Consider the following 144,179-nt stretch of genomic DNA (forward strand, 5'->3'; position numbering starts at 1 on the left):
ACTCTGATCTGTGGGAAAATATCTAGAGTGTAAAAGAATGCTGGGGAATTACCAACTATGTGGCACGGTAGCATAGTGATTGGCATAATGCACTCGCTGAAAGATTGGGGGTTTGAATCCCACCACTGTCTGTAAGGAGTTTCTATATTAACTCTTCTCAGGCTTTCAGCTGGATACAGGTATTAATTTTAACCTACATTTTAATGACAATTCCTGCCATCTTCATTAAGGATGATGCCTGGGCATGTCGAGTCCGATGGTATATATACTCCCGTCATCCGTCCCTCCTGATTAGTTAGTCCTCATCCAATCAACTTTCTACTGTCTCACCTTGTTTACAATTGAGTTTCAGTTCTTACTTACAGTGAGACCTTCATCTTTGTTAAAATCCTTTTCCTCTAGTTTTATTTCAATACCTTCGAAGTGGCACCTATTGGAAACCTATTTACACGGACTTACACTTCAACAATAACAGCCACTATCATGCCTCCCAATGTAAAGTGGTTCTTTCTATTGTGTTTAACTGTGTGAAAACTATTTCAGACCTGAAGGGTCTCCACAGGAATTAAGACGATTATGCGCAGCGTTCCTACAAAATGACTACAAAATGAAAGAAATCAATTGGGCCCTTAAAAGGGTCAACAGATAAATCAGGAAACCTAACAACAAGGAGGAGCCTGATGCTACTGCCTGCCTTCTCTATATTTCCATGGTTTCTGGAAGGATCATCAGGATCCTGAAGAAATACCAAATGTATACATAGAATCATAGGATAGTACAGTATAGTACAGGCCCTTCGGCCCACAATGTTGTGCCGACCTTAAACCCTGCCTCCCATATAACCCCCCACCTTAAATTCCTCCATATACCTGTCTAGTAGTCTCTTAAATTTCATTAGTGTATCTGCCTCCACCACTGACTCAGGCAATGCATTCCACGCACCAACCACTCTCTGAGTGAAAAACCTTCCTCTAATATCCCCCTTGAACTTCCCGCCCCTTACCTTAAAGCCATGTCCTCTTCTACTGAGCAGTGGTGCCCTGGGGAAGAGGCGCTGGCTATCCACTCTATCTATTCCTCTTAGTATCTTGTACACCTCTATCATGTCTCCTCTCATCCTTCTTCTCTCCAAAGAGTAAATCCCTAGCTCCCTTAATCTCTGATCATAATGCATACTCTCTAAACCAGGCAACATGCTGGTAAATCTCCTCTGTACCCTTTCCAATGCTTCTATCTCCTTCCTATACTGAGGCAACCAGAGCTGGACACAGTACTCCAAGTGTGGCCTAACCAGAGTTTTATAGAGCTGCATCATTACCTCACGACTCTTAAACTCCATCCCTCGACTTATGAAAGCTAACAGCCCATAACCTTTCTTAACTACCCTATCTACCTGTGAGGCAAACATACCATCCACAAACCCGTAAGGAAGCTCAAATCACAGCTTATGCGGGTCAGAGATGACTGGGACTCAAGACAGCTGGCGTTTACAGGATTCCCTACAAACGTGGAGCAGTGTAGATCAGCCAGATGGGACACACTTTGGAAACCCACATCAAGGAGCACAGGAGGTGTAGCCAGTTGGTTTACCCAGAACAATCGATGGTAGCAGGACATTACATTTGCAATTGCCATTATATTGACTTCGACAGCACAAAACTCCTGTACCACGCTAATGGCTTTTGGGACCGCCTGGTGAAGGAAGCCATTGGAATAAAACTAGAGGAAAAGAATTTTAACAAAGACAAACGCCTTGCTCTAAGTAAGAACTCAACCTCAATTGTAAACAATGTGGAGGACCGGAAACCTGATTGGATGAGGACTAACCAATCAGGAGGGATAGACTATGGGGGGGGGGGGGGGGGGTGCAGGTGTATAAATACCACCAGATTAGCCATGTCTTAGGTGTCATCCCTCATGAAGGTGGTGGAGATTGTCATTGAAATGTCAGTAAAAATCAAAACCCGTACCTGCTGGAAACCCATGGAGAGTTTATTCGTTATATATTCTGTGAAAGCATTAGGTTTAAGTTTGTACATTTTTCCTGTGACGACATGGGTTTCCTCTGAGTCCCATGGTTTCTTCCCACATTCCAAAGATGTACGGCTAAGGTTAGTGTTAAGTGGGCATGCTATGTCACACCAGAGGGATGGCGATACTTGTTAGCAACCCAGTACAATCCTCACTGATCTGATTTGATGCAAATGATGCATTTCACTGTATGCCCAGATGTACCTGTGACAAATAAAACTAATCTTTATCTTTATGCAACTATGCATCTACTGTTTCTGGGGCCCCTTCCTAGAGACCTCAGGGATACAGACTTCCCTGTCTGTAATGCAGTAGGTTCTGTGTTCAAGCTCCACTGTATTCTGGAGAAAATGACCTCCACTGATGGAGTGTTTTTCCTATCAGAGGTGCTTCATCGTGGCTGAGGTACAGAATCATGGCCTACAACTGCCATCTCAGCTAATCATATTTGGAAAAGATTAGACAAATACTTTGTCCTGGTGTACACCTAACCTTTATTTGTATTAGTACACAAATATTTATAGAATTTAACATGATGTTTCTGCAAGCTAATTGATCCTGTTTCTAAGAAAAGTTACGGAATTTATTGCACTGTTTGCAAAAATCTGCTATTTTCATTCCTGGTTTCAACTGTGAGTACACTCTAAGTCACCGGAAAGGCACTGAAGCTGGTGATGGGAATCTTTGTTCATCGAAATAAACGGGCATTCTTCTGGAGGCTCTCTAGGTACAGTCTCAATGACATTGTTTACTTCAATAACTTGGGTTGACAAATGATTTCTTTGATGCACATATTTACGGTGAAAGCATGCTGTAATTGATAAGACACCTCTGAAAGTTCAAACACCTTTGTTGGGAGAAACTAATCAACACAGATATTCTAAAAACTTCTGAGGACAGAGGCCCTGATAGATAGATCAGCTATTTGATGTACTAAGTGATAGTGTGGATCTGGTCTGCAAATTACTTAAGCCCAAAGTTACCTGGATTGATGCAAGGCAATTAATATCACCCTGGTGTCTACATTTGGCCGACATATATGCAAAAGTCTCCTGGTTACCGTTTTGCAAAAAATATCTCTTTGTCTGTGGGCATACCTGTGCCCCACAGACAGTAATACTTATTTGCAAATGTAAACTTTTAACTTCATTTTACTGCTTGCAATTTACAGTCCACTTTAGGAACTGAAGACTTGAATTAATATCTGCTATTTCACATAATTTTAGAATATTCGCTAACATATCCCCTCTTGGTCCATGGACAAAAATCTGTTCCAGAAAGGCCAAACTTTAAGGAAGATCTAATTAAGTAAGGCAGCAAAAATGCTGTTCACATTTTGGATTATTTCCCAATTTAATAACCTATCATGACCCTAAGTATATACGTCTATATTATCTATCATCCCTAATTGGCTGTCTACAAGACTAAGCAAAGACAACAATAAAACATTCCAGAAATTTGACCGTATCCGCTTCTTGGACATATTTGTCTTATCGATCTTTAAAATTAAGTTTTGTCATCTGTGTGCTTGTTGCCTCCTTCCCTGTTGACCCATTGCACTTTAATCACATCCTTGTCTTCTCCCCTTCAATCACTGATCACTGAAAATATCAGCAGTAGCTATCTGTAGTTACTCTATGGGCAGGGTTCATCAACAATGTGACCTTGTTTCAAGCTCACAGGCAAAAATTCACATCCCACGCCTTGACAGAAGATTAATCAGAATACTCTGACAACCAATCTCTCTGCCCCTTTGATTGATCTAAAGGAGGGTTTCAGGTGGTCTCTATTTGAATAGCTACAGGGCTTCACCCTGGTGGCACCCTCTCCTGCACTGTCCTTCAGATCACTGGCTCAGCCACTGAAAGAGCCCAGTTTGTGTTCGTTCTTCTTCCGGCTGGGGCAGCTGTGTTCAGGCACTGTGTATCATGTCTTCTCTCTTTCTCAGTCTGCCTTGCCATCAAGGTTGTGGAACTTGACATATCTGCCATAACTTCAATCCTTTCCCATCTATTTCCCCAATATATTTCCATTCCGATCTCTATAACTGATCATCTACCTCCCAGAACCAGCCTTTATTACCAAATATCAATACCATTATTCTTTAACACTATATTCGCAGCTTGCTAACACACTCTCTCTGTGCCTTCTGTGTTCACATTCCAGCTCCTTTTCATCTACAGGTCTACTTCCATTAGGAGCATCTACATCGGAAGCAACAGGCTGGTGTTTCTCACTTAGATTCTCTATAAGGACATGTTACTGGGTGGACTTGATCCCTTGTTCTGCTGGAGGGAGTGACAAGAAGGTGAGTCATACCTTTCAATCGGAGTCCAGTGTGTCTACTCGCTGTGCAGACATAGGTATCATTTGTCCAGAACACCACCAATGGACCTCCCACCTGGGAGCAAACCCTGCTTTATTAGGCAGCTCTCTTACCATAACTTGGTAACAAGGTTGTGGGAGAACTATCCTCTCTCTCTATTGTTCTCTCGAATCAGCAACATGCTGCTGCTGCTTTGCTTGGTCCTTCCACACTTTAAGCTGGTTGCAGAGGTCCTTTACATACTGGGTCATTTTGTCCTTATAAGCTCCAGGTTCACCAAACCCATTGCTTGCCCTGTCAGTAATCTGTAGGGGCTAAGACCCAGTATGTGGTTTGGGGTTGCTCGCAATCTCATCAGGGTCCCTGGTAATACAGCGACCCATGTCTTTCCTGTCTCTATTACAGCTTTAGCTAAGGCAGTTTTGATTGATCAGTTCATCCTCTCTACCACCCCTGAACTCTGAGAATGGTAGAGTACATGATAGTCAAAGTTTCAAAGTAGAATGCATTTATTATCGAAGTATGTATGCAGTACGCAACCCTTTGATTTGTCCTCCCGCAGGCAGCCACAAAAGAAAGAAACACCATGGAACTTGTTCAAAGAAAACATCAAACCCCCAATGCACAAAAGAAAACAAATTGTGCAAAAAAACAAAAAAATGAGCAAATAACACACAAAATATTAAACATCAGACTGCAGAGTCTTTGAAAGGGTCTAGGAGTGTTTACCACTGTGTTGTCCATTGACCGCAGTCCACAGAGCCAGTCCACACCAAAGCACCCCGATCAAATCAGGCAAAAATGGTAAAAATGTATAACCAGAAACACTTGTAACATGAACTGCAAAATCCTCCAAAACAAGTCCACAGCCACGAACAGCACCAATCAAACCTTGCAGCGTGAGGAATACTGGTTCAGCAATGAGCGAGAGGGAGGGGGAGGCTGGTCATAGGCAGGCAGGTAACATTGAACATGCGCTCACCTTCCACTCTCATCCTCGTCAATTTTCATCGCACTTAACAGTTTAATATAGGTTATCCCACCATTACTGCAGCTTACAAACCGGCACAGTCCAGTACTCTCCCACATTGCTACAGTAAAGGCGAAAAAGCCAAGTTATATTTGGTAATCCAGACACTAGGGCTTTCTTAATATCTGGGAAGGCCTTGTCTTCTACTAACCTCCATTTATCTTCCTCCAGACGGGGCTTACCTCCTTTCATAAAGCCTATGTTGTTGCCACCAATGCTGCAAATCTGTATGAAGTTCATCACTCTCCACACATTGACTGGACAAGGCATGGAACTGATTGCTTTCCTTTTATCTTCTGCCATGTCCTTTCTACCCTGTGAGGGAACATGTCTCAGGCACTTGGGCCTTGATCTTAAACCCCTGGTGCTGTAATATTTCAAAAACACTCAGTATTGCTCTACAGTTCCCTACTTCATCCTATGAGGTAATTAACAAACCATCCACGTATTGTAGAATTGTACTACAGCATGGCATCAAGTCAAGCTTGCCCAAGGTCTGTCCCATGACTTCATGGAAGATGACAGGCTATTGGGGAAACCCTAAGGTTGTCTAGTCTATGTATACTGTTTTCCCTGTAAGGTGAGGGCAAAATGGTCTAGAGCTATGAATATTCTATGTGCTGGGGAGAGGCCATTAAGGCTGGGCTAGCCATTATGGGATGCCATTGTGGTGTAGTCCTATTGAGTCTACTGTCTATAATCTATTGTGAACCAATATCATTCACCCAGCTTCGTTACCGGCCACGTGGGTGAGCTGGTGATCGAAGAAGTCTTCCTCAGTTATACCCTGTTGTTTCAATACCTTTACTATACTTTGAACAGGTAGCAGTCTGCCAGCCTTAATGGAGTATTGTTTGTGGGGTTTGCGCAGTTCCCCTTCTAATTTAATTAGATCTAAGCTAACTTGCCTACAGTCTTGTTTATGTTTGGTCCATACCCCTGGGAACTGCTGACAGAGGAGTCCATACATTTCTTCCTTGCTCCAATCCTTGTTTATCTGTACTGTTGCAGCTATATGGGCCACTTTGTGAGCCCTAGACATTGTGCGTGTTTGCTTACCCTGATGTCCGTATAATTTCTCCCTTTCCTGAAGACACCTGTCTCCACTTACGTCTATTCCCAGGATACTTCCCTCATTATTTAGACAGACCCAGAAATAAACTGGGATACGCATTCCCCCAATGTCAAGCATCTGAGGCTCACTCTTTTCTGCTATAATTGTCCACACACACACACACACACACACACACACACACACACACACACACACACACACACACACACACACACACACACACACACACACACACACACACACACACACACACACACACACACACACACACACACCCCTGTAATATAAATAGCCTTTCGGGTTGTTGATAAGGGTAGGTCAGTTACAGGTACTGATGCCCCTGTGTCCATTAACATAACACATTGCCAGCTCCCTAGCAATCCTGTTGTGTAGATCCATGGCTCACCATTGTTGAAAATGGAGGCTACTGCCAGCTACTTGTCTGACCTCGGTGCTGTCTATACTCGTCTATAACCTGGTCAGCAGTCAGACTGGACTCAAGGTTGTGGACTTTGGTTCTTTTGTGGTCTCCACCTGCCTTGTTAGGTGACTTTCATGCACCCTTCTCCTGTGTGGACGCTATCTCCAAGCATGGCCTGGGAGACCGCAGCTGTCACGTATTATCTCCTCTGCCCTTCTCTGTCTAGTGTGGCAGTCCTTTGCTAAGTGCCCGGCCCAGTTACAATCAAAGCAAAATTCAAGCATCTTCACTGCAGCTATGTCTGCTCCAGCTACCTTACAACCCCTTTTCCCTCCCTTTCAATCTATTTCCTCAGCCCATGAAACTTGTGTGGAGTTGGTGGATCCCACCGTCATCCCCAAGTCTAAAATCTCCTGGCTTACTGAGCTCAGCCCTTCCTTGAACATTTTCAAGAAGACTAGATCATCCCTCCCTGGATTGTCCTGCCCTCAGAGACATAGTGTTTTTGCTCTGCATAGTCCAAGGAAGGTTCATCAGCCTTCTGAATGACTGGCATGACCATTTCCCAGTTACTCTCTCCTCCAAGTCGCTGCCTCTCTCCATCCTTAAAATTCCAATATCCTTCTTCATTGGCGGCATCCCCACTAGTTGCCCAATTTCCATCCTGCATCCCTTGTGTCATATTGTCCCACATATTTCTCCGGCTTGTGTATGTCTTTGGGATGCATCTAGTGGAATTTGATCATTTCTTCTAAGTTAAGCCAAAATTCATCAACTCTAAGTGAGGCCAGTTCGGATAGAATGGTCTCCTTTTCCAGGGGACAAGGGGCTTGTGGATGGTAGTGATGAGTGTGAGTGGCTGACTGGTATCATCAGGATTCTGAGCCTGCCATTGCTTGGTCTCTATAGGTACCATCCCAACAGGCAGTATGGGCCATAATCTCTCCTGTTTGTGGACACTTCCTGGTCTAACACTTCCTATTTACCTCTCTGCCCAGATTCCTGACTAATTCTTTTGTGTATTGTTCTCATTGTTCTACCTGTTCTCCACCCATCTTTCTCTCTGTAAATATTCCTTCAATGTCCAGCTCTGTTTGTACACTGTCTCATTGTTTTCTGTATTCATCCTTTTCCTCGGTAGCTCTGCTATTTGTACACTGTGTAATTCCTGACACATTGTTCCCTCTTACAAATACACATGACAGAATGACTACAGCTTTGTCTCTTCTCTTCTTTGAATGGTGTTGCACCACTGCCAAAGTTCCTCTGGGCTTCAGGTGTTAACCCAGCCAGCTTTGTCCATTCCCTGTTCCACCTTCTCAAGTGTATGGAGCATATACTCGTGGAGTTCTCCCCTCATCATATTTGAGTCTATGATGTTGCTGAATCTCTTTTATGTTGAAAATGAAGTATTTCTGCCCTATGACCCCCTCCCCGAGCTTTGATTCTAACAAACATACAGTCAATCACACACACAAACAATGCACTGCTATATGGCTTCTGGAATGAGTACACATACACACTTTTATATCTACCGATTCAGCTCTCCGTCATGCTCTTTAATACTTCGTGGTTATTGACCCAAGCAGATCTAAACATGGGTGCTACTCTTAAAAAAAAATATTCACCAAATTAGACTGCTGAAGTCACTGACCGCACAGTGGGTCTGGATGAGCCCCCAAAGATGTTTACTATGATCTAAGTCACCAGAGAGGCACTGAAGCTGAGGATATAGAAGTCTTTATTCATTGAAACAAGCAGGCATTCTTCTGGAAACCCTTTAGGTAGAGTCTCATAAACTCTGAAGTGCACAATATTTTTATACCTTTAAGATCAAAGGTATCAGTTGGTGATTCAATACAATTTCAATAGTTACAATGACATTGTTTACTTTAATACTTTGGATGACAAATGGTCCCTTTGATGTACATATTTCCAGTGAAAGTACATTGTGATTGATAAGACACCTCTGAGGGTTCAAGCACCTTTGCTGGGAGTAAAACGTATATTCTAAAAGTTTCTGCGGAAAGAGAGCCAAATGCCCAGCTAATGATAGATCAGCTATTTGATGTGCTAATTGATAGTATGAGTCTGGTCTGCAAGTTTCCTTGAACTTGTTTACAATAGTGCAATTAACTTAAACCCATAGTTTCCTGGATTAGCTCCGGCCAATTAGCACAACCCATTGTTTTAGCATTTGGCTGATGCACATGCGAAAATCTCATGATCACCATTTTGCAAACCATATCTATTAATCTGTGGGAAAGCCTGTGTTCAACAGACAGCAAGGTTTATTTGAAAGAAAAATGTGCTTTTAAGTCTAATTTGCTACTTCTAATTTAGAATTTATATTAAGAACTGAAGTCTGGCTCTTGCTTGAATCAATATTTTCTAAATTCACATAACTCCAGAATACTCTCTAACAGTTCCTTTATATTCCTGCCTTGAAAGATAAAAAGGAGCTCAGACATGCATGATAATAACCAATGCATGTCTGAATACTACATCCAGGGATTTTAGACATGTAAAAGGGACCCATGTCATTCCCAGTTTGGGACACTGCCAGCCTCTGCAGGTACCCAGTTATTTTTGAGCAACAATCCACAAGGTTGAGTGTAGGAGTTTAATATGTGCAATTTAAAATTTCCCTATATTACAAATGTGTTTCTACATTTCAAAGAGAACAACATAAGTTTGTAATTAATAAGTCCAGTCATTTCTTTCTGAATGAACTGACCACATTGGAAGTTAAATATTAGCAAATCTGTGTATTTCCCATTGATTTGGAGAGATGACATTCTACTACAGACCTACCTTAAAGTCTGTGTGCCAACTGGTTTCCGTTCAGTCTCCACAACTTTAAATATTTTCACTGCCTTACAAAATTGTGGTGAACATTTATTTTTGGATTCCATCTCTGATCTGTAAATATAATTCTCTGTACAAATATGTCAAATGGCACTGGACAAGGTGTATTCTGTGGGAAATTTGAACTAATTAATGGATATGACCTACGGGTGATTTAGAATCCTGAATCATACAAAAATACAGAAAATAAATGGTGCCAATTAATATTGTTTTTCAAAAGATGAATGCAACTAATTGCTTTGCTGAATAATTTTAACCACAACATTTATAAATAAGCTACTTTATTTGCAGTTATCCTTTATGAGCATTTAAGAAATAAGAAAAGAATCTGCAGCTTCCAAATGATCATTTTTAAAACAAATGCCAATTACATCAAAAGTATATTTCTTGGTTAAATTAAAGAATATATTTAATTAAAGTACTTTAATTAATATAAACAAAGAGCAATTAGTCTGAAGTGTAATTAAAAACTGAAATTAAAAGTTTAATTTCAAATTCATCCTCGTCACCAAATCATTGCTAAATTAGATAAAAACACTGATAAACTAGTCATCTAAATCCATAGGGAATGAAACAATATGGTTCCGCATCTGTAGAATAATATTATTCCACATACACTGGACCACAAATTTAATTGGCTGTTATCACCAGCTCTGAACAAGACAGCTTATCAATAATTTGCAAGTGCGATCCACACTGCAAAGCATTCTGCAGATTTTGTTTTGTTAATTGATGTGTTTCCTTATTGTGTAACTCTGTTACATCTGCACAATTCCTGCATTTTTCACAGGAAATAAGAAACATCAAAGGTGAGAAAAATAATTCAATTTATTTAGTTTTCATTTCCTTCTACTGTATCTAATCCCACTAATTCTAAATTGGCTGGAACCTCTTAACAGACTGTGGTCTGGAAATTGAATCATGCTGAGAAAAACGTCAATTGCTGATACTTATGTTGCTATATTTTTATGTCAAAATTTCCTTCTATTTTTCTTGTCCGTTCATTTAATTTTATTTTTCTATTCTTGAAGCAGTGGTTTCAGGTTGTTCTTTTGTTCCAGTATTATTTTGCTCGCTGTGGATGCAAGAATTGAAAAGAAGTGGTACTACTGAGAACAATAAAACCATATTTGAAATGGAAATTATTGTAAACCATTCTTGCTGCCAGACATAAATTGTAATTTTCATCAGACTTTATTGAACTGCATGCAAATCCATCAATCTCGGTAACAATCAACAACAGACAATTTTATGGTAACTTTAGCTGTGCTGGATGTAGAAGGTGATTAACATTAAATGCAAATCATATTAACTTAGTTACACCAACCTTAGAATATATTCCTAAAAGGATATAAAAGCACTGAGGAAAATGCAAGCAAGATTTATGAGAGTGATTGTTGAGATTCTAAGATATTGCGCTGATCTGGAAAGACAGATAATGATGGGGAATTTTTACGCTAAAAATAAAAATCCCTGCGAACATGAAAGAACTTCAGGATGATGCATCCACTTGTGGAGAGATGTTTGACGCTGGGAAATATAAATATAAGGTAACCACCTGTGGTGAACTACATATACCTGTCTGGACACCCCCCCCCCCCCCGCTGACTGTTCCTGTGGCTCCTTCCACAGACCCCGGTATAAAGGCGATTGGGGCCTGAGCCCAGCCTCTCAGTCTCAAGGATGTAGCATCGTGGTCAATTGCTGCTTGTTCTTTCTTCCAGTCAATAAAAGCCGATATCTTGCCTCACGTCTCAGAGAGTTATTGATGGTGCATCACCACCAATGTTTTCAGGAAGGAATTGAAAAGAAAAATTCTTTACCTTGAGCAAAATTAGAAGACGGAACTTTGTGCCATTTGGTGTATTTAGGCAACTATTACAGAAATTTAGGGAATTAGAACAGGGAAAAGAGAAAAGCAGAAGGATATATCTTCAAAATTACAGAACCATTAACAGGGAAAAACCAGTCGACACCTGTAACATCAAATAGTTGCTTCTGTGCTGCAGCAGAATATCTATCGTAAATGAAAATCTTTGTGGATATCATAGATGAGAGCTTTAGTGAGGGTGTCACACCTCAGGTGCAGGCTCCAGATGGATAGGTGATCTCCAGAAATAAGAGAAGCAAGAAGATAGTGCAGTATTCCCCTGTGGTTATTCCACTGAGTAATAAATATACCCTTTTGGAATCTGTTGGGGTTGTTTTTCAAGACACTTCAGAGGCCAGTAGCTGTAACTGGGTTAATGAGGAAAAGCAAGGAGGGACGAAGTCTGCCAGAGTGATAGTGATAGGGACTCAATAGGAAGGGATGCAGACAGGTATTTCTGTGGCTGCAGTCAAGACTCCAGGGTCAAACATGTCTCACAGTGGGTACAGGACAGTATGGGAGGGGTGGGTGAGCAGCCAGACATTGTGATCCATACAGCTGCCATTGACATAAACAGGAGCGGGAATGAGCTCCTGCAAAGGGCTTTTTGGAGGCTAGGTAGAAAGTTAAAACGCAGGATTTCCTTGGTTGTAATCTTAAGAATACCACCCGTGCCGCGTGCTAGTGACTTGAGGAATAAATACGTACTTTGTTCAATCTGTGGCTAAGGAGCTGGCGCATGAAGGAAGGCTTCAGATTTACAGGTGTTAGATTCCCTTCCAAAGAGGTGGAACAGCTCCACAAGACATTTTGCATCTGAATTGTTGGGGTCCAGTATCCTCACTGGGACGATCAATATGGTAGGACTGATGGGCTGGAATGTATTCTTTTTAATCCTAGGAGTATAATGGGTAAGTGGAATGGAATTAGATCCTGCTTTAGTTCTTGGAATTATGATGCTGTTGACATTACGGAGGCTTGGCTGCACAAGGGACCAGGACTGGCAGTTCAACACTCCTGGGTTTCATTGTTTTAGATGTGATAGAGAGTGGGGTAAAAGAGGTAGAGAGATTGCACTATTGTTGAGAATAATGTCACAGAAGTACTCCGAGATGGCTCCACTGAGTCGATCAATTGAGACAAATTGGATGGAGCTCCAAAACAAGAAATCTGCAACTGTTCTGAGGGGATTACACAATAAGCCCCCTAACAGCCACCAAAGGTAGATGAACAGGTATGTAAACAGATCATAGAAAGGTGTAGAAATTTCAGGACTGTCATAGTGGGTCTTTACCTTCTGCAGTGTTGATATGAGCTTACTTAATACAAGAGGTTTAGATAGGGCAGAATCCCGTTCACTACATCCAAGAGGGGGTCTAGAATGTGTATGTGGGGATTCCAACTAGTAGAAGGAACAAACTAGACCTGATTCTGAGAAATGAATCACAACTTGTTAATGGATGACCATTTTGGGAATAGTGACCACACTCATTGTGTTTTAAGGTGAGCATGAATAAAGACAAAGTTGGATCATATGGGAGGTACTAAATTGGTAGAAGGAGGTAAGGGCTGTTGACTGGGAGCAGCTGTTGTCAGACAAGCCCATGTCTGGCATGTGGGATTTGTTTAAAGACCAGCTGAGCAGAGTATGGGATTGGCATTTTCCAGTAACGAGTAAGGACAGGGAAAGCCAATGAAGGGTATATTGGGTGACCCAAAAGAAGAGAAGAGTAAAGAAGGAGAAGTGGAGAGTAGCAAATGTCAAGAAGAGAAAGGAAACATACGTAAGGTTTAGGATGCAAAATCAGGCTGGGTCCATTCAGAATATTAAAACAGAAGGGAAGTGCTCAAGCAGGTGAATAGGAAGGCCATGAAAGGGCATGAAATGTCCTTGGTGAGCAGGGTCAAAAATGTTGTTAATACTGTACGTTAAGAAAAAGAAGATAGCAAAGGAGAGGATAGGTTCACTCAAGGATTAAAGGGTAATTTGTTCTTGGAGTCAGAGCAATTGGCTGAGTTGCTAAATGAATACTTTGTGTTGGTATTTTCTGAGGAGAAGGATTTGGAGGATAGTGAAAGCACAGCCGGACATCCTAATGTGCTGGAATACTTTGAGATTAAGGAAGAGGTTGTGCTGGATCTTCTGAAAAGTAATAAAGAGGGTAAATCCCAAGGCCTAATGGCATATAAAGAAGCAAGCGAGGAGACTGCCGAGGCTTTGACAATAATCTTTGTGTCCTCACTAGCAACAGATGAGATCCCAGAGGACTAGAGTGTAGCAAATATTGTGCTTTTGTTCAAGGAAGGAAATAAAGATAATCCAAGTAATTATAGGCTGGTAAACATCACATCAATGGTAGGGAAACTATTGGAGAGGATATTGAGACATAGAATTTATACATATTTGAAAAGGCATGGTCTGCTTAGGGTCAATCAGCATAGCTTTGCATGGAGCAAGTCACACTTTAAAAACTTGATCAAGTTTTTTTGAGGCAGCGATCAGGGTAAGGCTGTGAACATTGTTTATATGGGCTTTAATAAAGGATTTGATGAGGCCACTCGTGGTAGATAGATTCAGAAGATAAAGATGTATGACATCTGAGGTGAATTGCACGTTTTGATTCAGAACTGTCTTGCAAACAGAAGACAGAGAGTAGGGGTGGACAGCTGTTGCTATGGTTAGAGGCCTGTGGCTGGTGGTGTTCCACAAGGATCAATGCTGGATCCTTTGTTATTTGTGTTATACATCAATAATTGAATGAAGATTGGCAGGCTTGTGAATCACAACAAAACTGATGGAAATGTGGACAGTGTAAAGGACTGTCAAAGATATATATCAACTACAGCAATGGGAAGAGAAGTGGCGGAAGGAGTTTAAACTGGCCATGTGTGAGGTAATGAATTTTACAAAGTCAAATGAAAGGAGAATGTGCACAGTGTCCTGTACAGCCCTTCATAGATCCGAAGTACAGAGAGATCATGGAGTGCAAGTCCATAGTTCACTAGAAGTGGCTACATGTGGATGTGGTAAATAAATCATATGTCACACTTGCTTTTATTGGTAGGGGTGCTGAGTATAAGAGGAAGGAAGTCATGCTGCTGCTTTATAAAATTTTAGCCAGATTTGGAGTATTGTGTGTTGTTCTTGTCACCACATTACAGGAAGGATATCCAGACTGTGAAGTGTGTGCAGAAGATGTTTACCAGGATACTGCCTGAATTAGAGGGTATGAGCTATAAGAAAAGGTTGGACAAACTTGTGTTATTCTTCCTAGAACTTTGCAGGCTGACAGGATACCTGAAATAAGTTTTTTTTTCATTATATAGGCTAGGTAGTCAGAATCTTTTCCCCAGTGTGAAATTCCTAACGTCAGAGTACATGCTTTTAAGAACAGATGGGAGAATTTTAAAGACAATGTGAGGGACAAGATTTTAACACAAAGAGAGTTAAGTACCTGGAACGTGTTACGAGGGGCACAAGTGGAAGTCGACAGTTTGGTAATGATAACAGGTTTTTAGATTGGCATGTGAATATGAGGAACAGAGGGATGTGAATGATACTCGGGGAAGGACATTTAGTATAAGTTAACATCAAAATTGGCACAACATAAATCGGAGACGTAACGTAAATATGTTTACTCCTCATGGATGTAAGAAATAAAGTCAATTCAACTTCATGGGCCAAATGGCTGCCTAGTGCTGTGCCTCTCTATATTTTATGGAATTTTTAAATCGAAATACTGTATAGGAAAAGCCATCCAATGACTCAATAAGAAATTTGGGTCATCTCACTGAAACATTATTCTTATATTTATGTTACAGCTCATTTTTCACCTAATTCAGTCTCCAGTTTTCAATCTGCATCATGTCCCAAAATAAGCTGTGGTAGAAATGCAAAAACTGTCAGCGATTTTCTTCATTTCTCTCTGAAATTCACTGTTGCTCAAATGCAGGTCAACACAGAAATTCAGAAGCTGGAGTCAAAGATCCCCTGCTCCTTGATAAGCAGCACCATAGCAGGCTTTTCAAAAGCAAGGAGTTACCTTACATTTTTAATATACAGTTCCTACTATAACACCATTATGTCTTTTTGGATAGGGGCAATATTATATAGGCAGATATACTCTCTCCTAGTCTGAAAAAAGTCATACTAAATACAACTAACAAACAAGGAAGGTCTGAACCTAAAAAAAGACTATTATTTGTGTCACTCGTGTTATTTAGGACTCTGCAAGAAATTTACTGATGTCTTTTATCTTCCGAAAGCTTAAACAATTTTGAACTATTCCTGTATTTTTTATTTCAACCAGTCTATTTTTAGTCCACTTTAAATATGAACAAGTGTGAAAACTGTATTTCTCTATGTAAAATGATGCAGTTAATGCTCGTGACAAATCATGGAAGAACAAGAGATGTAAATGTTGTTACAATGTTGTAAATGACAGGGAAATGTCATCATTAAAATCAATCAATCAACGGAATAAATCAGATTCTCTTGGGATGTATCTTCATCCTCCCTTTTTAATGTGCCTGTAACAAAGTTGCAAAACATGATTATTATTTAATAAGTAGTTTTCAAATATTTTCTAAAAAGTTGCACTGTCAATTAAAAAATATCTGTGTCTCAGCAGCACCAAGGCACCTCTAGCGCACAGCAGGGATGCTCTACCAAATCACAAGCTGTTTCCTTGCAGTAAACTGATGTAGTCTAATGATATTTTTGTGTGTTTCAAACTGGCAAAACCCAATGGGGTGCTAGTAAACACCCCTTTGATGTTCAATGTTTTAGGAACAGCGTCTTCCTCTCTGCCTTCTGAATGGACAGTGAACACTACCTTACTATGTTTTTGCTTTCTTTTCAAATGGTTCCATTTATTATCAGAGAATGTATACAGTATACAACCTGAAATACTTATTTTCGTAGATGTCCATGACAAACAGAACTCCAAAAGAATGAACGACAGAAAAATGTCAGAACCCCAAAGCCCCCTTCCCCTCTCCCTTGTGCAGGCAGCAGCAAACAACAATGCATCAAACTTTCCCCTTCCCCTCCCACCCGTTTCAGCAAAAACATCAGCGCCCACCACCCACCAAGCAACAGCAGAGCACCCAAAGAGAGGCCATGATCTGCCGTCAACAAAAACTTCTGTTTACCCGGCAGTTCGACATGCCGCAAGCTCTCTCTCACATGAACAAGGGGCAGAGAGTTATCACCCATTTCACAACAGAAGTGGAGACTGACAGTCGCTGTTTCGGTGCTACATTCTACTGTGCTGCTTTTTCATTCCGAGATTCCTGACTCCAGAATCGGCAGCACACTCTCCCCTCCATCAAGAGAAGGAGAGAGAGAATATGACTGCTCACCTACAGATACCTCTATCCATACAGCCGCCACAGTGAAATCATGATGTTCCTTCCCCTGCGACGCCTCACTCAGCAACACTGGCCTGGAATCATGCGTCCACAGGCCCATGCAGGCCGCATCCCAGAGGCGCCATCTTCCAAGCCATGCCTGGAAATGTTGGAATATGGTCGGCCAATGAGCTTCAGGAACGGGAACTCATCTGAGACAAGAAAACTGCAGTTTGAGTGCCACTTGCAGATCAGGACCTCGATAAACCCTAATCACCTTTAAAAGGAAAATAATGAAACATTGAAGAGAGGAATTTAAGCTGTTTCTGCAGATGAGTTTGAAGAGACAGCAACTTGGTGCCAGTCTACTGAATATTCTTTTTATATTGTATATAGCTTCTTGCACTACTTATTTAAATTAATTCCTATACTGTATATATTTCTTATTGTACTTCATCGTATTTTGTTAGTGTAGCTGTTAAAAGCAGCTTCCATTCCTTTGCTGGTTTATGAAAGTAGACCTATTGGGTGGTAACTGGCTGAAACACAACTGCCCTGCTTTTTGTGTTCAGGACATGCCAGGGCAGTTTACCAGTTTACCATAGGTACTAATGTTCCAATGTGATTGTAATTCCCTGGATCGTAGGTCTCCAGTACTACGGCTGGGATGTGTCCAGTCCCACCACCTTGGCTGCATTCAGCACACGGCTGGTTTTTGATATCGTGTGGAAGAAATCAACTTGTTGAAGACGGGTGTCTGTGATGGTGGGATTCTCAGGAGGAAATCGAGACAGATGAGCATGGCCATCCATTCTACACCACTGACTCAACAAGGTTGCCATTGCTTCGTGTTTCCGGTGCTCATGTACCAGGTCACGTCATTAGGTAAGGATGGCTATGTACAGAACTTAGTACCTCCTCCACCTCCCAATATGTACTTACTTTTCATCGCTATTTGTGAATTGATATGACAATATTATAATGCTATAATCTGATCATTTGTGTGAGAGTGCTTGTTGTTTCTAATGAAAACTGTTTTTGCTGTTTAGTATTGCTGATTGGTCAAGCTGGAATCTCATTTCTAAGGCTGTTTTTGAACATGAACAACCATTGCTGAATTATGTAGTTCTCTCATCTATGGATTAGAGATTTTGGGTAACTTCGAGGGGCATGAACAGAAAAAAAACAATGTTTGTGTTGAAATCCAATTTTGAGGGAATGGGCTATAGCAGGGGCTCCCAACCTGGGGTCCAATAACCCCTTGCTTAATGGTATTGGTCCATGGCATGACAAGGTTGGGAGGAGAGAGCGACTTCATGATAAAGCAATAAACAAAGCAGAGGTCTACTTCCTCAGATGTAAAATATCACCTCGTATTCTATGCATGGTTTGAGAGGGAAAATAAAACTGCACCTGTGCGAATCCCTTCAGCTTCCCGTGATCCTGTGATCTCTGTCTCAGAGGGCAACGACAGAACATCTTTCAAGGCAACAGACTTTGATAGTGTATCTGGAGGGGCTTTGAAAAACTGTGCCAACCAACAGGCGAGAGTGTTCAAGGACATTTTAAATCTCTCACTGCTGCAGGCAGAGATTCCCACCTGCTTCAAAAGGGTGACAATCATACCAATGCCCAAGAGCAAGGTGAGCAACTTCAACAACTATTGCCCACTGGCACTCACATCTGATGTGATGTAGTGCTTTGAGAGGTTGATCATGGCTAGAATCTGCAAGGACCTGGACCCACTGCAGTTTGCCTATCACTACAATAGGTCCTCAGCAGATGTAATCTCTCTGGCCCTCCACTTGGCCTTGGATCACCTGGACAATAGCAATACTTATGCCAAGCTGTTGCTTATTGAGTGTAGCGCAGCATACGACAGAATCATACCTTCAGTTCTGATCAACCAGCTCCAAAACCTGGGCCTCTGCAACTGGATCCTTGACTTCCTCACTGAGAGATCATAGTCTGAGTAGATAAAGAAAACATCTCCTCTTCGCTGACAATCAACACTGGCATACCTCAACAATGTGTGCTTAGCCCATTGCTCTACCTCTCTACACCCACAATTGTGCTGCTAGTTACAACTCAAATGCCAATGACAGAACTCTAGTTGGCATAATTTCAAAAAGTGATGAGAAGGAGTACAGGAGCGAGCCGGATCAGCTGGTTGAATGGTGTCACAGCAGCAACGTTGCTCTCGTCATCAATAAGACCAAGGCATTGATTCAGGAAGGGAAGGGAACTTCTCAAACTCACTGAAGCTTTGTCTCTGTCAGTTGGGAGTCACTGAGGAACATCCTCCTCATGGAAATATATCGCCATTTTGCTTCCTGACGGCACATATCAACACAACAGCACCAATCTTGGTGGAGACTGGGATCAAACAAGTCTGCATTATTACCCTGGCACTTTTCTTAATGTTTCCCACTGCAATATTGGTCCTTTCCTCTGGCAAATATCTTGCAGAAGTGAAGCCAATCTTGAAAACGAGTGGAAAATTGCTTAACATGCAGTGACGGCATTCCAGAGCCAAGATCACTCAAATCTCAGCAGAGGAGTTGCAGTTTGCAGACAGCCTTGGATTGCGTGTGCTTGGAGGGTGAACTCCAAATTGTCACTGACTCATCCATTGACGGACACCAAAGTATGAGGCAACATCCACAAATGAAAGTTACTGTCCTAATCTGTCTCCGAAGTTCTCGACTGCTCTCGGGCATTAAAAGGTTCATAGCAACACAGACCACATTCTATTTCTCCAAAACCACCTCCCTAAGAAGGCAAGACATGGAATTCTACATTACTTTCAATGCACCAGAGCAGCTTTTAGTCAATTGAGGAAAAAGACTTCTGAAGATCAACATCCAGGACATTGAAATGCTGGTTACACTCAGTTGGCAGCTTTGAGAAGGCTACGTTATTCATATGTCTGATACCGGACTTCAGAAGTAAATACTTTAATCTGAGCACTGTTATGGGAAGACGTTACCAAGCAAGGAGTAGAAAAGATTCAAGGATGTGTTTAAAGCCACTTTTATAAAGACCCAGCATCCCCAGTGACTTCTGGGAATCCCTGGCCATGCAGCTTAAACTGTGTAAGCAGCTTTCAGGATGGCGTTAAAGGCCTCACATCTGTGACTTGGAAGGGAAAAGGTGCACAATACCTCAGAAACTGTCCACCCACCCAGCCACTCAGGGATCTGTTAACCCTTCTGCCTATCGATGGAAGAGTCTGCATTTTCAAGGCTGAGCTCATCAGCAGCGTCAGAAACCTCACAAGAGGTGTAAAAGCAAGTTATCCTCGAGCACCAGGAGGGGGAGGAGAAGGAAAAGAAGAATTAGAAGATGAAGAATAGGAAAGAAGACTGGGGATAAGAGAAGAAATATGTATAGATAAGCAAAGCCTTTCATCTCCTTCACAAGAAATCACAAAACATTTCATGGTAATTAAGTACTTCTGAGATACATTTGTAGTACAGTAAGCCCAGCATCAATCCGGGCCACAGCATCAACCTTCAAGCAGTGATCTGATCATGTACTAATAACCTGCTTTAGTTAACATCTGAGTAAAAATATGCGTGTTTTCTGCTGTTTATCCTTTAATTCTAGAACAATTACTTTTCACATAAACTTAATTTCTTTTATCAGTGGAGAAGGTCAGAGAGCTAGGAATCTCTTGCTGAGCGTTCTTTGTAAATTAGTTTAAGTTGAGAGGGAATATTGTTGTATTAATGGTGTAGTGTTCTCGTGCAGGGTGTAGAAACTCTGAACTAACACCAAGTTAAACTGAAGTCAATGAGGACAGGATCGCAGTAAGATTAACCATTTACTGTTCACTCTTCCACATTAATGTATAGTGAAACGTCATCAACAACTTTAAATACACTTCAACACAGACTTTCCAGCAACGCATTCAATAACACAAGAAAATAAACTTTATCAACCGTCATTTCTTTTAACAGAATCAGCATTAACATTTTTACTTCAACATATCGACTGTCATATGAACTTACGGCATTGCTTCTATGATGTTTCTTAGTGCGTAGAAATGGAACTTTTCTCACGTTGATTCTACACACACAAGCCCTCGCCTTTCCGTTTCTCCAAACCGGTATTTACCCACAAGACGCGGCGAAACCCGGTGTGACATCATCACATGCCGCGATACATCACAGACAATGAATTTACCTTCAACAACTGCAACATAGTAATCAACCTTAACTTTAACTAGAAAATAGTTACAAACGAATTACTAAAGCAAAAATGTAATAAAGTTAAATAAATGCCTTAAGGGCAACACGTTCCCCGCCTGACCTTTGTAAGGTCAATATTAACATGATACAGAACTTTAGTCTCTAGATCAGTCTTTAGGTAGAAGTAGAATGACTTCTGCAATTGGTCTTTGGTAAGTTTTCACATCACCTTGGTCAGAAATTTTCAACCCAACCTTCCTGACATGTCCATCCCTACCAGGGAATGTGGCAGTGATTCTGGCCATTGGCCAGCAGTTGCGGGCGATCTGCTTGTCCCTGAGCAGGACTAGATCTCCAACTTGAAGGTTCCTGCGAGGTTCTGTCCACTTTTGTCTGTGTTGCAACAAAGGTAGATATTCATGTCTCCAACGAGACCAGAACTGATTTGCGAGAGCCTGAACCTGTCTCCATTGCTTTGTGTACAAGTCCTTATCAGAGAAGTCCCCGGGTGGAGGGGGAGCTCCTGCCTTCTGCGTAAGGAGCATTGATGGCGAGAGTATGAAGGGGCTTTCCGGGTCGGAAGACACAGGTAGGAGTGGTTGCGCATTTATAATGGCTGCAACCTCTGCCATCAGTGTGCACAGTACCTTGTGGGTCAGTCGGGTGCATTGCTGCAGAAACATTGAATCAAGGATCCTTCTGGCGATGCCAATCATCCGCTGCCATGAGCCTCCCGTGTGAGAGGCGTGTGGTGTGTTGAATTCCCAGTTGCATCCCTGCTGACTGAGGTACCTTTGCACCATTTTCTCCACCCCAAGCTCCTTGGATGCTCCAACAAAGTTTGTGCCGCAATCAGATCTTAACTGTTTTGCAGGGCCTCTTAGTGCAAAGAAGCGCCTGAGAGCGGTAATGCAGCTGGAGGTATCTAAAGATTCGATGACCTCAATGTGCACCGCTCTCGAACTCATGCAGCTGAACATGATAGCCCACCGTTTGCTCTCTACTTGTCCTCCTCTGGTGTGTCTAGTGGTGATAGTCCAGTGACCAAAAACATCGAGCCCCAGATACGTAAAAGGAGGGCAGGCTTTGAGACGTTCTGGTAGGAGGTCTGCCATATGTTGAACTTCCAGCTTCCCTCGCAATTTCCAGCGGGTTACACATCTGTGGAGTACTGAATTGATCAGTGTTTTGCCTCCCAAGATCCACAGTCCCGCTGCCCTGACTGCTCCCTCTGTCAGGTGACGGCCCTGATGCCTTACCTGTTCATGGTGATGGCGCATAAGCTGTACGGACATGTGGCTGTCTTTGGGCAGGATTACTGGGCTGTTTTCTGAAGCTGAAAGGTGAGCGTGTATTAATCAGCCTCCAATGCAAATGAGATCGTTCTTCAGGATCGGGCTGAGTTTCCTCAAAGGGCTGTCCTTTGGTATTGGTTTATTAGCTTGGAGGGCCGAAAACTCCTCTACAAAAGCTGCTCTTTGAGTTGCTTGAAGTCCTTTGCCTGGGCCAATTTGTCCACATTTGTGCCATCCCTTGCATTCACTATTTTGGGATGAGCGTTTGTGGGATCTGGCCATGTGGATGAGGAACGCAAGTCCTCTCACTAAGGAATTCAAGGTGGAGAACCGCTGGAAGTGTTCAGTGGTACGTATTGATTCTTCTGGGTAGGTGACACCGGTTTGTATTTGCAGCCGAATTTCCGAGTCTCTTTAGGGTTCGATCAGCTCAAGTGTCTCACTTGTTTGAGTTTTTGCTGCTGATGGAGCAAGTTTATTATCGTGCTCAGTTTGAGCGACGACTGACTGTCCCAGTGTCTTCTCGGTTACTTTACTACGCTTGTTAAAGCTTTGATGTGCTTCCTTAATACACATAAAGGTTGTGCAGGTTTGAAAAGTTGAATGGCAGCCACTCTCTAGCACATTGGTCTTGAGCGTGTTAACTGTCGGTTTGTGTACATTGCCAAGGAACACCTCTCCTATCACCACCTAGCCCAGATCCAGGCGTTGGGCAAAGGGGGCGTCGTGTGGTCCATTGACCTGTTGCCTGACCTTGGGCACCCTGAGAACATCTCTTCCGAGTAGCAGGAGTATTTCTGCTTTTGGATCCAGTTCTTGGCAATGTGGTAGAGATTTTCAAGATTTCATTGCACTCCAGGAGTGGACGGAAACAGATCATAACTTTACCATCCAGCAACTCGAGCTGGAAGCCTTCTGCCTTCCTGCCATATGTTTCTACGCTGCCTGAGCAAGTTCTAAGGTAGTATGGGAACTGATTACTCTCTATGCTGAACAAGTCGAAGAACTCTGGTCTGACTAGTGAGCGATTGCTCTGGTCATCCAGAATCACATAGGCTTTGATGGCCTTGTCTTTGGCTCCCTTAGGGTACACCTTAGTGAGGCAGATCTTTGAACAAGAACGGCTTGACTGAGCTTGACCGCAAACTTCTGTGCAGCTCGAGCTGACAACAGTTGTCTTGGAGTGATCCTCTCCCTCCCCGCCGTCCTCTTGTGAGGGTGAAGGAGCTTTGTCAGTTTGCGGTGACGGGCTGGGATGCATGGCCCCATCGTGATTAGTGCTGTTGCATTCGGAGCACTTTACAGGGAAGGTACACTCTCTAGTGAGGTGGGAAGTAGAGGAACAGCATTTAATATATTTTTTTCTCCTTGAGAAGGGCCTTTCTCTCAACAAAGGATTTTTTTCTAAACGTTCTGCATTTTTGAGGGGGTGGGGTTTGTTGAGCAATGGACAATTCTTGCTAGGGTTAGTTGTGGAAACTTCAGTTTTACGCACTGAGACAGGTTTATTGATGCTAAAATTGTTCAAAGTGGATTTAACTGGCTTGGTGTGAATTGTACTTGACTCATGAAGCTAGGGTCATTTTGCTTCTTCGTCTCCTTGCACAGAAACCTAGTGAAATATTTAAAGGGAGGGAATCGACCACCATTCTCTTCCTTGTACTCTGAGACAACAGACATCCACCTTTCCTGCAGCCCAAATGGAAGTTTATCCACGATTGGTCCAATTCCGTATGAAGTAACTAGATATGATAGGCTAGTTAAATAACCGTCTTCTTTAGCGCCTTCAATCTCCATGAGTAAATCTCTGAGTTCTTTTAGTTTAGTGTGGTCCTTGGCTGACACCCTAGGAAAATTTTCCTGCTGTTGAAATAGTGCCGTTTCAATAATTTCAGGGGCCACATAGCACTCCCGAAGTCTCTCCCATGCTTTGCGTAAGCTATCTTGGGGTTGTTGACGTACACTGAGCGTATGCATTTCACCTGTTCATATGATTCCTTTCTCAGCCATTGTGTCATAAGATCCAACTCTTGGATTGCTGTGAGCTGGACTCCACCGGTTGCATTGGTGAATGAGGAGTACCATGCACGGTAATTTTCAGGCTTACCGTCAAACTGGTATAGTCCTGAAGTGACGAGATCTCGTCGTGCTAAATACTGTGCCAAGGGTTCTACTGCCAGTAGCATGCTGGCTGGGGGAATATGTTGGCGGGCATATGACTGGGCGTGTACATTTGTGATGGGATTTGCTGTTCTGACTTCAGCCTTTGCCTCTTCTCTCGCCAAATCTGGTAAGTTTGGTGTCAAGAAGTATTTATCGTCAGCCCTTTCATTCTTGAGTTCGTCGCAAGGTTGCAAGTGTAAATTGTCTTCCTCAGATGAATGCGATGCAATTGGGCTTCCCTGTGACTCCTCATGGAAAGGGATATCAGCAGGTAAGTATGGAGAGGAAGAACAAATCTTCAGGTCCATTTGAGATTGGAGATATTCGCTGGTACGTTCCATTCTGGTCCTTTCTGAAGTAGATTTTACTTCATCTAGAATGTGCATTTCTTCAGCGCTTTCTAATATTTCTGCTTCCACTCTGGCAACATCGGCTTCTCGGTGGAGCGCCAGCTCTTCTAACTCTGCTTCTATCCTTATCTTTTCCGATTGGTTTTCAGCTTCTCTGGCAGCCTTTTCCGTTTTCAGTTTTGCTTCTTGTTCAGTGTATGCCGCTCGCACCTTGGCAGCTTCTGCTTTAGCTCTTGCGAGGGCAGCCCTACTTGCTGATGACCTACTGCTCTTGGCACAGGATGGCATCGACTTGATGCTAGATTGCGTGACCATCGTACCACTTGTTGAATCACCTGGTAATGGTGCCTTTTCACTGTAGTGTTCTCGTGTAGGGTGTAGAAACTCTGAACTAACACCAAATTAAACCGAAGTCAATGAGGACAGGATCGCAGTAAGATTAACCGTTTACTGTTCACTCTTCCACATTAACGTATGGTGAAAAGCCATCAACAACTTTAAATACACTTCAACACAGACTTTCCAGCAATGCTTTCAATAGCACAAGAAAATAAACTTTATCAATCGTCATTTCTTTTAACAGAATCAGCATTAACATTTTTACTTCAATATATTGACTGTCATATGAACTTACGGCATTGCTTCTATGATGTTTCTTAGTGCGTAGAAATGGAATTTTTCTCACGTTGATCCTACACACACAAGCCCCCGCCTTTCCGTTTCTCCAAACTGGAATTTACCCACAAGACACGGCGAAACCCGGTGTGATGTCATCACATGCCGCGATACATCACAGACAATGAATTTACCTTCAACAACTGCAACGTAGTTATCAACCTTAACTTTAACTAGAAAGTAGTTACAAACGAATTACTAAAGCAAAAATGTAATAAAGTTAAATAAATGCCTTAAGGGCAACACAAATGGGTTTGGCTTTGATGTCGTGCCAAAACGTTCTCACCTGTGGATATCACTTGCAACAAATTCCACCCAAGCTCCTCGAAAGGATTTATTTAAAGCGGTACGATATATTTGTATGGAGATACTAATGTGGAGGAAAAATGATCCTCAGCAGAGTAGTGGAGCAGATGGTTTTGCTTCCCCTAACTCCAGTAAGCCAATTGGGGGTTCTTTGTCTGGAGTTTGCAAGTTGTCCCTGTAAATGTTTTTCACATCACAAAGAATTACTGGTAGATTAAGTGACTGCTGTTAATTACCCCTTATGCAGTTAAAAGGCAGAACAAAATAAAAGGCTTGTTAGGGATTGTCAGGCATGCAAACATCCTTCAAGAATTATGGAGATAGAGCAGCCAGTTAATACAAATGACTACCTATCTTTATTCCAGGACAATGATAACTTCTAGAATAAACACCATTGTCTGCTGAGTGAACCATTTCTCAATGGAGTGGTAAAAGAAAGCTGTTTTGAATATCTGGGTTCCCAACAATGATGTTTTAAATTGCAGATATTCTTTGGCAACTGAAATGTGTTCCCACTGTAAGCATGCAATTCTATAGTACCAGTTGCCTAACTCTGAATATTGAAGTGAACTGCAAAATTGTAACTTCTGAAACTCAATGTAATCAGCTGGAGTTATCTTTGTACTTGAAGAATATTTAACTTTGATCTACTTTGAGATTGCTCAGATAGAAGCTCTAGAACAACTTTTGCTGTGCTGAATAAAAAACTTTTACAGCTATAGCTCTGATCTCCTTAGGTTCATCCATTGGCATGTGGGTGAGAACACATAGCAGGGACGCAAAGGGGGTAATAACACTGATGGATTAACGCTGCTGGGAACTATCATGCACCTGATGGGCAGATTAGCCTCCTTTATGCTTAAAATAAAAAGTGGAAGGTGGAAAGACAAGAAAATCTGAGAAGGGAAATCCAAAGCATAAAATTCAGGCACAGAAGATAGAATGAAAGGACTGGAGATCTATAAGACTTTTATCCCTAGAAATGCATCTCTGGTTACTGCTCGACACATTATGTATTCGCATCAATGCTTTGTATTCTGAGGTAGAGTGGTTATATTAGTATCTCAGCAGTTTAGCTAAATTGATTATTTGCAAACTTTACTCCCTTGTGATCAAATATAAAGACAAATTAGTATGTGGGAAATTTGTTAATGTTCCAACCTATAACTAAATAACCTGCGAGCCATTTACCTAAGATAATTACATTCTTCGGGAAATTTTAGGATGTTCTTAGCATCAGAATGAAGTTTTGCAGCCAAGATTACAAAAGAGCAAGTCGTGCAAAACCTAACTTTGCAACTATAATCATCTTGCATTCAAAAAAAATAATCATCAATATGAATTTAGGAAGTGAATATATAAGAGATGAACATTGAGAAATTTTCTGACATATGTTAATTGATATGGCATTGCACATATTAACTGAAATAGGATCAGATTTCTTCATGGTTCTAGAACTTAATGAGAAAAAGTAGAACAATGGAAAATAAATTGTCATTGCATGCAAGATTCTCTCTGCTTTTGATAAGCTACATTATTCTTGCTGGATATTTTTGCATGTGATTGGCAAGTCAAATTTGAAATTACTTCCTGGAACCACTCAAACTGGTTGACAAGCACAAAATCTGCCCTACTTTCAGCATTCACTTCACAAAATCCCATTCACATTTAAACCAACACAGTTGACAAAGAATGGCAATTTCTAAACATCTAACCAAATTATGTATTTAACCCAATTCATGGATGAATTCTGACAAATATTTTATTTATTTAGTGGAGGTTTCAGGGTTGTTAGAAGGGATGGGAACAGAAGACTGCGATCACCATGGCTAGGGAGAAGGAACTAGGGGAGCTAATAGGATGAAAGCTTGGCTCTGATTATTTGTGTGTTTTAGTCTTGAAAGGATTGTTCCTCCTTCTCTCCATTTCCATTCTGATTCTGGCTCCATTCTTACTCTTTCTTTTCTCCTCTGCTACCTGTCACCCCAAACTGGTGCCACTCCTCCTACCCATTCTCCCATGGTTCACTCTGCTCTCCCATCATCCCACCTCTTTTTTCCACACTGACTTCCATGCTTCTTGCTTCATCCTCCCTCTCCCATCCACGCACCTGCCCCTTCACCTGTCTTCACCTATCACTTTCCATTTTATACTCCTTTCACTAATTCACCTTTTTATTCTGACTTTTCCCTTACTGTACATTCCCAAACCAAAAGCCGTGGATGAACTAGGAGGTACATCATCTGCTGAAGGCTAGATCTGTGGCATTTAAGTCTGACGACCCAGGTCTGTACAAGAAAACCAGGTATGGTTTGCAGAGGGCTAGTTCAAGGATGAAGAGACAATTTTGAACGAGGTTGAAAGCGACATTGGATGTACAACAACTCTGGCAGAGTTTGCAAGACATTACTTTCTACAAAGTGGAACCCAATAGCATGAATGGCAATGATGCTTCACTACCAGATGAACTCAATGTCTTCTATGCCTGCATTGAAAGGGAGAATATAACTACAGCTGTGAAGATCCCTGCTGCGCCTGATGACCCTGTGATCTCCATCTCAGAGGCCGAAGTCTTTAATGAGAGTGAACCCTCATGAGGCCCAAGATCCCGATAGAGTACAGTACCTGGTAAGGATCTGAAAACCTGTGCCAACCAACTAGCAGGAGTATTCAAGGACATTTTCAAACTCTCACTGCTATGGGTGGAAGTTCCCACTTGCTTCAAAAAGGCAGCAATTATACCAGTGCCTAAGAATAATAATGTGAGCTGAGCTTAATAACTATTGCCCAGTAGCACTCAGATCAACAGTTATGAAATGAGAGGTTGGTCAAGACTGGACTGAACTCCTGCCTCAGCAAGGACCTGGATCCATTGCAATTTACCTATTGCCACAATGGGTCAACAGTAGATGCAATCTCATTGGCTTGTTATGAACCCCGTAACTGGGTCACTTACCAGCAAAGATAGAGAGGTCCGTTGAAGTCTGATGATACTATTTTTAACAGTATTTATTAGTAAAAATACACAAAAATAATATCAATGCAAATATACAGGTAATATATGTCATCAATACTAAATCTAAAAGTGCGGGTATAATAATAATCAGTAAGAAATAAGCTCTTTCATTGTCTAGGGGATAATGTATTGTCCGATGGAAATATAAAGTTCACTCAGGTCATGCAGGCTGCAGCCTTTGGGGACCGCTGGGTTTGCAATGGTTGGAGAGAGAGAGAGAGTTTTGGGAGAAAAACTTGCCGGCTTTCCTTTTATGATTTCGATCCGTCGGAGTCTCGTTGGTGTGGCCGTTCACTTGTGGCCTCTTCTTTAGCTAAAGCCGTTCTTCCGTGGTGAGCCCGCCAATCCCAGGCAAGGGAAGGACGCACATGAGCCCCCACCGGCTGTCGCTATTAAACATTGTCACGGGATTTCTAGCGTTTCTCCTGGTGCGTCTAAAGGGGTTGTTCCCCAGACCCTCTTTTATCCTTACTCACGGGGTCTCAGATGTCAGTCAGGTTGGGATGATGCAATCCCTCAACCAGCCCACTCTGGTCGTCCCCTGAGGGGCTTCAATGAATAGTACAGTACTCAATACACAATTCCGTCTCCAAGAGACAATAGCCGTTATCAGTGGCTTTGTTTCGCTGAGGCCAGGACACATTCCAAACCTTGTGGATTCTCTCTCATTTCCTGGGTCCCAGACCTGAATTAATAGCGATCTTGCGATTCTCAAAAAGGAGGGGGTGACTTTGTACCCTTCGGCCCCTCAGAGTTGCAGCACATTCGTAACAGGCTCTTCACACGGCTTTAGACCACCTGGACAACACAAATGCCTACGTCAGGATGCTGTTCATCGACTACAGCTCAGCATTAACACCATCATTCCTACAATCCTAATTGAGAAGTTACAGAACCTGGGCCTCTGTACCTCCTCCTGCAATTGGATCCTTGACTTCCTAACCAGAAGACTATAATCTGTGCAGATTGGTGATAGTATCTCCTCCTCACTGATGATCAACACTGGTGCACCTCGGGGATGTGTGCTTAGTCCACTGCTCTACCCTTTCTCTACCCAGGGCATGCCCTGTTCTCACTGTTACCATCAGGTAGGACTTACAGAAGCCTGAAGGCACACACTCAGCGATTCAGGAACAGCTTCTTCCCCTCTGCCATCCGATTCCTAAATGAACATAGAACACTTGGACACTACCTCACTTTTTAATATATATTATTTCTGTTTTTTGCCCAATTTTTAATATATTTGATATAACTATACTGTAATTGATTTACATATTTATTATTATTATTTATGTTTTCTTCTTCTACATTACGTATTGCATCACTGTGAAGTTAACAAATTTCACGATACATGCCAGTGATAATAAATCTGATTCTGATTCTGATTCTAATTCTTACTTCCCAATCCTGACAAAGGGTCTTGGCCTGAAACATTTACCCTTTATTCCCCTCCATAGATGATGCATCAATAGCCAACTCTAGCATTTTGTGTGTACGTTACTTTGGATTTCCAGAATCTGCAGAATTTCTTGTGTTTAAGAGATTGTGCTTGTGATCAAAAGTCAAAGTTCAAAGTAAATTCATTGTCAAAGTATATATACTATGCTGAGATTCATTTTCTTGTATCCATTCACAGTGAATACGAAGAAACACAATGGGGTCATTGAATCTGCACATAAAAAAGACAGACAAATGATCAATGTGCAAAGGACAACAAATTGTGTAAATACAACACAATATGCAAAATAATAAATACATAAATAAATAAATAAATAATATTGAGAACATGAGTTGTAGAGCAATTGAAATTGAGTCCATAAGTTGTGGAATCAGTTCAGTGTTGGAGTGAGTGAAGTTATCCACAATAGTTCAGGAGCTTAATCGTTGAGGGGTAGTAACTGTTCCCAAACCTGTGGCATGGGACCTAAGGCTCCAATACCTCCTTCCTGAAAGCAACAGTAAGAAAAGAGCATGGCCTGGAAAATAGGGGTCCTTGATGATGAATGCTGCTTTCCTGTAACAGTGGTCCTTATAGATGTGCTCAGTGGTGGGGAGGGCTTCACCTGGGATAGAATGGCTGCATCTACTACTTTTTGTAGGCTTTTTGGTTCAAGAGCATCTGTGCCTCCAGTTAGTATACTCTCCATTATACATCTGTAAGAGTTTGTCAAAGCTTTAGATGACTTGCTGAATCTTGGCAAACTTCTCAGAAAGTAGAGCCACCTCCTTGCCTTCTTTATAATGACACTTCTATGCTTTACCCAGGACAGGTTCTCTGAAATGATAATGCTGGATATTGAAGGTTAATGACCTCTACACCTCTGATCCCCCAGTGAGAACTGGCTCATGATCTCCAGTTTCATCCTCCTATAGTTAATAATCGACCCTTTGCTTCTGCTGATGTTGAGTGAGAGGTTAATGTTGTGGCATGATTCAGCCAGATTCTATCTCACTCCTATATGTTGATTTGTCACCACCTTTAACTGGCCAACAACAGTGGTGCCATCAGCAAGCATAAATATGGTATTGGAGCTGTACTTAGCCTCACAGTCATAAATATAGTGAGTAGAGTGGGGGTTAAGTACAGACGAGGCCTGCAAGTGAGGAAATGGAGGATCCAGTTGCGCAGCAAGGTATTGAGGACTGGGTCTTAGAGCTTGTTGATTAGTGTTGAAGAGGTGATAGGGTTGAATGCTGAGCTGCAGCCAAGGAAGAGCCTCCTGATGTATGCATCTTCACTGGCCTGATATTCCAAGGTTGAGTGAAGGGCCAATGAAATAGTAACTGCTGCTGACCTGTTGTGACAGTAGGCAAATTAGAGCAGATCCAAGTCACTCCTCAGGCAGGAGTTGATAGATTTCATCGCCAAGCTCTCAAAGCACTTAATCACTATGGACATTTACAAAGACAAGTGTGTAAAAAGGGCCCGAAGGATCTTTGGGGACCCAAGTCACCCCAATCACTAACTGTTCCTCCTGCTACCACCTGAGAAATGGTACTGTAGCATAAAAGCCAGGACCAACAGGACACGGGACATCTTCTTCCACCAGGCCATCAGACGGCTTAATTCATGCTGATGCAACTGTATTCATATGATATATTGACTATCCTGTTGTACATAATATTTATTACAAATTACTGTAAATTACACATTGCACATTTGGACGGAGACATAACGTAAAGATTTTTACCCCTCATGTATATGAAGAATGTAAGCAATAATGTCAATTCAATTCAATTCAATGCAAGTGCTATTGGATGAAAGTCATTGAGAGATGTTACCACGTTCTTCCTGGGCATCAGTAAAATTCAAACCTGCTGAAGCAGGTGGGTATCTTAGACTGCTGAAGTAGAAAGATTAAGATACAGTATCTATAAACAGTCCAACCAGCTGTTTAGTATTTGGCCCGGTATACCATCTGGGCCAAACACCTTCCTGAAGAATGCTCTCATGTCACCCCCCAGAGACTGAAATCGTAGGTTTATCAAGGACTGTGGGAGTGAAGGTTCCTCCATCTTCTAGACTTATCTAGAATTCCCTAGATCCCACTTCCTTAGAGTTCCTAGATTCTGGAAAGATTCAACCCATAATGGAGAGAAGTAAATTCAATGTTCCTATTCAAGAAAGGAGGGAGGCAGAATGGAGGAAACAATAAGCCAGTTAGCCCAGCATCTGTTACCGGGAAAACGTGTGCAACAATTAATAAAGTACTAGTGACAAGATATATGGAAAATTGTAATAAAATTAAGAATGTTTGCATTGATTTATGAAGGGTCCATGCCAGTTTATTTGATAAATTCAGAAGATTTTTTTTTTGAGAATATACTTGGCAGAGTGAATAGAGGAACCAGCACTGAATTTAGATTTCCAACAGCTATTCAATAAGGTGTCTCATAAAAATTACTGCACTTGTTTAAAAAACATCATTATGATTAATATATTGGCATGGATAGTGTACACAGGAGGTAGCTCCTGCTGGAATATAGAACCACAAAGTGCTGGAAAAACTCAATAGGTCAGGCAGCATCTAAGGAGGGAAATGGTGGGTGGTGTTGCTGGGAGAAGGTTAACGCTTCATGTGAAGACCCTTCATCCAGACTGGATAGGGGATAGGCTGTCTCACAATAAACAGGAGATGAGTTAAATGGGTTATCATCAGACTGACAAGCTATGGGTGCCACAGAAGTCAATGCCGTGCCTTCAAATCATGACAATCTACATGAATGATTTAGATGAAAGGAGCTCTGAGTTTATTGTAGCCAGATTTGCTAATGACATAAGATAAATGAGCAAGTAAGCTGTGACATAGATGCAAGATGTCGGAGAAGGGATGAAGGGAGGTTTAGTAGCAAACATAAATTTGGAGGACAGTGTGGGGAAATTGGGGGGATTTCTAGTTTAGTAGAAAGGAGAGAAAAGCAAGATATTTTTGTAAATGGAGAGAAAGTACTAAAGGTTGCTATACAGATCTGGATATCCCAAGTGAATATTAGGATGCAGGACAGCAAATAGCATCACAAGAGACTGCAGATGCTGGAATCAGGAGCAGAAAAGCAAACTGCTAGAGGCCTTCAGGAGCTCAGGCAGGAAGCAAAGAGATGATAGATGTTTGAGGTGGAGACATGCATCGGGACGGAGAGTGTAGAGGGGGGTTCCCATCCTGGTGGTCATGGTTAATGGCAGGGGTCTATGCAATAAAAGGTTGGGAAGCCCTGGTGGAAAGGGAGGATAGACGATAGAAAGAAGGGTTGAGATGGGGGCTAGTAAATGACAGATGTAGTGATAATAATTTATTTATTTTTACTCTGCTATGAAGCTTTAAATGAATAGTGGAGTCACCATACTTTTCTAATGGGAATGATCAGCTTGCCCTTCAGTCATTCATAGAAACTTTTTGTTTTTGTACCCTTATCCTCCCATGAAATCCAACTGGAAGTACCAGAAGATAAGACTTTAATTGGACTTGTGCCAATTATAAATCAATAAAAATTTGCATATAAAGAAATAGCCTGTAAAAGCTGTTATGGTTAAACTTGATAGGGATACCATGATCTCAATAAAATGTATGGAGAAAGAGGTTGCTGGTAGTAGGTGAAATGAAACTTCTTATTTGACTTAAATTGGTTTGCATGTTCTAAATTATTTTAATGTATGTATGTATGTGTTTTAAAACAAATTTTAACTATATTTTTAGTTCTATAGTTTTAAAGACACTTCCAAAATTTTTGTAGCATACTGAGTTAAATTAAACAGGAATTCAGATGAGATTAGTTGTTGATTCACTATCATCTACTTTGCACAACTACCAAGACAAATTTCATTCCATCTTGTCAAAAGAAAATTCCAAAGCTTAACCTGTAATGGATTGTTGTATTATTAGTATTACTGAGGGAGCTCAGAATGATTCAGGTCAGTCAAGACGGGAAATATATGTGTCGTAACTATGCACTTCCCAGAGAGACATATGCATGAATTCTCCTGTAAGTAGTTTGTTGTAGACACACTTGGAAAGGAACATGTAGCAAAGTCTACAATCTGTGATTACATCAAAATTATTGGCATTGCTTGTTGAAGTCTGGCCAAGCCTGCATAGAATCTCTCGCAAAAATATATGGTGCAATCATGTGTGGAAGGTCTCATCTGTAATATTTTGATAGCTGTCATATTTTGATGGAAATGTTCAACCATCTGAAATACAAAAAAACTGCAAGTCAACCCTTTAGGTCACTCAATTAAATAGGTCACAGAAACAGAAAGTTTATAAATATCAGAAAGGAATATTTATATATCCAGAAAAACTTTGCATGGCACTGACACTAAACTTTCACAGCAACTAACAAGTTAAGTTTAATATATTGAGTTTGATCATTATCACTCTGGTCGAAAATGAATTCCTTGTCGATGGTCCATTAAATATTAAATGAGGATTGAAATGAGTGGAAATAGAACCCATGAAAATGAAGGGGCCAGTGTCACATGGAGGAAGCCATGCCATTCAGTGTCACATGCCATTCAGTCACAGCTTTTTTATCCCTGGAGTCTTCAAAAGGGTCTCAAGGCATTCAGTCCAGAAAAGATACAGCTTACGACTTTGAGCCATCAGTATCCAGATCTGCTCAGAATTGTTTGATCACAATGCAAGCCAGCATTGGCAGTTGTCTGCATGTTCACTTTACATGACAGAAATACCCAGGAGGAATCTCAGTGGATGGGAGATGTTGCATATTTCATATTTCAGTAATATTTGAGCAATATTGTAAATATATTGTGCAATTAAGCATCCTTTGTTGTTTAATTAATTCATTACTATTTATATGTAGAAGTACATGAATGGCATACGTCATCGTGCTAACATGCCATAAGTGTTCACCTCATTAAAGTAAACCGAAACATTGATATACTCCCTGCCCCATGTTTTCTCTTTCAATTATTTTGTGTTTTGCAGTTACAAAACAAAGGAATAGGGACAAGGGAGTTTTAAACAAACCCTAGACAACTACCTTCCTGCTGAAGCTCAGCATGGCATGAAAGTTTCTTTTAAAAGCAAGCGCGAAATAGTCAAGTTGAAAATAAAGGAGCATAGCATGTGTCTCCTCAGAAGGGAGAGGGAGAACATGGTTGGGATTTTAAAAAAAGGCAGACATCAAGCAAATTTATGAGCTCATAAACAGTGAGCACTGGGTGATAATTATAACTAAGAAATGTCTGGCTAAATCAGAAAGCTAGAAGTGTTTGTCTGCACAAGGAAAAACTGGATATTGCATTTGAGCAAATTGAGCAGTATTTTGAAGCAAATGAAATAGCCAGGAGAAGCAAGTGTCAATTTTGCTGAGTACACTGTGTTTAAAAGCATGCAGTTTGTTTAGAGATTTGACTATTGTAGCCAAACCAACCAAACTGAGCTTTGCTGATGTTGTGAAAGTAATGCAGGAAGATTTACAACCAAAGTCATTGTCAATTGTAGAACACTTTAGGTTTCATCAGTGGAATCAAAAGAAAGTGGAGCTATTTCAGTGTTCATGACTCAATTGAAGAGATTGTCTGAGCATTGTAGGTTCAGTGATGGGATTAGTGAAGTACTTAGAAATTGTTTAGCTTATGGAATCTTACAAGAAAGCATTCATAAACAGCTCCTAACTGAGGCACAACTTACATTTAAAAGAGCAGTTCAAATAGCGGTATCAATGAAAACAGCAGCCAGAGATGCAACTGAGTGTGAACAAGATTGCAGTGCCTAAGCAGAAACCAGTCAGGCAGAGGCTCACATACAACACACCAATGCATGTTTAAAGGTGAAACTTACAGAAAATGCCACACAGTAAAATACCCACAAAGAGTGTGCCAGGCAGACAACAATAAATGGACTGCACAGAGAAGAGAAAAAGATAAAAAGTCAGGTTGCAGTTCAAAGAGAGCACTAACTTGCATGCTGTTGGTGAAACTCTGATAATGATGACAGTGACACAGGATTACGTAGCTTTGAGAGTCACAATGTGAAAACTATCAATAGACAAGCATTATGACCTACACTGGAAGTGAACGGCAAATTAGTTAAAATGGATCTGGACACTGGTTCGGCTCTTTCAGAGATTCCACAAAATGAGTTTGAATTGCAATTCAAATACACTGAACTGAAGCCTGCAGATATCCAACTCAGAACTTATTCTGACTCCTCATTTAAATCCAAGTTTCCTGAAGGCCCGAATCTAGGGTCTGCTGGTATTAGCAAAGACATAAACTGAAACCAAAATGTCTGCATAATATCCAGCATGCTAATACTGCTGCTTTATTTTTTAAATTACATTATAAGAAAATAAAACCTAGGGTTTTTTTAAAGTCTCAAGGAAAGGGCAAATTGCAAAGCTTACATATTATGTATTCTTATTTTATTCTAAAATTTATGCAAGTCAAAAAAGCGACAAAAACAATAATTTAAGAAGTCAGAGGGAGGCATATTTGTTCTGCTTGAAGTGATTTGTAAAAATCTATCTGCTGCAATAACTATTTCCCACATCATTGATTCAGCTGTTTTTTATCATGTTGACAGAGCCCTGCCATTGATTAAAGACCTGATAATAAAGGATGGCCTTAGTTAACACAATGAAAGGTTATCTGCTGATCAACAAAAGTAAGAAAACTGAACTAAAAATATCATCAGACTACATGCACTTTGATGAAATGAATTGACATGTTTTCCTTAGTCCTGAGGTTGCCTGTCCTTTACTTACGGTTCAAAGCACCATTAAGAGAGACAGAATGGATTACACACTTTATCACTGACATTTATTTTGACTTTTCAAGTAATAGACATCTTATTTCTCAGGGCTTTTTTTGCTGTTAAGCAGAAACATTTGAAGAGCAGACAAGTGAAACGAACGGCTGTCCAAAAAATTATAGTGATTTAGAAGCCACCTGGTTTTCTCTGCTTTGAAATTCAGAGAATACCAGAGTATAAAATGACTGCATTTTCACTGTGTCCATGGTTTATTGCTATCCACAGATGCTGCCTCACCATTCACTATGTAAATACACAGCACATACAGTGTAGAGATTGTGCAGGGCGGAGGAAATAGATAAGGAATAGTATAAGAATAATACATATTTTGGATCAGGGAGCATTCATTCCAAGATGCCCCATTGAAATCACCTTGTTATAAAGGGAAAGTTTCTTCTGAAGGTCACACCCTGATTCCATATGAATCCTTTCTATCTACACGACTCTCAATAAATGGTCTGATCTCACTTGTGCTACCTACCTGGCATCTGTCATATGTAGCGCTTGCTCTGCTCGATTTCACTCATTGTCTCTTGGTCATACAGGGAGATCTGTTTTTATAAACACAAGGAAGCCTGCAGACGCTGGAAATCCAGAGCAGCACACATCAGATGCTGGAGGAGCTTAGCAGGTCAGGCAGCATCTATGGAAATGAATAGATAGTGAATGTTTTGGGCTGAAATTGAAAAGGAAGGGGGGTATGGATGATGATCTGGATGATGGGGTGGTAAATTGGATTAGTAAGTATGCAGCTGATACTAAGGTAGGTGGCATTGGGAATAATGAAGTAGGTTTTCAAAGTTTGCAGAGAGATTTAGGCCAGTTAGAAGAGTGGGCTGAACGATGGCAGATGGCGTTTAATGCTGATAACTGTGAGGTGCTACATTTTGGTAGGAATAATCCAAATAAGACATACATGATAAATGGTAGGGCATTGAAGAATGCAGTAGAACAGAGTGAACTAGGAAATAATGGTGCATAGTTCCCTGAAGGTGGAATTTCATGTTGATAGGGTGGTGAAGAAAGCTTTTGGTATGTTGGCCTTTATAAATCAGAGCATTGAGTATAGGAGTTCGGATGTAATATTAAAATTGTACAAGGCATTGGTAAGGCCAAATTTGGAGTATTGTGTACAGTTCTGGTCACCGAATTATAGGAAAGATGTCAATAAAATAGAGAGAGTACAGAGGAGATTTACTAGAATGTTACCTGGGTTTCAGCACCTAAGTTACAGAGAAAGATTGAACAAGTTAGGTCTGTTACGAACCCTGTAACTGGGTCACTTACCAGCAAAGATAGAGAGGTCCGTTGAAGTCTGATGATACTATTTTTAACAGTATTTATTAGTAAAAATACACAAAAATAATATCAATGCAAATATACAGATAATATACATCATCAATACTAAATCTAAAAGTGTGGGTATAATAATAATCAATAAGAAATAAGCTCTATCGTTGTCTAGGGGATAATGTATTGTCCGATGAAAATATAAAGTTCACTCAGTTCATGCAGGCTGCAGCCTTTGGGGACCGCTTTGTTGCAATGGTTGGAGAGAGAGAGAGATTTTGAGAAAAACTTGCCGGCTTTCCTTTTATGATTTCGATCCGTCAGGAGTCTCGTTGTCGTGGCCTTTCACTTGTGACCTCTCCTGTAGCTAAGCCGTTCTTCCGTGATGAGCCCGTCACCCTGGCAAGGGAGGACGCACACAAGCCCTCACTGGCGTTCGCTATAAAACGCTATCACGGGATCTCTAGCATTTCTCCTGGTGCGTCTAAAGGGGTTGTTCCCCAGACCCTCTTTTATCCTTACTCACGGGGTCTCAGATGTCAATCAGGTTGGGATGATGCAATCCCTCAACCAGCCCACTCTGGTCGTCCCCTGAGGGGTTTCAATGAATAGTACAGTACTCAATACACAATTCTGTCTCCAAGAGACAATGGCCATTATCAGTGATTCCGTTTCGCCGAGGTCAGGACATATTCCAAACCTTGTGTATTCTGGACGTCTCTCCCTCATTTCCTGGGTCCCAGACCCGAATTAATAGCAATCTTGCAATTCTCAAAAAGGAGGGGGCGACTTTGTACCCTTCGGCCCCTCAGAGTTGCTTCACATTCGTAACAGGTCTTTATTCTTTGGAGCATAGAAGGTTGAGGGGGGACTTGATAGAGGTATTTAAAATTATGAGGGGGATAGATATAGTTGACGTGGATAGGCTTTTTCCATTGAGAGTAGGGGAGATTCAAACAAGAGGACATGAGTTGAGAGTTAGAGGGCAAAAGTTTAAGGGTAACACGAGGGGGAATTTCTTTACTCAGAGAGTGGTAGCTGTGTGGAACGAGCTTCCAGTAGAAGTGGTAGAGGCCGGTTCGGTATTATCATTTAAAGTAAAATTGGATAGGTATATGGACAGGAAAGGAATGGAGGTTTATGGGCTGAGTGTGGGTCGGTGGGACTAGGTGAGAGTAAGCATTCGGCACAGACTAGAAGGGCCGAGGTGGCCTGTTTCCATGCTGTAATTGTTATATGGTTATATAATGCCAGAATTAAAAGGTGGGGAGGGAGGGGAACGAGTCTAGCTGGAAAGTGATAGGTGAAGCCAGGTGTGTGGGAGAGGTCAAGGGCTGGAGAAGAATGAATTTGATAGGACAAAAGGAAGGAAGAGGGGACCCTACATAGAAGAAGTAAATGAGGGGAAGGGGAAATTTCTTTACCGGAAGGAGAAATCAATATTCATGCCATCAGTTGGAAGACACCCAGAAGGAACATAAGATCTGCTTTTAAATCCTTTTCTCTTTTGCTCACGTGACTTTTACATAGACTGTAGCTGAAATGTTATCATCTTTAAAAACACTTTCCCATCATGGTTTTATCTGTCAAGTTTGATTCCACTTTACCCGTTCTCATCCAATTGAAATTGGTTCTTCTCAAACTGACGCTTTCGCTTTGGGATCTTTTGCAGCACCATGGTAGTGTAGCAATTAGCACGGCACTGTTACTCCAGAGTTTCAAGTTCAATTCCAGTTCTGTTCTCTGTGGAGTCTCTGTATATCCTTCCAGTGGAATGCAAGGATTTTCTCTGGGTGCTCTGGTTTCCTCTCATGGTCCAAAAACATATTGAATAGGTTAATTGGTTATTGTAAATTTTCCCATAATTACTTTAGGATTAATTGGATTTGCTGGGGATCGCTGGGGCTGTGTGGCTTGAGGGGCCAGAAGGACCTACTCCACTGTATCACTAAAATAAAAAATATTCCAAAGCTACTCACCGATCTCATGACTATCGTTTGCTAATTCTCCCCTACTGATATTTATCCCACTGGCTTTGAATCATTTCCCAGAACTAAATCCAACAGGGGCCTAGATATGCACTGATCAAGAAAAGTCTGTAAGAATACTTCACTCTCGACTGTCTCCAGATATTTATATGTTACTCCAGATTCCAACATCTCCTGTCTCTTGGGAGTAGATTCTATTCCCGTTTGTTCAAGGAGATCAAATCTTTTCAGTATTCAATCCGCATTGCACCCTTCTCCTTATCTTTCCTAAACACTTTATATCCTGGAACATTTAGAATCCCCATTCCTACAACTGTTTTGAAGTTTACTTTTCATCATCTCTGCCACATTATAATCTGATTTGGCAATTAAATCTTATGTTTTCTAGACTGCTCTAATATGCTTCTTGTCTTTGCACACACTCATTGCAAATCTATCTTAGTTCACTATATCATCTCTTAATGTGGCTTTCTAAACATGTTTTGCATTTTGTTCTTGCTTACTCGTTCTCTGTAGTAATACAAATTATGTTCATTAGGATACTTACTCAGCTCCCTTTTGAAGGCTACAATTGAATATACTTTGCTCTAACCCTGAACACAAACATTCCAGATTTACTAAATTAAAAAGGACTACTTCCTATCTCTCAAAGATGACATTAAGCCAGTCAAAATGCAAAGAAGATCAGAAAGAATGCTACCTGAACTCAAAGGTCTGAGTCATTGGGAGAGTTGAGAAGGCCAGAGCTTTAATTGCCCTAAAGGATATCAGAATCAGGTTTAATATTACTGGCATATGTTGTGAAATTTGTTGTTCTGTGGCAGCAGTAAATTGCAATGCATAATAATTTTTTTAATCTATAAATTACAATGGAAATATGTATAAAAATTAAGTGATGTAAAAAGAGAGCAAAAAGATTTTTTTTTAAAGTAATAAGTCCATAAGACCATAACATACAGGAGGAAAATTAGGTGATTTGGCCCATCGAGTCTGCTCTGCCATTTCGTCATGGCTGATCCAATTTTCTTCTCAGCCTCAATCTCCTGCTTTCTCCCTGTATCCCGTCATGCCTTGCTCAGTTATGAATCTATCAACCTCTGCCTTAAATATACATAAAGACTTGGCCTCCTCAGCTGCCCTTGGCAAAGAATTCCACAGATTCACCATTCTCTGGTTAAAGAAATTCCTCCTCATCTCCGTTCTAAAAGGATGCCCCTCTATTCCGATGCTGTGACCTCTGATCTTAGACTCTCCCACCATTGGTAACTTCCTCTCCACATCCACTCTGTCAAGGTCTTCCACCATTCGATAGGTTTCAATGAGGTCACCCCTCACTCTTCTAAATTCTAGTGAATACAGGCCAAGACCCATCAGATGCTCTTCACATGACAATCCTGGAATCATTTTCATGAAACTCCTTTGAACCTTCTCCACTTTCAGCACATCTTTTCTAAGACAAGGGGCCCAAACTTGCTCACAAATAGTGAGGTCGAGTTCATGGATTTGTTGTCCACACAGAAATCTGATGGCAGAGAGGAAGCAGCTGATCCTGAAATGGGGGCAGGGGGGTGTATGTCTTCAGGCTCCTATAACTTCTCCTTGATGGTAACAATGAGAAAGGGCATGTCATGGGTGATGGGTACCACCTTTGTAAGCCATCACCTTTTGTAAATGTCCTCAATGCTGGGGAGCTTCGCACCCATGAAGGTGCTGGCAGTTTTCTGCAGACTTTTCCGATCCTGTGCAGTGGCCCTTCCATATCAGATGGTGATGCAACCAGCTAGAATGCTTTTCAAGGTACACCTGTAGAAATTTGTGTCTTTGGTGACATAGCAAGTCTCCTCAAGCTCCTAATGAAATACAGCCGCCGTTGTAATTACATCAATATGTCGGACCCAGGATAGATCTGCAGAAATGTTAACACTCAGGAAATTGAAACTGCTCATCCTTTTAATTACTGATCCTTTTAATGAGGACTGCTGTGTCCTTGGCTCCCCTTCCTGAAGCCCATAATCAATTCCTTTGTCTGACTGATGTTGAGTGCAAGGTTGTTGTGTGACACCTTGAGAGAGATACTGGTCTCTCTCAAGTTCAGTTATAACCAGTTCCTTTTGTTCAGGTCACACTGTCAAGATGGGAACTGTCATTGCAGCAGAAAAGGTCGTTAGCTGCAGTCTATCATCACTGCAGGACTTGTATGTGTCTAAAACAAAGAACTGGGCAGAAAAATTATTGCAGGTATTACCCATCCATCAAAATGCCTTTTCCGAAAGCTTCCTTCTAGAAAGCGCAATAGGGCTACTAAAACAAAAACTTCATGATATCTTAAAAGTTTCTTTCCCCAGGCAGTTAATCTAATCAACCATTCTCATTGAATGAATCCACCCAGCTCTATTACTTTAGTTACGGCACTGCATTGTGAACACTTTCAACCACTTTTTATACTGCTGTTCACATTGTAAATACATAGATAGATAGTTAGATAGATAGATACTTTATTCATCCCCATGGGGAAATTCAACTTTTTTCCAATGTCCCATACACTTGTTGTAGCAAAACTAATTACATACAATACTTAACTCAGTAAAAAAAATATGATATGCATCTAAATCACTATCTCAAAAAGCATTAATAATAGCTTTTAAAAAGTTCTTAAGTCCTGGCAGTTGAATTGTAAAGCCTAATGGCATTGGGGAGTATTGACCTCTTCATCCTGTCTGAGGAGCATTGCATCGATAGTAACCTGTCGCTGAAACTGCTTCTCTGTCTCTGGATGGTGCTATGTAGAGGATGTTCAGAGTTTTCCATAATTGACCGTAGCCTACTCAGCGCCCTTCGCTCAGCTACCGATGTTAAACTCTCCAGTACTTTGCCCACGACAGAGCCCACCTTCCTTACCAGCTTATTAAGACGTGAGGCGTCCCTCTTCTTAATGCTTCCTCCCCAACACGCCACTACAAAGAAGAGGGCGCTCTCCACAACTGACCTATAGAACATCTTCAGCATCTCACTACAGACATTGAATGACGCCAACCTTCTTAGGAAGTACAGTCGACTCTGTGCCTTCCTGCACAAGGCATCTGTGTTGGCAGTCCAGTCTAGCTTCTCGTCTAACTGTACTCCCAGATACTTGTAGGTCTTAACCTGCTCCACACATTCTCCATTAATGATCACTGGCTCCATATGAGGCCTAGATCTCCTAAAGTCCACCACCATCTCCTTGGTCTTGGTGATATTGAGACGCAGGTAGTTTGAGTTGCACCATATCACAAAGTCCTGTATCAGTTTCCTATACTCCTCCTCCTGTCCATTCCTGACACACCCCACTATGGCCGTGTCATCAGCGAACTTCTGCACATGGTAGGACTCCGAGTTATATTGGAAGTCTGATGTGTACAGGGTGAACAGGACCGGAAAGAGTACGGTTCCCTGCGGCGCTCCTGTGCTGCTGACCACCGTGTCAGACCTACAGTCTCCCAACCGCACATATTGAGGTCTATCTGTCAAGTAGTCCACTATCCAATCCACCATGTGAGAAATACATGCCAGTATTTATCTATTTATGCACATTTTATTGATTGTTTATTAACATACAGAGTGGAATAGGCTCATCCAGTCCTTCTAGTCATGTCACCTAGTAACCCCCTACTTAATCCTAGCCTAATCACAGGACAGCATACAATACAAGTGTGCTGCCTTTATGGCAGTTATTTAGTTTATAATATTTTCGCTTAGTAATTCGTTTGTTAGCATTTTTAGTTAAAGTTAGGATTGTTTAAGTAAATTCATTTGTCTGTAATATATCACGGCTGCGATGACGTCACATCCGGTTTCGCCGCGTCTTGTGGGAAAATACCGGTTTGGGATAAACGCAAGGGTGGGGGTCACTCACATGTGGCGCCACAGCACTAGTTAAGTTTCTCTCTACGCACCAAAAACACAGTGAAAGCAACGCTGTAAGTCATTAGATAATCGATATGTTGAATTAAAATGTTAACGCCGATTCTGTTAAAAGTAACGACGGTCGATAAGGTTTATGTTTTCGTTAGTTAAAGAGTCGGGATAGTTTGTGTTGAAGTGTATTTAAAGCAGTCAATGGAGCAGGTAGATTCTGACTGTATGCTGCACTTTAATGTAATGTAGTTATTGTAGTTTTACCTTTGCAAGTATTCACGATGTAAATGTGATATTTAGAAGGAAACAAATACTGTACCAATCTTGTATTGTTTTATCAACAGTTTTCACCATACATTAATGTGAAGAGTGAACAGTAAATGGTTAATCTTACTGTGACCTTGTTTTCATTGACTACGGTTTATCTCGACGTTTAACTCGGCGTTACGTTACACCCGAGCAAGAACGTTACAGTGAAAAAGCGGCATTATCAGGTGTTTCAAGTGCAGCAATGTCAACTCGGTCCAGCATCAAGTCGTTGCCAAAGTCATCGCCATCCTGTGACAGGGGCAGTAGGGCATCAAGTAAGGCCACCCAAGCAAGAGCTAAAGCAGAACTCGCCAATGTGCGAGCGCACTTTACCAAACAAGAAGTAGAAATAAGAATGGAAGCGGCTGCCAGAGAAGCCGAAACCCAGAAGAGAGAAGCCGAAAACGAGTTGGAAAGAAAAAGGGTAGAGGCAAAGTTAGAAGTGCTGAAGCTAGAACGAGAAGCAGCAGCTGCCGGGGTGGAAGCAGAGTTAATAGAAGATGCTGAAGAAATGCATGATCCGGTTGACGGAAAATCTACTTCAGAAAAGATCAGATTGGAACGCACAGGCGACTATGTCCAATCTCGAATAGAATGGAAGACTCGTTCTTCCTCTCCATACTTATTTGATAACGTCCCACTTCACGAGGAGTCTCAGAGAGGTCCGACTGCATCACGTCCATCCGAGGAAGACAATTTACCCACGCAACTCCATGATGAATCCAGGAATGAAAGGGCTCATGACCAGTACTTCTCGACACCAAACTTACCAGATTTGGGGAGAAGAGACGCAAGGGTCGAATTCAGGACATCAAATTCCACAACAAATGTACGCCCTCTGTCATGTAAGTGCCAACATATTTCCCCAGCCCGCATGCCACTTGCAGTCGAACCCATGGCATGGTATTTAGCACAACGGGATATCGTCACTTCAGGACTATACCAGTTCGACGATAAACCTGAAAATTACCGTGCATGGTACTCCACATTCACCAACGCTATCGACGGAGTCCAGCTCAGAGCAACCCAGAAGCTGGATCTTATGGCAAAATGGCTGGGAAAAGAATCATGCGAACAGGTGAGACGCATACGTTCAGTGTACATCAACAAACCCGAGCTAGCATTGAAGAAAGCATGGGAGAGACTTCAGGAGGGCTATGGAGCCCCCGAAATTATTGAAGCGGCGCTATGCCAACGTTTGGGAAATTTTCCTAAGGTGTCAGCCAAGGACCACACTAAGCTAAGAGAATTCGGAGATTTACTCATGGAGATTCAAGGCACCAAAGAAGATGGCTACTCAGCTGGTCTAGTATACCTAGACCCTCCAACCGGGATTAGACAACTCGTGGACAAACTTCCATTTGGGCTGCAGGACAGGTGGTTGTCCGTTGCCTCAGAGTACAAGGAAGAACACAGAGGTCGATTTCCTCTCTTTGAGTATTTCACTAGGTTTGTGTGCAAGGAGGCAAAGAAGCGAAATGATCCTAGCCTCATAGGTCCAGGAAGCAGTACAATTTACACCAAGCCAGATAAATCCTCTCCGAATAGTTCCAACATTACTAAGCCAGTCTCAGCACTTAAGACTGAAGTCTCTACAACTAACAACGACCCTAGCAAGAATTGTCCATTGCATAACAAACCCCACCCCCTCAAGAAATGCAGAACGTTTAGGGAAAAACCCCTTGAAGAGAGGAAGGCCCTTCTCAAGGAGAAAAGAATATGTTTTAAATGCTGTTCCTCGACCTCTCACTGTGCTAGAGAGTGTACGATCGCCGTGAAGTGCCCGGAATGTAATAGCACTAATCACGATGGGGCCATGCATCCCAGCCCGTTACCGCGAACCGACAACGCTCCTTCACCCCCACAACAGGACGGCGGGGAGGGAGAAGCTCACTCCAGGACAACTGTTGTCAGCTCGAGCTGTACAGAAGTTTGCGGTCAAGCTCAGTCAAGCCGTTCTTGTTCAAAGATCTGTCTCACTAAGGTGTACCCTAAGGGAGCCAAAGACAAGGCCATCAAAGCCTACATAATTCTGGATGATCAGAGCAATCGCTCGCTAGTCAGTCCAGAGTTCTTTAACTTGTTCAGCATTGAGAGTGAGCAGTTCCCATACTACCTTAGAACTTGCTCAGGCAACATGGAAACTTACGGAAGGAAGGCTGAAGGCTTCCAGATCGAGTCCCTGGATGGTAAAGTCGTCATCTGTCTCCCTCCACTCTTAGAGTGCAATGAAATCTTGAACAACCGCACTGAGATCCCGACGCCAAGTGCGGTGCTACACCAGCCACATCTCCACCACATCGCCAAACACATCCCAGAGCTGGATCCAGAAGCAGAAATACTCCTGCTATTAGGAAGAGATGTTCTCCGGGTACACAAGGTTAGGCAGCAGGTCAATGGACCACACGACGCCCCCTTTGCGCAACGCCTGGATCTGGGTTGGGTGGTGATAGGAGAGGTGTGTCCTGGCAACATACACAAATCAACGGTTAACACACTCAAGACCAATGTGCTAGAGAGTAGCCGCCATTTGATTTTTCAACCCCACACAAGTTCCATGTGTGTCCAGGAAGCACAACAAGGCTTTAACAAGCGCAAAGTAACTGACGAGACGCTGGGTCAGTCAGTCTTCGCTCAAACGGAGCATGATAATAAACTTGCTCCATCGGCTCAAGACGCCATCTTCTTAAAAACAGAGGACACCAAGGTCTTCAGAGACAAAGCAAATAGTGGGGTCGCCCCACTACCTTTCAGAGAACCCCACAGGAACCTTCAAGTTGGAGATTTAGTCCTGCTCAGGGACAAGCAAATCGCCCGCAACTGTTGGCCAATGGCCAGAATCACTGCCCCATTCCCTAGTCGAGATGGACATGTCAGGAAAGTCGAGTTGAAAACTACCGACCAAGGCGATGTGAAAATTTACCAAAGGCCAGTTACAGAAGTCATTCTACTTCTACCTAATGACTGATTTAGAGACTGAAGTTTGTATTATGTTCATTGTGACCTTACGAAGGTCAAGCGGGGAGTGTGCTGCCTTTATGGCAGTTATTTAGTTTATAATATTTTTGCTTAGTAATTCGTTTGTTAGCATTTTTAGTTAAAGTTAGGATTGTTTAAGTAAATTCATTTGTCTGTAATATATCACGACTGCGATGACGTCACATCCGGTTTCGCCGCGTCTTGTGGGAAAATACCGGTTTGGGATAAACGCAAGGGTGGGGGTCGCTCACATGTGGCGCCACAGCGCTAGTTAAGTTTCTCTCTACGCACCAAAAACACAGTGAAAGCAACGCTGTAAGTCATTAGATAATCGATATGTTGAATTAAAATGTTAACGCTGATTCTGTTAAAAGTAATGACGGTCGATAAGGTTTATGTTTTCATTAGTTAAAGAGTCGGGATAGTTTGTGTTGAAGTGTATTTAAAGCAGTCAATGGAGCAGGTAGATTCTGACTGTATGCTGCACTTTAATGTAATGTAGTTATTGTAGTTTTACCTTTGCAAGTATTCACGGTGTAAATGTGATATTTAGAAGGAAACAAACACTGTACCAATCTTGTATTGTTTTATCAACAGTTTTCACCATACGTTAATGTGAAGAGTGAACAGTAAATGGTTAATCTTACTGCGACCTTGTTTTCATTGACTACGGTTTATCTCGATGTTTAACTCGGCGTTACGTTACACCCGAGCGAGAACGTTACAACAATGATGAACTAACCTATCAACTGGTACATCTCTCAACTGTGGGAGGAAACTGGAGACCCGGAAGAAAACCACACATTCATGGTGAGAATGCACAAACTTCGTACAGGCAGCTGTGGGAATTGAACCCTAGTCACTGAAACTGGTGAGTGTTGTGCTAACCACTATGCTACTGTACTTCAAACTTAATTGTTATATAATTTTTATTCTGTATTATTGTTGAACACTATCATTTTTTGTTGCATGTAACACCAGCACACCACAGCAATTTCCTAATACATGTAAAAGTATCTGTTGAATGATGTTGACCCTTGACATTCCCCAGGAATGATCCCAATGATCCACAAATCTGAAAGCCTGTTCCCTGTACCAACTCTTGCACCAAATTTTCGACAACAAGTGCTGCCATACTTTTCGTACTGGCCAGGGACAGGCAGGTTGTGATACCTTGTTTGTCAAAATCTTAATGAAATATAGTTTAAAAAGGCAAGGAATCTTCAACAGTTTTAGATTCGAAGCAAGAAGGCTGCGAGTGAATGGCTAAGGATTTCCGGAGCGAAGGCATCTTACTACTCAGGCTAAAAGAGAGGCAAGACTGCACTGCACTGGCCAGTACAGCAGGAAAAGTTGAAAAAGAAGACCCCCATATCCAGCAGGCAGCGGAGTGAGGGTAGCAGAGTGAGAGGGCTTTGGTTCAACAGGCTTAGGCGGTGAAGGATTGAGGCATGGTATGTTTACCTGTGATAATTGCGGAAACAAAGTATGTGTGTGAGGCCAGTTTTCTGTGCTCGGTGTCAAATGTGGGAGGCCCCAGAGTCTCCCAGCCTCCCGGACGGCCATATCTGCACCCGATGTGTTGAGCTGCAGCTCCTAAGGGACTGCATTAGGGAACTGGAGATACAGCTTGATGACCTTCGTCTGGTCAGGGAGAGTGAGGAGGTGATAGAAGGGAATCATAGACAGGTGGTCACACTGGGCCCAAGGGAGACAGACAAGTGAGTAACAGTCAGGAGGGGGAAGGGGAAGAGTCATATACTAGAGAGTACTCCTGTGGCTGTTCCCCTGAGCAATAAGTACTCCTGTTTGAGTACTGTTGCGGGGCGAGACACCCTACCTGGGGGAAGCAACAGTGGCCGTGCCTCAGGCACAGAGTCCAGGCCTGTGGCTCAGAAGGGTAGGGAAGGGAAGAGGAAGGCAGTAGGGATAGGGGACTCTGTAGTTAGGGTGTTAAACAGGTGATTCTGTGGACACAGGAAAGAAACTCAGATGGTAGTTTGCCTCCCAGGTGCCAGGGTCCAGGATGTTCCTGATCGCGTCCAAGATATCCTGAAGTGGAAGGGAGAACAGCCAGAGGTCGTGGTACATATTGGTACCAATGACATAGTTAGGAAAAGGGAAGAGGTCCTGAAAAAAGAGTACATAGAGTTAGGAAGGAAATTGAGAAGCAGGACCACAAAGGCAATAATCTCGGGATTACTGCCTGAGACACGCGACAGTGAGTATAGGAATAGAATGAGGTGGAGGATAAATGCGTGGCTGAGCGATTGGAGCAGGGGGCAGGTATTCAGATTTCTGAATCATTGGGACCTCTTTTGGGGCAGGTGTGACCTGTACAAAAAAGACGGATTGCACTTGAATCCCAGGGGGACGAAAGTCCTGGCAGGGAGGTTTGCTAAGGCTGCTGGGGAGAGTTTAAACTAGAAATGTTGGGAGGTGGGAACCATACTGAAGAGACTGGGGAAGAGGAGGTTGGCTCACAAATAGAGAAAGCTTGGAGACAGTGTGTGAGTGAGGATAGGCAGGTGATAGAGAAGGGACGCGCTTAGACTGACAGTTTGAGATGTGTCTGTTTTAACGCAAGGAGTATTGTGAATAAAGCGAATGAGCTTAGTGTGTGAATCAGTACTTGGAGATATGATGTGGTGGCCATTACAAGGACTTGGATGGCTCAGGGACAGGAAAGGTTACTTCAAGTGCCGGGTTTTAGATGTTTCAGAAAGGACAAGGAAGGAGGCAAAAGAGGTGGGGGCATGGTACTGTTGATCAGAGATAGTGTCACGGTGGCAGAAAAGGTGGGCATCATGGAAGGGTTGTCTACGGAGTCTCTGTGGGTGGAGGTTAGGAAAAGGAAGGGGTCAATAACTTTATGGGGTGTTTTTTATAGGCTGCCCAACAGTAATAGGGATATCGAGGAGCAGATAGGGAAACAGATCCTCAAAACGTGTAATAATAACAGAGTTGTCGTGATGGGAGATTTTACTTTCCCAAATATCAATTGGCATCTCCCTAGAGCAAGGGGATGATGGGGTGGAGTTTGTTAGGTGTGATCAGGAAGGTTTCTTGACAAAATATGTAGATAAGCCTGCAAGAGGAGAGACTGTACTTAATTTGGTATTGGGAAATGAACCGGGACAGGTATCAGATTTCTCAGTGGGAGAGCACTATGGACAAGGATCTTGATGATTGTAGTGATGACTTGCAGTGGAATGAATAGCTTGAGCATGTAGATATTAAGAAAGAGGATGTGCTGGAGATTTTGGAAAGCATCAAGTTGGATAAGTCGCCGGACCAGATGAGATGTACCCCAGGCTACTGTGGGAGGTGAAAGAGGAGATTGCTGAGCCTCTGGCAATGATCTTTGCATCATCAATAGGGACGGGAGAGGTTCTGGAGGATTGGAGGGTTGTGGATGTTGTTCCTTTATTCAAGAAAGGGAGTACAGATAGCCCAGGAAATTATAGACCAGTGAGTCTTACTTCAGTGGTTGGTAAGTTGATGGAGAAGATCCTGAGAGGCAGTATTTATGAACATTTGGAGAGGTATAATATGATTAGGAATAGGCTGCATGGCTTTGTCAAGGGCAGGTCGTGCCTTACGAACCTGATTGAATTTTCTGAGGATGTGACTGAACACATTGATGAAGGAAGAGCAGTAGATGTAGTGTATATGGATTTTAGCAAGGCATTTGAGAAGGTAACCCATGCAAGGTTTATTGAGAAAGTAAGGAGGCATGGGATCCAAGGGGACATTGCTTTGTGGATCCAGAACTGGCTTGCCCACAAAAGACAAAGACTGGTTGTAGATGGATCATATTCTGCATGGAGGCCGGTGACCAGTGGTGTGCCTCAGGGATCTGTTCTGGGACCTTTATTCTTCATGATTTTTGTAAATTACCTGGATGAGGAAGTGGAGGGATGGGTTAGTAAGTTTGCTGATGACATAAAGGTTGGAGGTATTGTTGATAGTGTGGAGGACTGTCAGAAGTTACAGCGGGACATTGATAGGATGCAAAACTGGGCTGAGAAGTGGCAGATGGAGTTCAACCCAGATAAGTGTGAAGTGGTTAATTTTGGTAGGTCAAATATGATGGCAGAATATAGTATTAATAGTAAGAGTCTTGGCAGTGTGGAGGATCCGAGGGATCTTGGGGTCCGAATCCACAGGACGCTCAAAGCAGCAGCACAGGTTGACTCTGTGGTTAAGAAAGCGTATGGTGTATTGGCCTTCATCAATCATGGAATTGAATTTAGGAGCTGAGAAGTAATGTTGCGGCTATATAGGACCCTGATCAGACCCCACTTGGAATACTGTGTTCAATTCTGGTCGCCTTACTACAAGAAGGATGTGGAAGCCATAGAAAGGGTGCAGAGGAGATTTACAAGGATGCTGCCTGGATTGGGGAGCATCCCTTATGAAAACAGGTTGAGTGAACTTGGCCTTTTCTCCTTGGAGCAACGAAGGATGAAAGGCGACCTGATAGTGGTGTATAAGATGATGAGAGGCATTGATCATATGGATCGTCAGAGGCTCTTTCCAAGGGCTGAAATGGTTATCATAAGAGGACACAGTTTTAAGGTGCTTGGGAGTAGGTACAGAGGAGATGTCAGGGGTAAGTTTTTTTACGCAGAGAATGGTGAGTGCGTGGAATGGACTGCTGGTAACGGTGGTGGAGGCGGATACAATAGGGTCTTTTAAGAGACTTTTGGATAGGTACATGGAGCTTAGAAAAATAGAGGGCTATGGGTAACCCTGGTAATTTCTAAGGTAGGGACATGTCCGGAACAACTTTGTAGGCCAAAGGGCCTGTATTGTGCTGTAGGTTTTCTATGTTCCTAAAATTTGTTTGCATCCATTGAATTAGCAATTGGAAGAACATTGTGTCATACTATACAATAACTAAAGGCCAATAAACTTTATATAATAAAGACTTTTGCAAGTTAGTTAATCCTGCCCTACCATGTGTATGTCACCTTAAATGACATATTTCACAACCAAAAGATCAACTTAAAAACTAAAATCAGAAAGCTGCATAAGTTGGAAATCTGAAATGGAAATGTAAGTGCTCAGTATGTCTGAGAACTAAAGAAAGATTATTCATCTGAAGCTGTTGCCTGACTTGCTGAGTATTTCCAACACCCTTATTTTTAGTTATGATGGGCTCAAGAAGTGGATTAGTATATCAATTGTAAGCAAGTTGCAACAGACATCCTAGTGAAGGTTTATTACAGAAAACAATTGTAGATGTCAAATGCACAATACAAAAATTAGGCTGAAAATTCACTCCAACTACAAACTACTTCACAGTAAAGTGTCCCTAGGTACTTCCCAGGCACATAATCAGACAAAAACAAACGGCACCAAGCCAAAGTCAATGAACAAAGTATATCTTGAAATGCATCTTACATGAGATGAAAGAGAACTCAAAGGTGTCTCTTCTAATCCCCAAACAATCCCATTCTGCAGTTCAGGCTCCATTTTATTGAATTCCCGTTAATGTAAATCAATATAGATTCCAACCCCACATGGGAAAAATACTGCAGTGATGTTTTATGAAGCAATCCATTAAACTCAGCTCTGGAGAAAACTTATTTGAATTTGAATGGGCAGTCTTAGAAAAATCTATGAAAAGAGGTGCCATAAAGCCTTCTAAATAAATGGTCATTGACAATGCCAATGTTAACTGCAAAAACAATGTTCATGCAATGGAAATTGTATAGCATAGACAAGGGTGGACAGAACTTAAATTTCTTAACAGTAGTATTGTATTTATCTCTTACAGATACAGTGGTATTACAAACATAGCCTCAACTATATTTTCATTTGTGTGTTGTACCAGTGTACAGCAACTTACTTTGATCCTGAGCAGAGAGCAAACTCACAAATACCCAATCTGTGAAAGTCAGATTGGAAAAAAGCAATGAGAATTACCATTAAAATGTAGGACATTCTACCTGCATCAACAAGTAAAAGGACATTTTTGCACTAATATGCAATTTCTTGAGAAGAATCCAAGCCATGTGTATAAACATTGTTCACTGTAATCATAAAGTGCAGCAATTTTTGGTTGGGATTTAGTATGTTTTTAAAGGACAATTATATAATCAGTTCTTAGCACAAGTACAAAATGAAGATGACTATGGATATTTCTTTGGTAGGTTTTTCTTAATCTTGTAACTTTGATCCAATGCATAGTTAGCTATTCATCTCTCACAGCGAGAAGTCTTAATGGAATGTGGATCATTAATCTTTAGTTATCATGGTGTGAATGTTAACATTACTGCTGGGGCAGGTTTCCAAACTGGTGAGATTATGTATGGACAGAAGGTAGAAGATTGCTATGATCAAACCTGAGTTTCCATGACAAATGGATAGTGTGCCCAAGAGGAGATAGGTTCAAATGAACGACACTGATGTAATTTAAATATCTATTATAAAAGAAATGAAGAAGGTGTCCAGTCTTATAGTAATGCCCACCTTCTGGAGGACTGCTTATGAGTATTCCAGTAGAAAAAATTAGACACTTGCCAGAACATCCATACTCTGTCCACAGAGATGAACTACCATTCATTACTTTGAACCAAATCACTTCTTAGTGAGAACACTGTATATCTTTTGACAGATCAGCTGAGTTAATCTTGTCTTTGAAATATGATTGGACTGGCTCAGAATGAACTTGAATATTTGCCAATTTTTACTTGATATTTTACAAGGTTGTGAAGGATTCAGTTTTAATCAGTTCAAAACTAAACACATGACTAAAGTATCTCAAACTATTGCAACTTTTCATATAGGGATCAACTAGTAAAATTAAAGTAACTCAGACGCAGAGCAAACTGTAATTAAACAATATTACTCCCAAGAATTAGTCATTGTCATATTTTATTTTAAAGAAAGTTTAACTTTTATTTGGACTATCTTTCAATAAACAATATCATGCAATTTAATTTCCAGACAATTGCTTGCAGAACTCATGTAAAATACTAGTTCATTAAAATTCCGGAGCCCTCCTAACTCACAACAACAGAACACCAGCATTGAAAGTCCATTAAGTTAATCTTGCAGGATTTACTCTATTTTGTGCATGATACAAAGTTGCTCCCTTAAGTACAGACGTATAAGCACCCATGTATCTGTGTGATTTCCCCAGGTTTTTTGGTGCGAACAATACTTCAGCAGAACTGTGAATTTGTGCGCTATCTGGTTAAATGAATAACAGCTTTGTTTAGCGGCATCACCATTCATGATCAAGATGGTTTATTCCCGTTTATTCTTGTTTATTCTCCTGTTAAATAGTTTTGGAATTTCAACTGATAGAAGCGATTTGGATCCATTTTCCACACATAATTTGTATTATGTCGGTACCCTCCGCTTACGTGCTTTATTCTTCTTTTATTGGGAGAAGTTCATGTTGTTTCAATTATGAATTTTGCTCCTTTCAGTTCAGAGAGGCTCTTTCTAAATTTATTCAATTGACCTTACAAAGCAGAGCACTGTTTCAGTAAATGTGAGTTGTTGAGTGTGTAAATTTTGCTTTCTGTCATATAAACTGTTTGCTATGCAACCTATCATAATTACCATCCTTACTATAATTCAGTAATTGTCTGTGATATCAATGTGCACTTGAATAAATATCGACACCATTCTGTTAAAAATATGTACTGAGAATTAAATATTAATGAATTTTAAATTATTTACCCATTAATCTTTTAGGATTTCTAGCAGGTATGTACAGTAGTAGAACATATAAAATGGCTACTGAGGGCCACTCAAACACATAAGCTTACTTTAGAATAGAATGTGCATCAATATTGTAACTGCTGGTACAGTATTATATTTCAGTACAAACAAAATATGAATTAAAACATTATTTGAATGTTAAAGTGTCTTGTGGTTATTCTTAATTTATAATTTTCCAGACTGGAAGTGTTGTTTGATTGGGAGAGGCTTCTTAAATTTAATCAAATCAGAATCAAGTTTAATATGACTCAATTGTGTTGTGAAATCTGTTTTTTAGCAGCAGCAGTGCAGTGTAAAGCCTTAAAAATCTATAAATTACAATAAGAAAAATATATATATATATAAATTAGAGGTAGTGTTTTTGGATTGGTTCATTGTCAAATCTGATTTGATAGAGCAGAAGAAACTTGTAAAATGTTCGGCGTGTGTCTACCTCCCCTCTGAAGGTAATAATAAGAAGAGAGCACATAAAAGGTGATGGCTGAGGCATCACATTTTGAAGATATCCCAAATGCAGGGGAGGCTAGTGCAACCCTATGCAGCTTTTTTCTGACCCTGTGCAGAGGCTTTTCCATACCAGATGATGTTACAATCAGTTAGAATGCTCTCCACAGTACATCTGGAGAAATTGGCAAGTGCGTTTGGTGACATACCTATTCTCTTCAAATGTCTAATGAAATATAGCCATTAATATGCTTCCTTTGTAATTGCATCAGTACGTCAGGCCTAGAATAGCTCCTCGAAGACTTTGACACGCATGAACTTGAAACTGCTCCCCCTTGCTACTGCTGATCCCTCGATGAAGACTGGTGTGTGTTCCCTCAACTTCTCCTTCCTGAAGTCCACAATCAATTCTTTGTTCTTATTGACGTTGTTGCTGCGACACCACTCAACCAGATGAATTATCTCACTCCTGTTCCCTCCATGTCACCATGTGAGATTCTGCCAGCATCACTTGTGACATCAGCATGCTTATAGATGGTGTTTCAGCTGTGCCTAGCCACACAGTCACGGGTGTAGAGAGAGTACAGCAGCAGGCTAACCGCACATCCCTGAGTTGTACCAATACTGACTGTAACTGAGGATGTGATATTATTTCTGATCCGCACTGGGACTGATCTCCTGGTGAGAAAGTTAAGAATCCAGCTACAAAGGGAGGTTCAGCGGCCCATGTTTTTAAGGTTGTTAATTAGTACTGAGAGGATGATGGTGTTGAATGCTGAGCTGTAGTCAATAAAAAGCAGCTTGACGTAGGTATTGCTTTGTCCATGTGGTCCAAGGTCTAGTGGAGAGCCTGTGAGATTGCATCTGCTCTAGACCTACTGCGGTGACAGGCAAATTGAAATGAGTCCAGGTCCTTGTTTAGGCAGGAGTTAAATCTAGCCATAACAAATTACTCAAAGCACTTCATCACAGTAGATGTGTATGCAAATGGATGATAGTCATTGAGGCAGTTTCCCCTGCTCTTATTGGGCACATTTTGAATCATCTTAGTCATAAATTTATGCAATTGGATCAGATCCCTGCATAACCATTTGGTTAATTTTATTTTCCATTAACCTCAGTAAAATCATTTGATATTTAAAAATATGCAGCCAATCTGATGGAATTATTTTGTGAATTAACTAAAAGTTGTCAACAAGATGTCCAAAAGTAAAGCCTTTGTTCCTATTATTTGAAGATAATTCATCATACCAACTTTTTGTAATCAATTAATCACATTATATGTGATCTGCTTATCATATTTAACATTAACTTATGATGTATGGTATTACATAGAGAAAGCATTTAACTATGATATTAATTTCATGACTGTCAGACAGATGAAAAATGAGAGAAAATTCTTTGCAACTTTGTATAAATTAGTAATTTCAACATAATTATTAAGTTGTGAGTTACTTCTTTAAAAATTACATTTGATATAATCTAGTTCATGTTTTATGATGGGGTGAGAAATCATATTTAGTCAAAGAGAAACAAGAACAATTGCACTTTCCTGGAGAAATGGAAACAAGTGAGAGATTAATGAGAATAATTTACAATTTAGCAGCCTGAATCCCAAGTGTAACCTGCTAATAGTTACAGCTCGATTTTTTTAAATTATGAACCATCACTTACAGTGCTGAATACTCCAAGACTACTCTTTGTTGATGAAATTCAATGCATTTTCCAGTGCAAAGATTGTCACAGTTCAACTCCAACGCAGCTAATGTGTAAGCCCTCAGAGGTAAAGTTTTCAACTAGAAGCATAACAAAACTGTGCACCCTCAAAAGTTCGTTCTACCATTCAACAGGATCATGGCTGAAATCATCACTGAGTTCATTTCCAAATTCTGCCTGGTCTCCATAACTGATAATTCCCCCAACAGCCAGAAAATTTCGACTCTCATGATCCTTTGTAAGTTGAAGTTTTTCTTAATCACAGCTTTGTGCATAACAAAATCTGTCCTTATAAAGTGAAATGATACCTCAATGTTAATAGTTTGGCGGTGCTCATTACGGCCCAGCATCTGCATTCAGCCACTGAAGATACCCTTATCTGCAAGAACACCCATGGATTGGGTTACACTGGAGCCCTCTTTGAAGTAAACTGGGCTGCAAGTGGTGGCCAAAGGTAGGTGGAATAGCCCCACTGTTGTCAAAGGCAGTTTCACTGATGATCGATATTCAGTCATTTTAAATCTGTTTAAATTGTTTTACATGTGAAAACAAATAACAAAATACTTTAAAACTATGTAAATTAAGAAAGGTCTAAATTGTATCAATACTGTGTGTTCATTGATATGATGGCCATATAGGATAGTGGCTATATAGTTAAAAAATAAGAAAGAAGGAGAAAAAGGTGGAAGATCTCCAGTCCAAAAATTAACCTGGACCCAGCACTTAATCAGTGTGGAACTCACACTGGCCTTCACAAGTTCTTCTACCATTATTAAGCCAGCTGTAGTAAGAATGAATTTGCGTAGGCAACTTCAGCTGCAATCACGTTGGAAAAGCTTGATTTCACAAAGAAGTAATAGATCCTTTCATTGTCTCCCACACTCACACTCCCTCTTACATTGGATATTCGCAGGTCTGCATGGGACTTACCAGCTACAAAATGCCAGGTAATAACTTGCCATAGTCTCAAAATTCAGAGTTCAAAGGAGATTTATTATTAAAGTATGTGTACTATATATAACCTTGGGATTTGTTTCCTTACAGGCAGCCATAAAACAAAGGAACCCTAAAAAACCCATTGAAAAAGACCATCAAACACCCAATGTGCAGAAAAAAACCAAATTGTGCAAACAATAAAAGTAAGCAAATAACATTTAGAACAGAAGTTCATGGAAGTGAGTCCGCAGCCATGAAGCCAGTCATCACTGCAGCTGATCCAGGAGCCTTGCTTGTTGCAGGCCACTGCCTCAGTTCAGTGCAGAGACGAATAATCCTCAGGAAGTAGAGAGCTGAACACTGGCCCATCCCTGTCTGGTCAGTCACAAAACCCTGACCTTTTCAATCTGTCTCGGTGCTGAAGTCAGCAAACCTCAGGCTGTTCCTTGCTCTCGGTCCCAGACATGGCCCCACTGCCTCGCCTCCACTCACCTACTTCAGTTCTGGAGCATTGAATTGGCTCCAAATCCACTCCAGCAATGGTGAAACATTGGCCCATTCCCTGCTCTCGGGCCTGGGCCCAGCGGCCTCAGTTCAGCTCCTACCTGCCACACCACAACCATCCTGCACCTTTGGGACTTCATTTCACACCATAAAAATGACAGGTGGTACAGGCGGATCAAAAGCTTACTTCCAAAATGGAAGTTATAGGCTATTGATTGCAGTGACAGTATCGGAGAAAAGGTGTGTTTAATACAGTAATTTATAGTTTTGCTTGTTTTGTTTGCTACCAGCAAGTCATTGCAGTGCTTCACCAGTGTCATCTTAACAGCTCCAAAGAAACTGTGAATTGTGTCTCAGGAAGAACAAAGGCAGGATGGGTAACACCCCACCAGCTGAGTGACCTCCTAGTTACACACCAGCCCAACAAAAAATATATTACTTATCTCTGACAGTCTTAATAAATGGCACTGTCCACACCTGGAAGCAGTAAAATCTAAATGGTCTTTAGGTGTGGGCTGATAGTTGACCAGTAACATTCACACCATCAGGGAATCAATGACCACTCCAAATTTCCTAGCCCAGGCGGTTCCCCCCACACAGATATCCTATGAATCACCATTTGTCAGAAACTGAACCAATGATACATTCAGCACACCCACAAGGAGCATTGTCACAAAAGGCAGCATCTCTTATCAAAGACCCCCGCCATTCAGGCCATTCTGTCTTCTTGCTGCTGCCATCGGGGAAGAGGTACAAGAGTTTTAGGTCCCACACCACCAGGTTTCAGGAAGAGTTATTATCCTTCAACCTTTGGGCTCCTGAACCAGCGAAGAGAACCTCAGTTCCCTCAACACTAAACTAATTAAAACATAAGAACATAAGAAATAGGAGCAGGAGTCGGCCACCTGGGCTGTCGAGCCTGCTCTGCCATTCAATAAGATCATGGGTGATCTAGGCCTGGACCGATCTCCACTGACCTGCCTTTTCCCCATAACCCTTAATTCCTCTTGTGACTCACTTTCAAGGACTCTACAAATCATGTCATCAATATTATTTATTTATTTATTTATTCATTATTACTTGTAGTTTTTGTATTTGCACAATTTGTCTTCTTTTGCACATTTGTTGTTTGTTAGTCTTTGTGTGTAGCTTTTCATTGATTCTATTGTACAGTATTCCTTTGTTCTACTGTGAATGCCCACAAGACAATGAATTTCAGGGTAGTATGGTGACATTTATGCACTTTGATAATACATTTACTTTGAACTTTGAACTTTGGAATACCATGGCTCGAAGAGTAGGTCAGAAGCTGAGTCTGATCCAGCAAATGACTCACCTGCTGACATCCCACAGGCTTTACAGCATCTCCAAGGCACACATCAGAAGCATGATACAACACTATCCACAGGCTTGGTCGTGTGCAGCTGCAGTAACTCTTGAGAAGACGCCATGCAGGGCAAAGAAGCTTGTAGACTAGCACAATCACCCTGAATATTCATTCTCTCTGTCAGTGAAGGTGTGGCGTCTACCATCTACTAAATGCACCACATTTGCTCACCTTGGCTTCTGAACCCTGCCACCAAGAAGCAGCAAGACAGAAGACATATTGTAGATTCCTCTTCGAGTAACACAACATCCTGTTACAAAAATAAATTGCCTGTGCTGTATTGTTACTTTATCTAAATCCTGGAACTCCCTATCCAACAGCTCCATTGATGCACCTTCACTGGAAGGACTGCAACAGTTCAAAAATATAACTCACTACCATATTGTCAAGGCAATTCAAATAGGAAACATATGCTGGCCTTTTCAGTAATATTCAGATCCCAAAAAAATAAAGAAATTGACACTGATCTTGCCAATATTGCTTGGGTCCTATTTTAGCTCTTCTTTCTGAGTATAAAACACTCATATATATACCATTTCAGATGGAGAATTCCTTGATTTTTTTGTCCTGCCATATATAAATGTTTTAAAATGCAGTTGTTGCTTTCAAATCCTGTGGTTAGGCCTCAGAGGCATTAAGAACTTAGCTCACTCCAAATAGATATTGATTTTTAAAAGTCTGTTTTGTTACTAGAGCAAGTTGAAAGATGTATTGTTAATGTGGTACAAATAATTCATCTCATATGCAATTCCAAGCTAAAGTCACGTGGATGTACAGTTGTCATTTGTGAGAACATCATCTCCATCCTATCAACTGTGTTCAAGCTCCAATATTCTAGAGAGAACTGCATCTTCACAGTATTGAATAAAACAATCATATATGCAGTCCCATGAGTCAGCAGCATATGTGCTACTCTCAGAATACGAATGGAGTAAGTTTAGATCTATTTCTTTTTTGCAGCGAGTCTATTACTGGTGATACCAGTAAGAAGTAACATAATTCCAACAGTACCTGAGAAAATGCTGCAAGTACTGATAATAGACTTGCTGTTCTCCACAGCAGTAATTCCAGTTGACACAAACAGAAATAAGGGACATAAAATATTTAAACATTTTTCATCTTTTATTTAAATATAGTATCTAAAAATGAAAGTTTTACTTTCCCACAGACTTTTGCACCATCAAGAGCTCTCTGAGATCATAAAGTGATCCTCAATCTATACAATTCAAACTATGTTCCATGTGATTATCACTGATCAATCTGAATAACTGTGCTTCTGCAACTACTTTAACCATGCAGCCGTAACCTTGAGAAGAGAGCTGTTAATCAGAGTTGGTTTTACTGTCATCTTCACCAGCATCTATTGTCTCTTAAGAGAGAGATATTATATATGAATTCAATAACTTCAGGGCTTATTGGACTATTCAAAAAAATGTTAGTTCTGTGATTAAAAATAAATTAACTCAATAAAGGGATCTGTTGCAGCTTCTGGGATATAATGAACATTCTTCACAGTATCCATTGATCAAATTATGTGATTGGTAAAATGCAAGAAGCTGGAAACAAAGATATGATGAAGGGTCTTGACCTGAAATATTGACTGTTTATTTCTCTTCATAGATGCTGCCTGGCCTGCTGAGTTCTTCCAGCGTTTCCTGTGTTGCTCAAAATTTCTAATGTCTGCAGAATTACGTGTCTCTGATATTCCTTCTAATCGTGCTTAACACAATATGTATCTGGTGCTGGAGTTGGCAGTATGTTCCAAATGATAACTTTACAAGTTTAAAATACAGATTTGTTGAGCCTGATATTATACCACTGGATAATACTGTCAGAGACAGTGTGAGAAAATTATCAAAAGCTGTGATTCACTTAATGTATTGTATATGGCTTAATTGGTCAGGAATTTTAATTCGACATTTTTTTTAGTGCAGTTCAGCCAATATCAGAAATAAATACTGCAACTTTATTTTTCAAAATCTATTAGTGCAACTTTTAAAGAGATTTTACTGAAGAAAGACTCTGCCTATAAAACTGGACAAGCTTCCCATCCCTGCCAGGTGAATTGATTACCAGTGGCTATTTCCAGTAACTGCTCCTGCTCAAAGACCTTGAAGGAGGCATCAAAGATCAAACAGCTGTTCTTTTGTCCACCGCGCAGTTGCTGGATACATTTCAAAAGGTCTAATTGTGATTTTGCTCACTGACTGATTGGTCCAAATATTAATTAAAGTATGTTTTACAGACCATCCCTGGGTAACAAACAGGTTCTGGCTTATGCCCATGTCAAATTTGTCCACAAGTCAGTGAATACACAAAAACCACCTGATGTAGCAACCAGACCACAACAGTATTGTATTGATTGGCATGAAAAGCATACAAGACTGATAAGGAAGGACAATTATTAAGAGATGAGAGAAAAAAAAAGAGGAAACTAATTTTTCCTTTCATAGGAACAACCATATGCAGGGGAGTTAGAGTTTTGAATTGAAATTATGGGAGCTCATTCATATGTATGGGTATCCATAATCCTGGCATTTGTTTGTCACAAAACATTTTCAAGCTGGCCTGGATGAAGTCGTCCACAATGATCGGGAAGACATCAGGGTGCACTGACTAGATCGCGTTGCTCAGCTCCTCACCTGGCAGCTTGATGTTAGCCAGGTGTGGAATGTGAACTGCGACCAGGATGACAGCGGAGAACTCCCTCAATAGACAGAATGAATGATACTTGACTGCCAGACGTTCCAGTTCGGGGGGAAAAGGACTGAAACTCAACTGCCATGCCTATGCGTCAGGATGAGTTACTCATGAAACAAAGGCTACACACAGAATGCTGGAGGAACTCAGCAGGCCAGGCAGCATCTATGGAAAAGAGCAAACTGTCAACGTTTCGGGCCAAGACCCTTCAGCAGGACTTTGGTGTGAAATGTTGACTGTTTACTCTTTTCCATGGATGCTGCCTGGCCTGCTGAGCTCCTTCAACATTTTGTGTGTATTCTATTGGTTGCCAGCATCTTCAGATGTTCCCTTTTTTATGAAAAAAGGGTGCCTCTGCCTTTACCTGACACCTCCGCTTAGTCCAAGCAGTGGAAGATGAGGCCCTGGGGGTGAAGTGCTGTGTGCAGAGTGCTGGGAGTGATGTGTCTGGAGAGAAGACTACACTACAATCCAGGTTGGTCCAAACTTCCCATATATCTAGAACTCTCAGATCCTGATGAACCTCTTCTGCACCATCTCCAAAGCCTCCTCAACCTTCCCATAGCATGGTAGCCAGACTGCATACAATGTGGCCAGAGCAGGGTTTTATACAGCTCAATAGACAGAAAAAAAATTTGGGGAATGAAACTACCAGTAAATGGGGAGAATTTTGAGATTCACTTTGTACAGAACTCATCAGATTTGATAGAGCACTTGAGAGAAGTTTTCTTCTGGAGCTGTCAATAGATATGATTGGTTGACTCAAAATTGACTTTGAACCATACATTGTTTGTTTCTGACCCTGAAGCAATCTGGGCAATGTTAAGAAGCAATCGATGCAAGCTATTTTCGGCAGACCCACTATGTTTAAGAGTGAATTTCAAGCCTGCCCAACCTGTGGAAACATGGTCCTGCCGAAGGATCTCAGCCCAAAACGCCAACTGTACTCTTTTCCATAGATGCTGCCTGGCCTGCTGAGTTCCTCCAGCATTTTGTGTGTGTTGCTCGGATTTCCAGCACCTGCAGATTTTCTCGTTTGTGAAGAGATGGTTAAAATCCTGTTCAGATGTGACTTGAGATATCCCTGTCCAGTGACAATATTATCATGCTGCTTTCTGATTACAGAAGAGCTTCTCACCACATGAAAGCAGGTACCTTACTCATACTCAGGTGTTGAACTCACAGGATGTCATTCAGATTGCAATGAGATTTCAGCTGCAGGCCAGCACAGTGATGCCACTGCTAAAATGATAGAAGTGCACTAGAAAGATATTGGAGTTGTTTCCTGCCGTGGGACTTTATTGATCTTCCTCACTTGTCAAAACCCATTCACCATGATCAGTATTTAGTGTTATATCAGGGGCCTTTCCCTGGGGTCTTTCATCACAGCCCGGTCCACCCAGACAAAGTGCTCCGTACCACTTAGCACATTTACATGGAGCGCTGCCACAAGAAATTAGCATCCATCATTAAATAATGGATTGAATAGAGGATATGCACTCTTCACACTACTACCATCAAGCAGGAGGTACAGGAGCCTCAGGTCCCACTCAACCAGGTTCAGCAACAGTTATTCTCCTCCAATCAGCATGGATAACTTTACTCACCACAAGTCTAAACTGATTCTACAACCTACTGACTCACTTCCAATTATCTTATTATTCACATTCTGAATATTAAGTTTTTATTTGCACAATTTGTCTTCTTTTACACATTGGTTATTGTCAATCTTTGTTATGTATAGCTTTTCATACATTGTATTAAATCTCTTTATTTCACTGTAAATATCTACAAGATAATGAATTTCAAAGTACTATATGATAATGTATGCATACTTTGATAATAAATTCACTTTAAGCTTTTAAATTTGAACTTCACTGGTGATGTCCTGCTGTGGAAAGTAGTCCTGTCCCCTGACTATCTAATGATGCCGTTAGGTTCAAGCTCAAACACACCTAGGACACAAGAGCCTTGCACTCAAATTAGTATGGACACCCCCATTCACTCCCTTCACCCAGGCCTAAGGTAAAATTGGACCTTCAGCCTACATAAATGTAAACACTAGCTATAATGAAAAACAGAATTGTGGTCATAATTTTAATATTATTTATCTTTTATAAATGTTATAAGGATAATAAATACCGATTGCTTTGTACAAGACTTTAACATTTTAAAAAGCTGCAAATAAAAATAGTTAAATGAGACTGCATTTTATTCGGAAAAGAATCTACCACTTTTGAACATTGAGATTTTCCAGCACGTATAAATGATGAAAAAGTGAGCATACATCTATGGCAGAATATGCACTTTAAAACTTATGTAAATCAGATCTTTGCTTGGTATTTGTAAAAACAGAGTCTCGTGAAATCAGGATTATGTTAGTGGATTCCTGCAGATCTTTTATACGTTGCAGTTCAAATCAATTTTCAATGTGGCACAAACCTCAGTATAAAAATGAATTCTGTTTCAATTAAATAATTCTAAATGTCTGGCAAATGCTGTTAGGGCTGCTTTATTTACAGCTTTCTGGGTAGTCTGGAACGAGAATTCCTGCATTTTCTGTGACTAGCCTTGAAGTCTATCAAATGTACTTGTGTTAGCTTAATTGGTAAGGTTTCATAACAAACTGCTGAGTAAATACTATTTAAAACAGTGTTAATCATGCAACAATCTCTTGCTACAAACCAGTCTGAGTTCCTAGTGTTGCAGTATTAACCAAGAACTGAAACTGAGTAAAATGCAAAATCTTTAATTCCACCTGTCCCAAGTATCTGTTTGGTGCCTCCCCTTTGGGCTATTTAAAAATAAACATCACAGATGAATCAGTAAGAAAGGATGAGCAGAAGTAATTAATCACCGAGGCCCCTTATAAAACAACGGCCCCGTCCGAGATAAAGTTGTAGGTGTCCAAAGGCCTTGCAAGGCCCCTCAATTAAGGAAGAGCTTTCTAGCTACCTCTGCTCAGTCATGATATGAAGATGTCATAGTATCATAGTCCTAATTAGATCATATAGCAATTCCAAAAGCATATATAACACCCAGGTATTTCATACATCTTCTGTGACTGCTCCATCTGCTGTTCAAGGTGATCATTTAGTTTGTTTCAATGTGCAATCTGTTGAAGAGAGGCACAAACAAGATTTCCACCATTGCTATTAAAGGTCTTGGGTTTGCTCCCATATAGATCAAGAATGTGTATAATCTCTCCCATCGATTTAATGCTTGAAGTCGAGGTCGATGCTACTAAATCTATTGTGCATCTAAAACTAATAAATATTTTTGAAGTGATGATGCCCAGAATTTCTCACGTGTAGGATAACCAGCTGCAATGTGACTTATCTCCTGTGATTTCTAAATATGATGCCTGGACCACAATGCATATTGTGATTCTGAGCCTGGATGGTGACATCAGCAGCTTCTGAACTCCAATGAATACTGCAGCATAAGAGAACTACAATACTAGTTCATCTGGCTGCAACTTTGTTAGCAGGAAGCAAAGAAAGTCACCGATTTGCTTTGATGAACAAGATGCCTGTGACCTGTTTGATATGCTTGTGAACTGACATTGTTGAACTTGTAATGACCTGGAAGTAACTAGAACACTAACTAGAGTGCTAGCTTACTGTATGTAAGATACCCTTTTCCTGGAGACTAACTTAAAGCATATAAGCAACCTTGGTCAGGCTGAAAGCAGACTTTGTCTTCAGCAAACTTTCCAGTCAGCATTTCCCAAATTCCTGAAAATTTCAAGGAGGGAGCAACATTCCTTCCAATGTTCTTGTCTGAGTTGAAGTTTCAGCCATCAAAACTGAAGCTGCTCCCGTTTAAGGATTCATTTCTTGAAAGGTCAGGATAGAGTTTTAATTTCCAGTACAAATAAGAGACTGAGTGCTACACAGTGACTATGCATAAAATAGCACATTGCTTGGGGAGTTATTAACGTGCGAGATAATGTACTTGAAGTAAATAGAAAGTCTTAAGTGCAGGCAACACTCTAAAGGTAAATCACAGGCTAAAATCTTCTCTGCAAATTAAGAGGTACTAGTCTTTAATGAAGGTGATAATTGACCCAGTCTCTGAGCTTCCATTCAGTACATGTTTGATTCCCTTGTATTAAATGGGGGAATGTGCTAGTGAGTAATTAGCTGTTAATCTTTTGTTTGATGCACAGCACAATGTTTTGAATTTACTTTTGCCTTCTGACATAATTTATTCAAGTTTCCATCTTAACAGTTATCCAAATGTGTTTTTCTCAGTGTTGCTATTTAGAATTTTAAAAATAAGTATTTAACTTTGTCTACATTTAATTGGGATGTTTTTTATTATGCTACATTTCTTGTTTCAATTTATTGCAAGGTCACTAAAAGTGTCACTTGCCAATATATTTCATAATTGGCACAGAAGAGAAACAGCACCGATTCCATTTTACCTTTTGCTAGTAATAACATGCACCCTTTTTTTGCATTAGTGGCAGCCCCATTAGTGTGAACTCCAAGCACTATAATACATTCCAGCCCCATATAAAACAGAAAATGATAGAAAAGCTCAGCAGATTCTGCAGTGTAAAGTGAGAGAGAACAATCAGTGAGCTGCATTTTATACAAAAAGTGGTGGGCTGGGATTGGATTCCCTATAAACGTCTAAAATTCTGAACCTAATCTGATCTATGTGTGCTGGATTTTCATTGATGCGATGCTCTACTCAGGCTGCCAGAGTTATTTAAATAAATAGACCTTGCTTATTGAGGACAGTGTGACCGTGTGACACAATTACAGAGGTAGTGTTGGTATTCCAAACGACTCACCTCCAACTGCTTGTGATTGGTTATAATGAACACAGGTCAAGCTACAGGAGACCTTATCACTACCAGGAGATGATTTGATAATCTATATTGTCTCTAACAAAAATATAAAACATGGATCACTACAGAGGATGCCAGTGCTTCGGCCCACAATGTCATGACAACCTTTCAACCTACTCTAAGATAAATCTTACCCTTATCTCCTACATAGCCCTCCTTTCCTCTATCATTCATGTGCTGAAGAGTCACTAAAATATTCTACATCGATCTATCACTGCCATGACCTCTGGCAGCGTATTTCACACACCCACCAGTCTCTGTGTAAAAACTTACCTCTGATATCACCCCTATACCTTTCTCCAAATACCTTCAAAATAAAACACAGAATATTAAAGCACAGTATGGGCTAACTGCCTCTGATTTTACCTGCTCTGCAGGTCTAACGGCTGATAGTTGTACTCATTGAATCGTGAATGATCCAACAGATGAAGGAAGAAGGGAAGTTTGGAAAGAGGTTTGGTACACATTTCCCTGAAAGTGTTGTGGAACAGGTGTGCTTCATTCCATCAAGCTCCCCGCCTTTTGACCGCACAATCAATCACACCTGAAAATGGATTCAAAACAAGAGAAATCACCCTGAGATCAGAGCACCATCATGATTAAGGATCAGAATCTTTGTGTGCAGGGTTGATCACAAACATATTGTCACTGGTCAAGGTAATATCATCAGTGCACAATTGAGTGTTCACATTTATATTGGTCCAACAGCTTTTTTTTGATTAGTTGTCTGTTGTGCAGGCCGCTAGCCTCCACTGGGCTGTGGCCAACTGGATAGCTGAGTGGAGACTGCCCCAAACACTATGTAGACAGATGGGGAGAAAACTATCCACTAGACTACCTGAACATCAGCTAGCCATAAGAAGACACAATCCTCTGTCAAGAAGGACACAAGTTCATCTGGGAAACTACAAAATTTCTGGCAGAAGCACAAAACAAGAAATCAAGAGAACTCTTTGAAGCTTGGTTTTCAAAGGAAGACTCTATTAACAAGCTTATTGAATTGGATGCAATTTATGAACCTGTATGTCTGCTTGATAGGACTGAGGGGTAAGCCATGAACACTCAGGGAACCAAGGCTCACAATGATCGATAACCAATGATACGGGCCAGCAGAGATCACTCAGCTATCCGGTTGGCCAGGACTGAGTGGAGACCAGCGGCCAGCACGTTAGCCAACCAATCAAAACAACAAGTCAGACCAATATAAACATGAGTACTTGGCAGAAACAGCACTCAATTGCACACTGATGTCACCTCGACTGGTGATGAAACATTTGCAACCTAACCTCTAGCCTCGGCGAACAACCATACAAACAAGCATCCAACCCGAGCTACCAATCTTTCGAACTGATCAGGATCTATCTTCCCTGGAGCAGATCCTCTGCCTGACTCTAATGATCTCCATCCACCTGCTTAAACGTTCACTCCAATTGTCATTTAGGTCACTATTTTGACTTCTTCTCCTGGACTCCCTGGGTGTGAGAATTCAAGGACCACCCAGCTCTGGGATCAAAACCCCTTCAAGGTGGTGGATCAGGCTTGTTAACTTTTTTCAAGCCTCCTTGTTGACTGGAAGAAAAACCTGCCAATGAGGGTTTCATCAAATTAAGAAACTATCAACATGTACAGTCAAATTGAGAATGCATTATCTTGGGGGGGGGGGGGGGGGGTGGTGTACCTAAACTTCCAGGTGTCAGGTTTGAAACTTTTCTCCATCTCCTGTAATCAGCCTTGACCTGCAAATATCCATACTGAACAGGCACACAGAAGTTAAGCAAACATAGGAGCCAAGATAGTGAGTTGGTGTACTAGGTTGGGAAGGAAAGGTTGGGCTGGGGTAGCAGTAGGGGGAAACGTAGTGGGGAAAGAAGAAGGCAAAATATGTTGCAGGCAAGGGACATTAAATTAAATGCATAATAGTTGATGGACCCAGTTATATGAAAACATTTGCAGTATTGATATGGGTTCTCAAAAGGCCGAGCAGCATCTGATCAAAGGATAAGGTGATTGTGCTTCAGCTTCCATGCAGAATGAGACAGGGCAACGAATTGAAGTGGCAGGCATCACACTTCAGACTGAAAAGAGGTGTTCCACAAAGTGGGCACCCCAATCAGCATTTTTTACCCTGAATGGTTAAGATGGCTATGTCATGAACAACCAAAACTGTACATTAGAGCACATTGTCAGGAAAAGCTGTTTGGGAACTATAAGCAATTGGAAAAGAGAAGGTAAACATTTAGGCATCACGTCTCCATTATTTGTATAAGGAGATGCATTGTGAACAGACAAATATGTTAGATGTAAGTGAATAAAGGAAGAGGGTGGTGTGGACAATCAGTATTTATTTATCGCTATCTGTAAAGTTGATGACAGTTATTTATTGCAATAACTTTCCAAAAGAAAGTAGGCTGACATGACAGGCTAGCAATGCTCATGCATAAAGCCCTTCTTTGCAATTCTACACATATTATCTTTATTAAGGAAACAACAATCCGTGCGCATATGATAATGATCCCTCTCCTAGCAAACTGAAATCAAAGCAGTGTAGATATTTCACTTTCCTTCATGACCCCATCATGTTCTGCACACACATGGCCTGTGTGAGCACCTACATTCCATGATATATATCAAACCAACATCTTCAAAGTGGGAAAGGTCACCAGCACATTTCAGAGGCAAGACAATTTACAGGTTAATAAATGCAGTTCCCTGCACCAGCATCATGTCTAGCTCTGACTCTGAAAAGCTTTCTGAGTAAAGTGTGGATTTGGAAAAAAAAACTGTGTTTATCTTATTATAGTGCATGTGTAAGGTGTTACAAATTGAACTATATAAGATTTTCTAAACTCAGTATTTCAAGGATGGATAAACTCAAGGGATACCGAGAGAGCAGGTTCACTTTTCTCTGCAGCAATTTACACTCAGACAAGCTGTAGAACAAAGCCCAAGCTAGCTGACTTGTCTGGTCTGCTTCCAATAAAGGTCTTTATGATGGCATGTCAGCAAAAAGAGTGGCCACGAGGCAGGGCACCAGTTCTAAGCAATGAACCTGTCCACTTTTCACATTGAACATACTGAAAACAAATAGTGTAGTCATTGGATTACATTATATTAATTTGAATAGATTTATAAATTAACAACCTGAGAAGGAAGCATCCTAAAAATTTATATCTTCACCAATCCATACTTTAATGTACTTTTTTGGATCTTCTTTGCCCTTTCTTCTCATCAGACAATGATTAAGTTAAAAAAAGAATCAGAACCCTTTGCTGGCTCAGAGGAATTATGCAGAGTAGCTTGGGCAAAGTTTGCTAAAGGCTCACAGGATCCATTATCAGTTTGTCCCATGGTAACTGAGTTCAGCCACTGTGACTTCTAATTGGCCTCCTCACTGCTGAGTTACTGAAGGGAAAACATTAGGCTTCCAATTCAGAATGACACAGTTGTTATTGAGTGTACATGTTTGTGAAACCTTAAGTCCTGTGGAGCAGAGCCAACTAAGGAGCTCTGCTGGTCAGTTATTCAGATGTCAAGATCAATCCCAGTCAATCAGAGGCCCCAGGATTGAGTCAGTATTCCCACTCTTTCAGATCTCAGCAGAAATAAAGTGTGCATGCATCAGAACTCCCTGACTGAGTCATATTCCACAATTACAACTGTAATGAAATGAAATATAAGAAATAAAGAAATCTTCACTTAAAATTTGCATTCTGAATGTTAGAGAAGTTTTCTAGGCTTGATAATCATCTATTAATGTTTTCTAAAGGAAAATCTGTATCTGAATTTTAACCACCACAGATACTTAATTACTACAAACATACAAATTAGGAGCAGAAGTAAGACATATCAACCCTCAAGCCATTTAATAAAAACATTGTTTGAATGATTATAACTCCCACTCCACATTCCCATCCACCCACAGTAACATTTCATCCTCTTGCTTATCAAGAACCTGTCTAACTCTACATTAACAATGTTACCACTTGCCCTGACAGCCCCCTATGCACATGCACTCACAGTTACCATCGCAAACATCAGATCAGCCTTCTGGAGAGAGAAGCCACAGAAAGCATCTGGCCTAGATGGAGTCTCCAACTGTGTCCTACGATTCACGTGCTGATCAGCTGACAGGGTGCTTGTAGACATATTTATCCTCTCCCTCAGTATTCTGAGGTTCCCACCTACCTGACGGAGACAACTATCATCCTGGTACCAAAAAAAAAAGGTAATGTGCCTTAAAGACTACTGACAGTGGCTGTGACATCCATTGTCATGAAGTGCTTTGGGAGCCCAGTCAAGACACACATAATCTCACAATAGTCTGAAAATGTGATCCTACCAAGCAGTGTTAGCGTGGCTTCAGGAAGAGGAAATCACATCTAACAAATTGATTAGAGACTGTTGAGGAAGAATCCGTTAGTATGGATGGAGAAGAACCATTTAGTAATATATCTTCTGAATTTCAAAATGTGTTCAACAAGATACCTCTAATAATGTTACTTGCAAAATAACATCTGGGGGGAATATAGTGGCATCGAAAGAGGACTGGGTAACCAAAAGCAGGGATGAGAGAAATAAAGAGATCATTTTCAAATTGGTAACCTACAACCAATTAGGATGCTACCAGGATGAGTGCTTAGACCACAGCTGTTTACAAGATAAACATTTTCAAAAAATTAAACAAATACACCATGGCCAACTTAGTATACTTTGCAAAGCTAGTGTACAGATGCTGCAAGTAATCAGAGAAGGAAGTAAAAAGTATTTTCCTCCCCACCACCCCGCAAAAGGAATTGGAGTATAGAGGTAGGGATGTCTTCCTAAAACAATACAATTCATTAGTGAGACCATATCTAATTGTGTATAACTTTGGACCCCTTATTTATGAAAGGCTTTCTAACATTACAGACAGTTCAGAGAAAGTTCAGGCTGATTCTGGCTGTAAAGGGTTTGACATTTGAGGGAAGGTTAAATAGATTAGATCTGTACTCATTTAGCTGAAAGAGGGGCAACATTGAAGTATGTAAGACTCTTCACAGGGAAATAGTGGGAGTATGTTTCTCCTCATGGAAGATTCCAGAACCAGGATGCATAATCTTAAAATATGGGGATGGCCATTTAAGTTTGAAGTAAGGAAAATTTATTTTCCCAGAGAGTTGTGAATCTTTGGAATTCCTTGCCCCAGAAAGCTGTGGATGGCTAATTCTTCAATGTTTTCAAATCTGAAATAGATAAATTTTAATCAGTTAAGTAATCAAGGGTTATGAATGCAGGAGGGTGGACTTAAGGAAAGGTGGATCAGGCTATTGATTGTCAGAGCAGGATCCACATGACAAATGATCTACTGTTCCTAAATCCTATGGACATATGGTCTGAACTGCTTTCAGTACATCTAAACCATTCCTTAAATAGTGATTCCAATACTGTACACAATACCCCAGAGGTGATCTCACCCAGGAGCTGTATATCTGAAGCATAACCCCTCTACTTTTGTATTCAGTTCTCTTTGCAATCAACAGGAATGTTCTATTAGTTTTCCTGTTAGCTTTTCAGTCTAAAGCCGGCCGGTGGTGCAGTAGCATCTGCACCGGACTTCTGAGGTGAGTGGTTCTGGGTTCAAATCCAGTCAGCTCCTTCAATGCTTTCCATCCATGCTGGGTTGAGCATTGGACTAGCAACTGGGCCTCGTGAAAAACAGACATATGTTAAAGAAACAGCAAGGTTGCCTTCCAACGAGCCACAATGCACAGAGAGGAACTCAACAACAACTTTCAGTCTAAATTATCTCGGCCTAAAACGTTGACTGTCTATTTCCCTCCACAAATGAATTCCTCCAGCATCTTGTTTTCTCCTTAATTAATTGCAGGTCATTCTAAAGTCACTGCTGGAAAATTTGTTTTAATTCACTGTGTCTTTTGTCAGGCTTTATCATCCATTTTGAAAACCTTGTCCAATATTCAGGTCTGTTGAGCTTTCATACCTCAGAGCATGGCAGATCTGTGTACAGCTATTTTTTTTTTTAATTTCAAGTTATGATTATTTATTTAATGGATTTAAAAGAAGCCACACTGAGGTGAACTGGGGAATGGAGTGGAGAAAAAAGCAGGAAAAATCAACCACTTTTGGAAAATGTCCAGCAGTAGAAGAGTATTTCCAGCATTTTTAGAATTTCAGATTTGCAGCAATTGCAGTGTTTTGTATCTCACAGCTCTGACATTGACTGATTCTTCCTCTCCTCTTTCCTCTTTCAGCTGCTTCTGCCTGCACTTCCTCAAGGATGAGCTGTGCACAACAAGCCTGTGTTATTCACTCTCTCTCAGTCTCCTTCTTTTTCATGCCTATTCCATCCATCCACCCCTCTCTACAAATTAATGCATGCTTGATTTATAACCTTTTCCATTTCTGGTGATAGGTTGAATATTTTTGGGCCCTGTGAAATTTCCTGCACTTCAAGTTGTTTGTGCTGGAGGAGAAGGACTTACTTTGTTCATTGGTCAAATGTTCAAGGTTGTCGTTTCCCATCATTTTAATAATCATTTCAAATCAGCCTGGGGCACCCATCAGCAGTGCCAATTTGACAATGAAAATGCATTCACAACAGTGGAAAATGGAGAATTACTTGTCATTCTCATCGCTTATTGAGCCTGGTACTTATGAGTGTCATTTTTAGTTGCCTGTTGAGTTTTGAACCAGGTTCTGAGACTGATAATGCCAGGCCCAGAAAACCGTAATTTGTCAGCCAAATCAACATGAACAAAGTCACTCAAGCTTGTGGGAAAGGCTTTGCAATTGCCTTTCAGACTAAGTCAGGAGACAGTTAACATGAAATAGATCAAACTGTCCAGCAGGTGGGGGGAGGAGAGCAAGGCTACTGGAGAGGAGGGAAATTCAGAAGAGTGGAGGTCCAAGAAATCCTGAGTAGCTGACTGGACATAGGAATAATCAAGAGGTGTGACAGAATGGTGGGGCAATGTGGACAAATTTGGGAAGGAGGGTTTGGGTGAACACATCAAAGAAGGGAGAGGCATGAGAAAGGGAATGTGAGAAACTGGAACTCAGAAGGATTGGCATCAGGATCAATGTCAGCCCTTGGATTTGGGAGAGAGATCAGGAGTGTTGACAGGGACTTCATTGGAACAGGAGACAGCATGAAAATTTGATCATGTATTTTACTGACATCCTGTGGATTTATTCCCCCAGTTGTTTTCTGTAATGGCCATTCCATATACTTGGTTTCCATGATTGAAATTCACCTGCATTACTCCAAGAAGAGCATTGCAGAAGGAAAAAAAGACTGAAACATGTGCTTCTGATCGAGAAACTATGAGGGTCTCTAACATGCAACTCTTTGATCTGGAAATAATCACCAACACAATTTATTCTGGGTTAAATCTATTTTCAGCTTTAGTGTATAAAAAGGAACAATGGAGTAAATTTCTCCAAGATAATATATATACTCTTTTACTATATCTGAAGTGTAGGAGCATATTGACTAATAATTAAAATGCTGCAATGAAATTAATTGGACCATCAGTCAGTTAATCAGATCCTTTGGGAAGCTTTCTACATTAACAGGTTTTACGTTCAAATTAAGGGCAACGAGAAACACAGGAAAGTTTATAATATCAGCAACTTACTAGACTTCTTAGCAATTGAGAGAGGCAGATGAAATGTAGCAGGAGACTCATCCATAAGTCTCAAGTTCAAGTCCAGCTTGGTACAATTTTAAACTGGAAATGCCTGAGGAATATTATGTCAATGACAACCTGAGTCTCAGCCAACTTTGACTGGAGCGTATTAGACATGAACAAACGCCTGTGTATACTTGGATGTTTACTGGGCCAAAATAGATTCAACAACAATAAAAGGTATTGGGAAGTGACAGGGGCACAAAGGAAGCCCTTCAAATGAAGAAGTGATACTCTGAGCCTCTGGAAAAAGCCTCTAATCTCAGGATTTCCACCTGGCTGTTGAGATTCATCCTTCTGGGTCCTGAGTAAAATTCTTTGAGATTATGCTGTGCCCCTGCTTCTAGAAACCAAGTAACAACTCTTTGGTTGTGAAAAGTGTGTTGGCTCCAATTTAGAAATGTCATTATAGGGTTACAGTCTTTTGAGGACTCACAAGCACTCACTGGTGATCTTGCCAATCTCTTTGGTTCAACTATAGAAGGAACCCAGATGCCAGAAAAATTGCAGTCCTTGAATAGAGGGAGATGCGAAGCCTGTTCATTATATTCCATGTCTGAACAGTTCAAAATGAGGGAAAATAATGAAGAGGCAGAGCTAAGAGGTTACAGCACCCAAGGGCAACTCCTTTGCTTGCATCTTTGAAAACAGTTCTATTTCCACCTTTAATATCTCTAGTTTTCCTTTTCAGGGTTCTTTTGAAGACCCTGACCTGGAGTTACACGCTGACTCTGGTTCTTTGCGGGAATGGGACGTGCTCTCAGGGTTCCACAATCGGCCGCTATTCAGCATGCCACAGTCTCGGCCTAAGATTTCGGGACGGATACAGAAGCCTGGGATCTCGAGTAACTGGAGACGGGCGGTTCAAGGGTCAGTGTCGCTACAGGAGAGCCGTGTGTCGTTGGGGGAGTTGGAACCTCTGCTGTGAGCCTGGGGACCCGGGATCCTTGCAATCTTCAGGCACAGAGCTCAAGAAAAGCAACGTAATGGACTTTTAACATCATAAACCAACGAGTTGTTTGTTATGTCTCCCCGCTCGTTGGAAAATGGAGTCACCTCTTTCTCCCTTATTATATGTTGAAAAATCGAGTGAATAATGTAGTCTTTGGGGTAACTGCAGGTCTGTGTCTTTGCTATAGCTTTGCTAACACTTGAGTGCTGGTAGCAAGTATTTTTGCCGGTAAGGGGAGGGGGATTGTTGCTCGCTGCTGCTAATGTGCAGAAGGGAGGGCAGCTGGGTGGAGCTTTGGGGTTCTAACTTTAACTGTCATTCATTCTTGGGGCACTCCTCTGTTTTCGTGAATGGTTGCAAAGAAAAATCATTTCAGGATATATATTGTATACATTTCTCTGACATTAAATTGTACTTTTGAACCTTTGAAATACAATAAATAAAATAGAGATCATTTGGAATATGTAACTTGCCACCACGTGGAGAAGTGAAGCTACATATTAGAAGCGAGAAAAGGGCATAAATCAGAATAACATTGAAAATGCTTTGAAAGGAGTGGAGAAAGTAGAAGAAACACCAACATTGGCCTATTGGACTAATTGGTCTGTTTCTCAACTCTACTTTGTTCACTTATTCTAAAATCTCAATTATGAACTAAAAGGATTGGTACAATAGAGCTGCTTTAAGTGTCTGCCAAAATTAGTATAAATTGGACAGGAACTTCCAATGGCTGTAAGTATAATTTTCCACCATTTGTAGTCATCATTTGTGTGCATGTTTGACCTTCTTAATAGATAACCGTAAGCCTGCTCATCATTCATTATGTGGTTGATTATTAGAAACTATAATCTTGCATATATTTCACACAAAGCTCTATGTGGAAAAGTCTAAGAATAATATTTAATGGTATCATTGCAGAATACTTCTATTTGCCTTGCAAGACTAATCCCTGAACCTAGGCCATAGACTCGTACCACAACCTTCATAAGTGTTGTACCCTCTTAAAAATTAAGAAGATTTTTATTTGAAATTTCACTTGGATCTATAATGACACTGGTGATGGAGTTGAGCTGCAGGTGGTGCTGTGAATCAGTGAAGACACACAGCATACTAATACATTAACATCCCTACCATTGCAATGCAATTCAAAATTCAAGATTATTGTCGGAGAACAAAATAATTGTTACTCCAGATCTAATGCAGCATAAAAGAAACATAATAAGACAAAGAACACAATAATAAAAATAAACACAATAAATATAAATACATAAGATAGCTTATATCCATAAAGTGACGCTAGGCATAGGAGGTTTGTATGTAAAGCCTTGTTAAAGAACATTAGTAATCTTGAACAAAAGATGCATTATTGTGGTTTCTTCACAGTCATTATTTTACTTAATCTTTCATGTATGAATTAATTTCATGGGACTCATGCATTGCCATAAATCCTAATACACTTGTTAAAAACCAGCATTAAAAGGAACAAAATGGCTGTGAGAGCAGCTAATTTTGAAAAATTTTAAGAGAAAAAAAATCTAAAATGCAGTTCTCTGCCCCTCACATTCACACATCCTTTTATTTTCACTTTATTTGTCACTGGCTAAGACATAGGCCAGTGAAGCGGGGGCCAATCTTGTGCTTTGTATATAGGCAAAGGAATATGGGTGCAGGTGCAGATCTCCTCAGTGGAGTTTTAAGTGAAATCAAAGATAAAGTTGATATTCTTTTCAGACATCATCAAATCATCAAATGGAGGACAACACACAAAATGCTGGAGGAACTCTGCAGGTCAGGCAGCATGTCTGGAAAGGAATGAAGAGTTAAAGTCTTGGGCCCAGACTTTATCAAGAGTCCTTCATTAGTTTTCCTGTTTCCTGAGGACAAAATTGAAAAGGGTGAATACAGGACTGAAGATGTTGCATTTAAATATGCACAGTATATGGCAAAAGATAGATGAACTTGCAACACAGTAACAGTTTGGCAGGTATGATGTTGTAGGCATCACTGAATCATAGCTGGAAAAAAGTTTATAGCTGGGAGCTTAATGTCCAAGGATTCACATTGTGTCACATCGAAAGGACAGGCTGAAAGGTAAGGGGGTGACATTGCTCTGTTGGTAAAAAAAAATGAAATCAAATCATTAGAAAGACGCGACATAGAGTTGGAAGGTGTTGAATCATCATGGATAGAGCTAATGAATTGCAAAGGTAAAAAGTTGTATACAGACCCCCCAAACAATAGACAATAGGTGCAGGAGTAGGCCATTCGGCCCATCAAGCCAGCACCGCCATTCAATGTGATCATGGCTGATCATCTGCAATTAGTACCCCATTCCTGCCTTCTCCCCATATCCCTTGACTCCGCTATCTTTAAGAGCTCTATCTAACTCTTTCTTGAAAGCATCCAGAGAATTGGCCTCCATTGCTTTCTGAGGCAGAGCATTCCATACATCCACAACTCTCTGGGTGAAAAAGTTTTTCCAGAACTCCGTTCTAAATGGCCTACCCCTTATTCTTAAACTGTGGCCTTTGGTTCTGGACTCCCCCAACATCGGGAACATGTTTCCTGCCTCTAGCGTGTCCAATCCCTTAATAATCTTAAAAGTTTCAATCAGATCCCCTCTCATCCTTCTAAATTCCAGTGTATACAAACCCAGTCACTCCAATCTTTCAACATATGACAGTAGTAAGGATGTGGCCTACAAATTACAATGGGAGATAGAAAATGTAAGCCAAAAGGGAAATGTTAAAACAGTCATGCAGGACTTCAATATGCAGGTAGTTTGTGAAAATCAGATTGGTGCTGGTTTACAGGAGGGGTAATTTCTAGAGAGCCTATGAGATGGCTTTTTAGAGCAGCTCATGGTTGAGCCCATTAGAGGATCAGCTATTCTGGGCTGGATGTTGTGCAATGAAGCAGAATTGATTAGAGAGCTTAAGGTAAAAGAACCCTTAGAGGTTAGTGATTATAATATAATCATATTCACCCTAAAATTTGGGAAGAAGAAACTAAAGTCAGATGTATTGGTATTACAGTGGAGTAAAGGGAATTACAGAGGCATGAGAGAGGAGTTGGCCAGAATTGACTGGTAAAAAAACACTGGCAGGAATGATGGCAGAGCAGCAATGGATGGAATTTCTGGAAGCGTTTTGGTAGGAACATGATATATACATCTGTGAAGAAGTATACTAAGGAAAAATTATAAAATGGTGGCTAACAAGAGAAGTCAAAGCCTACATAAGAGACAAAGAGCACATGTAATAGTACAAAAATTTGTGGGGAGTTGGAGGATTAGGAGGCTTTTAAAAACCAACAGAAGGTGGCTAAAAATGTCATTAAGAAGGTAAAGATGAAATATGAAAGTAAGCTAGCTAATAATATTAAAGGGGATACCAAAAGTTTCTTCAGATACAGAAAGCGTAAAAGAGAGGCTAGAGTAGATATCAGCCTGCTGGAAAACCATTCTGGAGAGGTAGTAATGGGGGACAATGAAATAGCCAATGAACTGAATAAGTATTTTGTATCAGTCTTCACTGTGGAAGACTCTAGCAGTATGGTGGATGTTCCAGGTGTCAGGCAGCATCAAGTGTGTGAAGTTACCATAACTAGTAAGAAGGTTCTTGCAAAACTGAAAGGTCTGAAGGTAGATAAGTCACCTGGACCAGCTGGTGTACACCGCATAAATCAGAAAGAAGTGGCTGAAGAGATTTATAGGCCAGTTTGTCTGACCTCAGTGGTTGGGAAGATGTTGAGTCGATTATTAACAGTGAGATGTCAGGGTACTTGGAGGCACATGATAAGACAGGCTGTAGTAAGCATGGTTTCCTCAAGGGAAAATCTTGCCCGACAAATCTGTTGGAATTCTTTGAAGAAATAACAAGCAGGATTGGCAAAGAAGAATCGGTTGATATCGTGTACTTGGATTTTCAGAAGACTTTGACAAGGTGCCACACATGAGGCTGCTTAACAAATTATGAGCCCATGGTGTTATAGGAAAGATTCTGGCATGGATAAAGCAGTGGCTGATTGGCAGGAGGAAATGAGTGGAAATAAAAGGAGCCTTTTCTGCCTGGCAACCAGTGATTAGTGGTGTTCCACAGGCGTCTGTGTTCAGACTCATCCTTTTTACTTTATATGTCAATGATTTGGATGGCTTTGTTGCAAAGTTTTCATGATATGAAGATAAGTGGAGGGGCAGTTTTGAGAATGTAGAGAAGCTACAGAAGGACTGATGTAGCTTTTAAAGAGTGGAATAGAATGGGTATTAAATGTTTTCAGGATTTGTTTGTTGGAGATTGTCTCTCTTCATTTGAACAACTGTCAGCTAAGTATAGCCTACCCAAAACCCACATTTTTAGGTATTTACAAATTAAAGACTTTTTGTGTTCTCAAGTACATACATTTCCTAAAAGTCCAGATAAGAATTTACTTGATACAATTTTAAATTTGAAACCCTTCCATAATGGATCTATATCTAATATTTATGGTATGTTTTTGGGAATGAGAAATATTCCTTTAGACAAAATTAAAAATCTCTGGGAACAAGATTTACAGATTCCAATTTCTGAGGATACTTGGAATGAAATTTTTAAATTGGTTAATATCTCATCGTTATGTGCCTGTTATTCCCTTCTACAATTTAAAGTGGTTCATAGGGCCCACATGACTAAAGATAAGCTGTCTCGCTTTTATTCTGATATATCTCACAATTGTGATAGATGTAACAATGGAGAAGCTTCACTAATTCATATGTTTTGGACTCGTCCGAATATTGAAAAATATTAGAAAGAAGTATTCCAAACCTTTTTGGTGCTTTTTAAAGTAAATTTTAAATCTAATCCTTTGACTGCCTTATTTAGTATTGTTGGAGGAAATTATATTATTTTGGAGACACATGATTTGCACATTTTGGCTTTTATTTCTCTTATAGCCAGGAGGGCATTGTTGCTCAAGTGGAAGGATGCCACTCCGCCTTATTAGTTACATGATGTTAGGTCTTGCTTAAATTCAGAGAAGAATCTCTATTCAACCTATACAAGATTTTTTAACATTGTGGGAACCTTTTTTGAATTATTTTCAAAATCTTTGATTTTTTCTTAAGCACAGATGTGTTTTACTATATATTAAGGGTTTTTTCCTTTTTTTTAACCAAACAGTTGTTTTTTTCTGGTAGTGGGTTTAGAATTTTTGTATAATTAAATGATCTCTTTTCAATATTATGTTTAAATTTAATTTATATGGATATGGGGTAATAAGACTATATTTGTGATTCCGATATATTGTAATCAATATATATTATATATCCTACTGTACTCTGTATTATTTTATGTAAGAAATCAATAAAAATATTGGAAAACAAAGAGAGGCTACAGAAGGACTTAGACATATTAGAAGAATGAGCAAAGCAGTGGCAGATGGAATACAGTGCTGGGAGATGTATGGTCATGCACTTCGGTAGAAGAAACGAAACGGTTGACTATTTTCTAAATAGAGAGAAAGTACTAAAAACTGAGATTCAAAGGGACTTGGGAGTCCATGTGCAGGATCCCATAAAGGTTCATTTGCAGATGGAGTTGGTGAGGAAGGCAACTGCGAGGTTAGCATTCATTTCAAGAGGACTAGAATATAAATACAAGGATGCAATGCTGTGAATTTATAAAGCGCTGTTGAGGCCTCAATTGGAATATTGTGAGCAGTTTTGGGACCCTTGTCTTAGAAAGGATGTTCTGAAACTGGAGAGGGGTCAAAAGAAGTTCACAAAAATGATTCCAGGATTGAATGGCTTGTCATATGATGAGCGTTTGATGGCTCTGGACTTGTATTCACCAGAAGAATGAGGGGTGACTTCTTCGAAACCTATCAAATGGCGAAAAGCCCTGATGGAGTGGATGTGAAGAGGATGTTTCCTATGGTGGGAAATTCTAAGACCAGCGGGCACAAACTCCGAACAAATGGGTGTCTTTTTAGAATGGAGATGAGGAGAAATTTCTTTAACCAGAGAGTGCTGAATCTGTGGAATTCTTTGCCACAAGCAGCTGTAGAGGCTAAGTCTTTAAGTATACGCAAAGTGGAGGTTGATAGATTAGAACATAGAACACAGATAACCTACAGCACAATACAGGCCCTTCGGCCCACAAAGTGGTGCCGAAAATGTCCCTACCTTAGAAATTACCAGGCTTACCTATAGCTCTCTATTTTACTAAGCTCCATGTACCTATCTAAAGATCTCTTAAAAGATCCTATCGCATCCGCCTCCACCACCATTGCCAGCAGCCCATTCCACGCACTCACCATTCTCTGAGTAAAAAAACTTACCCCTGACATCTCCTCTGTACCTACACCCCAGCACCTTAAACCTGTGTCCTCTTGTGGCAACCTTCTCTTGGGCTGAGAAGTGGCAGATGGAGTTCAACCCGGAGAAACCTCAGGGTTTGAGGGCCGAAGGGCCTGTAATGTGCTGTACTGTTCTATGTTCTATGTTCTATTTCAGCCCTGGGAAAAAGCCTCTGACTATCCACATGATCAATGCCTCTCATTATCTTATACATCTCTATCAGGTCACCTCTCATCCTCTGTCACTCCAAGGAGAAAAGGCCAAGTTCACTCAACCTATTCTGATAAGGCATGCTCCCCAATCCAGGCAACATCCTTGTAAATCTCCTCTGCACCCTTTCTATGGCTTCCACATCCTTCCTGTAGTGAGGCGACCAGAACTGACCACAGTGCTCCAAGTGGGGTCTGACCAGAGTCCTATACAGCTGTAACATTACCTCTCAGTTCCTAAATTCAATTCCATGATTGATGAAGGCCAATGAACCGTACACCTTCTTAACCCCAGAGTCAACCTGCTTTGAGCGTCCTATGGACTCAGACCCCAGGATCCCTCTGATCCTCCACACTGCCAAGAGTCTTACTATTAATACTATATTCTGCCATAATATTTGACCTACTAAAATGAACCACTTCACACATACCTGGGTTGAACTCCATCTGCCACTTCTCAGCCCAGTTTTGCATCTTATCAATGTCCCGCTGTAACCTCTGACAGCCCTCCACACTATCCACAACACCTCCAACCTTTGTATCATCAGCAAACATACTAACCCATCCCTCCACTTTCTCACCCAGGTCATTTATAAAAATCACAAAAAGTAAGGGTCCCCGAACAGATCCCCGAGGCACACCACTGGTGACCGAACTCCAGCACATCCTCTTTCTTATTATCTACATGCTCAAGCTTTTCAGTCTGCTGAAAGTCATCACTACAATCACCAAGATCCTTTTCCATAGTGAATACTGAAGTAAAATATTTATTAAGAACCTCTGCTATTTCCTCCGGTTCCATACACACTTTCCCATTGTCACACTTGATAGGTCCTATTCTTTCACGTCTTTATCCTCTTGCTCTTCACATACTTGTAGAATGCCTTGGGGTTTTCCTTAATCCTGTCCGCCAAGGCCTTCTCATGGCCCCGTTCTGGCTCTCCTAATCTCCTTCTTAAGCTCCTTTCTATTAGCCTTATACTCTTCTCGATCTCTAACATTACCTAGCTCTCTGAACCTTTTGTAAGCTTTTCTTGTCTTCTTGACTAGATTTATTACAGACTTTGTATGCCACAGTTTCTGTACCCTACCATAACTTCCCTGTCTCATTGGAACGTACCCATACAGAACTCCATACAAATATCCCCTGAATATTTGCCACATTTCCTTCATACTTTTTCCTGAGAACAACTTTCTAATTTAAGCCTCCAATTTCCTGCCTGATAGCCTCATAATTCCCCTTACTCCAATTAAACACTTTTCTAACTTGTCTGTTCCTATCTCTGTCCAATGCTATTCCAAAAGAGATAGAATTATGATCACTATCTCAAAAATGCTCTCCCACTGAGAGATCTGACACCTGACCAGGTTCATTTCCCAATACCAAATCAAGTGCAGCCTCTCCTCTTGTAGGTTTATCTACATATATGTCAAGAAACCTTCCTGAACACACCTAACAAACTCCACCCCATTTAAACCCCTTGTTCTAGGTAGATGCCAATCAATATTTAGGAAATTAAAATCTCCCATCATGACAACCCTGTTATTATAACACCTTTCCAGGATCTGTTTCCCTATCTTCTCCTCAATATCCCTGTTACTATTAGGCAGCTTATAAAAAAAACGAGTAAAGTTATTAACCCCTTCCTGTCCCTAACCTCCACCCACAGAGACTTCATAGACAATCCCTCCACGGCGTCCACCTTTTCTGCAGCCGTGACACTATCTCTGATCAACAGTGCCACACCCCCACCTCTTTTGCCTCCCTCCCTGTCCTGTCTGAAACATCTAAAACCCGACACTTGAAGTAACCATTCCTGTCCCTGAGCCATCCAAGTCCCTGTAATGGCCACCACATCATATCTCCAAGTACTGTTCCACGCTCTAAGCTCATCCGCTTTGTTCATAACACTCCTTGCGTTAAAATAGACACATCTCAAACATTCAGACTGAGCATGTTCCTTCTCTATCACCTGCCTGTCCTCCCTCTCGCACTGTCTACAAGCTTTCTCTATTTGTGAGCCAACCGCCTCTTCCCCAGTCTCTTCAGTTCGGTTCCTACCCCACAACAATTCTAATTTAAACTCTCCCCAGTAGCCTTAGCAAACCTCCCTGCCAAGATATTGGTCTCCCCGGGATTCAAGTGCAACCCATCCTTTTTGTACAGGTCACACCTGCCCCAAAAGAGGTCTCAATGATCCAGAAATCTGAATCCCTGCCCCCTGCTCCAATCCCTCAGCCACGCATTTATCCTCCACCTCATCCTATTCCTATTCTCACTGTCACGTGGCACAGGCAGTAATCCAGAGATTACTATCTTTGCGGTCCTGCTTCTTAACTTCCTTCCTAACTCCCTGTAGTCTTTTTACAGGACCTCCTCCCTTTTCCTACCTATGTCATTGGTAGCAATATGTAGCATGACCTCTTGCTGTTCTCCCTCCCACCGCAGGATATCGTGGACGTGATCTGAAACATCCCGGACCCTGGCACCTGGGAGGCAAACTACCATCCGAGTTTCTTTCCTGCATCCACAGAATCGCTTGTCTGACCCCCTAACTAGAGAGTCCACTATCACTACTGCTTTCCTCTTCCCTTCCCGACCCTTCTGAGCCACAGAGCCAGACTCTGTACCAGAGACATGACCTCTGCCGCTTCCCACAGGTAGGCTGTCCCCCAACAGTACTCAAACAGGAGTACTTATGGTCAAACAGGTACAGCCACAGGGTTACTCTCTAGTACCTGACTGTTCCCCTTCCCCCTCCTGACTGTGATCCACCTGTCCGTCTCCGTGGCCCTGGTGTGACCAGCTGCCTATAACTCCTTTCGATCACCTCCTCGCTCTCCCTGACCAGGCGAATGTCATCGAGCTGTATCTCCAGTTCCCTAACTCGGTCCCTCAGGAGCTGCAGCTCAAAACGCATGGTGCAGTATGGCCATCCGGGAGGCTGGGAGACTCCTGGACCCCCCCACATCTGACACCAAGCACAAAAAACTGGCCTCACACACATACTACCTCCTCTCCACAATTAACACAGGTAAACCTACCTCGTCTCGTCCTGTTATTGCCTGAGCCTGTTGAGCCAAATCCCTATCACCCTGCTACCTCTCACTCTGCTGCCGGCTCCAATTCTGCCCGCTGGATACGGTGGTCTTTTAAACCTTTCCGTGCTACTGGCTGACGTCTTGATTGACAAGGGGTACAGCTACTTGATTCTTGTATGGTAAGGGCATGAAGGGCTATTGGACAAAGGCAGGAGATCGGGGCTGAGAGGAAAATTGGAATAGTCATATTGAAATGGTGGAAAAGACTCAATGGGCCAAATGTCCTAATTCTGCTCCTATACATTATGATCTTATGGTACTCTCCACCAAACCAACCCTGACCTCCCCTCCCACCACTATCCCTAAATCCCAAATCTACCCTCACTTCCACAGCCAATCCCCTATTACCCAGATGCATTAAGGCCCATTAGTACTTCTAGCCCACCTTCACAGCAGGGACTGAATCCAGATCTTAGCTGTGTAGACTCAGCATTACAAGATCAAATTATGTCATCAGCTTTGATCAATTTAGTTTGGAAAACACTTGTCTACCAGCATTTGAGTAATCCAATAAATAAATAAATAACAGAATTGCAGATAAGAGGTACAAAGCATTGTCAGGAAAAAAATAGAATTGCACATTCAGCACAAAGTGTTCCTGGGGTATTAATGGCTAGTATTTTCTACTTCTATGCTCCTGGCTTCTCTGCTAATCAAAAAGACGAGGTAAGGAAATAGTCCTGTGGAGATCACAGAAGCAGCTGTCAATGACAAAGTGGCAGAGATGCATGACAATCCAGAAGCAGATAACAGGAGCTGCTTATGGAAAAATGATAAACATAACTGCTGGTACAGAAAGCAGACTTATGTGACTAGATCAAAAATTATTCAGAGAGGAGTCAAGGTCTTCATGAAAAAAATAAGTCACAGCTGATGCAAACTTCCAATTAAAGAGAAACACACAGTTGTTTAAATGTAAAATAAAATGAGATGGAGGAATGTAACATTAAATATTTGAAATATGTATTAACAGTCAACATCAGAATACACTAATCAACAGCAGTAATTTGATTAAATAAATTGACAATACACTTAATTGTACTATATGAAGATCGCGCTTTAAAAAAATATAAAATACTGTGTTTCAGTAATTCATAATCTATCCATCGCTCAATTCTTAATCTTAATGAAAGAAAACTGTATTTGGAAATCAGCCATTCTCAGTATTCTTCATATGTATCTGGAATTATTGCATTTTCAAAGATCATTGCTCAGATTATGCATGACTGGGTAAAATTATGTTATAATTCGACAATGGTTGGATATGGTATTAGAATGGATCCACAACGTGTCAATAAATCCTGTCACCTGAAAGGTGTATGTCGTGTTCATCAACAACATTGTACAAACATGTGCAGCTTCATTTCAAGTAATTACATAGGTTGAAGTTCAGCATTTGCACAGATGCATTTATGATTTTTTCTAATAGCTACATTGTCTCCTGATTTAGATGTGACAGTTACTTGAATCCTGTCCAAGGTTTTAGTGTGATATGAGCATTCTGTCATGTGACAGGCTCTTCAGTGATGCTGTTTTTAATGAAAGGTAACAGTGCAATAGAACTCTCACAAAAATTCCTTCACCTTCCTGCTCTTTGAAAAAAAATCCTGCTGATACAACAATGATTATCAATATGCTGCTGAAGTTTTGTCGGGAGGTAAGCTAATACCCCTAGTATACTTATCTGTACGCGATTTGCCCAGCTGAGCTCTCTGGCCTTCTAAATGTTTTTCGTATGGAGTTTCCCCACGATTACTGAGGGCCTGTGCGACTGAGCTGGGAGAACCACTACAGCGCATCTTCAACATGAGCCTGGAGCAGAGAAGAGTACCCAGACAGTGGAAAACATCCTGTATTGTCCCGGTACCGAAGAAACCACAACCAAAGGAGTTGAATGACTTCAGACCTGTTGCCTTGACGTCGCACATGATGAAGACCATGGAGCGGCTGATAATACAGAATCTGAGGCCACAACCAGGCACGCCCAGGATCCTCTTCAGTTTGCGTATAAGGAGAAGGTGGGAGTGGAGGATGCTATCATGTATTTGCTGCACAAATCACTCTCTCACCTAGATGGGGCCAGTTGTGCTGTGAGGATTACATTCCTTGACTTCTCTAGTGCCTTTAACACCATCCAGCCCAAGATCTTAAGGCACAAACTAACGGAGATGGGAGTAGACTCTCACATGGTGGATTGGATAGTGGACTACTTGACAGATAGACCTCAGTATGTGCGATTGGGAGACTGTAGGTCTGACACGGTGGTCAGCAGCACAGGAGCGCCGCAGGGAACCGTACTCTCTCCGGTCCTGTTCACCCTGTACACAACAGACTTCCAATATAACTCGGAGTCCTGCCATGTGCAGAAGTTCGCTGATGACACGGCCATAGTGGGGTGTATCAGGAATGGACAGGAGGAGGAGTATAGGAAACTGATACAGGACTTTGTGATATGGTGCAACTCAAACTACCTGCGTCTCAATATCACCAAGATCAAGGAGATGGTGGTGGACTTTAGGAGATCTAGGCCTCATATGGAGCCAGTGATCATTAATGGAGAATGTGTGGAGCAGGTTAAGACCTACAAGTATCTGGGAGTACAGTTAGATGAGAAGCTAGACTGGACTGCCAACACAGATGCCTTGTGCAGGAAGGCACAGAGTCGACTGTACTTCCTTAGAAGGTTGGCGTCATTCAATGTCTGTAGTGAGATGCTGAAGATGTTCTATAGGTCAGTTGTGGAGAGCGCCCTCTTCTTTGTGGTGGCGTGTTGGGGAGGAAGCATTAAGAAGAGGGACGCCTCACGTCTTAATAAGCTGGTAAGGAAGGCGGGCTCTGTCGTGGGCAAAGTACTGGAGAGTTTAACATCGGTAGCTGAGCGAAGGGTGCTGAGTAGGCTACGGTCAATTATGGAAAACTCTGAACATCCTCTACATAGCACCATCCAGAGACAGAGAAGCAGTTTCATCGACAGGCTACTATCGATGCAATGCTCCTCTGACAGGATGAAGAGGTCAATACTCCCCAATGCCATTAGGCTTTACAATTCTACCGCCAGGACTTAAGAACTTTTTAAAAGCTATTATTAATGCTGTCTGAGATAGTGATTTAGATGCATATCATTTTTTTTTTTTACTGAGTCAAGTATTGTATGTTATTAGTTTTTGCTACAACAAGTGTATGGGACATTGGAAAAAAAAGTTGAATTTCCCCATGGGGATGAATAAAGTATCTATCTATCTATCTATCTATCTATCTATCTATCTATCTATCTATCTATGTATTCTGCTTCATTCTTGTCTCCTTTTTGGTCTTTAAGGGTTTGCAGTAGAGCTACACCCTCGCAGCTCCCGTGACCTGGGTTCATTTCTGTCCTCCAGTGCTGTCTTTGTGGAACTTGCACAGTCTCCCTGTGACTGTGTGGATTTACCCCCAGTTCTCTGCATTCCTCCCACATTATAAAGACTTGCATGTTGATAGGTCAATCGGCCACTGTAAATTGCCCCTATTGCATAGGTGAGTGGTAGAATTTGTGGGAAGGTGGGAGGGGTAAACTAGGATGAGAGTAAATGTGTGCTTGGTGTTTAAATTCCATGTAACTCTGGTTTCATTTACTTTAATTCCTCCCTTCCTTCTCTCACTCCACTCCCTTCCTCCCTTCCTCTCTCCTTACCTTTCTCCATCTTTCTTTCCCTCCTACCCTCCTTTCCTCTCTCCTTCCCCCCTCTTTCCATCTCCCTCACTTATCCCCTTCCTTTCCTCTCCTCCTTTGTTCCCCTTTGTCCCTCCCTCCTTCTTTCCCTCACTCTTCTCACTCCATCATTCCTTTTCCCCCACCATCTTCCTCTCCCTAATTCCCTCCCCTCTGCCTTCCATCCTTTTCTCCTTTCCTCCCTTCATCCTGCCCCATCCCACCATCTGTCTTTCCTTCCGTTCAGTAATGGACAGCCCTTCCAGGTGAGGTGACACTTCACCTGTGAGTTGGCTGGTGTGGTATACTGTGTCCGGTGCTCCCGGTGTGGTCTTTTATATATTGGTGAGATCCAATGCAGACTGGGAGACCGTTTTGCTGAACACCTACGCTCGGTCCACCAGAGAAAGCAGGATCTCCCAGTGGCCACACATTTTAATTCCATGTCCCACTCCCATTCTGATATGTCTATCCATGGCCTCCTCTATTGTCAAAATGAATCCAAACTCAGGTTGGAGGAACAACACCTTATATACCGGCTGGGTAGCCTCCAACCTGATGGCATGAACATTGACTTCCCTAACTTCCGTTAATGCCCCTCCTCCCATTCTTACCCCATCCCTGACATATTTAGTTGTTTGCCTGTTCTCCATCTCCCTCTGGTGCTCCCCCCCTTTCTTTCTCCTGAGGCCACCTATCCCATGATCCTTTCCCTTCTCCAGCTCTGTATCACTTTCGCCAATCACCTTTCCAGCTCTTAGCTTCATCCCACCCCCTCCGGTCTTCTCCTATCATTTTGCATTTCCCCCTCCCCCACTACTTTCAAATCTCTTACTATCTTTCCTTTCGGTTAGTCCTGACGAAGGGTCTCGGCCCGAAACGTCGACAGCGCTTCTCCCTATAGATACTGCCTGGCCTGCTGTGTTCCACCGGGATTTTGTGTGTGTTGTTGTTTGAATTTCCAGCATCTGCAGATTTCCTCGTGCATACTCACCCCAAGTCATTGATTCCTTTAGTCTTCAAAATTCTGTTGGTTTTCAGTTCCATGCAGAAAGTCTAGAAGTCTAGATATTTATAGATGAACAATTGAAAGCATCATGTCCAGATGCACCACAGGCTGGTATGGCAACTGCTCTGCTCAAGGCCGCAGAAATTGCAGAGTTATTGGCATAGCTCAGTCCATCATGAAAACCAACTCCATTGACACTGGCTACATTTCCTACTGCCTCAGGAACGCAGCCAACATAATTTAAGACCCCTGCCAATGCTTTCATTCTCTCTTCTCCCCACTTCCATTGGCCAGAAAATTTTTAAAAAAGTATGAAAACATGAATGATGAGACTGAAGTGAGTGAAGTGAGTGAGCGAAGAGAGAGTGAGTCTTATAGCCCACTGCAATAAGACTCTCGAATAGATTTTCTGTACAATAAAGATGAGCTCTTGATCTCTCAAGCTACCCAGCTGTGGCCCTTGCACCTTAAGAATCAGGATCAGATTAATTACCACCATCTTATTTGTCATGAAGTTTGTTGTTTTGTGACAGCAGTGCAGTGCAAAAACATTAAACTTACTGTAACCCTCAGGTTCAGCTAGTGGCTTAACCTAGGGGGAGACAGCCCCTGGCCCGGCCAAACTTGAGAAATCTTGTTTGGGTGGATGCTGCGTGATGTGTTCCCCTGTTACAAATGTGTACCCCAAAATAAAGAGTACACAATATGCAATTAAACAATTGAGCTTTATAATTCTTAATTTGACTATATGGTGAATAAAGAAACAAAAAAGGAAAAGGACCCATTCTCATGAAACAGTCTAATGTGCAACGTTGGAGCTCACGGTTCTGTCCATTTGTTCCCCATCGACCTCCTCCGAGCGTCGCCAACCCTCGGACCCTCACTCCAAGTCCACTCTGTCTGGTGGTCTACCAACTCTCTCCATTCACGCCTTCTCTCTTCATCTCTCACCGGCAAAAAGACCACAAATCCCTTCTTTCAGACCCACAAGAAAGAAACAAGATGTCTCTCATTGAATGGCACAAAATCCAAAGCCCCAGCTATCTCTGGTCATAACCAAACATTGCTGCTACAGAGAAACCATTACATTAGCAATGACACATTACAGAGAGGCCATTACATTAGCAGTGAAATCTTACAGTGTTACATTACTACTAATTATACAATAAATAAATAGTACAAAAATGGAATAATGAGGTAGTATGCATAGGTTCATGGACCATTCATAAATCTGATAGGGAGGGGAAGAATCTGTGCCAAAATCATTGAGTGAACGTCTTCAGACTTTTCTACCTCCTCTGTAATGGTACTAATAAGAAGAGGGTATGTCCTGGCTGGTGAGGGTCCTTAGTGATGAATGCTGCCTTTTGTGGAATTCCTCTGGAAGAAATACTTGATGGTGAGAATTGTGCCAGTGATGGAGATGGCTGAGTTTACGGCCTTTTGCAATCCTGTACATTGGAATCTCTAAACCAGACTGTTACGTAACCAGTCAGAATGCTCTCTACTACAAAGCTATACAAATGTTCAAGTTTATGGTGAGATACCAAATCTCCTCTAGCTCTTATTGAAGTAAAGCCATTTGTATGCCTTCTTCACGACTGGGCGCACGGAGGGTAGTGCTTAGCATAATGCTATTACAACTCGGGGGTCGGAGATCAGGGTTCAATTCCAGCATCCTCTGTAATGAGTTTGTACACCCTTCCCGTGAGTGTGAGGGTTTCCTCCAGGTCTTCCGGTTTCCTCCCAGAGTCCAGAGATGTACAGTGTAGCGGGTTAGTTGGTCATTGTAAATTGTCCTGTGGGTAAATAGTTGGGTTGCTGGGCAATGCAGCTTGTTGGACCAGAAGGGCCTGTCCACACTGTATCACTAAACAAAACTAAACAAGTAAAATCAATGAGCTGAGCCCATGTGCTACCTAGATAGTAAAGATGGATAGGAAAACTGTAGGTGGTATGTGCCAATTGGAGGTAAATAGGGATTTGATGAGAAATGTATTTTGGTTGACATATATGAAGTTGACCAAAGGGTCTGTTTGGATGCTGTATAACTTTAAAAATTAAATATTTTTAAGTTAAACTTTACCATCTCTGTAAGTTTTAATTAGTCTTTCATTTGGACATCAAGACAAGTTGAAGCATTCATTTAGCACACCAAAGATATATGTGATCTGATTGTGAGATTTGTAGATTTTTACCAAAAGAAAATCAGTCACATTACTGTTAAACTTTATCAGGGATTTTGGACTATGCTCTGAACTTTGTTGGCAATTTAGGTCATGTGCAGCAAATGCAATCTGACAGCTGAAGGCTCAACTCAGGCTCAATAACTCAGGATTTGATATTGGGAATAGAGCTCAGGATCAGGGAAAACTGAAGTTCAGCTCTGCCAATCATGCCAGTTCACATTTCAAATCCAATGTCTGGATATGATGTTAACATATCTTCTATTCTAACACATCCAAATACCATATGATAGCTCACTTACCAAAACATCCTCTCTAGTTCTCTCAAAGATCTCACTAATATTTCAAGAACACAACATTTATATGGACCTTTTAATATTCAGCAAGGCTCAGTATAGCAAGAAAAAAAAACAATGATAGTGTTTTCAAAGTTCAAAGTAAATTTATTATCAAAATATATATATGTCACCAGTACCAATCCCAAGATCCATTATCTTGTGGGCATAATCAATAAATCTATAGAATAATAACCATAACTGAATCAATGAAAGATTGCCCAACTTTGGCGTTCAGCTAGAGTACAGAAGATATCAAACTCTGCAAGTACAAAAAGAAGAAATAATGATAAACAAATAAGCAATAAATATCAAGAACATGAGGAGAAGAGTCCTTGAATGTGAGGTTGTGGGTACATTTCAATGATGTGGCAAGTGAAGTTGAGTGAAATTATCCCCTATGGTTCAAGAGCGTGATGATTGAGAGAAAGTAGCTTTTCCTGAACCTGGTGGTGTGAGTCCTGAGGCTCCTGTATCTGCTTTTTGATGGCAGCAGTGAGAAGAGAACATGTCCTGGGTGTTTGGGGTCCTTGATAATGGATGTTGCTTTCTTGCAACAGTGTTTCAAGTAGATGTGCTCTGTGGTTGGGAAGGATTTACCTTTGATGCAATAAGTCCAACCCACTATTTTTGGTAGGCTTTTTCATTCAAGAGCATTGGTGTTTACATACTAGGCTGTGATACAGCCAGTCAGTATAGTCTCCACTAAACATGAATAGAAGTTGGTCCAAGTTTTAGATATCATGCTGAAGCTCTACAAACTCCTAAAGAAGTAGAGGAGTTGCATATTTTCTTCATAATTGCACTTATGAGCTTGGCCCAGGACAGGTCCTCTATAATAACACCAAGGAATTTAAAGTTGCTGACCCTCTCCATCTCTTATCATCCAAAGAAGACTGGCTCATGAACTTTTGGTTTTCTTCTCCTGAAGTTAATAATCAGCTCCTTGGTCTTGCTCCTTGATCTCCATCCTATATGCTGATTCATCACCAGTTTTTATTCAGCCTATGACAGTGGTGTTATCAGCAAACCTGAATATGACATTGGAGTTGTGCTTAGCCACACAGTCATAAGTGTGTAGCTAGTAGAGCAGGAGACTAAGCAGTAAGCCTTGTGGTGCCCCCTATGCTGATGGAGATCGTGGAGGAGGGGTTGTTGCCAAGTGAGAGTCTGCAAGTGAGGAAATTAAAGATCCAATTGCACAAGGAGATATTGAGGCCAAGGTCTTCGAGCTTATTGATTAGTTTTGAGAAGATGATGGTATTGAATGTTGAGCTGTAGGCGATAAAGAGCTCCCTGATGTATGTATCGTTGTTGTCCAGATGTTCAGGGGTTGAGTGAAGAGCCAATGAGATGAAATCTGCTGTTATCCTCTTTTCCCAACAGTCCTGATCTTTTCCAGTCCTGATGAAGGGTCTCAGCCCAAAATGTCGACGGTTTACTCTTTTCCATGGATGCTGCCTGACCTGCTGAGTTCCTCCAGTAACTTTATGTGTGTTGCCTTGAAATCTGCTGTGAACCTGGTGCTCCGGTAGGTAAAATGGAGTAGATCTAAGTTGCTTTTCAGGCAGGAGTTGATATTTTTCACCACTAACCTCTCAAAACACTTTATCACTGTGGATGGAAGTGCTACTCTGTGATAGTATTTGACACAGGTCACCACACTCTTCTCGGGCACAGGTATAATTGAAACCTTCAGGTGAGTACCACACACTGCCAAAGTGAGAGGTTAAAGATCTCAGTAAACTCTCCAGTTAGTTGACCAGCTGTTAGTACTTGGCCAGGTACCTTGTCTGGGCTGGATGCTGCTTTTCATGGGTTTACCTTCCCGAAGGCTGTTTGCACGTCAGCTTCAGAGACTGAAATCATAGGATCAATGGGGAATGTCGGAGTTTGTGATAGTTCCTCCATGTTTTGATGGTCAAAGTGAGCATAGAAGGCATTGAGCTCATCCAGAAGTGAACCCCTGCTGTCACCTATGTCACTTGATTTAACTTTATAAGATGTGATAGTATTCAAGCCCAGCCACAACTGTCAAGCATCCTTCACTAATTCAATTTCTTTCCAAAACTGTCACTTTGCCCATGAGGTGGCTTTCTGGAGATTGGATCTGGACCTCTTGTAACTTTCCTGGTCACCAGACTTGAATGCCGTTGATGTGGCTCTCAGCACATTGTGAATTTCATGATTCATCCAGGGCTTCTGACTGGGGAAGATTCTGAATTACTTTGTAGGGACACATTCATCTACAACTGTTTAAATAAAGTCTATTAAACCATGGTGTATTCATTCAGATCCATAAATGAGTCCTTGAACACAGTCCAGTCCACAAACTTGAAGCAATCGCATAGCCTCTCCTCTGCCTCCCATGACCACCTAATCTCTGGAGCTTTGCTCTTCAGCCAAGTGGCGTATGCAAGGAGGAGAAAGACTTCTGTAACAATTTACTTTCATGAAGACAAGTGATGCCGCAGGTGCTGAACATCCAGAGTAACGCACACAAAACACTGGAGGAAATCAGCAGGTCAGGTGGCATGTAAGGAGAGGAATAAAGAGTTGACATTACTGGCTGAGAACTTTCATCAGTACGCAGTATTTTATATAGTTTATATAGTATTTTATACAGCTTTGATTTGGGGCACACCTGTGGATGCAGCCAATGACTCAAAGCTGCAGTCAGGACTAAGATGAATTATTTTGGATTTAAGTTAGTCCCTAAGATTCCTACCTTATTGTTCTTGAGGGCTATGCTAAAAATATGAACAATAAAAGATACTTTGTGTTTCAATTTATCCTTACCATCTTAAAAATCTTCAAAAAATACGGGACATTTTTCTTAATCCGTAATTATGAATATAAAATTCCCAAACAATGATCTTATGCTTCAACTATTTGTTCTATAAAGTTTCATTTGGATTGGGCCAAAAAGAGTTGTAAGACAAAAGTTACACCAATCTGCCGTAATGCCGTTTTAAGATTCAAGATCTTAGGCTGGCATTGGAAATCAGTGCTGAATCTGCAGCAGGATGTGAGCTGTTGAGGGAGTACTGATTCAAAGCCTGTCTCACCACCTCCTTGGGGAAGTGTAGGTTTGTTAATTCATGCTCCATCTGCGTTGAACCCATAGAATTGTTTACAGGGCTTTTCTCAAACGTGAATTAAGGTTTAATTTGTATTGAATGACAATTGTAAATCAGTGTATAAACAAGCAGCAACAGTTTTTTTCTGGAGTTTACCTTTTATAGCTGACTAGAGAATCAGTCACTTTGTTATTAGTATTCAGAGCATTTTTACAGCCCAAAATGCCTAATCTCACAGTATGGTGGCTTTAATTTACAACACATGCTTGATTAGTTAAGTACTTTTATTTTTAAATTGTTTTTTCCCCACATTTGTAGCTTCCTGACATTGATATTTCAAATTGCTTGTTATAAAGAGTAAATGATGAATATATATATTTTTGCACGGTGTACAAATCATCACTATTATTGCTTATGTATTATAGTTAAATTAACAAATTTAATGAATAGCACTAGAAAGTAGTGATTAATAATCCCTGAAATTAGCAACAAATTGCAGCACGAGGTGGAATCTCAACACTGTGATATGCAAACAGAGCTCCTGCAGGAAGGAGCTGCAAAAGGCCCACTCCATCTTCCTGGACAGCCCTCATGCACACAACCTTGCCAAGATGTGTATTGATACATTGTTGCACCAAGCACAGTTGTTCTGATGACAGCAGCTTATCCTATACAAATGGCGGCACGATAGCACTGTGGTTAGCTCAGCGCTTTACAGAACAGGCGGCCCGGGTTCGGTTCCCGTCACTGTCTGTAGGAAGTTAATACATTCTCCCCATGACCACACAGGTTTCCTCCAGATGCTCTGGTTTCCTCCCACAGTCCAAAGACATACCGGTTGGTAGGTTAATTGGTCACTGTAAATTGTCCCGTTAAATCACGGGATAGCTCAAAGGGCTGAAAGGGCCTACTCCGCACTCCATCTCAATAAAGTAAATTAAAAAATGTCCTGCTTATAACTCCATCTCTGTCATAGAGAATGCTATAGCACAGAGACAGGCTATTTGGCCCATCTAATCCATGCTGAGCTATCATCTGCCTACCCCAACTCCCATCTGCGTACCTATTCAAATTGCACTCAAACGTTCAAATCAAACCTGAATCCACCATTTCCACTGGCTGCTCATTCTACACTTTCAACAGCCTCTGAATGAAGAAGTTTCCCCTCATGTTTCCCCTCATGTTCCATTTCAACTTTCATCCTTAACCCACCTCTAGTTCTAGTCTCACCCAACTTCAGTGAAAATAGTCCTCTTATATTTACTCTAAGAACATACCTCATCATTTTGTTACCTCTGTCAAATCGTCCCACATTCTACTGCACTCTAGGGAATAAAGTCCTAACCTACTTAACCTTTCCTGTTAAGTCAGCTCCTCAAGTCCCAGCAATATCCTTGTAAATTTTCTCTGCACTCTTTCAATCCTATTTACATTTTACCTGTAGGTACGTGATCAGAACAGGACATAATACTCTAAATTGGGCCTCACCAATGTCTTACATAACTTCAATATAACCTCCCAACTCCTATACTGTACTCAATACTTTGATTTATAAAGGCCAATGAGCCAAAAGCCTTTTTGACAACCCGATCTACTCTGACACCACTTTCAATGAATCATGAACCTGTACTCTGAGATTTCTCTGTTCTTCCACACTCTTCAGTGCCCTACCACTCACCGTGTAAATCCTATTCTGGTTTGTACGTCTCACATTTGCTTGCATTAAGTTCCATGTGTAATTTCAGCCCATTTTTCCACCTGGTCCAGATCCTGCTGCAAGTTTTAATAGCCTTCCTTGTTGTCTATTATGCCCCTAATTAGCTGTCAACAACAAATTTGCTGATACAGTTTATTACATTATTTTCCAGATTGTTGCTATAGATGCCAAACAGCAATGGACCCAGCACTGATCCCTTTGGCACACCACTAGGCACAAGCCTCCAATCAAGAAGGCAACCATCTACTGTCACTCTCTGTCTTCTCATATGAAGCCAGTATCTAACCCACTGTACTAACCCATATTGAATGGCAAGTGACTGAACCTTCTTGACCAACTTCCAATGCAAACCTTGTCAAGGGCCTTGCTAAAGTCCATACAAACAACGTCCACTGCCTTGTCTTATTGACTTCCCTTGTAACTTCCTTGAAAAACTCTGTATGATTGGTTAGGCACAACTACACACACAAATCAGTCACCATCTATCCAAATACTTATATATGCGGTCTTTTAGAATACTTTCCAATAACTTACCCACTAGTGATGTCAGGCTCACTGGCCTATAATTTCCCAGCTTCTTTTTAGAGCCTTTCTTGAACAACAGAAAAACATTACTATTCTCCCATCGTCTGGCAAATTACCCATTGCTAAGGACATTTTAAATATCTCTGCTAGGCTCCCTGCAATTTCTGCACTAGCCTCCCACAAGGTCCAAGAGAATTCCTTCGTCATCCCTAGGGATTTATCCACCCTAATTTGCCTCAAGACAGCATACATCTCCTCCTCTTTAATCTGTATACAGTCCAAGAACCCACAGCTGCTTTGCCTATCTTCTATAGTCTAGGTGTCCATCTCCTGAGTAAATACAGATGCAAAGAATCCATTTAAGATCTCCTCCATCTCCTTTGGCTCCATGCATGGATGACCCTGTAATCTTCATTATGTCCATTGCAATCAGTTTTCTCTTAACATATCTGTCAACAACACACTATCTGCTCTGACATGCTAGTTCCCACCTCCCTGCAGCTTTAGCTTAAATCCCCTAGGACAGCTCTTCCCCAAGAATATTAGTTCCTCCTCCAGTAAAGTTGCAAACCGTCCCTCCCTGTACAGGTCCCATCTTCCCTGCTGGAAGAGAGCCTAATGATACAAAAATCTGGAGCCCTCCCTCCTACACCATCTCCTGAACCACTTGTTAAACTGTATTTTCTTCCTATTTCTCTTGTATTTGCTTTTTCAAAGAAAGACAACACTTAGAATAAATCCCAACAATATGTAGTCACGAGGCTCCCACCTGTGTCCCGGTTACATTGAAAGAACTGATCTGAACAAGCACTTGAATTACCATGAAGGCTACAGATCAAGTGTTGGTAATTTAGATTAGTGTGGATGTGTGCTTTATGGTTTACATGAACATAGTGGGCTGAAGTGCTTGTTTCTGTGCTGTATGACTCTTTTGAACAATAGAGGAGCATTGTACATTGTTTGATCTTAATCTTATTCCTCCTGCTGTCTGTTAGGCAAGATGATTCAGTTTGTTTCACCTTCTTAAGAATTTATTGATAGTCAACCACCTCCATCACACAAAATGGTCATCAGCAGAACTTCCACAGTTCATTAAGATATCCTTTCAAATGTACTGTACGTTTCTTTTTAATGTTATATTTTAATTCAAAGAAAGGACAAGCAAAAATATAAGAATTGCATCATTATGGAGCTGTTTGATTTTATTTCTAATACTAAAAGCAACTCTGGTCTCACCTTAGCAGGGAAATTCATGTTGGTAGCTGGCGTCGGAATAGCGATTAAGTACCTGTCTGTCTTAATGATGCACCCACTGTCAAACACTGATAACATCGACTCTTTTTTGAAAATTTGAGATGCAGAGCTCAACCACACATACACCAAGACATGGTTTTTCTATAAAATACTTATCAATCAACTCTGCGGCACATATCAGTGCCACAACAAACGGAAGATTGCAGAAATGTTCAGCCTCAAAGCTTGTCCGGCACAATTACTATCAATCAAACAAGAGCGCATGCTGCTTCGAAGAATATATTAAAGAATTCACATTAATCAATCATATGCAGTTCTTATTTTGATGCACATTATGTTTTTTTCCTTCACCTTCGCCTTTTCTGATCATAGAAAATATTAAATTTATATTGCAGCATAAATATTTAAAGCAGGATTAATAACATTGTAAAAGTAATGAACCAGCATTGAAGCCACCAAACACTTAAGTGTTTCTAATGAAAATTATGTTATGTGTAAAGATGTATGGGGTATTGTGTGGAATGAAGCTTTGCTTTCTGTGCTGGTAACAAATGACCTGAGTGAAATGAGTGAACCCCATTAGGCAAATGGCACAATAAATGAGAATGATCATGCTCAGCTGAATCTTGTGCTTCTAAAGTATGTGTCACAGATGATACCTGACACTTTTCAAGTAATATTTCAATAATAGAAATAAAATAATAAAGAAATTAACAAACTGCTGGTTTGCAAATAACAGACTGCTGGCAGCCATTTCACACTATCACAAAACTCATGGCCTAGTCCCTAGATTTCATCTTGAATATGCTGCACTTCACTTGCCATCCAAAATGAATCTTATTTGACAAGAATGCTCCATTTTGCAGCACTATAGTTCTTTGCTTAAGCCATAAGATATTGGAGCAAATATAGGCCATTTGGCCTGTAAAGTCTGTTCACTATTCAATAATGGCTGACTTATTATCCCTCTAAACCCCAATCCCCTGCCTTCTCCCCTTAACATTTGATGCCCTTATTAATTAAGAACCTACCAACCTCCTCTGTAAGTATACCCAATGTGTTGTCCTCCACAGCCATCTGTAGCAATGAATTTCACAAATTCTCCACTCTCTGGTGAAAGAAAATCCTCCATATCTCTTTTCTAACGTGACATCATTCTATTCTGAGGTTGTGCCCTCTGGTCCCAGTTTCCCCCACTAGTTTCCCTCCTCTCCACTCCTCATACACTAACCCTTTCATTCCTAGAATCACTCTTGTGAATCACCTCTGAATTGTCTCCAATGCCAGCATATCCTTTTTTAGATGAAGGGCCAAAAATTTCTCATTATATTCTAAATGCGGTCTGACCAATGCTTTATAAAGCCTTAGCATTACATCTGTATATTCTAGTCCTCTGAAAATCAATGCTAACATTGTACTTGTTTTTCTTACCACTGACACAACCTGCAAGTTAGCCTTTAGGAAATCCTGCATGAGGACTTGCAAGTCCCTTTGTACGACTGATTTCTGAGTCGTCTTCCCATTTAGAAAATAGACCACGCCTTTATTCCTTCTGCCAAAGTGTATGACCATACACTTCCCGACATTATATTCCATCTGCAACTTTTTTGCCCATCCTCCTAATCTGTGCAATCCTTCTATGGACTCCTTGCTTCCTCAACACTACCTGCTCCTCCACCTATCTTCATATCATCTGCAAACTTGGCCACAAAGCCATCCAAATCATTACCGGATATTGTGTACAGAAGTGGTTCCAACACCAACTCATGAGGAAAACCACAAGTAACCAGCATCCAGGTAGAAAAGATTCCCATTATTCCCAAACTATGCCTCCTGCCACAAAAAAAGGATCTATGGATCTATATTCACTCTACAAAAATGGCTAATGCCAAAATATGATATTCAAGTAGATTTATTTCAATTTGTACCTAAAGCTCAAAATAGCATAATTTTTCCAGTCAACAAAACTCTTCATGCACTCTTGATGTTAACTCTTAATGTTTGGCCTAAAGAAATCCTATGGAGGTTAAAACAATATTATATAACTATTGTTACATCTCCAAGCATATTATAAAATACCATGAGTCAAAAATTATCCAACAGCACAGATGACTGATAATGCCAGATTTAACTTGCTGTTACTGGGTTCCATTTATCTTTCACAAATGGGCTGGGTCATTGATTGTATCACAGCCTATTTCCAATCAACTTCCCATTCTCACAGAACCTAACAGCAAGCACAGAGAAACATAACTTCAGGAGTGCTGTGCTTAAAGTCATTTCCAACAAGTGATGATATTTTACGAGGGTTGATTCATAAGTTCATGGCCAGATGAGTTATTAACTTCAAACTTTCTGCATAATCACTCAAAGAGTTGAACTGCATGTGTATGTAACGAGAGCTGTATAACTCATCTCCTTCTGCCTTAGGTCACAAACTTATCAATCACCCATGCTCTGGGCACTTTCTGATCCAAGATCCGAATGCTCCATGACCGCTGGACTAAGTGTGTAAATGTAGGAGGGGACTATGTTGAAAAATAAATGTGCTAAGTTTTCTAAAATTGACTCCTTCTACCTTAGGCCACAAAATTATCAATCACCCCTTGTAATTGTTCTTGAGATTTATTTCAAATCATTTTTAAATACCATCTATGCAAGACGGCAGTCACTATACAAAGTGATTGAACTCATTTGTTATTTGTAACAGAATCAGTTGGCAGTGCTAATTCTCCCTCTAGCCTTGCCCCTTTTCCCGGTTAGTCACTCCTCCTCGTTCTGTCCCTGGTCTGGTTTCCCTACTAGTTCACACTTTGCCCTCCTGTTCTGCAGTTCTTGGGAGTTCGGCATTGTTACGTTCCCAGTAACCGGGTGACTTACCAGCAAAGATGGAGAGGTCTGCTGAAGTCTGATGGTACTATTTTCAAACGTTTTTATTTATAAAGGGGCACAAACGTATGGTTAATACAAAACATTCAGATCATATACATCGTCAAAACTCAATCTAAAGCACAGGTACAGTAATAATCAATCAGAAATAAGCTCTATCGTTGTCTAGGGGAATACTGAGTCCAATGGAATATAAAAGTCACTCATAATCTGCAGGCTTTTCCGTTTGGGAACCGCTGGCATTTCACGTGTTGGAGAGAGAGAGTGGTGAGAAAGAAGGAACACTTGCCTGTCGTCTTTACGAAGAAAATCCCGGTTGTTAGTTAAAACGGTTTTCCTTTGGTTTCAGCCACAGACTCCCGATCCGGAATCTAACGCACATGGCTTCCTTCAAAATGGCTTCCCGCTCCGACGGGAAGCGCTATCGTGTCTTCTTCGTGTGTCTCCTTGGTGCGTCTGAGGCCCCGCCTCGGCAGCCCACCTTTTATCTGGACTGGCAGGGTTGTAGATGTCAATCAGGGTGGGGGTGAGGCAGTCTTTCCCCCATCACCCAGCCCACGTTGCCCTGAGGGTTTGCACGTAGTCCAGTCCCTTATTCCACAAAGGTGTCTCCCAAGACAATGGCTATGTCCATGGCTTTTGTCTGGCGGAGAGGCCAGCCCACATTCCAAACTGTAAGGCTGCTCTCTCTCTCTCGTGATTCTCACAAAGGAGGGGGCTGGGGTCATAACACCTCCCCTCTTAAAAGTTTTTTACCAGTGGTTAAAAACAAGTTGGTACAGGATTTTTGGAATCTAACATACTGCACAAGCTTTTCTCTTCACAGAGTACTACCGTTATATATTCCAGTCAGTATCTAAACAGGTAATAATTACAGTGCCCCTTTCTTTAATATCTTAACATCACGTACCCGTACTAAAGTCTGGTAGCATCAAACTTCAGCTCAATAACCACCTATTTATTTATTTTCTTCAGCAACACAACTAAGGAGGTGTGATCTTAGCTTAGGTGCATCTACAAAAGTTTATACAAATACTAATCGTTTCGGTCGTGTTATTTCACCGGCAGGTCTCCAAACGGGTTGTCTTTATTATTCACAGGCTTTGGCGCAAACCCGTACAACCGGCATTGCTGTTTAAAAATGGCATTTTCTATTAACCATCGCCTCTTTTCCGGGGAGATCCCCCGTGGGGAACTTGAGTAATTTGGCGAGGTACTCTCCCGCCTTTCCTTTCCACGACGGTTATTCTCTTAACTCCGTGTCCCCAACTTAGTCCATCATGGGAATTTCCACCCAATTCTTTAATGCTACACAGGTAGTTAACCCTTTTGTCAAGACCATGCAGGCTGATGTGTTTCAGTTCGAACCTTTTTCTCTGGCCGCATTTAAATTTCGGCTTCCTCACAGCGCTTTCTTGAATAACAATAGCGTGTGAGGCCCCCTTACATTCCAAATCAACCTGTAATCGATGCGCAGGCATCAATCTAGACTTTAACTTTTTTCCATTCGATTTGGGAACTACAGATTTACCGTTCTCCTCCACAACAACAGTTATCTCCCCATTCGTAAACTCCACATTCACTCTGAACACCCCCTTCAGCACAACCATCTGGGAACTCACACTTCCCAAGGTTAACCCCTTTTTCCCCGAACCAAGTCTATCTGATCCAAAAGGACGGCCGTCTCGTCCAGCTGAGTCAAATACCTCAGACTTTTTCTGAGCTCCGTGACTAGGTTCAGGACCACGTGCATCCCCATCTTGGACACACTCAAACGGGGCATTGGCCTCTTCCAGGCTTTCAATACCCGTACCCTTTTCAAATTCTAAATTCCCCTGATCCTCCCAGTTACTCTCTGGGCAACTCACTTCCGGAGTAAACTCAACCTTCTTCAAGGTAATGGCATCCTTTTCATCGAGGACTGCCCTCATTTCATTATCGGGAACACCTTTAGAATGATCCATGTCCAACCCTGGACCTTTTAACAGCTTTATCTGTTTCTCATCTTTATTTCCTACCTCTAGGACCTTTTTCTTCGCTAAGGGCAGTTCTACCTTCTCTCCCTTACCCCCTTTTACGTTACTATTCCTTGTTTTACCACCCTCGAAACCCTCGTGGCACAGGGTCGGTAAAGACGTCTGGGCCAATTTTAAACTGCTCCCGTTCTCAGCTGCCGCTCTCGACAGGCTGCGAGTGTCCGCGCATGCGGGATAGCTCGGGGACTCTATGGGCGGGGCCTCAACTCTCACGGGCTGGGTTGTCAGCTTCACGGCTGCACCCATCTTCCCACCCGCTAGGTCGTTACCCAGAAGGACGTCCACGCCTTCCCCCGGCAATTCCGGCAGGACCCCCAGTTCCACTAGTCCCGACACCAACTCACAATCTAGAAGGACCCTATGCAAAGGCACTACCTCGGTCCAGTTTCCTATGCCTCTCAGGGCTACCTCGCCCGTCGGAGGTCCGAATTGTAATACGTTACGGCTAATTAATGATAGCTCCGCCCCCATGTCTCTCCAAATCCGTATGGGGATTGGCGGGTCCCCCTTCCTCACAGACACGGTTCCGGGTGACAGATAAATCTCCGACCCTGGGACCCTCTTGCCGATTTTCTGATTACCACTGCACACCCGATAGGGATCGCTGCTCTCTCTCTCTCTCTGGCTCCTTTCTCGGAGCAAAGCATTTAGATGCAATATGACCCACCTTTCCTCAATTAAAACAGGTTAAACCAGGAAATCTCCAGGTTTCCTGCCTGTTATCCTCACTTTTTCTGCTAGCTCTCGGCGGAGTTTCTCCATTAGCCGGCGGACTTTCCCTACCATTCCGACGGTCACTCGGGTAACTTTTTGGCGAGGAAAACTTTGTCTTGTGGGTTAGGGCATATTCACCTGCGAACCTAGCAATTTCTGAGATGGACTGATTCGTCCTCTCATTCAAATACATCCGGATCTCTTCCGGAACACAACCTTTAAATTCCTCAATCAAAAATAACTCCCTGATACGCCCATAATTCTCAGCCACCTTTTCCGCGGTGCACCAATGGTCCAAGAGCACACCCATCTCATGGGCTAGCTCGGTATACGTTTGATTCCACCCTTTCCTTAAATTTCGGAACCTTTGTCTATACGCCTCAGGTACTAACTCGTAACCCCGGAGAATGGCCTCCTTTACTTGGTCATAATTCCCTTCCCCTTCCGGGGGCAAAGCTGCATATGCCCGCTGTGCTTTCCCTCGTAACACACTTTGTAACAACGCCACCCACTGCTCTCTGGGCCTCTTCTGATTCACTGCCACCTTTTCAAAAAGCAAGAAATAACTATCAACATCCGTCTCCTTGAACGGGGGGACCAACCTCAATGCCCGACTAACATCAAACCCCTCCTCTCTCTCCCCTTGAGCTCTTCGCTCTTGCCTTCGCCTGTCCAGCTCCAACTCATGGCTCCTTTGTTTCTCTTTCTCTTCTGCTTCTTCTTCTAGCTGCTTTAGCTGGAGCTCATGACCCCGTTTCACCTCTAATTCCTTTAGTTTGAACGCCTGCTCCCTTTCCTTTTCCTTTTCTTTCTCAGCCCGTTCCTCAGCTCGTTCCTTTTCCTTCTCAGCTGCTTCTAGCTGCTTTACTTTAAATTCATGTTCCAACCTTACTTTCTCCAACTCTAACTGATCTGTCCCACTCGCTAATCTCTTTTCGGGGATATTTTCCAAATCCTCAGCTGCAAACACCTTCTTCCCAATGTAATACTGATTTATGACCCTTTGCACTTCCTGCTTTTTCATTGATGACCTCACCTCTGTGAGGTCTAACTCCTTTGCCAGATTTACCAAGTCTAATTTGGTAGCCGCCCCTAGCGCCTCTATAGTCGGGTTTCTCATAAATTCATCCACATCCATCTTTGCTGGTTTCCTGTCTGGCTACCTGCGTAACCAGATTTAAGTTTGGACTTACAGCCCGATTCACTGACCCTCCCCTTTGGTTTCAAATCCCGGGACGAGGCCCCACTTGTTACGTTCCCAGTAACTGGGTGACTTACCAGCAAAGATAGAGAGGTCCGCTGAAGTCTGATGGTACTATTTTCAAACGTTTTTATTTATAAAGGGGCACAAACGTATGGTTAATACAAAACATTCAGATCATATACATCGTCAAATCTCAATCTAAAGCACAGGTATAGTAATAATCAATCAGAAATAAGCTCTGTCGTTGTCTAGGGGAATACTGAGTCCAATGGAATATAAAAGTCACTCATAATCTGCAGGCTTTTCCGGTTGGGAACCGCTGGCATTTCACGTGTTGGAGAGAGAGAGTGGTGAGAAAGAAGGAACACTTGCCTGTCGTCTTTACGAAGAAAATCCCGGTTGTTAGTTAAAACGGTTTTCCTTTGGTTTCAGCCACAGACTCCCGATCCGGAATCTAATGCACATGGCTTCCTTCAAAATGGCTTCCCGCTCCGACGGGAAGCGCTATCGTGTCTTCTTAGTGTGTCTCCTTGGTGCGTCTGAGGGGCCGCCTCGGCAGCCCACCTTTTATCGGGACTTGCAGGGTTGTAGCTGTCAGTCAGGGTGGGGGTGAGGCAATCTTTCCCCATCACCCAGCCCACGTTGCCCTGAGGGTTTGCATGTAGTCCAGTCCCTTATTCCACAAAGGTGTCTCCCAAGACAATGGCTATGTCCATGGCTTTTGTCTGGCGGAGAGGCCAGCCCACATTCCAAACCGTAAGGCTGCCCTCTCTCTCTCTCGCGATTCTCACAAAGGAGGGGGCTGGGGTCATAACAGCATTTACACACCCTGACAATAAAACAATTGCTAGCTTGGCTAATCAAAACAATCCCTTCAAAACATGTTCTACTCATTTATAACTCATGAAAATAAGAATTCTAGACACAGACATTCCAAACAGTTTCATTTATTTTCACTCACACCGTAACATCAGTTTGTAGACAGCAGAACAGCCCCAAAAGACCTGAGGGACAGCTTGGGGCATCCTAAAGTAATGCCTGGGTTAGTGGGAGCAGGCGCACTATACCCTACACAGGCAAGCATTATTCTTTTATATTCATCTGAGCATATGGACACTGACCTATGGACCTAAGGCATTTATTGTGGAATAAAACTGTAGGATGTTAGAATCCTTTTTAAAATGTTCCAATTCTGCATCTGAAATAATTGCTATGTCTGGTCACATGATTCCCCCCCCCCCCCCCACCCCACCACACTCCAGGTTGTGCTTCGGAGAAGCACTCCATGGCTGGAGGAATACAGTCATCTCTCTCCTGTCACCTGGTGACCGAAGACCTGCAGTTTTGAACTGCTTCTCCGAAGACCAGCCTGGGCCACCTGATCCCTCAACAACAAGAGGGGCTGAACCAAGCAGTACCCCTCTCTCTTCCGAGCAACAATGGCAGCGCACACCATTCACTGGAAGGACAACACCCCCCATCTGGCACCATCCTTATCCAGTCCCAGAGAGGTTGGTGAAACCACTCAAGGCTGAATTGGAACATTTTAAACAGGGATTCTAACATCCTACAGTTATATTCCACAAAAAATGCCTTAGTTAAACCCATAGATCAGTGTCCACATGCTCAGATGAACATAAAAGAACAATATGTCCCCGGGGGTGTTGCCAGAGTAGAGTGTAGTGCGCCTGCTCCCACTAACCCAGGCTGTATCTAAGGGGTCAGTGTGGACATGGTGGATGATTACAAATACCTGGGGATATGAATGGATAATAAACTGGACTGGTCAAAGAACACTGAGGCTGTCTACAAGAAGGGTCAGAGCTGTCTTTATTCCCTGAGGAGACTGAGGTCCTTTAACATCTGCCGGACGATGCTGAGGATGTTCTACGAGGCTGTGGTGGCCAGTGCTATCATGTTTGCTGTTGTGTGCTGGGGCAGCAGGCTGAGGGTAGCAGACACCAACAAAATCAACAAACTTATTCGTAAGGCCAGTGATGTTGTGGGGGTGGAACTGGACTCTCTTAGACGGTGGTGTCTGAAAAGAGGATGCTGTCCAAGTTGCATGCCATCTTGGACAATGTCTTCCATCCACTCAATAATGTACTGGTTAGGCACAGGAGTACATTCAGCCAGAGACTCATTCCACCGAGATGTAACACTGAGCATCATAGGAAGTCATTCCTACTTGTGGCCATCAAACTTTACAACATTAGCATTGCCATCTGATTCTGTCAAAGTAATCAATGATGTTATAAGGACAAATGTCAAAATTCTATAGTTTGCAATTAAGTTTAAACAAAAAATTTGCTTGTTAACTGCTCTCCGTTTATCCATTCTATTCTCTATGTTAAATACTTTGGAGCAAGAAATTATGTGAACAACATAATTTCACATAATGTTTTATTTCATTCAGTTTCAAAAACATTCCTTATTCTTAAAAGTCTTGTAATGGGTTTTACACTGTTTGCAGAAAGAACCACAGTCTACAAATAAGTGAATCCAAATGAATCAAGGACTAGTGGAAGTAGACAGATCAATTGCCTTTGTTCTTGCTGTGAGGTCAAAGGAATGAAGGCTGCCATTTGTGAAGCTGCTTTTCATCCTCCATTTTGTGAACTGCATTTGCTTGGCTGAATTAGTATTTTAAAGTAGACACAATGATGCTCCAGGTAATCTCCTGGACTAGAAATCAATTCCAAATAAGAAAATATTTGTCAGTTGTTCCTTAGTTAGATATAACATACAGGTTTGGGAATGTTGAGGTTTGTGTCTTCCCTGAGAGTTTCAAGCTAGTTACTAGTTTGGTAACTGGTTTGGAACAAGGAGCCATGAAATTATCAGTTGTCACTTGCAGAAGAAAAACAATAAATGGATGCTGCCTTGAACCAGAGCCAATAGGAATGTATTATAGATCAGTTAAATGATCCAGGGCCAATAACACTGAAGTGCAACTTTTGAACTAATAAGGAATGAATACAAAAGCAGAGGCTTTCAAATGCAAAAATAGCAATAACTTTGAAGACTAACCATTACAGATACAAGTATGAACAACCCTACGTAGAACACGTGAGGAGTGGATCAGGACTATGAGGAACACCTGGCCAGCGTAGACTCCTTTGACCGGGTATTACCTTTTCTATTCTTTGACTCTTCAGGAGAGTTAGGGAAACATGATATGTGCATGCAGGTACTTAGTGTCTGAATTCACATACTTGCTAGTTTAGAAAATAAGGTACTTGTCAGTAATCTCAGATTTTCTCTGTACCTTTCTGATCATTGTTACTAAGGCCTGATCTTTGTAGCAGTATTATGGTGTATTAACCTTGGTACTAACATTACTCTGGTGTTGACATTTGACATTTAAGCAAATGGCACTGCTGTCCATCATTGTGATTCAGAGTCAGTACCATGAATTTGAAATGCTTTGTCTGATATTTATAGGCTTTTATACTTTGTCACTTCATTACCTGATCCAGGTTTGTTTAAATGGACACGTCACTTCTTGAGTTTATTTTCACTCTTGAGAAATTAAACTGAACATCAAGACTAGATTGGTCAAAAGTAGATCAAAGCCTGAGTAGTAGCAAAATTCATCTCAAACTCTATTCAGTGACTATTTTCAGTGACTAAGGATTATTGGCCAAACTTTTCCTGGCATTTGATTCAAACTGAAATTTCCCCAGGCTTCAGAGTTTCATTAAAAATACATCTATTATAAATCCCATTTTAGATGTAATTTTGGAGGAAGATTTTGTTTAACACTGCAGTACAAATTTATCCCTCTTAGAAAATGCCCTTCCTGAATCCTCTTTTAAGGGTTGTAAGGTTGTCTAAGTGATTCACATGGAGGAAATACTGAATGAAGTGCAACTTGATGCAGTGAAAAACTCAGCACTGTTACTCAACAACCTTTTACATTCTGACAGTAAAGTTAGTAACAAAAGCCACGCCATGGAAGTTAGAAATAGCTCCAATATTGTGCTGGCCTACCTGAAATATGCATTTTCATAGCAGGAGAATTCTAAATGATGAATATAGGCTTCCCTGTGTCATCTAAAAAATAATCCCAGAGCCATATTTTCACCAAGCAAGCAGACCAAATTCTGCAAAGAAAAGAAGTTTGGATTTTATAGCAATAATTTTGCATTGTACCGGAATGCATACAATTTGAAGATGACACTCATTCAGCTGGGGTCAGCAATGGTTTCCATTTATTTTCCGGATGAACATATTTGATTTCACCTTCTCAGCATAGCCTTCTATTCACTTTTCAACTATTTGCTTTTTCAGCTGGTCCTTCAGTGTACCCTTGCTGCTGGCATCATCCACTCCTTCTGATGCTCTACTTCACATTCTGGCTGCAGTTACACCATCAGCTACAGTAACAAGCAGAATCAGCAAATGCCCCCCCCAGACTTGCCTCAACTTGGCATTTTATCAGCACCCCCACCTGAGGCCTACCCATCAGCCAGAACTGGTGTCCCTGGGGATCAATGAGCCATAAAAAGTATCAAGAATTGTTAGACAATTCACATGAAAAATCCCAATGATCTGATTGATTTCACAGTATATTCAGCTAGGTAGCTTATTAACCAATGGAACAGCATTATGCTAATTGCCAAAACTAATAATATACTGATTGTACAATTTCTACTGGTGGAGACAGGATCGGGCCTGGAAGGTACAGAAAAAGCCCCCTTGCTTTAATTGAAATCATCAGGAAAGCAAAACGTTTCTTATAGCAAAGCAAGTAGGAAACTTATTCATTCCATTTCACCTTGATCTGAACTGCATACATCTCAAAATGCTTGGATTAAGCTTTTTTTTTTTGAAAAGTTTCAAAGCATTGTTGGAATTGATAATCATTGGAGTCAAACCTTTTGGAAACATAAATTCAGAGAACTAACACTACCTGCCCATTGCATCCAGCTTAGACACAGCAACAAAATATTTCAAACACAGAAATGGCAAATGATCAACACCTATTATCCTCTCTAGTGCTGATGTACTTGTCATTAGTTTCAGTATGTGGTTCGATTGAATAAGATTTGGAACTTGAGCAGCAAGCTCTTCATTTTAATTTGCACCATTAAACTAATCTTATTAATCTAGCTTTAAATTATAACTGGCAAAACCTGTACATGAATAAATCCTCTTGAAATTAGATCCAACGTTAGAATGAGATATGGACAATCAAACCAGGGAAGCATAACAGATTCAATGAATGTTCCAGAAAACTCATGTAACATATGCTGATTAGTCAGCATAGCATAAAGTATATAATAAAATATAATTAATTTTTTTCATACTTTTGCAAAATCTGTTGGGATCCATGTTTAAAGCAATTGTCATCTAAATTCTTTTTACTTCACTTCCAAAGCTTGAATGCAATACAGATAAGAAAGATGCAAATGCATACCCATACCCTGGATTTTATTCTAATAGTTCAACTGATACAAAGTTAAATTATATAATTCATATTTTAATTTTTGTACGAAAATGGAAAAGCAAAATTGTGAGAGTTCTAGTAAATTCTACTTACTAAAATAGTTACAGGACACAAGAACTTTGAAGGGCATTCATTGCAACTCTAACAGTAACAAAGTCTTATGACATTGGTACTTACATCACACATACACACATCTCTGAACTACATTCAAGTACATCACAAACACAATATACTCTGCAGATGCTGGACATCCAAAGCAACACATGAAATGCTGGAGGAATTCAGCAGGTCAGACAGTATCCATGAAAACAATAAATAGCTGACATTTCGGGCCAACTTCCTTCATTCAGTCCTGATGAAGGGTCTTGGCCTGAATCATTGAATGTCTTTTCCCCTACATAGACGCTGCCTGACCTGCTGAGTTTTGCTAGCATTTTGTGTGTGGTTGTTTCAAGTATATCATAACACTTTCACTCTTTTAAGGAAATCTGGTAAATGTTTCATCAGAGATCCTGTCTGTTAACCGACTTCCTTAACTAATTGTCCTCCTCTATCTGTGCTTGTCTCCAGTCTTGCAATTGTTCCTGGAACTCTGCAGCTTCCAGATTTAATTCATGGATATCTTGTGATTCTTTTTGTCAAAGTCAGAAATAGATTCATCCACAAACATTATTTCAGTGATAACAGATATGTCTCTTTGTGTTTCTACACAGTTTTTGATACAAACTAAATGCCCTTTTGGACTTCAGGTTATGTGCTTGAGGAAGTGTGATAGAAGAAGAGATTCTCACAGCATCTACAGTAAGAAACATCTAACTGAATAATAGAATCACCAAGGCAGACAAAGTCAAGGGTGAAGTTCTGGAAGATTGGATAAGCCTAAGTGAATACTTGATGATCAGCGTGGATTTGGAAGGTAAAAGGGCTGCTTCTCAAAGATCCTGTCTCTCACTGCCCCTTTGCTGTGATCTCTGCTGCTCTCCAATGCTTTGACCACGTGCTTACCCAGACCCGCTACTACAGCCATGTATCCTTTCTGGGAATGTGTCTTCACCACCAACTTACACCACACGGTTTCCAGATTTGTTTTCAGGCTTCTCGATTTGGATCGTCTGAGGATCCCAGGTACTCACATTCAACTGACTGTTCCTCCCACCGCGTTCTACGCACCATGCTTTCCGCCATGAAGTGGTACCTGGTATCCCTATCACAGTCATTTCCACAACTCCGGGATTCTCTCTCTGCCGCCTGTGATGGAACTGTACACTACTTTATGCTCCGCCGGATCTAGGCTTTCAATTGCCGGTTCTTTCTCACATCCTGCAAGGATTGGAAGATCGCCAGTCTAGAGACCACAGAACCTGCTGACTCCTACACTGGCAGGTTCAGATGTCTCCAGACGCTGCTGATCTCAACAGCTCTAACAATCCCGAACGGACTCAAAACACAGACTCTACCACCATCAATGAGGGTTCCAATGACCTCAGACACCTCCAAAGTGCCAATTGTGCAACCTCCAACTCCAACTCCAGTCTTGAACTCCAGATGGGGTCTTCACATGCTGCTGCTGGGGCCCCCATCTCCCCTTCTCCCACCACCACTCCACAATCCTATCTCTCTCAGGTCCCACCTTCACTGCCTGGGTCCTCGGAGACTCTATCTTCCTCTGATCCCAACATCCCTGAACACTCCAAACCTCCCTTCTCCTGAGTCACCGTTCCCCCCTCTGATCCCAGCTCTCATCCATGCTAGGTCTCCAACATTCCCTCTGACCTTCACCTCTCTGAGACAGGACTTTCTGTCACCAGTAAGGGCCTCACTTTTGTACTCCTGCCCACACCTCAGAGAGTTCTGCGCTCGCCACGACACTGAGCTCTTCTTCCACCTCCTCAGTCTCTGAGTCTATTTCTTTGGCAAGGACTCCCCACCTTGCACCAATCACCCCTTATCCCGTCTTCAACCCTCCTCCTCTTCCTGGACAATCCACCCTGGTCTTATGCCTGCTTTGGACCTTTTCATTGCTAACTGCTGACGGGACATTAATCATCTGGACATCCTCTCTCCAATTCCAACCTCACTCCTTCTGAACACTCAGTTCTCCTCTCCCATCACACCAATTCTAACTTCAACATCAAACCCACAGATAAGGGAGGTGCTGTACTAGTCTGGTGTACTGACTTCTTCCTTGCTGAGGCCCAACACCAACTCTCAGACACCTCCTCTTACCCCTCAAACAGGACCCCACTAAGAATCACCAAGCCATTGTCTCCCATAACATCACCAATCTTATTGACTCTGGAGATTTCCCATCCACTGCCACCATCCTCATAGTTCCCACACCCGCCCCTCTTGTTTCTACCTCCTTCCCAAAATCCACAAACCTGCTTGTCCAGGTAGACCCATTGTTTCAGCTTGTCCCTGCCCCACCAAACTCATATCGGCATACCTCAACTCAGTTTTATCCTTCCCGGTTCAGTCCCTTCCTACCTCCATCTGTGACACCTCACATTCAAGGATTTCAGGCTCCTTGGCCCCCGTCATCTTGTTTTTACTATGGCTGTCCAATCCCTATACACCTTCATCTCCCACCAGGAAGGCCTCAAAGCTCTCCATTTCTTTCTGGACACCAGACCCAACCAATTCCTCTCCACCATCAGTCTCCTCCACCTAGCAGAATGTCCTCACTCTAAATAATTTCTCCTTTGGGTCCTCCCACTTTCTTCAAACAAAAGCCATGGGAATTCACATGGCTCCCAGCTATGCCTGTCTGTTTGTCGGCTACGTGGAACAGTCAATGTTGCAAGCCTGTACTGGTGACCATTCAGCACTTTTCCTATGCTACATTGATGACTGCATTGGTGCTGTTGCCCGCACCCGTGCTGAGCTTGTCGATTTCATCCAATTTGCCTCCAACTTCCACCCGGCCCTCAAATTCACCTGATCAGTTTCTGACACTTCCCTTCCTTTTCTCAATATCACTGTCTCTATCTCCGGAGACAGCTTATCCACCAATGTCTATTATAAACCAACGGACTCTCACAGCTCACACAAAATGCTGGTGGAACACAGCAGGCCAGGCAGCATCTATAAGGAGAAGCACTGTCGACGTTTCGGGCCGAGACCCTTCGTCAGGAGTCCTGACGAAACGTCGACAGTGCTTCTCCTTATAGATGCTGCCTGGCCTGCTGTGTTCCACCAGCACTTTGTGTGTGTTGTTTGAATTTCCAGCATCTGCAGATTTCCTCGTGTGTGGACTCTCACAGCTACCTGGACTATACCATATCCCACCCTGCTACTTGTAAAAAATGCCATCCCCTTCTTTCGTTTCCTCCATCTCCGCTGCATCTGCTCTCAGGATGAGGCTTTTCATTCTAGAATGAAGGAAATGTCCTCCTTTTTCATAGAAAGAGGCTTCCCTTCCTCCACCATCTATGTTACCCTCAACTGCATCTCTTCCATTTCACGCACTTCTACTCTTACCCCATACTCCCGCCACACTACTGAGGTAGGTTCCTCTTGTCCGCACCTACCACCCCACCAGCCTCCGCGTCCAGCACGTAATTTTATGAAACTTCTTCCACCTCCAACTAGAGTCCCACCACCAAACACGTCTTTCCCTCCCCACTCCTCACGTTCTGCTTTATGCAGGGATCGGTTCCTACGTGACTCCCTCATCCATTCGTCCCTCACCACTGATCTCCCACCTGGCACTTATCCTTGCAAGCAGAACAAGTGCATCACCTGCCCTTACACCTCCTCCCTCACTACCATTTAGGGCCACAAACAGTCCTTCCAGGTGAGGTGACACTTCACCTGTGAATCTGTTGTGGTCATTTACTGTGTTTGGAGCTCCTGGTGTGGCCTCTTGTATATCGGTGCGACCCAACGTAGATTGGGACTCTACTTCAACGAGCATCTATGCTCCATCCACCAGAGCAAGCAAGATCTCCCAGTGTTCACCCAATTTAACTCCACTTTCCATTCCCATTACGATATGTCTATCCATGGCCTCCTCCACTGTCGGGATAAGGCCATATTTAGGTTGGAGGAACAACACCTTATATTCCGTTTGGGTAGCCTCCCACCTGATGGCATGAACATCAATTTCTCGAACTTCCAGTAATGCCCCCTAACCCCCCCCCCACCCCTTCATTTCCCATTCCCTTGTCCTTCTCTCATGTTATCTCCTTGCCTGCCCATCGCCTCCCTCTGATGTTCCTCTCTCCCCACCCCTTTCTTCTTCCTTCCATGGCCTTCTGTCTCTTTTACCAATCCAACTTCCTAGCTTTTTGCTTCATCCTTCCCCCTCTAAGTCTCACCTATCACCTGGCGCTTCTCTCTCCCTCTCCCCCATCTTTCAAATCTACTCCTCAGCTTTTTTTCTACAGACCTGCTGAAGGTTTTCAGCCCAGAAGGTTGACTGTATTTTTTTCCGTAGATGCCGTCTGCCCTGCTGAGTTCCTACAGCATTTTGTGTGTGTTGCTCCTATTTTTAAATCTTATATTCATTCACCAATTTGGTGACTTTAACTGTCTTACTTAAAATTGATTCCCTCTTCCTAACACGTTGCACTTTGCTTCATTTTCTGCCACTCTACTCTTCCTTCTAAGTTACACTATTCCAGCTCAATCTTGCTTGAGGACAACAATGTATTAACAACTCTATTAGAGGGCAAAAATACTATAGGATATAGAACTGAACAGCATTTAATCTATCATCAGTTCCACAAAAAAAAAGGATCACTCTTGAAACATGGTTCTTTAATGTTGATTTAACACATAAATAGGTCTCTGTAATGCCCACTGGAGGAAGGCTAATACAAAGGAATGAATGGAAGTTTGTTCCCAGTATATCACAGGTGGGGAGCCTTTGGTTTAGCGGTTAGTGTAATGCTAGTGGAGCTTCAGCGACCTGGGTTCAGACCTGCTGCTGTCTGTCTGTAAGCTCATATGTTTCCCAGTGACTGCATGGCCTTCCTCTGACTTCTCCAGGTTTCTGCCACATTCTAAAGACAGGTGGACAGGTAGACTAATTGATCAAATGGGGTTAATTGGAGGATGTTGTCTCGTTGAACCAGAAGGGCCCTTATCACATTGTATCTCTAAATAAAATAAGATTCTTAAATTAATGCAAAATGAAGTGATGTCCCTTACTGGGCGTTAACTCAGCTAATATTTTATGTGTTTCAAGGACCCAAAGTAACTTGTAATAGCCTATTATCCTGCAGATCAAGAAAGGGAAGGCTGGAGCCGTTTGCATATCTAGGGATTTCAAGGTGAGCATCAACCCTGTGCTGTGTACTGTGTAGTATCCGCTGCCATGAATAAAAGACATTTTTGCATCTTTGGCAGATGGGGAGAGGTTTTCAAAGATTGACTTGTCACAAGCCTATTTGCAAATGGAGATTGAGGAGTCAATCAGCAAGCTCCTCACAATCCACATTCACAAGGGACCATTCCAGTGTAATCATTTCATCTTTGGCGTTGCATCAGCTCCAGCAATTTGGCAAAGAACAATGGACCAAGTGCTCCAAGATACCCCTGGAACACAATGCTACTTTGATGACTTCATTGTGAATTGGCAAAAATGATGACAGGCACCTCCAGAACCTTGGTAAAGTGCTCACCAGGCTGAGTGTGCATGGTCTGCATAGAAAGAGAGACAACTGTGAGTGTTTCAAGAATGAAATCTCATATTGTGGACATGCCATTGACAAGCCTGGCTTACGTAACCTGCATGGGAAGACTGAAGCAGTGCTACAGGCACCCATTCTGGAAAATGTGTCACAACTCCACCTATACTTGGGCCAGGTAAATTACTACCACCAGTTTCTCCCAAACGTTACTACAGTGCTGCATCCATTGAATGTGCAATTACATACAGAAGCAAAGCAGGAATGGTCAGAAAGATGTGAAAATGCATTCAAGGAAACAGAGACTAGTAACAACAAATGAACTGCTCACCCATTATGTCCCATCCCTGCCCATAAAACTAGCGTGCAATGCATCCTTTTATGGCTTTGGAGCCATTTTGCCACATATTATGAAAGATGGATCTGAATGTCCAATTGTATTTGCTTCAAGATCACTGATGAGCACAGAACACAACTACACACAGATTGACTGAGAGGTTCTTAGTCTAGCATGGGGAGTAAAGGAGTTCCACCACTACCTCTATGGACAAAAGTTTATGCGAGTGACAGATCACCAGCCCCACTGTGTCAATTTTCAATCCCGAGATAGAATTCCATTGATGCTTGTCACCTGGTTAAAACGTTGGGCGTTATTTCTAGGAACCCACTCTTGTGACATAGAGTTCAAGGGTACTAAATGACACAACAACACTGATGGCTTGTCACATCTTCCACTGCTGGCAACTGAAGAAAAAAAGTCTTCATACTGCATTGGTGGACCAGTTGCCAGTAACAAATTCTGAAATCCAAAGGGAAACAAGGAATGACCCAACATTGTCAAAAGTCCATGAAATCACCTTGCAAGGATGGCCAGCTCTTGGTAACGCTATTCTTCCAAAATTTACAGTGAGATGAGACCAACTGTCTGTACATCAAAGAACACTTTGTAGATTTCATGTTGTGGTTCCCTCTAAATTGCACACCAGAGTGTTAGAAAATCTGCATGAAGGACAGCTGGGTACAGTCAAGCTGAAGAGTCTCAGGCGGAGTTATGTGTGGTGGCTGGGAATAGATGAACAGATTGAAAACTTGGTAAAAAGCTGTTCGGGGTGCCAAAAAGTTCAAAAATGCATCCCCAAAGTTACTGTTACACCTGTGGGAGTGGCTGTCTTCACCATGGCAAAGAGTACATACTGACTTTGCTGGACCATTCATGGACTCCATGCTTCTGATTGCTGTGGATGCTCATTTGAAGTAGCCTGAGGTTACACTAATGAAGTCAACCACCACAGCAAAGACTGTCTCCACTCTGAGGACTGTCTTCACCAGAAATGGTTTACCAGAACAAATTGTGAGTGACAATGGACCACAATACATGTCAGAAGATTTCCAACTGTTCATGAAGAAAAATGGCATCAGATATTTCAAGTCAACTCCTCACCACCCAGCAATGAATGGGTTAGCTGAAAGGTTTATCCAAACCTTCAAGAGCTCATTAAAGCAATGGACAAGGAAGAATTTCCTCTACAGCACAGCGTGGGCAACTTCCTTTTTGTGTATCAGAACTCTGTTCATGTGACGACAAATCAAACATCTGAAATGCTGATCATGAGCAGGAATCTAAGATCTCGCACAGACCTATGGAGGGAAGTGCAGAATGAACATTTCAACCAGTTGCCAAGTGAAGCAGTAAGGAGCTTCGAGATTGGACAGGAAGTCCTTGCACATGATTACTGAGAAGAAAAGTAGACACAGGGTAGGATAGCTACAAGAACTGGACCACTGATGTACACAGTGGATGTTGGAGATTACACATGGAGATGGAATGTGGACCAGATACAGGATGCTCAACTGAAGAACACACCTGAGTCGACTACATCCAACAAGACGGACATAATACAGTCACTGGACTTCCTTCTCAGTGATGATGTCACCGAGAGCAACAAGACACCTACCAAACTTGATGCCTCTCCACAGGTCCAGAGGTGCTATCCTGAAAGAAACAGAGCGCCACCCAAAAGACTGAATCTTTAGATCTGTGAAGTGAGTTATGGACTGTTACTTTGAAAGCATGTTTATTTGGAATATGGGTTTATGAAAGGGAATTTGAATGTTTTGTACATACATAGTTTTATGTTCCATTAATCTAAAGGGGGAGGAAGTGAAATATATGGATCTATTTCTTTCAGAGCAATGAAACCACCTGCCCTTAGCACTACATATAGATCTATTGTCTGTGCATGTGCATTGTTTTCTCTCTCTCTCTCGCCACAATGTGGATACACCAGTTAAAGCTATCCCCCCAAGCGTGCTTTTATTTAATCAATATGTAGTGTGCACAGACACAGCAAGTATGTTCTGCTGTTCTTGCCTGCCTTGAATGTCGAAATTATTTTCTGAGTGTGTGTCAATGAGACTAGGGAAATGATTATTCTTTGTTATCAACGATCAATATGTCTCATTGATATAGTTGTACTGATGTCCTAGATGATATTGTTCTGCATCACAGTCAGCTTTCTCCAACTTTTCATTAATATTTAACTAATACACAGAAGTCATCTCAATGGGCACGACATCAGTGACTCTGGTGTACTTGACAAGAATCGTGTTTACAGTTCTTTTCCAGAGAATATTAGATGAATATTCCCAATTACAATGTCTATCTATGGACCTGCTTCAGTAACATATTGAGTCATATTGCAGCTATAAGCTTCTTAAACCACTCTCAATTTTCCTGTGAGAACACAATAAAAATAAACCCTAACATTGCAAGATGCTTCAACAGTGACTGTTTGCACCGGTTTATTTGAATGTGCCCAAATTTACAGTAAGTTCAAGTTCAAGCTTATTGTCAGCTGACTGTATATACAACCAAACAGAACAGTGCTCCTCTGGAGTACAGTGCATCCACTCAACATATATCACACACACCAAAATATTATACTATAAATAGGTCAATAAAATCTAATTCAGATACTCCTAGAACTGATGTTCCTTCCTGACAGTAGTCAGTCAAAGAGATTGTGGGATGAATGCTAAGAATTATCAACAATGCTTTCGGCCCTTCGTCTGCAGAACTCCCAGTAAATGTCACAAATGGGCGGAAAGACCCATCGTCATCGCAGTGGTTTTCACTGTAGCGTCTTGCAGCCGGATCCCCTGCAGCTTCCGTACCAGACAATGATGCAGCCAGTCACTACACTCTCGACAGTGCTCCCGTAGAAAGATGCTAGAATAGGGACGGTATCCTTGCGTGGTTCAGTCTGATCAGAAAATGTAGATATGACTGTGTCTTCTTGAGTAGTGCTGTATTATCCCAAACAGCGGAGGCAGAACCACCTCTACAAATGAAATATTCACAGCTTTTTATGATGCTACCAAGTCCAGTAGTGTGCAACCTACCTAGCAATATAACAGGAACATAAGAAATGGGAACAGGAGTAGGCCATCTGGCCCATCGAGCCAGCTCCACCATTCAATAAGATCCTGACTGATCTGGCCATGGACCCATCTCCACCTACCTGCCTTTGCCCCATAGCTCTTAATTCCCCTACTATGCAAAATTCTATCCAACCTTGTCTTAAATATATTTACTGAGGAAGCCTCCACTGCTTCATTGGGCAGAAAATTCCACAGATTCACCACCCTCTGGGAGAACTAGTACCTCCTCATCTCCATCCTAAAAATAGTTCCCGAATCTTGTGGCTATGTCCTCTAGTTCTAGTCTTACATACCAGTGGAAACAACTTTCCTGCCTGTATCTTATTTATCCCTTTAATAATTTTATATGTTTCTATAAGATCTTCTCTCATTCTTCTGAATTCCAGTGAGCACGGTCCCAGGCAACTCAATCTCTCCTCATAGACTAACTCCCTCATCTCTGGAATCAACCTGATAAACCTCCTCTGCACTGCCTCCAAAGCCAGTGTATCATTCTTCAAGTAAGGAAACCAGAACTATATGCAGCACTCCAGGTTCTGCCTCTCCAGTACCCTGTACAGTTGCAGCATAACCTCCCTGCTCTTAAATTCAATCCCTCTAGCAATGAAGGCCAACATTCCATTTGCCTTCTTGATAGCCTGCTGCACCTGCAAACCAAACTTTTGTGATTCATGCACAAGCACTCCCAAATCCCTCAGCACAGCAGTAAGCTGCAATTTTTTTATCATTTAAATAATAATCTGTTCTTTCACTTTTCCTACCAAAGTGGATAACCTCTCATATACCAACATGGTGCTCCATCTGCAAGATCCTTGCCCACTCATTTAACCTATCTATATCTCTCTGCAGACTCTCCGTATCTTCTGCACAATTTTCTTTTCCACTCAATTTAGTATCCTCAGCAAACTAAGATACACTACACTCAGCCCCCTCTTACCGATTGTTAATGTATATCGTGAATAGTTGCGGGCCCAGCACCAACCACTACAGCATACCACTCACCACTGATTGCCAACAAGAGTAACACCCATGTATCCTAACTGTCTGGTTTCTATTAGTTAACCAATCCTCTATCCATGTTAATACATCACCTCCTAATCTATATATCCTTATCTAATGCATAAGTCTTTTATGTGGCACCTTATCAAACGCCTTCTGGAAATCAAAGTACTGTAAATAATGTCTATCTGTTCCCCTTTATCCACTGTACTTGTCATATCCTCAAAGATCTTCAGTAAGTTTGCCAAACAGGACCTGCCCTTGCTGAATCCATGTTGTGTCTGCCTGATGAATCCATTTCTTTCCAAATGCCTCACTATTTCTTATTTAATGACAGCCTCAAGCATTTTCCCAACTACAGATGTTGAACTAACTGGCCTATAGTTACCTGCCTTTTGCCTACTTCCTTTTTTGAACAGTGGCATGACATTCACTGTCTTCCAATCTGCTGGGACCTATTCCAACTTCAAGAGAATTTTGGTAAATCATCACCAAAGCTTCTGCTGTAACTTCTGCTATTTCTTTCAGTATCCTGGGATGAATTCCATCAGGACCAGGAGACTTATCTATCTTCAGGCCCGCAAGTTTTCTCAACACTATCTCTTTAGTGATAGCTATTGTATCAAGGTCCCCACCTCCCATCACATCCATAACATTTCTCTTTGTCACGTAGATGCGTCCTTCACCGTAAACCCCAACACAAAATAGTCGTTCAAAGCCTCGGCCATTTCCTCATTACCCAATATCAATTCCCCCTTCTCACCCTCCAAGGGACCTACATTCACTTTAGCCATTCTTTTCCACTTTATATAATTATAAAAACTTTTACTTATCCATTTTTATATTTTGTGCTAGTTTATTTTCATTTCCCTTTCTTTATTGCTCGCTTAGTGGTACTTTGTTGCTTTTCAAAGTTTTCCCAATCTTCCAGTTTCTCACTATTCTTGGTGACTTTGTATGCATGATCTTTTAGTTTGATGCCTTCTTTAATTACCCTAGCTATCCAAGGTTGGCTCTCCCCACTCTCACTGCCCTTGCTTTTAACTGGAATATACTTTTGTTGAGCACTATGAAAAATCTCTTTGAAAGTCTTCCACTGTTCCTCAACAGTCCAACCATATGGCCTTTCTTCCCAGTCTACACTGGCAAAATCCTCCCTCATCCCATTGTAGTCTCCATTGCTTAGGCATAATACACTGGCTTTAGATTGGGCTATTGCACCCTCCATTTGTATGAGAAATTCAGTCATATTGTGATAACTGTTTCCAAGATGATCCCTAACTAAAAGATCACTAATTTTACTTGTCTCATTGCACAGGACCAGGTCTAAGATAGCACATTCCCTTGTAGGTTCAGTAACATGCTGTTCAATAAAACCATAATGGATGCATTCTGTGAAGTCTTCCTCAATGCTGCCTCGACCAGCTTGATTCACCCAATCTATGTGCAAGTTAAAGTCCCCCATGATAACTGCTATTCCATTCTCGCATGCCTCAAATATTTCTCAGATAATAACTGTAATGTTATTATTCGGTGTTCGATAGACAACTCCCACCAGTGATTTTTTTCCCCTTTCCTATTCCTAATCTCTTCCCAGATTGATTCAGCATTCTGCTCCTTAGATCTTATATCGTCTCTCACTATCACCCTGATCTCATCTTTAATTAAGAGTGCTACCTAACCTCCCTTATCTTCCTGCCTATCCTTCCGTATTACTTGATATCCCTGGTTATTTAATTTTCAATCCTCTCCACCCTGCAACCACTTCTCTGTAATGGTCACTAAATCATACTCCTTTGTACTGATTTGAGCCACAAGTTCACTGACCTTGTTTCAAATACTACAGACACTCAAATAAAGTGCCCTTATACTCATTGTGCTTTTAAAATCTTGTAACCTTTTACTCTTTTGCACTTGACTTTTCTACACTCCACTCTTCCTTTTCTCTTTTTTAAACATAGAAACATAGAAAACCCACAGCACAATACAGGTCCTTCGGCCTACAAAGTTGTGCCAAACACGTCCCTACCATAGAAATTACTAGGCTTACCCATAACCCTCTATTTTTCTAAGCTCCATGTACCTATCCAAAAGTCTCTTAAAAGACCCTATTGTATCCACCTTCACCACTGTTGCCGGCAGCCCATTCCACGCACTCACCATTCTCTGAGTAAAAAACTTACCCCTGACATCTCCTCTGTACCCACTCCCCAGCACCTTAAACCTATGTCCTCTTGTGGCAACTATTTCAGCCCTGGGAAAAAGCCTCTGACTATCCACACAATCAATGCCTCTCTCATCTTATACACCTATTTTTTATCTTTTGTTTTTCTTTATCTTTATCCACACTTTCCTTTTTTACTTTATCCATACTTCTCCAATCTGTTGAACACACCCACTTACTATTTAGTTTAAAACTCCATCCACAGCCCTAGTCATGCAATTCACTAGGATCCAGGTCCCCATCATGGTTCAGGTGGAGCCCATCCCATTGGTACAGCTCCTTCCTTCCTCAACACTGGTGCCAATTTCCCATGAATTCAAACCCACTTCTCTCACATCAATCCTTGACCCACGCATTTAACTCTCTAATCTTCTTGACCCTATGCCAATTTGCACGTGGCACATGGGAAGCAGGAGATGAAATTCAGCTCCTCGTGCCTGCTGCATTATTCAATAATATTGTGGCTGAGGTACTGCATTCTGACATTTTACTGCACTGACCCTACATACTTTAATTGCCTTTATATCTAAAATTCTATCAGTATAAAGGGAATTATAGGATGTGGGTTTAGTACAATAATACACTTGATTACAGAACCTCATTAAACTCAAAGTCAAGTTTAATGTTATATATATACACAAGTACATATAGTGTATGCACAGGTGCAATGAAAATCTTACTTGCAGCAGTATCATAGTCACAAACACCGTACAAAGAGCATTTCACTGTACAAGAAATACCTAAGCTTAAATGATGTGCAATTTTTACAAGAAAGAACACAATTAAAACAAAAAAAATCAATTTTAGTGTAAAGTGACCAAAGTGGTTGTGGTATGCTAAATTGCAGTGATAAGGTTTTGCTGGGTTGTTCAAGAGCCAAATGATCGCAAGAAAGTAGCTGTTCTTGAACCTGGTGGAGTGGAAATTCAGTATTCTGCATCTCCAAGATGCAAATCATGGGGACTTTTGGTGATTGATGGTGCCTTCCTGATGTAGTGCCTCCTGCAGATACAAATGACAGAGAAGAAGGCTCTACCTGTGTTATTCAGAGTTCACTACTCTCTACAACTTCTTCTCTTCCTACACATTTAGATCATAGAGTATGTAAGGCACAGCACAGCCCCTTTGGCCAACGATATTGTGCTGACATATAACCTACTCAAGATCAATCTTAGCTTTCCCTCCTATATAGTCCTCTGTTTTCCATCATCCATCTGTCTACTAAGAGTTTCTTAAATGCCTCTAATGTATCTGCCTCTACCACCATCCATGGCAGGGTATTCAATGCACCCAACATCACTATGTAAAGAACTTACTGCTGACATCCCCCCTATACTTTCCACTAATCACCTTAAAATTAAGCCCCCATGTATTAGCCATTTCTACCCTGGGAAAAGTTCTCTGACAATCCACTCTATATATATGGCTCTTATCATATTGTACACTTCTATTAAGTCACTGCTGACCCCCCTTCCCCTCCGAAGAGAAAAGCCCTAGATCACTCAATCTTTCCTCATAAGGCATGCCCTTATATCCAGGGAGGACCCAAGTAAGTGTCCTCTGCACCCTCTCTAAAGCTTCCACATCCTTCCTATACTGAGGGGACCTGAACTTGAACACAATATTCTAAGTACAATCTAACCAGAGTTTTATAGAGCTGCAGTATTACCTCACTGCTCTTGAATTCAGTCCTCCAACTAATGATGGCCAATACACCATATACTTTCTTAACAACTCTAACGACTTGCACAACAACTTTGAGGGATCATTGGACATGGACTCCAGGATTCCTCTGTTCCTCCACTCTGCCAAGAATCCTGCCATTAATCCTGTATTCTGCCTTCAAATTTGACCTTCCAAAGTGAATTACCTCATACTTTTCCTGCAAGGTAGGGGGAGGGGACTCCAAGCTAGGCTGAAATGCACAGGGATGAGGCCTCCTCTACCCAGCGTCTTCTTGGCAAATGTGCAGTCGCTGGAGAACAAAATTAAGGACCTGAGGGCAAGATTACTGCATTAGAGATAAATGGAGGACTGTTCTACTGTATGTTTGATTGAAATTTAGCTTTCTCCAGACGCGCCAGATATAGTGATCAAACCTGAAGGCTTCTCAATTTACAAAATGGACCAAGTTGCTGATCTGGGAAAGGCAAAAGGAGGAGGTATGGGTTTTATGATAAATTCTCATTGGTGGTCCGATGTGGCAGTTTTGTCAAGTTCATGTTCCCCCCGACTTGGAAACCTAATGGTCAAATGCCATCCATTCTATTTACCTAGGGAGTTCTCATCTGTGATCCTGACTGCAGTTTACATAACACCAGCGGCTGACTAAAATAAAGTGCTCATGATACTGCATGATTCCATCTCCAAACAAGTAACAGTCCATCCCAACGAATTTCAAATCATAGTCGGAGATTTCAAGAAAACTCTGCCCAGTTACCATCAGCATACAACTTGCAGCACTAGATGTCCTGACATACTAGACCACTGTATATTAAGATAAGGAATGCTTACCATTCCTTGACCAGATTGCATTTTGGTAAATCAGATCACTTGGCTGTCATCCTGCCTGTATGCGGGCAGTGCCTAAAGAGCAAAGCCCCAGAGATTAGGACAACAAAGAGTTGATCATGGGAGGCAGAGGAAGAGTTTTGGGGTTGCTTTGAGAAGGTGAACTGGGCCATGTACAAGGTATCATCTGTGGATCTGAAAGAATACACCATGGTTGTCATGGACTTTATTAAAACAGTTTGATCTCCAGTAAGCCATCTCACAGGCCAATTGGTAATACCAGACTAAATTTGAATCAAGGAAGGTTGCTCAACAGTTCTGGCAGGGCTTGAATACTATCACCTCTTATTAAGTTGAATCAAGCGACATGGGAAACAGCAGGGCTTCGCTTGCAGATGAGCTCAATACCTTCTATGCTCACTTTGACCATCAAAGCATAGTGGAACCATCACAAGCTCCTACATGCCTGGATGATCTTTTGATATCAGACTCTGAGGCTGACATGCAAGTTGCCTTCAGAGAGGTGAACCTACGAAAATCATCCGGCACAGATGGGTACCTGGCCAAGTACTAAAGATCTGTGCTGATCAACTGGCTGGTGTGTTCACTGAGTTCTTAAACCTCCTGCTTCGGCCGTGTGTGTGGTACCTAGCTGCTTCAAGCAAACTTCAATTAAGCCGGTGCCCAAGAAGAGTGTGACGATCTGCCTCAATGACTATCACCCAGTTGCACTTACCTCCACAGTAATGAAGTGTTTTGAGAGGTTGGTGATAAAACATCAACTACTACCTGAGAAGTGACTTAGATCTGCTTCAATTTGCCTACCAGAGCAAGAGATCCACAGCAGATGTCATCTCAATGTCTGTTTACTCAACCCGGGAAGATCTGGACAGCAAGGATGTTGTTTATCGACTACAGCTCAGCATTCAATGTAATCATCCCTTCAAAGCTAATCATTAAGCTCCAAGACCTTGGTCTCAGTGCCTCCTTCTGCAATTGGATCCTGGATTTCGTCACTTGTAGATCCCAGTCAGCTTAGAGTGGCATCATCATCACCTCTATGATCTTCATCAGCCCAGGTGTACCATGAATCTGGGTGCTTTGCCCCCGGCTCTACTTGCTTTACACGTATGACTGTGTGGCTAAGCAAAGCTCCAATGCCATATTCAAGTAAGATGATGGAACCACTGCTGTGGGCCAAATCAAAGGTGGTGATGAATCAGCATATATGAAGGAGATTGAAAATCTAGCTGACTGGTCACCGAACAATAACCTCTCATTCCATGTCAGCAAGAACAAGGAAGTGATTATAGACTTCAGGAGAAGGAAACCAAAGGTCCATGAGCCAGTTCTGATTGGAGTATCAGAGGTGGAGGGGGTTAGCAACTTTAAATTTCTAGCTGTTACTATTTCAGAAGACCTGTCCTGGACAAAGCATGTGTGTCCATTATGAAGAAAGCACTGCACAGCCTCTACTTCCTGAAGAGTTTGTGAAAATTCGGCATGATATGTAAAACTTGGACAAACTTCTACAGACCTGTGATGGGAAATATATTGACTGGCTGATTCACAGCCAGGCGTGTAAACACCAATGCCCTTGAATGGAAAATCTTGCAAAAAGTAGTATATTTGGCCCATACCATTATGGGTAAAGCCCACCCAACCATTGTGCACATCTATATGAAACACTGTGAAGGTAAAGAGCATCCATTAGTTAGGGAACCCCACCACCCAGGACATGCTGCTGCCATCAGGAATGAGGGACAGGTCCTCAGGATTCACACCACCAGGTTCAGGAACAGTTATTACCCCTCAACCATCAGGCTCTTGAACAAAAGGGGATAACTTCACTCAGCTTCACTTTCCCCATCATTGAAGTGTTCCCACAACCAATGCACTCAATTTCAAGGCCTCTTCAGCTCACATTCTCCATATTGATTGCCATTTATTTATATTAGCATTTGAGCAGTTTTCTGTCTTCTGCACTCTGGCTAAATGCCCTTGTTGGGCAGTCTTTCAATGATTCTGTTATAGTTACTATTCTATAAATTTGTTGACTATGCCCACAAGAAAATGAATCTCAAAGTTGTATATAGTGACAAATATGTACTTTGATAATAAATTTTACTTTGAACTTTGAACTGAATTTTGAACCTGATCTGTCTCTTCTTAGTCAAGCTCTGTATTCTGTCCATGTCCTGTTACAACCTACAATATCTACACTATCCACAGCTCCATAAACTTACATGTCATCTGCAAGCTTACTATTCCGCCCTTCCACTTCCTTATCCAATTCATTTATAAAAATCACAAAGAGCAGTAGTCCCAGAGCACTACTGATCACCGACCTCCAGGCAGAATACACCTCATCTACTACCACCCTCTGACTTTTATGGACAAGCCATTTCTGTTTCCACACAGACAAGTTTCACTGGGTCCCATGCCTCCTGACTTTCTGCATAAACCTACCATGGGGAACCTTATCAAACACCTTACTAAATTCCATATACACCACATCTACTGTTCTATGTTCATCAATGTGTGTTTGGCACATCCTCAAAGAATTTAATTAGGTTCATGGTGCACGAGTTGCATCTCACAAAGGCGTGCTGACTATCCCTAATTAGACTATGCTTCTTCAAATGCTCATAAATCCTGTCTCTGAGAATTCTCTCCAATAATTAGCCCACCATTGAAATAAGACTTATTGGTCTATATTCCCAGGGTTATTCCTACTCCCTTTCTTGAAAAAATGAATAACATTCTCCCTCCCCCAATCATTTAATACTATTCCTGTGGCCAGTGAGAACACAAAGCTGCAGATAGCTGTAGCTCTTCCCTCAATTCCTGTAGTAACCCAGGGTATATCTTGTCTAGCTCCAGGGATTTATCTATCCTGAAGTTTTTCAAAAGGTCCAGCATATTCCCTTCCTTAATGTTGACATGCTCATCTATGCTTCAGTCCCTTTATTGAAAGTATGTCCTTCCTTAGGTAGGAAGATCAGAATGTTATATAATATTGTAGATGTGGTCTCACCTAGGCTTAGAGCAATGCATCTTCATTCTTTTACACTGATCATCTTGCAATAAAGTCCTTTCCATTCTATTTGCTTGCTGAACTGGCAGATGAAGTAACAATGATTTCTGGTTCCTCTGAATACCAATGCCTTTAAATCTGTCAGATTTTAAAAATACCTTCCTATTTTTTCCACTAAAATAGATAATTGCATATTCCATATCATGTTCCTTTTTGTCTTATCATTTTTGTTCTCTCTGCATTCTTACCAAGTATCTAAACTGTCCGTATTATTCTGGTCTTTCTATATAATCCTATCAGCCCATATTGCCAATTATCTTCGTGGTATTAGCAAAGTACTTGATCCTCAGATCCAAATCATTCATATAGATTGCTAACAAATGGACTTTTAGTTTCAATCTATGTGTTATCCCACTAGACACTGCTGCACAAATTCAAAAAATATCCATTTGATTTTTAATCTATTTTTTGCTCATCAACTGATCCTTAATTTATGCTAATTTGAACCCTCAATCCCACATGCACTTATTTTACTTAATATTATCTTATGTGGCAGCTTATCAAAGGCCAAATATATCACTTCACTGAGCTTCCCTTCATTTATTGTGCTAGTTACAACCTTGAAAAACACTGACAGATTTGTCATTCTCCTTCTCACATCAGGCTAATAAGTCTTTAGCTCTTTCTCATATCCTAAATTAGTGTGCTTACATTTACCAATTTTGAATCTGTGGGAACTTTTCTAGCATCTATGAAATTGTGGAAGATGGCAACCAGTGCATATGTTATCTCCATAATGATCTTCTTCAAATTCCCAAGATGCAGGTCATCTGCTTCTGAAGATTTATTGTCTTTGAATCCCACTACATTAGTGGTTTCTATTAATGCTAGTTCTTTGAACTCCTCATTAACACTAGACTTGTGGCTTTCATCTTTTTCTAAGAAGTTTTCAACACCTTCTTCTGTGAATTTTTCTGTCCTCACCTTATCCCAGTATAACTTCCTTTGTCTTAGCCAGTAAAAGATTCACATTAACTTGGGCTAATCATTTCCTTTTTAGATATTCATAGAAGCTCTTATAAACTTTTTACATCTCTCATTGGACAATTCTCATTTCCTTACTAATGCTTTAGTTCTCCTCTGCTGGATTTTGAAATTTCCCCAGTGCTCAGGCTGACTTCTCATTTTTTCAAATCATCATAAGGCTTTTCTTTGATTTCATGCTATCTTTAACTTCTGTTAGTCATAAGGAATGGTGCTTTGTTCTCTTTCCTCTGTACAGTATTTAATGCCAGTACACTGTCAGCAATTGCTTCCCCTTCGAGAATATTATTGGCCATAAAGTTACCTCAATCCTTTACTTATAGGAAGTGAATGATGTTATACATGCCTGTCTATAAAGTCTGCTTGTGTTTGAGCTGCTGTTTTCTTTACTTTCATGTCAAAATGATGCTACAGTAGCCGAATCTGTATGTTGCCACTTTTATTCTCAGTCTGTGCCAATAGTTGCAGACTCATTCCCCCTTCTTTGCTTTACACTCACTATAAGAATCATTTCATGAAGCAATATCAATGATTTCTACTGTCTGGAGTTCTCCCAGACTGCACCTGATCCATGAATCCCACATTTAAATCACTCACTGAGCATACAACTGGGAGAATTAATCTTCACTATTTTAACTTGCAATCATAAAGATTTCTTTCTGAATTTTCCCTCTTTTATTGTTAACTTTTCTGATTTGTGTTGCCAATTATAATGCAGCCTCAGGTGTGCCTTAGGTACTGTTGAAATTGTAGTGAGTTTCTAATGCACTTCAGCACTCATTAGTTTTAAACGCGAGTGTTTATTCTAATTCTAACAAGATCTGGTGCTTAGATCATACACATGCAAGATGATGTCTCTACACCCTCTACATCAGAGGGTCAGTAACTTCAAATTTTTCAGTGTTATCATTTCAGAGATTTCTGTCCTGAGCCCAGCACGTAAGTTTCATTACAAAGAAAGCACAGCAGTGCCTCTACTTTCTTAGAAGTTTGCAAAGATTCAGCATTTCATCTAAGATTTTGACAAACTTCTATAGATGTGTGGTGGAGACAAGACTGACTGGTTGCTTTACGCCCTAGTATGGAAACGCCAATGTCCTTAAATGAAACAAAAACCACAAAAAGTAGTGGATACGGCACAGTCAATCATTGGAAAAAACCCTCCCCATCATTGAGCAATGTTGCAGGAAAGCAGGATCCATCATCAGTGACCCTCACCACCCACGTCATGTGCTCGTCTACTGCTGCCATCAGCAAGAAGGTACAAGGGCCTCAAAACTCTCACCACCAGATTCAGGAACAGTTATTACCTCAATCATCAGGCTCTTGAACTTCACTCAACCTCACTCACCCCATCACTGAAATGTTTGCACAACCCATGAACTCACTATCAAGGCTTCCTCATCTTGTGTTCTTGATATTTATTGCTTATTTATTTATTAAATATATTATTTATTTGCACAGTTTGCTGTCTCTTGCATACTGGTTGCTTGCCATCCTGTTAGCTGCAGCCTTTCACTGATTCTGTAGAGTTTCTTTTATTTATGGTGAATGCCTGCAAGAAAATGAATCTCAAGGTTGTAGATGGTAACATATATGTACTTTGATAATAAATTTACTTCAAACTTTGAACTTTAAATTTTCAAACCCTTCACTCAGTTATCCTCAGACCCTAAGATATAGAAGCAGAATTAGGCCATTTGGTCCATCAAGTCTGCTCCATTACTTCATCAATGCTGATCCATTTTCCCTCTCAGCCCCAATCTCCTGCCTTCTCCCTGTATCCCTTATGCTCTGAATAATCAAGAATCTGTCGACCTTAAGTAGGCCAAATGATGGCCTCCATAGGCACTTATGGCACCAAATTCCACAGATTCACCACTGTGGCTCACAAAATTCCTCCCCATCGCTATTCAAAAAGGGTGCCCCTCTATCCTGGGGTGTCCTCTCGTCTTAGACTCACCAGCCACAGAAAACATCCTCTCCACATCCACTCTAATGAGGCCTTTCAACATTCTGTACGTTTCAATGAGGTCACCCCTCATTCTTCTGAATTCCAGTGAATACAGGTCCAGAGCCATCAAACACTCCTCATATGACAAACCCTTCAATCCTCGAATCATATTCATGAACCTCCTCTGAACCCTCTCCGATGACACCACAGTCTGGCCCTGTGGCTCAGAAGGGTAGGGAAAGGAAGAGGATGGCAGCAGTGATAGGGGACTCTATAGTTAGTGGGTCAGACAGGCGATTCTGTGGATGCAGGAAAGAAAGATGGATGGTAGTTTGCCTCCTAGATGTTTCTGATCGAGTCCACAATATCCTGAAGGAGAACAGACAGAGGTCGTGGTACATATTGGTACCAACAACATAGGCAGGAAAAGGGAAGAGGTCCTGAAAGTAGACTACAGGGAGTTAGGAAGGAAGTTGAGAAGCAGGACCAGAGTGAAGTGGAGAATAAATGTGTGTCTGACAGATTGGAGCAGGGGGCAGGGATTCAGATTTCTGAATTATTGGGACCTCTTTTGGGGCAGGAGTGACCTGTACAAAAAGGACAGGTTGCACTTGAATCCCAGGGGGACCAATATCCTGGCGGGGAGGTTTGGCAAGGCTATTGGGGAGAGGTTAAATTAGAATTGTTGGGGGGTTGAAACCAGACTGAAGAGACAGAGGAAGTGGTGGTTGACTCACAAATAGTGATAGCTTGGAGACAGTACAAGAGGGAGGATTGGCAGGTGATAGAGAATGGGCGCGCTCAGACTGATGGTTTGAGATGTGTCTATTTTAATGCAAGGAATATGATGAACAAAGCGGATGAGCTCAGAGCGTGGATCAGTACTTGGAGCTATGATGCTGTGGCCATTACAGAGACTTGGATTGCTCAGCAGCAGGAATAGTTACTTCGAGTGCCAGGCTTTAGGTGTTTCAGAAAGGACAGGGAGGGAGGCAAAAGAGGAGGGGGCATGGCACTGTTGATCAGATGTTCTCAGGGAAATGTATGAAGAAATGTGGCAAATGTTCAGGGGATATTTGCATGGAGTTCTGCTTAAGTGTGTTCCAATGAGACAGGAAAAGGATGGTAGGGTATGGGAACCGTGGTGTACAAAGGATGTTGAAAATCTAGTCAAGAAGAAAAGAAGAGCTTACAAAAGATTCAAATAATCAGGTAATGATAGAGATCTAGAAGATTATAAGACTAGCAGGAAGGAATGTAAGAATGAAGTTAGGAGAGCCAGAAGGGACAATGAGAAGGCCTTAGCGGACAGGATTAAGGAAAACTGCAAGGCGTTCTACAGGTCTGTGAAAAGCAGGAGGATAAGACGTGAGAGAAAAGGACCAATCAAGCATGATAGTGGAAAAGTGTGCATAGAACCGGAGGAGATAGCAGAGGTACTTAATGAGTATTTTCCTTCAGTATTCACTACGAAAAAGGATCTTGGCGATTGTAGGGATGACTTACAGTGGACTGAAAAGCTTGAGCATGTAGATGTTAAGAAAGAGGATGTGCTGGAGCATTTAGAAAGCATCAAGTTGGATAAGTCACCAGGACTGGACAAGATGTACCCCAGGCTACCATGGGAGGTGAGGGAGGAGATTGCTGAGCCTCTGGTGACGACCTTTGCATCATCAATGGGGACACAAGAGGTTCTGGAGGATTGGAGGATTGAGGATATTGTTCTATTATTCAAGAAAGAAAGTAGAGATATCCCAGAAAATTATAGACCAGAGATTCTTACTTCAGTGGTTGATAAATTGATGGAGAAGATCCTGAGGTGCAGGATTTATGAACATTTGGAGAGATATAATATGATTTGGAATAGTCAACATGACTTTGTGAAAGGAAAGTCATGCCTTACAAGCCTGACTAAATTTTTTGAGGATGTGACTAAACACATTGATGAAGATAGGGCAGTAGATGTAGTATATATAAATTTCAGCAAGGCATTTGATAAGGTACCCCATGCAAGGCTTATTGAGAAAGTAAGGAGTCATGGGATCCAAGGGGACATTGCTTTATGGATCCAGAACTGGCTTGCCCACAGTAGGCAAAGAGTGTTTGTAGATGGGTCATATTCTGCGTGGAAGTCAATCACCAGTGGTGTGCCTCAGGGATTTGTTCTGGGACCCCTGCTCTTCATGATTTTTATAAATGACCTGGATGAGGAAGTGGAGGGATGGGTTAGTAAATTTGCTGATGACACAAAGGTTGGAGGTGTTGTGGATTGTGTAGAGGGCTGTCAGGGGTTAGAGCGGGACATTGATAGGATGTAAAACTGGGCTGATTAGTGGTAGATGGAGTTCAACCCAGGTAAGTGTGAGGTGGTCCATTTTGGTAGGTCAAATATGATGACAGAATAAAGTATTAATAGTAGGACTCTTGGCAGTGTGGAGGATCAGAGGGATCTTGGGGTCCGAATCAATAAGACTCTCAAAGCTGCTGTGCAGGTTGACTCTGTGGTTAAGAAAGCATATGGTGCATTTTCCTACATCAATCGTGGGATTGAGTTTAAGAGCCAAGAGGTAATATTGCAGCTATGTAGGACCCTGGCCAGACCCCATTTGGAGTACTGTACTCACTTCTGGTCGCCTCACTGCGGGAAGAATGTGGAGATCATAGAAAGGGTGCAGAGGAGATTTACAAGGATGTTACCTGGACTGGGGAGCATGCCCTATGAAAACAGGTTGAGTGAACTCAGCCTTTTCTCCTTAGAGTGACAGAGGATGAGAGGTGACCTGGTATAAGTGTATCAGATGATGAGAGGCATTGATCATTTGGATAATCAGAGGCTTTTTCCCAGGGCTGGAATGGCTAACATGAGAGGGCACAGTTTTAAGGTGCTTGAAAGTAGGTACAGAGACGATGTCAGGGCTATGTTTTTTACGCAGAGAGTGGTCAGTGCATGGAATGGGCTGCCGGCAACGGTGGAGGAGGTGGAAACAATACGGTCTTTTAAGAGATTCCTGGGCAGGTACAAGGAGCTCCGAAAAATAGAGGGCTCTGGGTAACCCTAGTAATTTCTAAGGTAGGGATGTGTTTGGCACAGCTTTGTGGGCCGAAGGGCCTGTATTGTGCTGTAGGCTTTCTATGATCTCTATTCTTTCTTAGATAAGGGGCACAAAACAGCCTACAATACCCCAAGTAAGGCCTCACTAGTGCTTTATAAAGCCTCAACATTACATCCTCGCTTATGTATTCTAGTCCTCTCGAAATGAATGCTAACATTGCATTTGCCTTCCTCACCACAGACTCAACCTACAAATTAACCTTCAGAAAATTCTGCACAAGGACTCCCAAGTACCTTTGCAACTCATATTTTTTAAAATTTTCTCTCCACTTAGAAAATAGTCTGCACTTTTATTTCTTCTACCAAAGTGCATGCTATACACTTCCCAACATAATATTCCATCTGCCACTTTTTTGCGCATTCTCCTAAACTGTCTAAGTCCTTCTGTACCCTATCTACTTCCTCAAAACTCATCTATCTTTGTATCTCTGCAAACTAGGCCATAACACCATCAATTCTGTCATCCATATCACTGACATATAACATAAAAAGTAGTGGTCCTAAAACAACCCCTGTGGAGCACCACTGGTCACCAGAAGTCTACCAGAAAAGGTTCCCTTTATTCCTGCTCTTTGTCTCCTACCAATCAGCCATTGCTCTAGCCTTCTCTACTTTGGTGGCTGTGCTGACCGTTCCACTGAGATCCTTCCTGGATGCTTCTATCTTCCAGCCATGGATCAGTATCAATACAATGAGGTCAGGTTAGCAAAAAGAATAGGATGTTCTGAGTCCTTAAATGTTTTGGGGATTTTCAGTCTCAAGCTCTAACTAGCAGGAGAAATTATCCACAGTATGCTGTAGAATTAGTGGTCTTGCTCCTCGTAGCACTGAGTAAGAACATCCCTAAAAATGAAAGGCGTACTCCAAGATATGGCAAATGCAGTAAAGCACCTGCGGGTGCTAGTCTCAATTTCATGGCACAAAACTGAACCGTTTGTACCATACAAACTGATTTTCTGAGTCATTTGTAAGCAAAATACTTCCTTTGCATGAGCCTCTGCATTGATGTTAAAAGCTTCAATGAGCAGCAGAAGCAAAACCCTGCCATCAAGCCAACAAGGAGGACCAAAGGGTAGTTCAGGGTATAGAGTAAGATCAGGGAGTTTGAAAATTTTATTTAACTTATCAGTGGTGTATTAAAGCATGCAGAATTTTGCTTGATCTGCTCTGGAGAGATATAAAAGTTGCAGTTGTGTGCAAGGTAAAACAGATAAACTAAAATATGTTGCATGCATAAAATATTGGACTGTACATTTTCCTATTACAAATACTTACATGGTGAAAGGAGTTATGACTAACATTCGGCATTAATATTTTATGACTAACAGTCCTGTCAGCACTAATATATCAATACGCTACTCTGAAAGCATGTTTGCTCAATACACTTCTGAAAAATTATCTTTATTGTCAATATTTATTTATAATAATAGTATCGAAATCAAGAGCAACGTTAACATTTGTGTGTCTTACTGTCATGTTAGACGAGTGCAAATGAGAAACTGCACACTTTGTGATGGAGTGCTTCTGCCTTGAGGTAGATATCTCCGGGATAACTATCTCTGGCAAATGGCTGCCTGGATCCTCCGGTGCCTGCTTCCTAAGTCAATCTAAATTTCTAGAGCCTCATTAGTCTCTTAAGCTTCTACAGCCTTTAACAGCTGGGATCTATGATCATTATCATTGGTCACAAACTCTACCATTGTAGAAACCTGGGGGAGCTTCACTTTAACACTCAAATATATCATAATTGTGTAAATTTGCATAAAGCGATTTCTCACTGATTCTCATGAGGTATGCACTTTTAACTGAGCTTACTAACAAAAACTGAGTGGTAGGTTTAAACACACTCTGATTTAGAGGGGGCTAGGTGATCTTGGTAGGCAGATGGGCACCAGGATCTGAAGACTAAGGGATTGAGGTCTAGGATTGGTCAGTAAACTAATCAGGATTTGGATCAGATGAATGATGGATGATGATGTCTTTTGTCAGAAGAGGAATTGGGGGCCATATTTGGTAACTCAAAGAATTGATACTAATAGGTGGCAGGTGGAGGTACAGGGATGGGATTAGTTGAGTTGTATCAGACCAGGACTGGTGGGTTGAAGAGCTAAGGCCTGGAATGGAGGATAGATGGATTGAGACTAAGCTGGTAATGTGACCACAGTACCTACTACCATAGCCATCATGAAATCAGGTAATCACTGGTCATCCTAAAATTTCCCTTTAACTTGCCCAAGTAGGCAATCTTCAGTATTAGGTATTGTCACAATTTTCTAAAACTCTTCATCTTTCATGAAATTTAAACCCATAACATTCCAATATTTTTGTCAAATATATTAGAAAATAGTCACATGGTTTACAAGGCTTAGATATGGATAATTACAGAGAATCTAGTTGCATGAGTGAGTGTGTGGGGAGTTAAATGGATGACAAATAAGAGTAATAGTTTATATTCTATAAAAGCCCACTTCATACACATACTCAGCTTCAGTGTGTCATATTTATATTTTACAATGTGATTAACACTATGTCTGGTAGCTCCAGAAACTAATCAAAAGAAGAACACCCAGGACCCGGGAAATCTGTAGTTTATCTTTAGTGAGACTCTCACATATGATATGGTGACATAAAGACATGCGCCATTCACGTACTTCTTACATACAACCCGTAATGAACTATGTAAATAAAGAATGCTTAATCAAACGAAACACTTACAATATTACTCAAATATTAAATACACTACACTCCTATTGGATGAAGAAACTAACAGCATTACATATATACGTGGCTGGCAGTTCAACTAAACCAACTGCTTGAAGCATGCTCCCCTAAGACTGGCTAACTCAAGGAAGGACAGTCCTCATAATGACAGATCCTCACAAAGGAGCAACACCATCAAACTACCGGCCTATAACCTGCCTGCCAACAACATGGAAGCTCCTATCAGGCATCATAGCCATCGAGCTGAAGGAACGTGTGCGGAAATTCCAGAAGCTCCAAGCACCAACTGCTGGTAGACAAAGCAGTCATGTGAGACTCCAAAACCAGACAAACCGACCTAAGCACAGCCTGGATTGAATACCAGAAAGCATAGAACGGAATGCTCACACGTGGATCCTGGAATGCCTGTCTCCGTACAAGGTCAACAAGATACAAAGGACCTTCATCAAGAACTCAATGGGCCATTGGAGAACAAAGCTAGTAGTTAACTCAAAGCCAGGAACACAATTGACCATCAGATGTGGAATATACCAAGTGATGCACTATCCCCACTGCTGTTCTGCACAGCCTTGAACTCCCTCAGCCAGATCATCTCACAGTGGATATGGGTACAAGAGTGGAGTGACCATCAGATGTACATGAATGACATCAAGCTGTATGCCAGAGATGAAAGAGACATTGACTCACTAATCCACCTGACAAAAGTGTACAGCAGAGACATCGGGATGTCATTTGGACCGGAAAAGTTCAGATGGGTGGTAGTGAAAAAAGGCAAACCCATCAAGACTGAAGGAGTTCAGTTTCCTGACGACCACGTACCAGATGTACAGGACAGCTACAATACCTGGGTGTCTTGCAGATGCATGGAAGCCATGATGAGGACACAAAGAAGGCTGCAACATCCAAATACCTCCAAAGAGTGAGACAGGTCCTAAAAAGCCAGATGAATGGGAAGAACAAGATCAGAGGCATCAACTGTGTCAAGGGCACGGTTCTGGAAGAACAACCTGCTAGGAGAATACCTCAGACAGTAGACAAGGGATCTGGAAATGGAAGTGGGTGAAGTAGAGCCAGAGGACCAGAGGCCATGGCAAGACAAGCCACACATGGGATGTGCCACCACCAGATATTAGCAGATATCAGACCTACCAATGGCTGGAAGTGGCAGGGCTGAGGGACAGCACAGAGGTGCTGCTCATGGCTGCACAAGAACAGGTGTTGAGCACAAGAGTAATAGTAGCAGGGGTCTATCACACCAGACAAGATCCAAGATGCAGATTGTGTACAGAATCCGCTGAAACCATCCATCACGTTGTAGCAGGGTGCAAGATGCAGACAGGGAAATCATACACTGAGCAGCACTACTAAGTTGCAGGAATTGTGTACGGGAACACCTGTGCAGAGTATGGATTGGACACTCCCAAGTCCAAATGAGAAACACCCAAGAAGGTAGTGGAGAATAACAGAGCGAAGATCCTGCGGGACTTCCAAATACATTAGTAAAGCAGGTACTAACAAACCAACCGGACATAGTAATACTGGATAAGGAACAGAAGAAAGCAGAAGTAGTTAGATATGGCAATCCCAATTTACAGTAACATCAGGAAGAAAGAATATGAGAAGCAAGAGAAATACCAGGGCTTGAAAGAGCAGGTAGAAAAGATGTGGAAGGTTAAAGTCAGAGTAATCCCAGTGGTGATAGGAGCACTTGGAGCTGTGACATCTGGACTGGGAGAGTGACTCTAACAAATCCCAAGAACAACATCTAAGGTCTCGGTCCAGAAGAGTGCACTACTAGGAAGAGCAAGGATACTGCGCTGAACCCTCAAACTCCCAGGCCTCTAGTAGAGGAGCCAGGGTTGAGGGAAAAATACACGTACATACCATAAGGTACCATAAGAAGAAATATAGAAGAAAAATTCATATATATAAATATGTATATTTAAATTGCTGTTGAGAATTTCATACTCTTGTGGGATACCATCTTTTCTGACATGGGAGGGTGTCACTCTGCTAGGCAAGTAAGACTGGCAGCTGGGGTTCTGGGGCTTGCTCTATGGTGGTTGCAGGAGTCGACTCTGGGACTATAGGAAGTGGTTCTGACAGCTTTGGCCACTTCTGCTCTCCTCAACTGATCGAGGTGTCCATCTCCAGATGACATCAAATGAGATCACCACCGTTGAGGAGAGTGGTTGAGTTCTGTCCTTAATCTTTCCAAGTACACACTTTTGATCCCCTCTGTAGTCTCACTCCAGGACTGTCTGGGAGTGAAACATCGAACCTCCTTGTTCGAAGAGCCCTCAATTTGTTTCAGCTGTACGTCCTGCATTGTCTTTCTGAGACTGGATTTGAGGAGATCCAAGCGTGAGCACAAGGGATGACCCAGGAACAGTTAATGGTGCTGCATTGCGATATGCAAGGAAGATGTTGGCAGATTTCTGATTCAGTGTCAGTGTAGTGTGTACTGCTGACAGTGCCCGCAGTGTGTTCCTTACACTCTGGAGGGCAGGGTGAATCAGATTGGATCTAGTCTTGCTCTGCATTCTCTGAAAAGTAGTGTTTCCACACAGAAGACTATGCCACCTAGGTAGGGGGATAGGTACTTTAGTTTAAACAGCAGTCTGTTTAAAAGTGTTTATTATAGTTTAAATAGGGAACTTGGAAATAACTTCTTAGAATTCACTGCACAGTGAAAGTCAAGGTATGAGGGAAGTGTTTGTAACTTGCCACTTTGCCCATTGATGTAGTGCAATGCTGATGAATCTCATCAGCTCATTTTCCCTGCTTTAAAGCATCTTCCTTAAAGAGGAGCTATAGTCCAATGGCACTGAGCTCTTAAGTTCCAACCAGATATGAGCCAGACGCCAGCTTTAAATGGTTTGCCCTTGGGAAATTCCCATGATATCAGCCCAGCAATTCTTCGGTGAATGCTCTTCTCAGAGTCCAAGGTCTGGCCCCTTTAGCAACAGAATTCTGAGTAAGTCTGCCCTTAGGCTATTCAAGGTCAATAAACTGCTCTTCCTTCACTTCAAAAAGTCATGATAGTTTTCTATTGCCTGAACCCACAATAGTCTTCAATCTTTGGGATGAAAACCTCACAATAGTTTCAGACAGGAGGAATACTGAACAAATCACAAACTAAAATACTTATATATTCTTTAAAGGAGCCACATTTACACGTTACTGAGAAGCAATATCATATCCACTAGAATCACTACAGCCACAAAGGGTTAATATTTGATTTTAAGGGCAGTGAATCTTTTTCTTCAGCCTTTACATTGAGATTTTTGCGACAGTTTTCTTACAAGCCCTGTTTTGCGATCAATCATTTCAAAGCTCAAAGACGTGTACTTTTTTTATATTAGGGAATTCATCTCAAATTTTTGTCAATTTTTTACAAGCATGGGTAAAATCAATATGGATAAGTTTAGCTTTCTGCTCTGAATTTCATTTTCATCATTGTAATGCCTGTGTGTTTTAAGAAAAAATTATTGGACAATTCAAAATGGTTGGCATTCAAGAGTTACTGTAGGAATAGTCTATTAGTGAGGATTGGTTTTGATTTGATTTCTTACAAAATATATTACTGAATTTGCTCTCACTGCAGTGGAGAAGATGCAGAGAATAATTTTGAACCTGCCAATAATACTCTTTAAGAATTTATGGAAAACATGATAAATGTCTGCGTTAAGTTGCAAATTGGTGTGTTCTTACAGTTCAATGGCAAATATGGCATATATAGCAGAATGACACGTAGGCTTTCAGGACAGACATGAATTAATCTTACCAATAAACTGCTTCATCAGTTTGTGACTGCTGCAGAGACAGTGCAACTGAATTATATTTACATTGAACTTTGGTTAGAAAAACAAAACTTTTGTTCATTGAGACATCACCACCAGAAACATCATTGCCTCCTCTCATCCCTCAATGATTCCTTGACTCACTCTTTCATAACAACCACCCACTCATCTTCTCATGAGACTTTCCCACTGCAACCCCAGCAGGTTCAGCAGCTCTCCTTTTGGCTTCCTCTTTTCCCACCATTCCAAGACCCAAATGTTCCTTTCAGGTGAAGCAATGACTCTCATGTATCTCTTCCAATCTACTGAACTGCATTTGGTGCTGACAGTCTGTTTTCCCCTACAATGGAGAAAGCAGATGAGCTTCATTCACCCCATCACTGAACTGGACTCACTTTCAAGGACTCTTCATCTCATGCTCTCAATATTTATTACTTATATATTTATTTTTATTTATAAAAACATGTTTGTTCTCAGCTCGGGCATAACCAAGCATGATCATTTCTTAATTGCTAGGAACTTTTGGACTATTCTAGTGGTGTTTAGTATTGTAGCTTTCTGAAAATTTACATAGATATTACTGTATAGCACTAATTGTTTAATGCTATTGTGTAGTTCTTTTGTGGTGATACCTGGTGTCGATATTACTATTGAGATGATGTATACCCTGTTCATGTTCCAAAGTCTTTCAATTTCCTCTTTAAATTCAGCGTATTTCTAGTGTTTTCACTTACTGGTTTCTGTAAGTTATGTATGTTTGTAATAGCTATATCTATTAAGTAAGTTGTTCTAGCTTGTTTATCCTGTATTATTATATCAGGACAGTTATTATGGATTTTCCTATCTGTAATAACAGATCAGTCATAATATAATTTGTGATATTCTGACTCTAAAACCACATCAGGATTGTATTTATAGTAAGGTGTGATTTCGTTTATAAGTTTGTATTTTAAAGCACAATTTTGACAAATGATGTTTGCCACTTGATTGTGCCTGTGTAAGTAATCAGATTGTGTTAAATTGCTACAGGACTCTGGAACGTGTTGGATTGTTTCTGGTTTTCCATGGTATTTTCTACACTTATCATCTTGAACTTGATGGTCTTTTCTGTAATTTTGATAATGTTTTTGTTAACCTCCTGGTCCTGTGTTGCCACAGGGAAACCTTCTGTTTCTGGGAAGAGGTCTCCAACTCTGAGCCAGGCCTTCGACACTTCCTTGTGGGCATCTAGTCTGCTCAGATCCTGGGGATGTCTTCCATGGAGGGTCATGCTCTTCCATTGGTTAACTTTTTATTCAATAGTGATAATTTCTTCATTCCTCTGC

Source organism: Hemitrygon akajei, chromosome 3, assembly GCF_048418815.1.
Source record: "Hemitrygon akajei chromosome 3, sHemAka1.3, whole genome shotgun sequence".
Classification (NCBI taxonomy): Eukaryota; Metazoa; Chordata; class Chondrichthyes; order Myliobatiformes; family Dasyatidae; genus Hemitrygon; species Hemitrygon akajei.